Source organism: Acanthochromis polyacanthus, chromosome 2 (genome assembly GCF_021347895.1).
Source record: "Acanthochromis polyacanthus isolate Apoly-LR-REF ecotype Palm Island chromosome 2, KAUST_Apoly_ChrSc, whole genome shotgun sequence".
Taxonomy (NCBI): domain Eukaryota; kingdom Metazoa; phylum Chordata; class Actinopteri; family Pomacentridae; genus Acanthochromis; species Acanthochromis polyacanthus.
In genome coordinates, this window is record NC_067114.1 from 14741648 (window position 1) to 14856358 (window position 114711).

General features: G+C 39.4%; 1 protein-coding gene and 1 long non-coding RNA gene across 2 annotated transcripts; one reads left to right on the forward strand and one right to left on the reverse strand.

Annotated features, from left to right (window-relative positions):
- Positions 1–17426: 17426 nt before the first annotated feature.
- spon1a (spondin 1a) lies at positions 17427–92264 on the reverse strand. Its single transcript, XM_022205835.2, has 16 exons — positions 91655–92264; positions 90560–90666; positions 82308–82441; positions 72626–72699; positions 72038–72160; positions 66705–66853; positions 39778–39842; positions 29184–29385; positions 26648–26788; positions 24638–24713; positions 24320–24502; positions 20530–20700; positions 20243–20410; positions 19837–20001; positions 18476–18742; positions 17427–18351 (listed from the first exon to the last, which is right to left on the reverse strand). Exons 1-16 carry the CDS (start codon positions 91884–91886, stop codon positions 18188–18190), a joined length of 2421 nt encoding a protein of 806 aa, XP_022061527.1. The 5' UTR covers positions 91887–92264; the 3' UTR covers positions 17427–18187.
- On the forward strand, positions 92159–113587 carry LOC110959086 (uncharacterized). The gene is made up of 2 exons (XR_007938187.1): positions 92159–92277; positions 94360–113587. It is a non-coding gene; the product is annotated as an uncharacterized LOC110959086 (long non-coding RNA).
- Positions 113588–114711: the final 1124 nt, after the last annotated feature.

A 114711-nucleotide genomic window follows, 5' to 3' on the forward strand; every position in this document is an offset into this window, starting at 1 on the left:
GTCCCATGATTTAAGATATTCACTGATTTGCCACAACATTAAAACCTGACAGATGAAGTGAAGTGAATAAAAATTCCAAGCAGTTTTACCAAACTTGGACCGCCCGGCGACAAAGATGACCCCTGTGGCCTTGAAAATGAGGTCAAGGTCACCAAATGCGAACTTGACCTGTGTCTTATTATGGTACACCTGTGTACCAAATATGGTGAGGCTACATCAATATTTTATTGAGTTATCGCGCGGAAACCAAATTGTTACAGACAAACAAACAAGCAAGCAAGCAAGACCATGCAGCTGAAAACAATACCTTCCCAAAAACGCAGTTTTGCCGGGCGCTAATAAGCTATAATCTAAGTATATTAGGCAGCAAGTCAAGAGTCAGTTCTTTAAGTTGATGTGTTGGAAGTAGGAAAAATATGTAGACACTTAGAATATCAGCAACTTTGACAAGGGCCAAATTGTGATGGTTACACGACTGGGTCAGAGCAACTCGAAACAGCAGGTCTTGCAGAGTGTTCCTTGTATGCACTGTATAGTACCAACCAAATGTGAATCCAGAAAGGACAACCAATGAGCTGTTCACCCTTAATGCTGGCTCAAATAGCTGCAGATCCGTCAACAATGTCCATGTTGGTCCCTGTCCACCACTAAAAGGCCTACAATGGGCATCAGAACTGGATGACGCAGCAACGGAAGACGTGGTCTCGTCCGATGAATCATGCTTTCTTTTGCATCATGTGGTAGGCAGGGTGCGTCATTTACCTGGGGAAGAAATGGGAGCAGGGTGCATTGTGGGAGGAAAGCAAGCCGGTGGAGGCAGCGTGATGCTCTGGGCAGTGTTCTGCTGGGAAACCTTGAGTCCTGGGATTCATGTAGCTGTTACTTTGACAAATACTACCTACCTAGCCATTGTTGCAGACCACATACAACCTATCATGGCAGCGGGTTCAATCCGACGGAGTATCTGTGGGATGTGCTGGAAAAATACATCTGATTTATGGTGGCCTCTCCTCACAACTTACAAGACCTAAAAGATCTGCTGCTAACATATGATACCTGATACCACAAAACACCTTCAGATGTCTTATAGAGTTCATGCCTTGATGAGTCGGAGATCAGTGAGATGTTTTGTCAGCATGAGAGAGGCATACACAGTGTGACGCTGGTGGTTTTAATGTTGCTGCTATTTGGTTTATGTACTCTGTCGGTATGGGGAGTGCACAATATAATAGGAGTGATTTGCAGAATCATAAAATATACTACCACTTAAAAAAATCTGAAGTTAAGTTTCCTTCAAGGAGTCACACAGTGTCTCCTGACATGTGGAAACAATAATGCACAGTTTTTAAGCATATAAAAAAATCATGGCACATATTTAACATTGGGGTTTTAACAGTAAAAATCTGCTTCTGCTTTAAGTCAGTGTGAAATCCTGAACCTGTGAAAAAAAACTTTGACACAAGATTTCCCTAAACAACCCAGGGTCAGACTTCTGCAGAAATTACACGAGAAACACATACCCAACCAATATTAAAAATTTGTGAGTTATCTAATGAACAAGGCATGGTGTGAACTCACTGGCGCGCTAACATGCAATTTCCTGGACAGAAACAAAGTAATATTACTTAGGGATTGAGGGAGACTCATCTGCCTGTCCATCATCTCTACCTACGTGATTGGCAGACTGCAAGCTGCTCAGGGAATGAGATGTGTTGCTCCGCTACATTGTGTGTTGCCTAAGGAGGAAGCCTCCCAGAGAGAGGTTAACACCTGCTAAACCTGCTGAGGCCCGTGGGAGGATGCTCCTATAAAAAGGATTTAGTTGGGAGAAAGGAAGATAAACAAAGCAACACACACAGACACACAGATGCATGCATAAACAAATAGTCCAACTCTGCTTGACATGTCGATGTGGCCGACCAAAGACAAATTAAATTGGCATTAGTGTGAAACCGGCACATATAGTTTATAGACAGTTCTTGACCACACTGTTTATGCGTGTTTCTGCCAATTCAATGTTATAACTCAAGCACAAGCTCAAGTTGTGAGCCAGAGAATCAAAGAAAATGAGCCTGGAATTGATGCCAGGCAACTTGATTTTTCAGTAGATCTCCTCGTCTACAGTCTATTACTCTGTCAGCTGTAGACCAGACAGTATGAAATCTGTACTTCAGCACCTGTTGATTATAGAATATAAATTGCGACATTATAACAAAGCTGCAGCTTGTTTTGCATTTATATTACCAATGTATGCGATGCACAGTTTAACAAATCATTTATATTGACGTTTCTATAGATGACTGAGAAATAACATTCTTTTATTTGTAGACAATAAATTGAATTTACATTTGAAAGGGATGGGACCATTTTGCGGCGCTTAGTTGCTCACATCTAGCCACGAGGCACTGGGGATCGTTGCAGCGTTGCTAATCATTATTGCAATCTGGATCACTCGGAACACACAAAATTACTAGTAGTCACAGAGTCTGCAGCAGATTCCCAGATGTTCCATATTCGGTCATGGTGCATTCCTGCAATTAGACAGAAAATAATTAACATAAACACAAGGAAACAACGAAGCTCATTATTTGTCACAGTTTGCTTGAAAAATCGAGAGATGATCAAAGATTTCCATTTGAATTATTTCCATCCTGGAGGGGGAAAAACAACATTTCTTATTGACAGTTGTCTTTTTATCTTGTTAATATTTAATGAAATACAGAATATAATTACGTTTGTCCCATACAAAAGTGTCAAATTGCAAATAGACTGTACACAAGTGGAAATGTTACCTCCCATAGGAGAACGCCTGCAGCTTTCCATTTGTGAGCATCCAACCACGCATGTGAAACACACGTAATAATATGGATGTGTTTTGTGTGTTTCAGCCTTCAGTTGATTATGTTTTAGTGGTAATCCTATCCTGAAGGTGGTCTGGGTGATGCTCTAACTATCCTTTCTATTAGTCTGACGCATTTGCAGAGCATCAGCAGCTTCCTTGCATCTTTGTGAAGGAGCCATGTAAGTGGACTCGGGGGAGCAGGGCATGGCGAAGGTTCACAGCGCTGCGTCTGTGTGTGTGGAAGCATTTATGTGTTTGCGTTAATGTGTGTACTTAAATATGCTGTATAATGCATGTGCTCTGGACTCATATGATATTGAACATACAGCGGGGGCTTGGAGACAGTGAACTGTCTTGTGTTTGTGACGGTGCAACCATGTCTGTAATAATTTATCAGAAAGAATCTGTGATGCTGCGTGTGTGTATGTTGCACATGTGTCCCAAGGGTTCAGCATGTTGGAGGATACACAACAAACTTGACTGACTGGATGCTCCAGACTTGACAGTAGCAAAATGAGGAAGCGCATAACAAGAAATGAAGGATGTGTATACATTTTTAATTTCATCATAATGTAGCAGACATAGCACTATGTTGTTTTATTTAGCATGGCTTCTCCCTTTATTTGAAATACACTGAAATTTAAAATGAGAATCAGCTCTTGACAGGTACTTTGCACCAAATGTGGACATTTGGGATACACAAAATGAGCAGCATGCTTCTTCAGTGGTAAATTCTTCCATGGCTGTTATGTAACTGAATCAAACATGTCTCTTTTCAGGTTCCACTTGATTATGTCAGGCTTTGTTGTGTCACATCTATAGTCTTTCCCATTTTTACATCATAAATCCGCTGAGTTTCCACCAGATCAAGGTACACTGAGAACCAGTGAACCACTTTCTGTGCCTCTCAGAGGGCAGAACAACCAACTAAGCTGAACCGTTGCACCAAACCACCAACAGCCAATCTCAGAGAGCTGATGATGATGCCCCCCGCACGGCCTGTTGCCATGGTAACAGTGCGGCGAGTACCTCTATAGCTCTTATATCTCTGGTTATGGCTGTCCGTTTCCATTCTTAGGTGGAGGGATTGATCACTATTCTGCTCACCAAGTATCGAATCAGGCTGGCACTGGTGCAGAACAGCTGGAAATGGCCTGAACTGAGACCGACTACCCGTTTTGACAAACCACATGAGAGGAACAGCCTAATGAAACCACTGATTTTATTCAGGGTGGGAATTTGCTCCATCCATCACTGAGGGATACAGCTAACCAGTCTCACTGTGATTGCTGTCACTAGAAAGTTATAAATACTCCTCCAATTATCTGTCTTAATGCTGGAAAACACTGTAGATACAAATATACAAGCTTCAGTAACACTTCAGTACAGGAGCTGACGTCGTTTCTAATCAAAACCGCTCCTGATGGAGCATTTGCTGATTAATAATGACTAGTTTATGGCTCTTCTGTGTTCTGGTACATTTGACATTGCTTAGCAACACTGAGGTATGCTAATTTAGGAATTATGTGTTTGGGGTGTGGCTGTGAAGCACAATTTTATCTTAAGATAACAGTGTTAGTCACGAGGGCGATGGAACCTGTTAAAATGCAAATAACCATGGCAATCAGCACGAATGTGTCTTAACGAGGAAAGAAAAGCTGCCACAATGTTTCATTCTGACAAGTAGTATTACAGTATGTTAGCATCACTTAGCTGTGTTAACAACATAATGTCATATCATTTTGTCAGTCCATGACTGTGGTATTTCACTCAATCCACCCCCTTCCAAGACCGCAGACCAATATGGAAGTATTCTGAATGCATTTCTATGGAAGCTTTTCTGTTGTAGTGATGATATTCAGACCACTTGCTGCTTGTGTCATTTACAGTTGAAAACACATATTTTCAGCCGCAACAACAGATTTCATATAAGATGGGACAATCTGTTGTTTGAGTTGAGGCTCGTGCTCCCAACATGCTCAGAAGATGCTCTGTGTCTAAATAATTTATTCCACCGCGTCTACTGAAACTTTCTGGATCTGACACCACGGCCTGCAGTTCCATTAAGTTCACCTCATGCTTCATTTACAACTGCAAACTCTTATCATCATTAAATATTTCCACAACAGCAAAAATTCTACGAAAAAGCACAAAAATGCAAGCTACCCCATGCTCACAAAGATGGATTCGCTTTCTTCCTTTTTTGCTTTTCAGCGACAGCATCATCACAATGTGGAAACAATGTGAAAATGACGCATCGACTTGGTTCATTATAGTGACATTTGATGCATTGGTCCATTTTATTGAATAATGGACTGATGTCTGTGGAAGATTTGTAGATTTGCAGAGGCTTCCTCGCTAATGAGTCTGCATCATCCAGCTGCTTTGTCTTTGACTCTGCTTATCCTTTAATATTATGACAAGCTCCAACTCCTTACCATGAATATCATTACACATCTTTTTGATTACTGTATTTAAATTTCAGGATTTTGCATTCTGCATATTAAACAGGATTCCAGTTAGGTCTTATGTGATTTATTGTCATTATTATTATGAAATTCAGTCATAGAGGACTCCTTTCTTACTGTAGAAACCATCTGGCTTTTCATCTTTGTCTTAATGTATGACCCTATAGAAAAGAAAATGTATATAGAGAAAGCAATACACTCAGAAAAGAAACTGGAATATGCTGAGAATTAAGTCATGCAGATTTTGTTCTGCATAAAGCACCTCATCACTGATCACCCTGATAATCAATAAAAATACAAATCAATACAAATTCATTATTTGTACAAGTGTGGCAATAGATTAACCCAAAGGATAAAGGGGGACACAGACAACTGCATATATGTAGGGGCTAGATTGTTGTGTTGTGTCTGTCTTCGCATACTGTATACATACACTAACCAGCAATATTAAGTCATAACCAAGCCATGAAATAAGTGACTTGAAGCCTTTTTGTCAAACAGAATAACACTACAGCCATTCAGTAGAAATAAATAGGATTTGAAGAAGCAAGAGTTATGTTACCTGTGATAAAATATTCCTTAGGGGGAGAGAGGATGATAGAGAGTCACAGAGAAAGAGAGAGAGAAAGAGATAGAGATAGGGAAAGGGTTTAAATGATGTGAGAAAGCATTAGAAGGAACCATTACATGCTCTGGCGCTGCTCTGGGAGCCATTAGCTTGTGTAAACAGGTCATTCCTCCACTGAGCTCTACTCACTGATTCGCAGATAATCTGTCTTTGCTCCTCCTACTCGCACTAACTCAGCACAGCCTGTTCGGCACTTCACTTAATGTTAGTGCTGCCAAAAATGCTGTGTCTGACCCACAAGGTCTATCAAATTATTAACACTTTTGACTGATTCCTTTCGGGATACAGGATAGACATTATTGGGCGCTTGCATTCATGCATGTCGTATCTACTGCAGAAAATCTGTGTTGGCAATATACATCCTCTGTTGATGTAAGTTTATATGATGTATCTTGGATGTATAAAATGAGCTCCCCTGCTGCTGTGCCATCAAACTCCTCTCTATTGTACAAAACAGGGCGCGATGCCTCTGTGCAACCAGCCACATTAACAGTGATGTAATCTGTCAGAAGTCATGCTTTCATCTGTCCGTCTCATACAAATCAGAAGAGACCAATCGAACAGTTAATACTAGCTTGCTGGAGGTTTCATTTCAACTCTGAGACATTTAATCTAAGTCCATGCCCGTTTACACCCTCAGGGCACAAATGCATAATGGAAGATGAGCTGATGTTGTGGAGCAACACAATAAAACATACAAAGACCTGCTTGTTCAAAAAAAATGTATATTGCGGTTAAGATGTGACTTCCAACTCTATGTATGTAGCTTCCCCCCCCCCCATTTGCTGTGTTGCTCAGTGAAACTATTGCTGTGAATTTTGATTTTAAAACAGTGCAAAAGAGCAGAGGAGCAGGAGGATGAGTAAGAAATCTTTCAGAAACATTTAAGTGGAGCTCTGTTTAAATACACTGCTGATATTCTACCAAGGTCCTTTGCAATTGGCAGGCATGTTTGATGCAAATGGGATTCCAGTATCTTAAGATGCAATTTCTGTGCATATAAAGACGTGGGGGGGCAGCCATCTCCCAGCAGGGCATCATCATCCATTCTGACTATTTACCTGAGCCTGACCAGTTATGTATGTAAATGGAAACCTGCATGTAAGCAGCATTAAAGCACTTCTCAAGAAGAGACCAGGTTGAGTTTTATATGCATATTTTCAGTGGTGCACAAAATCTTATTGAACTCCATCGTCACTGAAAATTGACCATTTGAAAAAGAATAAACATATTTCTGAAAGCACATAAAAGCACAGCATAACATCAGAGCACTGGAAAATTCACTTTATGTACAAGAAATTAATTAAGGTATTTGCAACTGAAGCCAAAGCAATGCTCAACCTAACCATGACCAAAATAGACTGTGTTGATCTGTCCACTGGCATTCAGTTGGTTTTCAGTTCAGAGCAACCTGGAAGCTGAACATTAGAGGCCACAAAGTCCTACACCCTGCATATTTATGCAACCTTCTTGGTTTTTGAAACATTGACAGTTAATTAACTTTTAGAAAAGGCAATGATTAGTTTTGTGACCCCATTCTTAGCCAACAGAAATGCAAAACTGTGCAGCTGGATAGCTCTGTGACTTACCCCCCTGACTTTGACATGGGAGTTTGGTGGTTCAAATCCTGGTCCTACTGCAGTTTTCCTGTGCTGCCCCACCTACCTACCTCGTGTTGTGTCTACTCTCAGATGTACATTGTTTTGAATTAAAGCATCTGCTAAATTAAATTGTAATGATTCTTGTTTTCATACACTAATGAAAACATAATTATAAATATTATAGTTTGTTTCTGCCAAAAGATCTGTGAAATTCTATATAATGGACCTTTAGGTAAAATGACATGTATTTTTTTTAAAATGTCCAACAAATACAAACATACACAATCATCTATACTACTACTTGGTGTTGACCTGTTGGCCTGGTATCTCGAGGAAAACTGATTTAAAAACAAATACAGACGAAAATTAAGGAGGTTTGGAGTCACTCAGAAGCGGAGCCAAGGGTTGGCCACTACAGACTAAAATCTGACCACCCCACTCATTCAATAGTGAAGTGCATTAGAGGCACTTTCAAGATTTCACATAATTGTCATTGAAAAGTCTGATTGTAGATGTTTTTAATTGTTAAAATGTGTGTGATTTAGTTGAAGCTCAGACAATTAATAACTGTCGTCATGAAACTTGCTTTGAAAAGCTCTGGAAATAAGTGGTGCAAATGCCTGAACAATGTAATATTAACCCAGAAGCTGCAGCCATAGAAACAAAAGACTGAATGACAGAGTGCAATGTATCAACTAGGCAGGAATCCTGAGTCAGACAAGTGTCTTGCATTTTAATTATCTTCTGACTTTTTCAACATTTTTTTAAAAGCATGTTTTAGGCAACAGTTTCAGGTTTTTGATCAACTGGAATTTACATAAACAGCACATTAAGCTACATATATGCCCTCATGTACTTCTACGTGCCTGTATAAAATAATGATGAGTGAGTGACCAAAAAATGACTTTTTGACTAACAGCAAAAATGCACTGGAAAAAAATTAACAAGAAATAGTTCCTCCTCAATGTGAATAACGGTCTCAACTTTGCCACCACAATAAAAACTGTCTGGCTCTGCCACTGAAGTCACTCCAGCAGCATGAGAACTGGACATGTGCCAGCATCGTTATGTAAGGAAACACGGATTTGTCACAACCTTAAGGCTTCAGAGCTTTGCCTAATATTGGCAACACTGAATAGAGTAACAACTGCCAGAGACAGCAGAATAAATTTGCCTACAATCAACAATTACAACTCCATGAAATCCTTTTATATCTATCACAAGCACCCACAAAAATAATTACTTCAGCAGAGGAGGTCACGTTTTGTGTGTGATAGCATGCAGCACATTTCAGAAAGTTTTCTATAGACTTCCATGAAATTCGTTAGACAGATAGTCCTCGGGCGATGGGATAATTGATTCTGTTTTGGTGGCGATCTGGATTTGGGATTTCTATCCTGAGACAATTGCCCTATTTAACCATGACAATCAAAACTGTTGTTTTGAGCTGTCAAACTAAAGAGATAGCGACATTACTCCCAAATCAAAAGTGTGTTTCCAGGGTGAACAAACTATTCAACCTAATTTTCCAAAAATAGGAACACTATCTGTCATGCATTTGTAGTGTTTTTTACTCATATGAGCTTCCCTGATTGCTTGATTTTATGTTTTACCACTTTGACTGACAAAGTAAAGAAAAGAGAAGAGAACAGATGCATGTGTGATGCTGGTTTCTCTGTCTCCATCTGATTCATGGTGACCCAGACCAGTCTGGATGGAGAGAAGAAATCCACTGCTCTGCTGAGAGCTGTGGGGTTCAAACTCTCTCTGGATGCAGTCACAGAAACATACTGTATACACACCCACATATGGACACAACAGCACACAACACTGTAATCTCTATTATGAAGCTGCTGCGAGGGCAAAGTCAAAGCAAATGAGGTTTGTTTAATTAGACACTGTTGTGGATTATGGAATTGGCTTTAAAGAAAACAACAGACTTAATTACTCATGTAACACATACTGGTATTATATTTTAATGAACATATTACTCCACAGTGATCCAGTGCTTATTATATTAATGGCAGAAGCTGCCATTTCCGTTACCATAATACTAAATGTGGCATCTGTTGGAATTAATTTAATGTAACTTTCAAAATGTTAAATTGTAGGTAAAAAGGAATCAAAGTTTCAAAACGAGGATCTTGACGTCAGCGTCTCTTTATTCAAACAGTGCACAGAATCTCACACAAGATCAGGTTATGGGAGAAGAGCTCTTCAAACATCAGAGGTGACAGTATTTATACACTTGTATCACGTTGTGTAGCTGCGTGTAAGTTCTCTCTGTTCTGAATAGTTACTCTTTGTTCTGGCACTGAAAGATAGCTCTAACTTCTATCTTATCTGGCACAAGGATGTAACTCTCTCTTCAAGGCCACCTGCACATTCTCACAGACTTTTAGACTCCTGCAAAACAAATAACACAATCTACCACCAAATAATGCAATCTTCGGTATTTTTACCTCATAAATGCAATTCGGGACAACCTCCAAATGCTTGGAGGTCAGATTTAACTCAACTACAGAGTTTGGAACTAACTGCTGTAAGTCATTTAGCAATCGTTTAAATGTTAAGTGATAGTGACTAACACCAAATTTGACATTCATCCTCATTGAGCGCACTGAGCCTGTATCATCTATTGGCAGCGCAGAAAATCTTGCCGTTGGCTCGAGGTCGTCTGTGTCTCTGCTGATTAAACACACGTTTAATGGCAGCAAAATCACTGAGAAATGGTGTGACCTATCCCTTTAAAAACCATATGGTAATTTGAGATTTCTAACTATTGGGATGGATACGTTGTCATGGTAACAATGAAACCATAACGCAGAATTTTAACACTGTGTTGCCCTGTTTATCAAGTGCTGACAAACAGGTCAATACACTTTTGCAAATTGGCGCTGCATGTGCACTGTCAGTCAGCTGTCTTGTTATGGGATTAACTGGTCTTAAACAGAAACAAACCAGAAAAAAAAATACTCTTTACTAATTTAGAAAAACTACTCAAATAAATATACTCTTCTACATTGTCTCATAATTTGAGTTTCTGTATTTTACTGTCAGGGTTTTTACCAGAGTGCATGGCAAACTGTAAGGGGCCATATTTAGACATCGGTAGAACAAGATTCACATCGGTGTGAAAGAAATCTGAAAATCTGACAATTCACCACATTACGCCCTCAAGCTCAGAAAGATTCTGCCATGCAAAGAGTGAAAAAATATCCACCTACCTAAGTTTCAACTGTGTCCCAAGGGGCATTAGAGGCATTAGACAAGTATCAGAGGGAATTCAAGTACCAGAATTATGTAATTGTCAGATCATAATACCTAAACTATTTTGCATGTCTTGAAATGGTCATGCATTATTCAGTGTTCTGATTTTTATGCGCTGTCTTTCTCTGCACCAGCGTTAATTTACAATGACAATCAGGCACTACAGAAGCCTCATAGTGCGTCTCCATAGCATTGCTGTGTAATGCCAGTCAATTTCAGATGGCTGCTCTGTGAATCCCGGCAAAATGTGTTTCCCCAGCAACAAGAAGATAACATGACAGTGAAATCATCTCGTGTTATCACTGTAAAAGGGTTTTCTTGTCGTTGCCTGCATTACAAAGAGGTGACAGCATTGAAAGAGGGGGGGAAAAAATGAGCAGGACAATAAGCAGAATAGCCATTTCAGTTTTGAAATTAAACTTGCATAACATTGGAGCCAGATAATGAGCCATATCCTCAGGGAGACTATCTGCAGCCTGGGGCCACTAACTTCACACAGAAAAGACTATGGCTGTGCCTCACTGACTGGAATTGTTTATCCAACTAAATTTTCTGAATATGCTGTGATGCCAGCTGACATTTTGCAGATTCTTCCTGTTTTATGTCCGAGCAGGTTATAAACTCACGACATTGATTGTTGCTGTGGTCAATAAATTTGTGGAAAAGAGCCTTTGCAGGGCTTTCAACCTTATTGATTTTCTTTCTGAGGTTTATGAGTTTATGAAATCCTATATTTCCTCTGTCCTTCTCTGTCCAGACTAAGAAACTGCCCGCAAGGCCAACAAAAAAAGGAAACTATACAGTCCTTGTATTTTCTACCTCTTTTAAAAAAACATAATGACTGCTATTTTTCTTTTCCTTCCCTTCCTTGTTTATGTTTTGTAAATGAATGACTTTGTCCCGTTCAAAAAAGGCTTTTAGGCAAATCAAATCAGAGCAAGCAAAATTTGCCAACTCAGTCACCCACTATCCTGGTTCCACGCAGCTTTTTCCTCTCACGCCTGATTTCTTTCACAAAGCCTTATAAAATGCCTCTTGTCAAAAATTAAATACACCAATAATAATCCTCTTTATATAACCCAATCCCACTCATCTGAGGTGTCCTTCTGACACTCAAAACATTTTTCAGGGAGACAGAACCACACATATTATAAGAAAGAACTCATACTCCTATGAAATATGTCATCTGCGACATGAATCATGTTAGGGTTTCACTATATGTAAAATTATTCATATAGAATATATGATAAAATAATGTTGATGCAACAAATTTCAATACTATGCATTTTATCCAATAGTTTCTAGGGGAAGAGGACAACTACAGTGGGTACGGAAAGTATTCAGACCCCTTGAAATTTTCCACTCTCTGTGTCATTGCAGCCATTTGCCAAAATCAAAAAAGTTCATTTTATGTCTCATTAATGTACACTCAGCACCCCATCTTGACCGAAAAAACAGAAATGTAGAAATTTTTGCAAATTTATTAAAAAAGAAAAACTGAAATATCACATGGTCAGAAGTATTTAGACTCTTTGCTCAGTATTGAGTAGAAGCACCCTTTTCAGCTAGTACAGCCATGAGTCTTCTTGGGAATGACGCGACAAGTTTTTCACACCTGGATTTGGGGATCCTCTGCCATTCTTCCTTGCAGATCCTCTCCAGTTCTGTCATGTTGGATGGTGAACGTTGGTGGACAGCCATTTTGAGGTCTCTCCAGAGATGCTCAATTGGGTTTAGGTCAGGGCTCTGGCTGGGCCAGTCAAGAACGGTCACAGAGTTGTTCTGAAGCCGCTCCTTTGTTATTTTAGCTGTGTGCTTAGGGTTATTGTCCTGTTGAAAGGTGAACCTTCGGCCCAGTCTGAGGTCCTGAGCACTCTCGAAGAGGTTTTCCTCCAGGATTTCTCTGTACTTGGCCACATTCATCCTTCCTTCAATTGCAACCAGTCGTCCTGTCCCTGCAGCTGAAAAACACCCCCACAACATGATGCTCCCACCACCATGTTTCATTGTAGGGATTGTATTGGGCAGGCGATGAGCAGTGCCTGGTTTTCTCCACACATACCACTTAGAATTAACACCAAAAAGTTCAATCTTGGCCTCATCAGACCAGAGAATCTTATTTCTCATAGTCTGAGAGTCCTTCATGTGTTTTTTGGCAAACTCTATGCGGGCTTTCATGTGTCTTGCACTGAGGAGAGGCTTCCGTCGGGCCACTCTGCCCTAAAGCCCCGACTGGTGGAGGGCTGCAGTGATAGTTGACTTTGTGGAACTTTCTCCTATCTCCTGAGTCGACTGCATCTCTGGAGCTCAGCCACAATGATCTTTGGGTTCTTCTTTACCTCTCTCACCAAGGCTCTTCTCCCACGATTGCTCAGTTTGGCTGGACGGCCAGATCTAGGAAGAGTTGTGGTCGTCCCAAACTTCTTCCATTTGAGGATTATGGAAGCCACTGTGCTCTTAGGAACCTTGAGTGCTGCAGAAATTCTTTTGTAACCTTGGCCAGATCTGTGCCTTGCCACAATTCTGTCTCTGAGCTCCTTGGGCAGTTCCTTCGACCTCATGATTCTCATTTGCTCTGACATGCACTGTGAGCTGTGAGGTCTTATATAGACAGGTGTGTGCCTTTCCTAATCAAGTCCAATCAGTTTAATTAAACACAGCTGGACTCCAATAAAGAAGCAGAACCATCTCAAGGAGGATCAGAAGAAATGGACAGCATGTGAGTTAAATATGAATGTCGCTGCAAAGGGTCTGAATACTTCTGACCATGTGATATTTCAGTTTTTCTTTTATAATAAATTTGCAAAAATTTCTACATTTCTGTTTTTTCTGTCAAGATGGGGTGCTGAGTGTACATTAATGAGAAATAAAATGAACTTTTTTGATTTTGGCAAATGGCTGCAATGACACAGAGAGTGAAAAATTTCAAGGGGTCTGAATACTTTCCGTACCCACTGTATGTGCTCTTATTAACTTATTTGATTGCTTCATTGTATATGGCAACCTTTGTGCCACAGTCACATCCTACAATTGATAGCGCTTTCATACACCAAGTGTAGTTTAGTTGAATAGTCATCTTGGAAGGCAGGCTTCCCAGTAAACATGTGGGTTGACAGGTATTCTGACAATTTAAATGGCCAATATGAAATGTAAAAAACCTCAACTCTTGACACTAATAGTACAAGACAAAGATGCAGCTGCAATCACATTCCCATTTGAGCAATTTCACATTAATTTGGAGACAAGAGCACTATCATCATGGTTACTGTCAAACGTCTTCCCTCTTTTCCCAAATTGTGCCCAGACTGTCAGGAAATCTTATTTCAATCTCTGAAAACACTTGGAATCTTGAAAGGGATAGCTGAGTTATTAAGTGGCAGGTGTTGAATTATATTCTAGCTTCTGATCAATGAATATGATGTAAATCCAACAATGACAGAAAATAACAGCAGTGATTGTTTTTTTTTCCATATTAAAATCGTAACATTGAAAGCCTATCTGAAAGATAGGAAATGGAATCATACCCTGGTAGTGATATTTTCAAAAATGATGATATTAGGTGCAATACGCAGTGCTTACAGTCATTGTAATGGGTTAAAACAAATCAAAAGCACAGAATATTGTAGCAAGACTCTCTTTAACTCTCTTGGGACATGAGGAAAAATGGTAGAAACCTCAAAGGAGAAAATTAAAAGAGATGTTTTCTCTCCTGAGAAATGTGGGTGTGACAGGAGGCATTGGTAGAGTGACAGATGACATCAGTAAGAGTGCTTGGTGGAGTAGAGAGCAGGGACACTTAAGAAATGGAGAAGGTTCAATATTCCACACATCTCTCCATGTAATACAATAAAACTTGGCAGCACGACAAACTACAACCTCCAAAAATGATGATAAATTTAAATAAGAACCTCTCTGAAAAACTAAAGACATTGACTTTTCATTGGGCCTTGGTGAGCAAGAAGATGGCAAACGGAGAGGCAGTGAATCTTAGAGCCGATATAAAGAGTGAAGGTTTGTCTCTGCTGACCTGTTTCAAGAACAATCTCAGTAAAGCTATATATTTCAAAAGCTGGAGGTTTAATAATTGCATAAGGCACATGCCTGACAATGCCTTTGCATTATGTGCACAGGTACTCAGTATAAATTCATGTGCATGGTGGTCCTAGTCTAGGCTCTGGGGATCTCATCAATCTGTCTTGTCAGTGTGTTAACATCCACATTATTGCCCTGGGTTTGAATCTCATCCAGCGGTATAGGGTGTTCACGTCGCAGTATTATGTTTTTTTATTGAACTTATCAAGATAAGGAAGTTAAGCAAGACAGGAAGACTCAATGGTTGTGCATGTAAATGTGCTCAGTCGACCACTTTGGTCCAGACTGAAATATTTCATAGGCTAATTAATTTTCCACATATATTCATGTTCCCAATAAGATGACTCCTAATGACTGATAATCCCTATACTTTTCTCCAAGTCCCAAGAGCAGGTGAAAGTTTTCACTCATCAGACCAGTATTTACATTTTTCCAGTGTTTTGATTCATGAGAAAATATGTGTGACACTCCCATCAGCCTTAGCTGTTAATAAATATTAGCTGACTGACATGCTTATTGAACAATCTAAAAACTATGCCTGCTAAACATCATTGTGTTACATTAGTTAGTGTGGCTGTACAAACTTGTTAAAACTAGATGCAAAAATGTCTCTGACCAGTTTCTAGACCTGTAAAGCCTGTCTATTTCCATGTCAAAATTCCCTATAGTCTACTTGTATCTATTTATAGACATTTTTTTACACTTTTTCGCAAAATGGGCGCATAAATGTTTTAAAAAATGCTAATTAATGGAATTCTATCTCTGCCGCATGTGTATTTGTGGCCCTGCTGTGTGGCACTCAGAGGTCTTATCCATACTTGTGGCCCAAATGTCCAGGTTTGATCAAGATGGAAAGTCTGAATTGGCTTTATATTGCACAAAATAAATTTATTTTAGATGGTAGACTGATGATCCGTGTTCTTTGTTCTACTTTATTGTTACTGTAAAACCTCTCATGCATACACCCACTGAACACCGCTTTCACCACAGTGTTGTGCCTGAGGCACTGTTGAAACAAGGACAGGGTGTTGCAGTAACTCACATGAATCCTGCCTTTTAACATTTTTGAGGCACAAAAACAAAGCCAGTAATGGTTCAGAATGACGCTGAAAGATGCGGCCTAACCCTTGTGTCTCATAGTTGTAGAAACCTGAGACACTCAGTGAGAAACAGGCTAAATGAAGAACACAGAGTGTTCAGTTTTTTTCTGTCTGCATTGTGGCCTGCCCCCAGAATATGAATATGCATCAGTGTGTCAGCAGACGGAGGAAACTGATTATAATATCACAAAGACACGGAAGGTCTTCTTGCGTAACTACATCTTGGAGTTGGAGTCTTCTCTCAGCGTTGCACTACACTGGATAAAGTGTAGAAGGATTTGCAACCAGATTACAGACACAGATGAACACACAACTCTCATCCATTTTTTTTGACCCATGCATCTCTTGTTGTAGTCTCCACAACAATTTCTGTTTTAACATCTCAGTCATGCCTGTGATAAATCCCTCTCCATGTTTCCATTGCCTGTGAAGTGTGTAGGCTTCCCCCATGTGTGGTTGTGTTGGCATGGAAACAGGAATGGCATTCTGATGTGTGTATTGAATTTTTCACCCCTGTCCCCAGAGTTCCTTAGTGAGGAAAGCCTAACACTATCCCCTCCCCCAACCATTACACAAGACAGGAGAAGGGCAGGTTCTTTAAAGATCTCAGCGAGCACATGTGCATTAAAAAATCACTTCTGTCCAGCCTTCTTGGTCCTTTAAAGTGAGATTAAGAATAAGGCAGATGGATGCTCTCAGGCAGGCCATTTCAGCAAAATCCTTTGCTTGTCTGGCTGCAGTTGGACAGAAGTTGTGCAGTTTGTTGCTGTATAAATGATAATGGGTTGCAAATTACTCTAATAATTTTTAGGCAGTTTTCAAGTGTAAATTGCAAACCAAATAATTTACAAAAATGAATAAAATATCCCTTTGTTATTATGATTTTTTTTTCATTCATCACATTGCCCCCTTGTGGCTGATATATATCAATGCAGGGAGGTATGGCAGGCCAAGAAAGACTTTAAGTCAGCTGGTACAGCATGAGGCTGCACAGTGGAGTAGTGGTTAGCACTTTCACCTTGCATGTGTGGGTTTTCTCCGGAAACTCCGGCTTCCTCCCACAGTCCAAAAATATGCTGAGGTTAATTGATAACTCTAAATTGCCCGTAGGTGTGAATGTGAGTGTCATTGTTCGTCTGTATACAGACAGACTGGCGACCTGTCCAGGGTGTCCCCTGCCTTCGCTCAAGTTAGCTGAGATAGGCTCCAGCACCCCCGCGACCCTAGTGAGGATAAAGCGGTGTATAGAGGATGGATGGATGGTACAGCATGACACCGAACAGGCAGCCTCAGGAATGACCACTTTCTACATGAAAGAAAAAACGTTTTCAACTCACCATCACCATCTAGTGGCAGCACAAGTCTAAACCAATAAATGGTCACTTTACATCTTATTACCCTGAATAAAAAGACAGATCCATGTGACAAGTTGTCACATTTACTTTTATTGTAAAGGTGATATTATTCCAAAATATTAATATGTTAGATCAACAGAGAAAAAGAAAAGGAGGGAAGTACATCTAGAAAACATCTACACAAGACTTTGGTAAGAATCTTGGGACACATTCTTATCAAAAGATTCCACTGCAAAAAAACAAAACAAAAAAAAGAGAAGAAAACAACATTTTCTAACAATCCTCCAGATTATATTGATGTCCATTGTAGTGCATCTACATGTACAACAATATAGCTGGGTAAAAAATCAATGGAGTATTTTGTGTCCTAAAAACAACGGAACAATTGAGGGCATATAAAACACTGGAATGGCTGGGCACCTGTGCTTTAAAGTCTGGAATATACTGTACTACTTAAGGATACCACAAGATATAACAATTGTTTATCTTATTATTAAATCAATTTATAGTTCATAATTATATTTTTCAAGATATATTATACCACACCAAGTTTACAGTAATGTCGCAAAAGAGTCATATGTGTAGCAGAGCTTGTTTGAAAGCACAGAAGAATCAGTCAAGTTTAAATCCAGAGTTGTCCAAAGAGATCTTTAAGTTCATCCTCTCTTACCGACAACTGACCTCAGCTCTGGATTTAACCAATACCGATTCAAGAATGTGTCATTTCAGCCCTAAACAGAGTGCATTGGATCATTGTGCGACAGTGTGCCCTGTCCTCTTCCCAGCCCCACTGTCATCCCGTCCACACCAACCCGACTCCCTTACTCCTTCCTAGCAGGGGTGCACATTACAAGCCCTGATCTCCTTCCTGTCCTTGCAGCTGGACAGCTGGGCAGTCTTAAACCTCTGCTTCACTGTCATGAGCCGTTCTTGAATACCTCCTCCGCATGGCTTGGTGCATTCTGTCCAACTTGACCATGGTCTCATTCTACACCCTGCAGACACAAAAATCAAGAAAAGTAGGGAGACTGTCAAAATAACATGTGTTGCCCCAGTCCTCTTTTATTATCTGCGTGGTGTTGTGGTTGTGAATGAACCAAAGTTAGAGCGAATACAGACCAGGATGCTCGGAGGTGCCTTCAGTTCTGCCCTGTTTGCTCCTCCGCTTTTCACGCTGCTCCTTGCGTCGTTTCTTCTCATCACTGTTCCCTTGTCCTCGGTTGCATTTCCTGATCTTACACTTCTTCCTCTGGATGGTTTCAGGACAGGGGTCTCCACCAAACTGAGGCTCCAGCATCACCATGCGTGTCCGGATCGTGTGACCCTTCCCACAGGATTTATTGCATTCTGACCACTCGGTCCACTCTGACATGACACAGTCTATGGCTGAGGAGTGGACATGAACAAAAAGAAATAGCGTCAGAGTAAGCCGTCACAGAGTTTGTAATAGAAAAATCTAAAGGATGAACAGACAAAATAAGATATACTGAATCATACAGGTGGCACAGCCTTGATGGAGTGACATGACAGGAACATTTTCTGCTTTGGCTGACTTTCACATACGCTTGGGTTCATTGTTTTGCAGGGAAGTCCAATCACTACAAACCTTCACAATGACGTTTTCCAGTTTCTCCATCAGTAAAACAAACCCATAACAGGATGTACCCACCTCCAGGCTGACTATTCTAATGGTGTTCATCTTGGCAGATATATCTTGGCCTTCTTAAGCCAGACACAGCATTCATCCATTTGTCCAAACTGTTGCAGTTTAGTTTCATTACAAGATAAAATAGACTTCTTTTTGATCATATGTGTGTAGGCAAGAGGGTGACAAGGTTTTTGAGCAGGAAGTCCAATCCTGTTTAGTGTTGCTGTCATAGTCTGGACCAAAACTTGTTTTTGCCATCATCTTGTTCTCCTGCAGGACTTTTGCAATAACACATTTTCTTCTGAGCTGCTTTTTTGTCTCTACTGGAGAAATATTGCTTGTCCATGCCCAAAAGGTTTGTTGCTGTACCATAAAATGTAACCTTGCACATGATGTAGTCGCCTGTATCTTTGAATTTGAAATATCTTGATTTTTTTGAACCACTCCATTGGATTAATATCTGTATTGCAACGGAAGCAAATTTAGTGTCATTCTAATTTTTTATTCATTTCAAAGAAATATTATAGCGACCTCATAATTTCTTCATGATGATTTAACACTTATGAACTCATCTGTTACCTCTCACATTCACCAGCACATGCTTAATTACAGTAAATAGATACATATAAAGTAATGTAATGAATGCACAAGATACAGGCTGTTGACTTCCTTCCTCTGCTGTGGATACACAAGCTAACTTGGAACGTTAGTGTTTATGTCTTCATCAAGGTGCCAGGTCTCATAATAAAGTTCACATTACCATTAATTACCATAAATTATACATGTACATGTTCAGTATGTGGGTGTGAGGATAAGGATGTTTATTACTTACGGCACTCTGGTAGCATGCACTTCTCCACCTGTTCTAATTCTTCTGTACACTCGCCCAGTTCCACGGGAGATTTGAGCATTCTCTGTCGGGTCCTCAAACCCTTTCCACAAGTCACACTGCAGTCACTCCAGTCAGACCACGGAGTCAGCATGCAGGGAATTGTATCTAAGACGTAACAGGAGCCACTCAGTAAGACTCAGATCAAGTGTGAAGACAATGCACATGCAAAATATTTTAAGAAGAATGCATTTTTCTTTTAAAAAATGAAAATAATTAAGAATTTTAACTACAAACAGATACAGGAGCTATATTTTTTGTGAACAGACAATGAGACAGAAAGAGAAGGAGAACCATTTGTGCTTAGACATATCTGGATAGTAGTGGTCTTAAAAATCTTTCAACCCACGGCATTCTGGCATCATACACTTCTCCACTTCTAGAACCTCTGCACCACAAATGGAGCCATCTGCAGGAGGCATCTGCACCATGCGCTCTCTCCTCTTCATGCCAAGACCGCAAGTGGCACTGCAGACATCCCATTCACCCCATTCTGTAACCAGACAGCTGCTGGGAGCTGAGGCCAGGAGGCAAAGGCAAGGTACAGTAAACTTACAGTGTTATATAAGATCTATGACATAAACTACACGTTTAAATAAGAAGTTTTACAATGGAAATAGAAAAGGTAAGACTCACAGCATTCCTCATTAATGACACAGTTCTCAGTCTCCTCTGTGGGCAGAGTGCAGACTGAGCCATCATCTGGGAACTGTTTAACGTAACGCTCTCGTGAACGTGTTCCTGCCCCACAGGACATACTACATGGAGACCAGTTGATCCACTCTGACATCATGCAGGTGGAGGCATCTTAAGAGTCAAAGAACAAAGATGTCAGAAAGTTCTAAAAAAAAAAAAAAAGGCCCAGTGATTTTGGCAACAGAAAAATAACATATTATTAGCTCTCTTGCTTAATCCAAAAGCATAAACTAGCATACTAAAGCATAAATTAGAAGACCTCATATATGTCACTTCTTCACACTGATTCAAGCTTAAAATAACATCTAATTGCGTGACATGGTTGCAACTGGCTTTTTTATATTTCTGGTTTCTTTTGTTAATATGAGTATATAAGTATTAGTGAAGACATCCAGCAAGACTTGAACTGTGGCCGCAGTACGTAAATCTTTGAGCAGGAAGACAAGAGCGAAAGCACATTACAGAATGAAAATGTACAGTGTATTTTATACATGACAAAAGATGAGGAAATTATTAGATCACCCTAATAATACCTGATAACAACACGCTGGGGTATAAATACATAATGAATCAGCACTTAAATTAAAAATCAGATAAATATCCAGTTTTGATTAAGGAGTAAAAAGACAGAACCAGCTTTGCCAGTTACCTACAAAACTGGAGAGGAGAGAGGAATTTGTGTCACCTCTCAGTTACTTTCCAGTTGCACATAAGGAGTGCACTAAAACAGCATACTGTAATTCCTACACATAAAATATAACCACCACTACCTGGGGTCAAGAAGGCGGTGCCTGCTTTTCTGCCTGACCACACTGCTGATGTTTTCACAGATCAGTCCTCAGTAATGTCATCTAATTTTTTTTACTTCCACTGCTTATTGTACCTGAAGATCAGGTGCATAACAGAGATCAGGTGTGAAGCTGCCTCTGGGAAAAGTCTCGTTCTAGCCCTTATGGAAATCTCACAAAATGCACCATTCAACAACATATCCACCACTGCATTTATTATAAATAACTTTTTACTAATTAAAAGTTGTTGCAAATTTACTACTCATTCCATTTTGACAAAATAGGCATGTGTTTGCTGTGTTATGGACCATTTATGCATTTTCTGTCTAATTGTTATCGTCTCTCAGTGTGAAACATTTGGAGCTGAATTTAAGCATAAAAGATGATTATTTTACAATTAGAATCCTACCAGTCTGTAAATAATACTGTTTAGTGAATGTAATTAGCTCATAGGGTAATTCAGAATGTTTTTACACTCCTCTTTTAATCATAATGTTTGATCATAATAGAAACAACACAGTTACAAGAAGGCAGGATTGATATTTATGTTTAAAAATCGTTCCATATCACATAAATTATATGCTTGACTTTTTATCACCACTAAATTGTAGCCATTTGTTACCAAAAGTAAAAGATCTGACAGAGAAGAGAAAAAAGAATAAGTCTTAGATGTAGAGGATCATACATATTCCCCAGTGCCTATTTTAGATGTATGGACGCATGCACCTCTCATTAATGTCAATGCCAGACAGGTTCAGTGATGTTTATCAGAAATATGTTCACATTAAACAGACGGAATCATCTATCTTTCTGCACAATCACATGATGTATATCAGACGTAGTATGTGTGCTCTCTTTACATCCAGCAATTATATGGTTTCAACAGGGTGGCTGGCATAGTCAAGAATAAAAGGGTAAAATGTCCTGATTATGCGAAAAGCTGCTCCTTTATGTCTCTGACTTTTTTGGAAATTTACAGCTAAAAAAAATATCCCCAAATTCTGCCAGTAACAGCTGGAAAACTGTAAGGTCGAAATGAACAACCTTGAGCTCTCTACATAGAGACACATGGGAGAATTTGAAATTACAACAAAGGCCAGAAAAAGATTTTTTTTTTTTAAACTCCACCAGAAATTGACATTTTGTACATCTGCCCAATCACACATATCAATTTGAGAGTAAATAACAGTCTTACAACAATGAGTCAATAAAACTGCTGTTACTGAACCTGTTCAGAAAATAATCAACTGCAGCTCTACCAAATCTGATGCAACAAAAGTGAATGCAACAAATGCCGCATCCATGTTCCTCATATTATGGCTTCTTCAGTGAATATGAAACCTTGTGCAACCTTCAACAAATATGTGTTTTTGTAAGTGGAAGCAGTGGAAGAGGCTGATCAATAAAGCAGGGACTGCATGTATAATGTAATATTTTAGGTTTAAGTCAAAATCATCGTCAACAGTTGCCACAAATTTACCATTACAATATCAATTTACGTCAACGTATTTTCTCACAATAATCCAGACTTTGCTGTACAAACTGCTCCCAACATCTGTGCAGAAATAAACATGTTACCACACATTGACATTGTACACCTTGTTCCAGATACCACTGCTGCTGTGACAGATCAGATTATGATGCACATCAAACAACTGTTGTTCCTCTCTTCTCTCTATTCCCTGTTTCTCTGTCTCCCAATTTACCTGTCACTCTCTGCCGTTAACAGTCAAAAAAGGTACAGAGACCTCTGTTGTGAGAACACTGAACTGATCTGACAAACAAAGACCAGTAATCATTATTATTTTTTCTCATAATTCTGATCGTGCAACATGTTTAGATTTTAGTCAGCTCTGCACTCAAGCCCACTGCATTGATTGATTGATTTAAAAATGCAGCTTTCAGATCATATCAGATGAACCATGCAAGAGTTTCCATTTTAGACATAAACATCCATAGTTGTATCAAGATGATATTTTCGTGACACTGATGTGTGTGGGCAGTCAGCCAGGCCATGCTGAAGACGAGTCTGCATGTGCTGCTGGCACCCGCAGGAGGATGAGGAGTTACTTTCACACCATATTTATTTTGAAACAAATGGGCAGTAGGGTTGGGCAAAGGGACAAACACATTAATCATCATCCGACGATGTAGGAGTGTATGGGTAATTTAAATACAAATGCATCACTTTATAATGTAGTTTTAAATAGTACTATATAAATAAAAATTTCCTTTAATAACACCATATTTCACTGATTTGATCTGAAAGTCCAGTCTATTGATCGGCCTTAATGGCCATCCAGGTCTGAAGTTTAATTACATTATTTAATAAGGTTTTTTACATGATCATTAAGTCCTCCATGCTCAGTCAAAGGAAACTTGTGGTGGTGTTAATGTTCATCACAGTCATTAGGTTTCATTAGGTATTAGACCAAACTGTTAAAGACAACGTGACAGACTGAGAAAATCATAAAAAGGGAAGCGATGAAACGAGTAAAAAGAAAATAGACCTTATTAAAAACACAACCAGCAGACATCGTTTCCTGCATGAACTGTCCTTATGTCTAACACAATATATTTAATGGCATCTTTCAGTTTAACTTGCTATTAAACATAAAAGACTGCCATATAAACAAGGTGCTCTCCTTTGCCTCTCGTTCTGCTCCCACTTAATTGCTACTGTAGAACGGTACCTTGGGCATTACTGAGGGACCACCACTAGCAAAGACAGGTTTTCAAAACATGCCCTTACTTTTCAGACAAAGATTACTGGTTGCAGTAATTACCCCAGAGAATAAAAATGTTCATAAAGGTGCTTGGTGGATGCTAAAGCTTTGGAAAACTCTAATTAAATCTGATGTTTTTAATCGACGGCATAGCATTCTTATTTATTTCTAGCACACAGTAGCACAGTGACCTTCAGTGTTAAGACAGACACCCACCCTCATCACTGCATCCAGGCCCCATGCAAGGCTCAAAATCCTGGGTGTGTGGGCAGGGAACACTAAGATCCAACTGGGCCTTCAGCATCCTCTGCCTCATCCTCTTGCCCTTCTCACAAGTGGCTGAGCTGCAGACTGACCATGGAGACCAGTTGGAGTAGATACATGTCTCAGGGGTATCATCTGCGGGACGGAAAATGGAACAGGCATGCTGTAATAGCCTGCCACTGTTAAGTATGCTTTTAATCTTGTATGTTTGTGTGTATGTGAGAACGAAAGAGAGAGAGTGAGAGAGAGAAATGAGAACAGAGTCCAGACCTTCCTCTTTCTCCTCCTGGGCAATATCTGCTACAATGTCATCGACATTGTCTGGCACAATGTTGCACTGTTCGCCCTGTGGACACAAAGAGACACTGCTACAATAATCTACCTCTCTGCAAGTACTCTTGGTTCTTTAGTGCTCTGTTTGCTATTTCTAAGCCCTATGGAAGCATGCAAGTGAATATGAGGTCAGATTTGTTTTAAAATGGTAAGTACATAATGCACAGAATGAAGACATACTATATTTGTCTATAAGAATGCATTCTTCATATGTGAACTGAATGTGTGTTTTGTTGAAATTAATCATACAGTCATGCAAAAAATCTTTCAAAATCCCCACAGTTGCCTCTAGATGCCACTGATGGACTGCTAACCTTTCATCTCTTTCTGGTTTGCAGCTACAGCTCCCAGGGAATGTGTTTTACCGCCCATTAAATTATAAGCAGAAAAGGTTTATATCTCATAGCGAGTGGATTTAAATACCTGCTATAAACAAGTTAATTTATTTTTTCAGTACTTTCTGCTGGGGTTCTTTCAGGAATTGCCTTGCAAGTGATTTGTACTATCAATTTAGCAATTTATTCTTTTTAAAATAGCTTCCTCAAAAAGTCACTTATCTGTTAAGTGGCTACTTAAGACATGAGAATATGAGATCAAAACATGACAGTGAGACAAAGGTAGAGACTGTCTTCAGCTTTTATGTTATTTATACAGCTATCCCAAAGTTATTTACAGTGTTTTCTGAAAGCCTTTGAACCCATTCATTTTTTTCACATTTTATTGTTACAGCCTCATGCTATAATTGTTTCCTTTTCCTTTTCCAATCTACACTCAATACCAAACAGTGTCAAAGTGAAAACAGAATTTTTTAAACAAATTTATTAAAAATGAAAACCTGAAATATCACAATGACATAATTATTCCAACCTTTTTGCTTAGTACTTCGTCGAAGCACTTTTGAAAGTAAATGCAACCTCGAGTATGTGTGACAAGCTTTGCACACCTGTCTCTGGAGATTCTCTGCCATTTTTCTATGCAGATCCCCTCAAGCTCTGTGAAGTTGGATTTGGACCTACAATGGACACTCCTTTATACATCCCTCCACAGATGTTTTATTGGGTTTAAGTCCTGGCAATCCCTGGGTCAGTAAGTTGGTCCTGATTGCTCTGAATTAAGGATATCACTGTGGTTTGTCTACCTATTGTTGCTGCTGAAAAACTCCTTCACGGCATGATGCTGCCACCACCATACTTCACCACTGGGATGGCATAGGGCAGCTGATGATTGGTGCCAGGTTTAGAAATTAGGCCACACTTTTTAAACCTGGTGTCATTAGACTAGAGAAACACGCTTCTCACAGTCTGAAAGTCCTTTAGGGGATTATTTTTCCACTTTTTCTTTTCTTTTTTTTGCAAACGTCAAGTAAGCATCCATATATCTTTCACCGAGGAGAGGCTCATTCTACCGTAAAGCTCTTGGAAGAGTTCCAGTTGTTCCAAATGTCTTCTGTTTAAAAATATGAAGGTCACAATCAGCTTGAGAACCTTCGATGCAGCAGAATTTTTTTCATAACCTTCCACAGACCTCTGCTTTGACGCAAACCGTTCTCTGTGCTCAGCTGGCAGTTCCTTCAATCTCGTGGATGGATTTTTTTTGCTCCAATATTCATTCTCAGCTGTGACACCTTTTATAGACAGGTGTGTGCCTTTCCGAATCATGTCTAGTCAGTTAAATTTACAGTGTAGACACATTTTCAAGAGATGTGGGAGGCACCTGAACTGAATTTCGAGTGTCATAAAAAAGGCTCTGAACAATGAACAACCCAAGTCACATCTATCAGGATATACACGAGGATCATCAGTTGCAAACACCGTATGATATCTGAAAGTTTGATTTCTTGAAAAATGTAAAATGAGCTGTTAGAATGTAATTATCTGCACTATTATCACTATTCTGCCTGCTAGTTGTATTTATACTAAGAGTTGACTGGTGGGAAAACAGACAGACCTTTCTAGCAATGCGTTCCACCATCACCCTGGCCACAGGAGTGATAGCACCTCCCTCAGGATCATAAAAGGGACTTTGTGGATGATCCAGACTGGTCAGGGGACGGATCTTGTCCTGGGGCGAAGTCGGCTTGTTGGGAGACTAAAAGAACCACAGATGAACACAGAAGAAAAGAAAAAAAACATACATGGGACACAAAGCAGAGGATCTTTGGGATTTCAAAAACAACACAATGTCAGGATTGCCTTGAAAAATACATTTCCATGTATGTACAAAGTTAGTCAAAGTTACGCAAAGAACAAGTCATACAAAGGACACGTTTCAAAGTCAGAGAGCAGCTGTGGAGGAGCTCTGTAGTTTATATGGGAGATGCTCTTATTAGTCAACAGTAAAGGTCTGCCAGCATGGGGTTGATAGAAGCACCACCGCCAGAGGCAGTCTGGAGGCAGAAGACCAGCTCATCCGTTACACCCCCCGATCCTCCCACCGCAAACCGCCCGCTGAGGCCACCCAGAAAAAACACAGAGAAAGAGCAGTACTGTTTGTTTTGGGAGGAAGAGAGAATACGGAGAAGAGTAATGAGTGGCTACTAATTAAAAGATACATTAAAAGTGATGCCACAAAGTATGGATCTCATTACTCTGGTACAGACCTGTGCCATTAACAACTTTGCAACAGCCTGCCAAAGTCCCATCCCACTTCAGAATAGACACACTTGTCCATCCTTGATTGCACAGTGTATAGATTTTTCTCTAGTGTGGTTTCTGTTACTGATCTATCTGAAAAGCTCTTACTTGACACCTGTGTGTGTAAACTCTCCTTTTTGTCTGCTAAAATAATAGCACAGTTTGAGCAAGTTATAATTTTAACAAAGAAGTTGGAATATTTATTTTGTGTCACCTGACAACTGCAGTATATCGTTGAGATTGGGAGGTCTTTTCATTTTGTTGAAAATAGCATATTTCGACCAAATTGAACATTAGAATGGATGCCTGAAATTCACATTACAGCATTCCGGTGTCAAAGACAAATATCACTTACAGACATCTGGACCGCTCCCTGGAAGTCCACATGCAGCCCAAAATTTGGGTCTACACGGCCACAAAAATAGCAGTGGTGTGCATGTGCAGAATAAGTCACTGCAAATCTACTGCACATGTATGGAATGGAATCCTTCTAGCAGGAAAGTAGTATAGTAACAATAACTACATGTTCATGGTGTCCACAGCTGTCTGTGTGCATGCCCACAATGAAGTATATTAAAGGCTTAACAAGGTGTGTCTCGCACAAGGGTTAACACTCAAATCCTTGCATAGAATTTAAATTCTGCACTTTCAGTTTCAAAATGTTTTTCAAATTTACAAGCCACAAAGTGTCAAGCATGATGTACAAATGTGTGTGTGTGTGTGTGTGTGTGTGTGTGTGTGTGTGTGTGTGTGTGTGTGTGTGTGTGTGTGTGTGTGTGTGTGTGTGTGTGTGTGTGTGTGTGTGTGTGTGTGTGTGTGTGTGTGTGTGTGTTCTTGTACTTGCTACATTGTGAGAACCATTTTCTGCATTTAACTATCAAAGTGAGGACATTTTTACAAAGTGAGGACATTTTGGCCGGTCCTCACTTTGAAACAGCCATGTTTGAGGGTGAAGACTTGTTTTTAGAGAACAGGTATGAATTGAGGTTTGGTTAGGGTTAGGGTAAGGATTAAGTTTAGGCAATCAGTTGTGATAGTTAAGGTTAGGATAAGGCTCTAGGAAATGCATTATGCCAATGGATGTCCTCACTAAGATAGAAGTACAAACGTGTGTGTGTGTGTGTGTGTGTGTGTGTATGAGAGAGAAAGAGAGTGAGAAAATGAGAAGCGAAAGGAGTGAATATGTATTCAAAAGGCCGGCCAAAATAAACAAGAGAGTACAGTTCAGTGGGTTCATCTGTGAGCTGCGAGGGATCAGCCAAAGGTTTCACACATGTAGTCGCAGAATTTGCTCAAACATACAACCTAATCTGCTCGTGCCAACTGGAGACGCTGAGCACGCAGCAGACAGCACCTCAGAGAGAGGGCCAGAGGACGGACGTTGTTCAGGGCTGTTAAAGGAGAATTGGATGGGTGATGACACTTGAATTGGTGGAGCCTGGCAGTATGTGAAGAGGTGAGAGAGGGAGTGATTGTGAATGTGGACAGAGAGGCAGATGAAGAGGAGGAGTTTGGTGTAATGACAAGGTCAAAATGTGAGTGTGAAGGGAAGTCTCAGCTGGTGATGAGAGTGAGGAGGAAGGTTATCCAGGGGGTGAAAGGTGGGGAGAGTAGCAGTTTGCAAAAGGCTGTGATTGCTATGAGAAAGTGGGGTTGTAACCTGAGTTGAGTCCCTACATGAGGGCCAATGCTGTTTTTGTTGCAAGAGTTCTCCTTTTCCCACACTGTTTACGTAAAAATAAGTTTTTCGATAATTTTTTGTGTGTGGAAGTATGCATGTTTGGGGGGGAAATTCCCGAGGTGACACAATGCTTTTTGTTTTGTAGTTTCTATTAATGTTTTGTACTGACCTCGTATGAAACCCCACTATCAGTGCCAGCATCCCAGGGAATCAGGTCCTGGACCACCTTCTGGGCCCAACCACACTCCTTGGTACACAAGTCCTCAGCAGACAGACCCACATTCCAGTCTGGACTGGGCCCCAGCATAGTCAGGAAGGACATGAGGTGTCGGCTCCGGTCCACTGAGAATTCAGCTGAGGGGGCGGCCCGCCTGAGGAAGAGAGTGAGCATGAGTTCTGAGTGAATCCAAGCACTGTTTGTGTGAGTGAGGGAGAGAAAGGCCGGTGTTAGCTGCATCCCAACTGACAAGTGTGAACTTTCTAAGGCTGAGGCACTCGAAAGTCTTCTATAGTTTCTGAGGCGGTGCTCTACCTGCTTAAGTGACGTGTGAAGCCTGAATGAAATCAAACTCAAGGAAGCATTTGGTTGCTCCTTGTGTACTTTGTCAAAGTCATACATTTGTGACTTTGCACCAGCAAGTTGCCTTGAAATAAATAGTTTTATAAAACGTTTTTGATGCTTAAATTTACAAGTTCTGACATTTTGCTGGCAGTGTATGATAATCAACAACCAATTCCAGATACTTAAACAGTGTCCCACTTAGAGGCTAGACTTTTTGACTTCAATCCCAATCTAGGAGTTCTGATGTTAGGTATGTGCTGATAGCAAGTCTAGTCCAATTCAAGCTAGAACCTGAAAATGAGATAAGGTAGAACTTCCTACTTCCTTTCATCCTGAAAATAATCATTGTGCTTTTACTGCCCTTTAAATATTTATATGCATTCATTTGCAAGTGTAGCCTATACTGAATTTGGCACACTTCATTTTTCAAAGCCACTTGGCTCAAACCTATTAAATAAATAAACTTAAATGAGTGGAAAGTAAGAGGATGCAAGACCTGAAATTACTGAAACACATTAGTTACCTTCAGAGTTCAGAGAATCTAGTCACTTGAACTGGTGCACCTAAATAATTTGTCACATTCATACACTGTAATTTTCAGTTGCATATACAACTGAAATGCTTGCACTGTGGGGCCTGGTTGTCAGGATGGAGAGCAGTGCTGCAACATTAGTCGGTAGGCCGAGGTACACAAAGTCAAGGAATTCTCCCCAGACTGAGCCTCGTAACAAATTCTAAGTGTTGACCTATAGCAACTTTAACAAAGACATAGGACATATAATTTGTTAGGAGGTTTAGACAACACACCTGTGTCAATGACTCAGGGTTCAGGTTTTCATTAATTTTGAAAGATCAATGAAAATCAAAGCAGAAGAAAGTAAAGTAATATTGCGCAATAGATTGTAAACTAAAAACAAAAAAGCTTCTCTAGAAAAACAGAACTATGCCTGTCCTTTAGGGGAAAAAATAAGCCTTACAAATCTTAGTCACTGGCAAAATAGTAGTTGACATATTGTAGGTTCACATTGCCAGACCACATCTATCGCCACACAACATTCGCTGTGTTCCAGCATCGGACACACACAACACACACTCGTATACACACACCTCTGGCCATCTGTCTTGACCAATGATTGACAGCTAAACTAATTACAAGAATTTCTCAGCCAATACAAGATTAATTAGGAGTGGGAAGCTTCTTGTTGTAACATAGACAATTAGCCAGTGATTCCTCTTCACCTGTCATCGTGCCCATATAAATCCATTTGACTTCAGCCAACTCAGTCCTGCCCTTGCGCACTCTGCTAATGTTGGCCTCTAAGCAGGGGGGGAATAGCCCTTATCCCCTGGGAACACACAACTTGACTCAACTCTCATGGGCTTTTTGCTCAATGAGTACTGCGCGTCTCACGTTTATCTCACACAGCCACCTGGGCTCGACAGAAAGGTAAAGTGTAATTGACAGAAAAGGAGAGACAAAGCAAGGCTGGTAGCAAATGAGGAAGGGATTAATCACCCTAGATAACCCTGGTGAAATGCTCCAGTAATTCCAAAATGGTTCTGCTTTATAGATGTGCGCAGGCGTATTTTGGAGAGGTGCTGATATGAATTTTAGTAGGTGTCATGGTGTTGCTACATGGATATTTGGTACTAATGATTCCCTTACTCATTCCCTTACATTTGACAGTTTCAAAGATTACACGTGTGGGTGGCTACTCAGTGTTTTCTGATTTCATGTCTGGTAAAAGCAGCATAAACTATTTGATTAAAGTAAGGGAAAGATTGTCTTCATCCTAAGCAAGTAAACAAACAACAACTTGTTTTTCTTAGCGCTGTTTGCAGTCACAGTCATCCTTGGCAACTGATTGATAGAATAAATTCTTCCTGCCACAGAACATCTTCAAATCCAATAAAATAAATGAGCAAGGAAGGTTTCCAAAATTATAAAGTCCGAGTTCTGCTTTTAATGGATCTTGCTGCAGCCTTGCTAGTAATTAATACAACTGTAGTACACCTTTTTGTGTAATAAATGACCTAAAATTCATTGCCTGTGACATCTATTAAAGGGCATAAAAAGTAAAAAAGAAAAAAATCCGCCAAACTTGATTAAGAAGAATTTTTTTCAATACCCAAGCATTTAAGAGTCAAATTAAAGTGAGGAATTGAAAATTAAATGGTGTCTCACAGTGATGCCATGTAGATGAACCATTTCTATTTTTATGAAGAACCTTTCAGAAAAAGGTTATTTAATACATTAAATGGTTCTTTTAAAAAAAAAAAACCCTGAAGGTGCTTAAAAAAGCTACAAAAAATGGTTCTTTCAGACACCATCAGTGGTGCTCCAGGGAACGTTAAAATAATAGATTCTTGGAGGAATCATCTTTGACATAGTTCTTTGTGTATCCAAAGAACTTGATCATTCATTCAGCAATTTTTTTAAGAAAATAGTCAAATTTAAGAATTGGCTGCATTATTTGGATCCATTGTAATACATTTACATTTTGGAGGTATGAACAGTTGATCAGACAGAAGAGTATATTACAAGATGCTAATTTGGGATTTGACAAAGTGTGACAGGCATCTTTTCATTGTTTCCTCATTTTTCGTAGACCAATTAATTAATTGATTAATTGAGAAAATAATCACTTGCAACTCCGAATTTTCTGCTATTACCACCCAACGAATAACTCCAGTAACATCAGGTTTGACAAATCAAAGAGACTTCTGGAGAACCATATAAAAAGCATCATTTTTTTCAAGTGAGTTTTGTCGAAAGCTTTTACGATTGTCCTACAAATTTGCTAAGGCGATATTAAAGGAAGTTAGTCTGATCATCAATAAATTATTGCACTATTGGATAAATTGAATTAGGGATGCCCTGATCAAATGTATTCCCTATCATCCCAGTCATGAAATATTTAGTGTCGACCAATACAGTTTTCCGAGATAATACACACTAAGTATTGTCGATAAGCAGTAGCACCTGGTTGCACTACCAGGTGGAGCCTCTTACTGTTAACTACTATAGTTACCAGAGGAGGTTGGCACTGCAGTGTTTTAAGTCCGAGAAGATTGAAGGGGTTTAGCTGGTAAAGGGGCAACATGACAAAGCATTCTATGAGACCTAATGACCTCAGATCATGTTTTAAATCAAGTCAGAATCAATTGGGCGTTGTTTCTATAGCCCAGTGGCAAATGTAACAGCTGCTTTCACGTGTACCAAAAATATCAGTGCATAACCAGTGAAGAATATATTAAATCAGTGTCACCAATCAAGTAATTATTTATTAATATTGCCTTACATAAGAAGTAAATGACTAATATTTGCAATCCATCTGTGACTGCAGACATAAACAAAGGATCAGGCTTGGGTTCTTGCTGATACCAGTACCTTAAAAATTGCTTTGATTGGCCCCAATCCCGATTTTAGGATTAGGCTTGGGATGTCCCTAGATGCAAGATATGTTGTTTTTTACTATGCAAATATAATTGGTGGTAGAGTAGCAAGTAAAGCAAAGCCTATCCAAGAAATGGGGCAAAGCTTGACACTATACCATACAATTTATACATAAACCAATGTTATCAAACCCCAAAATATAGAAAGCTCATTAACAGCTGCATTCTTGTCTTCAAAAGCTCCATATTTCACACCGTTGACAACTCGCTTTTTTTGCAGCTACTAATCAAATATAACCCACAGAACACCAAAGCAGTCCCGCGGTTATTAGGAAGACGCCTGACAAGAGAGAGTGGGAGTAGGGAGACAACAAGGAGCCAGCGTGAGTGTCATGGAGGTGCTGAAGCTGTCAAGCAACCATTTTAATCCAGTATAAAGTGGGGAAAGTGGCATAGAGAGGGGGTGGACTAATGAAAAGAACTTTAGTGAGGAAACCGGAGAAAGAGGATACTGTGGTGAAAAAAAAAAGTGATTTGGTAGCGAGTGGGAGGATACAGTACAACAAAGAGAGTGAGAGGTAGCTTTTTTTTTTTCATCAGAATCTGGGTGAAGTATTCAGGAAGGCCTGTTGTATTAGACAAAATATACTGAATACCTGGCGTGGAGATGTTTCACACTGATGTTTAACAGAAATACATCAATTGTTAAAAATTTTAAATAGGAATAATTTGAATAACCAAACTATATGGCAATATTTCTGACAGGCTGCATCAGATAGAAGTGACACACATAGATAATGATGTAATATTGCACTGACTGTTAATTCTTGCCACAAAAATACACTCTGCAAGAGTTGCAGTCATTCCTTGCTTGTGTTAGAATGGCATCTGGTGAACTTTTCATTTAAAATGATAAACCGAAAGACTTCTGACAACATTTTGAACATAAAATCATGCTCAGCAATGCTGTTGTAAGAATTTTACACTGTAGTATTTATTATAATATGTATGTGATATTTTAGGCTTGCCTGGCAATTATTATTTTTTTGATTAGCTCTTAACAAATATTGTTAATTCATAGATTTGTATTTCTATTTGTGTTGCAAGTCACAAATATATAGCAACATACAATCACAAGAAAAGGTCACATGGTGGGAACAGAATTTCATAGAACTCCAGTATATGCAGCACCAGTCAAACATTTGGACACACCTTCTTATTCAATGGTCTTTCATTTAATTGTTTTCTATATTGTAGATTACTACTGAAGACATCAAAACTATAAACTAATACATATGGAATTACTTTGTAAACAATAAAATGTTAATCTTCAGTATTAATCTACAATATAGGGGAAAAATCCAAACAAGTGAAAATCATTGAAGAAGAAGAAGAAGAAGAAGAAGAAGAAGAAGAAGAAGAAGAAGAAGAAGAAGAAGAAGAAGAAGAAGAAGAAGAAGAAGAAGAAGAAGAAGAAGAAGAAGAAGAAGAAGAAGAAGAAGAAGAAGAAGGAGGAGGAGGAGGAGGAGGAGGAGGAGGAGGAGGAGGAGGAGGAGGAGGAGGAGGAGGAGGAGGAGGAGGAGGAGGAGGAGGAGGAGGAGGAGGAGGAGGAGGAGGAGGAGGAGGAGGAGGAGGAGGAGGAGGAGAAGGGTTTGAATTGTGGGTTTATATATGTATGAGCAGACTGTCTTGAAGAAGCTTGGGATGGAAAATAATCTTTCAAACATGCATCAGAGTAGTTTCATAAGCTCAAAGTGGTCCCTTGGGTAAGCTCGTTTTTTTTTTTTCATGGTGTTGCACAAATGTGAAAGGTATCTTTAGTAGTGATTTAGTCTTTCATTTGCAGTAGTCAGATCCCACTGTGAAGCTACAGCAACTGCTCCGGCATTATCTCAGTCAGTGACATAGCTAACATTTTAATGTGATATTTGTGTCTGTTTTTAGCAAAGGAAACTCCATGCTGTACTTTAGTAACTTCACCTTTTCAGTGTTTATCAAATGAACTGAAATGAAGTGACTTTAGCCTCGGCATCATCTCTGTAGGCTCTCAAGACAGCCCATATAACATTATACAGCACATGCTTTGTGCCCCAATAATTACAGGCTGAATAGAGCTAAAATTGGGTGACTGCAATGGCCTGACTTTGAACGATGCTTCATTCGGGTTTTTTCAGCCAAAATTTTGGGGGAAAATGTTATTTATAGAATTTAATATCATATTACAAGTTTCCATTTGATATGTTTTGAAGGCTGTCTACCACGTTACATCCTTGCTGTCTGAGAGCAACAGCTGGAGAAGTAGTAGTTTGTCTGCCAGGCATGACAAGTCGAGCATTTCAGAGTGGCATTTACTGTGCAGTGTCCATGACTCATATGGGCCATGATTTTTTGTCAGCCTGTGTGTCTTTCACTGTAGACATGCAGGACTTGATACATACAAAAGTTTACTTTTTTACCCCCAGGATATTTTCTTGCACAATGTGATACATGGTTACACTTTTTTTTTTTTTTTTTTTTTTAAAGTACTGCATCCTAACTGTTCCCACTGACATCATGAGCACTATTTTGCAGTGTTCTCTGATAGACAGGAATGATAACTGAATCAGACACATGGATGGTCAGGAAGCCGTGATAGATCATGACATTTACCCGTTGCCTCACCTCATAGTATTTTAGGATCAGTGACTTTAAACACCAAAGACTGAATCATGTGTATGGGTTGACAGAGATCAGCTGCAAATACTGCAAAATGATATGAGCGTGAAAGGACAATCAAGTCTACGAAAAGCCCTGAAACCCTGATAAATATGGAAATAAGCTTGACAAGAAAAATACATTCTTACAATACTCATACGCTTATTTCTTTTTGCCTGTAACATATCAGGTTCCAAGGGAACCACTGCTGAAGACGTACTGCTGTAATATTTGTGATAATGGCTATTTCTTTTCTAGCCTTATTCTGCTCTCATCTCCCACCTCTATTCTGTCTGCATCTCTGTTGCTTTGCCCTTTGTTCCAGCAATCATTTTACCATTTATAGCCGAAAGAGTGCATGGTTTAAGAAGAGACGGTTCATTTTGACGACTATAGTAGTAGTAGTAGTATCCATAATGCACTGTTACTTAAAAATGAAAAAAAGAAAAAATAAACAATAATTGTAACTTTCTATCCTTATTTGGGAGTTTTCTTTCCCTCTTTTGCAGATCACCACAGGTTATGATATGACAACCACACCATGCTTAAGATTTACTCACAGATCTTCAGTGATGTTCCAATCCAAGGACTGAGGGAGCCATTCCAAAACCCCTTGCTTGCATTTATTTAAGTAGTTCAGTGTCGTTTTTGAGATATGATTGTCTTGTTTCACTGTTTTGGCTGTCTGCATGACATTAACACCCAGAATTTGCTGGTATTTTCTAAACCCCACACTTATCTCCATTCAAGCAGTGTGTTCTGTGCCACTGACTGCTACACAATCCCAAACCAGAATATTGCCAAACAAATGTTAACAGTTGGTAAGGTGTTATTTTCATCAAATTCTGCTTTCAGTTTTTCCAAACATACCTTTGGTGATTGTGGCCAAAAATCTTAATTCTAACTTCATCTGTCCACAGCACTTGTTTCTAAATTTCCTGCTTATCCAGATGTTGCTTTACATACTTCAGATGATGACTTTTGTGTTGAGGTTGCAGGAAATGCTTTCCTGTTATGATTCTTCTTTGTAGACTTTGTTTGTACATCAACATTCACACTCCTGTGTCAGCTAAACCTTCTAGCAGCGTCTTTGCAGTATGTGGGTTTTGCTTTGCCTTTGCCATATGTGCAGATTTATTTCAAAGTTTACTTCGTTTTCCAACACTTGTCCTGTCTTCCACAGTTCCCTTTAACTGCTACCACTTAATGACATTTCAAATAGTGGAAATTGCAAGCTGGAAGTACTTTGATATCTTTTTATAGCTTTCCTCTGCTTTTAAGGCATCGGTTTGCTTGGTTTTCAGATTCTAAGCCTGCTGCTTAGAGGAGCTCATGGTTGTTGAGTGTTAAAACAAGGCGACGAGTGTGATGAGTTAGAAAATGTATTAACCTCTGACATTGTCATCAGCTGACGATTCCAAATGACAGTTCTTGGCCTCTGTTATGAGTCTCAGCAAGTCAAGTCATGTCTAATGATTAAAGGAGGTTTACAACTGCCACCAACATTTTGTATATGCCACAATTGTTTTTTAAATCATCTTCTGTTATTTAAGTAAAAAAGTAACATCTTAATATCTGAAAATAAGCACATTATTAGTATGTGTTTGCTGCAGGGCTTGTATTGATTTATTTTTTTAACCTAAAATCAACAAAATATGTAACTTGCCCAAAGGAGGCCCAGTATTTGCATCCATCTGTATATATTGTACATACACCTGAATAAGCACAAACATGGAGACAAGCCAACATACATATTTATACTGTGTTGCTGGAACTGCAATACACAAAAACACAAGTACATACATCCAATTATGAAACGTGCTGACATAAATATGCATACATGTATTTTTAATGCAACTCATATGTGAAGCGAATGAATCCTCCAGGACTCTTATGAAGCAATATGGTGCTTTTACACTTGGGTAAGTAATATGGACACTATAGACATCTAATTCTTCTTTCTGAAACTGCTTCAACAGTGAGGATGATTCTATATAGTTATTGATAGAAAATGTCCTTTCCTTCTCTCTCTTCAAAACAATGTAATTGATCTGACAGAGTCTTGTGTGTGCTGCGCACAATCACTGTGTGAAACAATTAATTGGTTCCATATACAGTACTGAGTAAGCTAATTAGCCTGAGTGAATATCATTGCTTCTATTCCTGGCTGTATTCTTCCCTTTAGAGACTAATCTTGCGGTCCTTGCTGAGGGCCTTTGGTTGAGGAATCAGCACAGCGCAGGCCTTTACCACTGGAGGTCTACTGTACAAACTGAGTCAAAAAGGTTCCTGTTTTTCTCATGAATAAGAAATGAAATAGCTCCTATGAGTTTAGGCATAAATGAATGTTCATACTGTAAGCTGGCAGTTTCAGGAATCCTTTGAGTTGGATTTTTACAGATCAGCAAAGTTTGGGTCCAACTTCAGAACTCTAACTTCAGCTTCCAATACACCATATTGCAGATACTTTGCTATCCGCAATAATGCTTTTAAATTGATTTCCTGCCTTGCGGGCACACATTGCTTTCCAGTTATTCTAATCTGTTATAAAAATCAACTTGCACTAACTTGAAAATTGCTTAAGATAATTCATCACAGCAGTCACGTCTAAAAAGAAGCACGCTGAATATTTTGTCCCACAATTTAATCAGTTTGAACATAGTCGCTGATTTACTGTGACCTCAAATTCATATCACATCAAACACAATTATCAAACTAAAATAGCTGCTTATACCTCACTGAGCCAGAACAGACACTACAGAGTTGCTCAACCATGATTTAAAGCCAACCCATCATAAACTGACTTAAGGTTCCCAAAGTAAAATCAGCTGCTCAAGGAGAGGCCATTTTAATCCCAGACTCCACCTGTTATGAGCCAACATGTTAACTTTTTCATACAATCTACTCTCAGGCAGTTCTCTTTGCATATATGCATTAATTCAGCAATGTATGTCCTGCTGTGTGTGCTCACATATACTGCATTTTAATATCGCTGAATTCCCAATAAAGCTGTTCTCATTTGCATATATTTAGTATGAAATAGTGACTGAAATGACTCATTAAGACTACACGCCGACCAGATCAATTTCCCATGTTGCTGCTCCACACTGCCAAAATACAGATTTTATGACCACAATGGGGCGAACTCATTATACAAAAGCAACAGCTTTGCTGTGAATTTGGCAATATTTCCATGTCTAATGGTCTCAGAGAAAAATTCAGGAACAAGAAGGTCCTAAACTCTCTCACTCATTTGTATTTGTGTAAGAATTCCCATCAATCAACTGTTTTGCTCTGCAGTGTAAATCACTGGTGCAAAGAGAGTCTTCTTCCTGAAGAGGGCATGGACAGCAGTAGCTCAGCTGCATTTAAAGTTTCAGACACTGAAACAGCTTGTTAGGAACAGGGATAAAACCAGGGGATTATGCTAGAATGAGCCATCTTTGCAATATTTTGAGCTGAAAGACACATTCTAAGGACATGCAATGTAGTCACATTTACTCAAAATTTTATTTAACAGGCAAAACTACTAAAACTGATGATTTTGACATTAAAGTTCAATACATGATTTGTCCTGATGTATCTCACTGTCCAATATATTTTTCTCATATGGACCTTCTACCTCCAAGACATGTGACTAGAGGTGGGTGTTAAAGGTAAAAAAAAAGTGAGTCCCATTTTCTCTGTACTATATAAACTATGAGAATAAGAAACCTATATATTTCTTTCCATAATTTAGCTGAAAAAGTCTGAAATGTTTTCAGTACAGATGATCAAAAGTCTTATTTGTTCACCCCTGGTAGCTAATTTAGTATGCTTAGTATGCTTTACAGTCAAAGTTTGTGCAAGGGATTTACGGATTTTGTCTGAAAATATGATTGCGAAAAATGTCTGTACTTTTTTTGTAATATTGTTTGAAGAATGTAAATGTGACACATTTGGGCATGCTTGTTTATAGATGATATAAAACTGTGCTGTTCCTGAGTAATGGAAATTCACTGTCTGCTAAGGCAATAACAGATATTTAAGATTCTATAGTAATGTCACTGACAGAATACACAAGGTGTCAGATGTGTAGTAGGCATCCTGATACTGAAGATTTGTTACTTACACATTAAGTGGCTGCCAGGCCGGCCATTGTGCTTTCATTTTGATGACTGTCAGGACGTCATCGCCCTAAAGGAAAGAACAGATAAAAAGACAGAAAAATTCAGTGCCAGCCCACAGAAATGATTGACCTTTCACGCTTGAAACATTGCACTTTACATGTGAATAGTTAAAAAGATCAGCCTTTTCACACTTCATGATCGGTAAAGAAACACATTATGTGTGGTCAATTGAGCTAAAAGCACAATGCAATAGACACACGGAAAGGTTTGATACTAATGTTCTGCAGAAACTCTGTCATTGGGTTTAAAGAAACTTAGGAAACATTCATCTTCCACTTGTAATTTGTTAATTTGTCATTTTAATGTGGAATACTTTTAGGAGTAATCACCTGCAAAGAATTTTAGAAAAGAAAAATGTTTTAATTAATTATCCAATCTTAAACCCAATGTAGTGTTTTTGTAATATTATTTTCCACTGCCATTGATGACGACACTTATGTAAGTTGTTTGTAACTCAGACTTATAGTCCAATTAAATACAACAAAATAATCTGACCGTGAATAGCATACGTTTCACAAAACAGTATTTTTTCAGTAGAGTTGTTGTATAAGGTCGCAGATAACATATATTTTAGTGTGTAACACCTGACTAGGCTGTGATCTGTACTTCACACAATCTCTAGACTCTAGAGCTTTGGCGTGCAGTATGAAAGATTAGAATGCATTGATCTAAAAGAACAAGAATGGATATGTATGTTTGCACACCATAAAAGAAAGAATGAGATTCCATCATGCTAAAAATTAATCCTGCCAGTGGGAGAATCAAAAGCCGACTGCTTCCTCTAGAAGCCATCAGTAGACTCTGTCACAAATGTTCCGATCAGACAATGCAACTCAGATGAAAAGTGATTCCTTGTCATGCAAATGAGAACTTCTGATTGAATACTGTATGTTAATATGTGCAGAAAATGAGGTTAAATGTTGCAATGATGAAAGTAATGCTTCTTCCTCTGGCTAGTATATGTTCAGAAAATTATTTTTGTTCCAGTAACCAAAATGTCAGCATTCCCATCTTTTTTGTGTGTGTTATTCAATTTGATTGCCGCAAATCTGACAAGCTGGTAATAAGCATAGCAGGGTAATCCAATTTCAGACTCAAGGATGTCACTGATGGGCTGTGCTCGTGCTAAGGATTCACATAGAATATACTCATCTTCTTTGCATGTCTCTGTAACTTACAGTATTGTGCACTGCTAAGGGCGCTTTACACTTTTGAGCAAACACTTGTCTCCGTGTTAAATCATATTGAGTGAGACACTTGTAAATTTAAAATGAATAGCAGCTGACAAGTGTAAAAATGAAAAAAGTCAAGGCGCCAGTTTTGTTTCAGGCTCTCAGTTGTATTCCAATAGTGAAAAGTGTTTGGTTTGTCCTTCTGCAAGAGGAAAGCGTGTCCATCTTCTTTGAAGTGTAGTTCGTAACACAGGAACTGTGACAGTCATGCAGAGTCTCAAAAATACAAAAAGAAAAAGAGAGATCTAGCTGCATTAAATGTGATCTCAGACTGAGGTTTTGAGCATCTAATTTTCCTGACAGAACGTGAAGAAAAAGGAGTGTAAACATGGCTCTCTGAAATACAGGTAACAAATATCGCTGGACCACATTCAAAGAAAAAGATAACTTCAACCCCAGTAGTTTCCACAGCCAGACAAGCAGCAAGGATCAGAACTGAACTGAGGCAAAAAAAACCAAAAAAAACTTTGCTCACAGTTTAGTCTTTTGGCAGCCTTTCGGGGAACAAATTGAACTGTCAAGATGTGAGTTGTAACTGCTGAAAAGGACACATTTCGTGTTCTGCACCTGCAACCTCGGAAACAACTTAACAGTTTTCTTAGTGTATCTCTATCTGTTCTGCTCCTAAACAGTCTAAAATAACTACAACTAAGTGGTCACGATAAAACATCAAAGCGGAGAACTGTGTGTGAAAGTGCTGCAACTACGTATGTTCCATTCTAACCAGGTGTTGCTTGTTTCAAATAGAGATGACGTTCTGGAAGCTTCACATATGAATTGAAGTGGACATAAATTCAAAGCCACAAGGCCACCACTTTTCAAAACGGAATCAGATATGATGCCAGATTTGGCCCATTTACCAGACTTGAAAATAAAGCCTAGCCAACAAAATGCACCGAAGTAAACATCTTAAAGTCACTTACAAATCTTGGTGATGTAATTTTGTTTCCCTAAATAACACCAACTTTTCTTTGCTTCTTTGCTAAAACTAGTGTGTCATGACCGTCATGCTCATTTATTACATCACTTAACGTCTAATCAGTTGACAGTTACACACATTAAGGCCTAACAAATACAACAACATTTGTAATTTGTTGTGGATTGTAAGTTAAATATGTAATGCAATAATAAAAGTAGAAATTGTGTTTAAAAAAACAGGGTACAGAGCAGAATCTCAATGGTCTTATTGCCATTAGCCATAACTAAGTCAGTGGAAAGTCTTTGTAGAAACAATACATGGAATTACTTACTAATTATGGGAGACCCACTACTCATTAACTCCCTAGATGTTATAACGGAGTGGATAGGTGTCATAGCTAATTGCATAAACGTCAGCACTAGCCCGAGGCACATCTGCTCCTGCACCAGGTGGGTTTCAATTTGTTTTTTATTTATTTATAATTAACATCACCAGTGACATTGCGTTGCAGTGAGTGGATTCACTCAAAAGCTGTATTGCATGTTAGAAAGCAGTTATAAATACACACAAACACACACACAGAGATAACTTCTGACTGACTGGGTTCAGCCTCAATAAGTTTGTGATGTCAGGGAAATTGCATTAACAGTTTACTTCTAGTTTATTGCACCTATGTTGCTTGCTGTGTTGAGCACACAGATTTTTCATCTCACTAAAAATATTATAGGTTTCAAGGGCATTACACAGGCGTATAACCTTCTTCATCACAAAAAGTGCAACTCGCAAGCTTGAGCAAGAAAATTAATCAGCAAAAGACCCTGAAAGCCTTATGAGCTGCTTTTGACACTGATGTGAATTGCTCTTTATAATACAAAGCCTAAGACACTCTCCTATTTTTCTTGAGGTTGTAGAAGAAAATAGCTATGACATCTGCTGATGGTCAATACAAAACCCTAATGAAGAAAACTAAAGCTAACTGAAGTCAGAATCTTGAGTTGCACAGAGATTTAACTCAAAACCTGGAAATAAAAATTATTTCTTAACACTTGCAACATTCAAAAGCTCATTAGTAGCGTTCAGCTGCTGGTCTCCTCTCACTCGTACGCAACTGTGAAACTCAGCAGCCATCTTCTGCTGTGTCCATCTAATAGAGACCAATATTTTTTATGTATTAGGATGTTGCCATAAAAATATCTCTTTCACAGCTTCGTACAACTTTGGTGTTAGGTTTAATGACTGGCAGCATAGAGGTTTACTGGCTTAGTGACAAAATGTGATACAGATCATTACCTCAGCACAAAGTCCAAAGACGCAAAATTCATTCTCATTTAACAAGTCTAAATGTGTTTGTATGTGCTTTGTCCCTGTTTTCCCATCGGGAGCACCTATCAGGGTTGCTCATGCTGCTATAAGGGCAAGAAGGTTTCAAACTGAGTGTCTCAGCTTCTGTTCAGTCATCTTGTTTTCTGTTAATTTTGATAAGTGTGCTACATGTTACTGTTTGATTCATATTAAAAATATAATATTGTGTTTTTCCTTAATTAATTAGTTTTGCTATAATCTTTTTGCACATCTTAAGGGCAACATACTTTGGTGTTAATGGTTAATTGGTCAAGTCAACCCTCTTAATTATGGTCTTATTATTGGCAGAAATATTTCAAAATCCGCTCCCTGCTTTTGTTCAGGCATATGTCGAGGGCAGGCAAAGATGGATAGAATTTCAAACATTATGTGTAAATAAACCTTCTCCTGCTTAAACTGAGCATAGTTCCCCTAATGACAGGGATGTCTAAAGCTGAACCCTATTAGTAGTGTCCTCTGCTTCTCTTGCCAGCACACATATAGTAGTTAACTTTTCTGAGAGTCTGTCATTAACTTCCACTAATTCAATATTGAGCAAAAGCAAATCTAGAACTTTTCTGGATTTAGCAGGATGGCAGCTAAAGGACAACCTCTCAGAAACTCATTAAAATAGACTCAAGAAGTGTTTTTCCATTTAAATGCTTTGAAACAGAAAAAGATTAGTTACGAACAAGCCCACATACTGCATCCCGCTGCTTTCACATTTCATGGTTCTGATGGTTTACCATTTTATATAACTCTCTATGCTGAATAAGTTTCACGACCCTGAGTGAAGCCCCGCTAACGCATGCGCTACTTCACAATATACAGCTGTCGATCAAAAAAATAATGCTAATCTTTTAAACTGTCTTGAATACATGCTTTCAGGAAAAATGAGGCCTTCATCACAACAAGGGTCAGGGAATAAATGAATAAAATCGATGCATTACAGTTGATCTCTCTCCCTGTTTTCATGTTTCGTTCCTCTCTGAGCATACTGTTTTTTTTGTGGACAAAAGACAAACAGTACTACTTTTCTTACCTTTAACAGAAGCCAACACAAACTGTATCTTGTCGAACACGTTTTGACTTTAGTCACAATTCTAATAATTATCAGCATTGCTCTTACAATTTTCCCTAAAAATATACAAAAGGAATGCAAGTCTGTTTTAATCAGTCATAGTGTACTGATGCATCATGTTTTACATCATGATCCCAGTGTCATTAATCATTGTCACTCTACAGCAGCCAGACACATCTGCCCAACCGGACAAACACTGTGGCTCAAATCACACTGCAAAGTGGAACTTATTAAATTATTCTACAGAGTAACACAACATCTGCTCAAAGTCAATTATCTCACTAGGAAGCACATTTGTCAACGTCATGCAGGCCAGGAATTCACTGCTTTATTTCACTTTATGTTAACTTTTTTATTTAAAAGAAGCACCATCATGAACTGGTTGCTGTGGAGCAGAACCTTTAAGGCAGAAGTAATTTTAAAGACTTTTTAAAAAGCAAAATTGTTCGTAGATTACTAATGAATATTGCAAAGTTCTAACATGTAGTATTCCGTTTGTGGTTTTCAGCACTTATAAATTCATGCATGCCATTCCAGTTCATGAAACTGCTCTGAAAACCCCTGACAGCACTGCAGCAACTCAAGTGAAGGCTACCGAGTTTTAGATTTTATTTGCTTCCTGATTTACCATGTAGCTAAAAATAATCTGTTACCTGTAGGTCTGATTAACAAAAGAACCACATTCATGGTCTCTTAATTGCTCCATTAATCTTTTTCATGGGTATTATAGTCGGGGGAAGGAGAACAATCTGCTGTGTTTATGCAATAAAAGCATTTATTTGTTTGCCGTCATCTCTGCTCATTGAAATGTGAGGCTGACAATCCTGGTGTGTTGAGGAGAGACTACCTGACTGCTTCCCGCAGAAATGAACCATGCACATTTAGCTTCTGGGCATTTACACTGTGTGGTTCCAACCGATTGGGAGGATTTCTAGGAATTTTTGATCTGTTGATAGATTCTTGTATGGACTGTCCAAAAAATGATGGGGTCTCGTGATTACCACAACCATTGCAGTGCTGTTCGTTGCTCTCTTTTGTCTCTGTAGCTTTCCCTCAGAAAAAGCCTTGACAAACATCTGCACATTTATTAATAAATATACTCCGTATTTGTATTGTTCACAGATCAGCTGCACTAATAACAGGCCATTGAATGAGCTGACAAATGATGAAACTGTTAAAGCTGAGCATGAATTTTCTGCTTTTGTCATCAGAAATAGATGTTGCTTCAGATAATGGTTCACAGGAAATGTTTTCTCATTTCTCTAAATGTTTTTTCTCTCCTTGCACTTGTGTTTCTAGTGGGAGGGATTAAGATGCAAGGGAAAGATGCTGGTAAGGAAAACATGGATGCTGTTAAATAAAAATTAAGATGCACCCTATGAGTCCATTTCTTATAGGCTACGATTAATCTTTTTCATTTGAACAGTAATGACTAGCATGCTTGCTGATTCGCAACTCAGAAATAGTCAAATTGCATGGTTGTTCTGCAACACCTGGCAAAGATCTCGCTCAAGGGCAGATTGTGTGAAGCAGTACCCAGACATGACAGGATTTTATGGTGGCTGGTTATGGTCAATTGCCTACACTGACTAAAGATGAAAGATGAAATCACCCACCGCTCTGCGAACAAGAACACTGTCACTGAGCATCGTTTTGTCACCATCACATTGTGCTCAAACTGTCTTTTAGTGTCTCAGAAGTACAGCAAATAGAGATCATGTTAGGATTATGTGTTGTGGTTCTCAATCTTATCTGACAGAAATTCTTCATCACATCTTAGAGTCTGAGCTGTGTTGTAATAATCAAAAGATTCATTTCAGAAATCAATTTCTAGTTCTAATGCATAAAGACTAGTCATAAGGACACTGATGATGCATTACTGCCAAATTAGGCTTCTCTCTAATTTGTGTAAGATTTTCCTCTTGAACTCGTTAAATTGCGGCACAATGAGCTGGAAGTGAACCCATTATCAGAGTCCTTTGAACCCACAAGGCCAAATCTTTCCTGCTGTGGTGGAATTGACCTGTCGTACTCCTTCACACTGAGGAGATCAGCCATGAAATTGGCTCGCAGCGAGCTGAGGGTATAGTCTTTAAATACTGCCTCAGCAAGGTAATACGTGAGTAGTGCATGGTTCTCCCTTTGGCACAAAAACCCTCAGCAACCCTCATGTCTTTTCCTTTTCCTCCATTACCAGGACAACTGTACGGGGTGGTTGCTCTTCGATTCCACTGGGAACCCTTGTACTTCCTAGGCAACCATTATTCACAGTGATGAATTAAAACATCTTAATGTGGGATTTATTTCAGGATGTATTTTAGTGCGGTTACTTTTATTCATCGTGCATGTTTCATCTTTAACTCTCTGATCTGTCTCTTGCAGTATTTTCCCCTGATACAGTTACTTGTAGATACCAGGCTTTCTTTTTCTTGTTAATCGCAACAAAGCCAATCACTGATTAGCAGTGTTTTCCCTCTACAATGAATTCAGGTTGGCAGCCATAATTATAATAATAATTATGGTTATTGTATTGGTACAATGTAGAAAAATAGCAAGGCCTTATAAATGAAAACACAGGATGCAAAGCGTGAGGTGCCTGAACAAACCGGCACAGTGGTAGAAATCACCTTGTGGTTTAATCTATATAATCCTGGGCATACTGTGTCGTAGTCTATATAATCATTTTCAAGGTGGAGCTCTGTTTGGCATAAAAATCCAATTGTAATTGAATTTTTGAGTTGGATATTCAACATAGGTTTTGCAGGACAATCTAGCCAAATCTCTGTGTATATATACATGATTTACTGTACTCAGTTTACACAATTTACCTCAAGAAAAAGATTGAGAACAGGAAGGTTTGCAGATCATCACAGTGTGTCTGGAGACAGACTAGTGTGTGGTTGAACCAATGACATAAATGATGGCATGGACAGAATCCAAATTTTGTCCACAGTGAACAGCAGCGGGCCCTGTAATGATCCCTGAGGGACATCATTATCTTACATCCTGGCGACTTGATTTGAAGCCCTCTGCAACAAGAGTTTGAAATCAGTCAGATAGATATGATTAAAAACACTTGTAAGCAGCATCAGAACCTACAAAAAGCAACTTACGTAACAAAATATTGTGATTAGCAGCATAGGTTACATTTCTGCGATTACTCATGAATACATAGCTGTCATTAGTCCCCATAAAGAGATATTACAGCGATATTTGGGTTTTCTCTGTTATAGGTGCAGTCTGCGCGACAAAAGTTGTTTCCATCCATCCATTCTCGAAATACCGCTTTATCCTCACTAGGGTCACGGGGGGTGAAGGCAGGGACAAAAGTTGCATTAAAAAAACAATGCGTGTGTGCATTACATGTGTGATGTGTGTCTCTGTGTATGTTGATTTGTGCTGCACCTGAGTCTTTTATTGACAGCGTGGTGTGATTACATGCCTGCTCATGCATTGATTGGCTTTCGGATACCAACCCTGTCATTCACTGAACATGAGTCTGAACATGTGCCAAAGCCCTAGCCTAGCAGCGCTAGACCCAGCCCTGAAGACGCAAGGGTCTAATTACCCTCGGTAAGCCTCAAGGTTGGATGCTCCTAAAACTGGCCGACGAATCACCATGAAGTGTAGAGTCTGAAGGCGGGCGTAACTAAGTGACAACAGAGGCGTGACGATTCTGACAGAAACAACCAGAAACAACTAGCCTAGCCGCGCTAGACAACCCACGGCAACGAATTTAATTGTCTGCCAGGGTCGACAACAAAAATGACAACAGTCGTTGAGCTCCATTAGCACCGACTCTGTCGGTGCTAATCTTTCTGTTAACATGTCTGTAATATACTTGAGCTTCACCCATTGACTGTATAAATAAGGCTTCACCGAACTCCCGCATCCTCTGATTTCCGGCGCTCTAGGAACTACGTCAGCCTATTCATTGCGCTGATTGGTTGTATACCTACCCAATTGCTGCAGAGTGATTTGAAAGACAACCTTTTAGCCCGCCTCCCTCCCTGTCGAGAGTTCCTAGACCCTTGCGTCTTCAGAGCTGGGTCTATCGCGGCTAGGCTACCAAAGCCCATGATCGTGTGTGTGTCTGTGTGACCAGCACATTTTGGATTTCTTATTATGATTTTGTTGTTAATACAGCATCAGTACTTACACATAATGAAGAGATTCTCAAAAAAACACATTTGAGGATCAATTGTTATTGCACACATTAATGTATATTTCTTTTCATCTTAATTGCGTATTTTATTCTGTCTTTGATTTGACCTTCATCACAAGCGATTACATGCTATTTTCTTTATATGTTTTTGCTAGAAAAGCTACTGTTGTACTTGCGTATTGTTCTCTTGTGTCTGAAAGTTGTGTTTCCTGCTGTATTTTTTTTCTTTTTTGTAGAATGCACATAAAAACACGTAGCTGGCACAGCTATAGCAAAATTGTAAGTGTTTTGACTATTTGTGATGTACAAACTGTAGAATTTGAGAAGCCACATTGAGGGATTTAAAAGGATTTATTTCTGCAAGCTTGCAACTCCTCTGGTTTCCTGTGACTTTAATTTATTGATACATTGACTTTTCCTGCAGATCGACTGGCAAACAAAGAGGCAAGTAGACAGACAGAAGACCTGATAGAAGGAAAGACAGAAAAGTAAGTATTTAAAACAAATACTGTGGAAAAAGCAGCTGCTAATGTTTGAAAAAGTTGAAACAGTTTTTTTAAACAATAATACAGAATGTGTCTAAAGATTGGAGGTAGATTTTTTAGATATATTTTATTTAGTGTGTACTGTTGTTTGGTTAGCATGGGAATACGTCTAGCCCTTATGAAAAGTGAATAACTCAACTGTGAATAGATATGTCTCTCAAAAGTGTTGAAATGTCTGATTCAGGTAAATGTTCTGAAGGCCGTCTGTCTTATTTACTTTTTCTGAGGCTTTGAATTTGATGTTGAGGGATACTGGGTCTGGGAGTTTAGATGAGAAAGCAGAACCAGAGAAAGGGAAAGAAAGGACCATCAACGGATACATACCTTAGGCAGAAATTAATGACAGTTTTCTTTCATTCTTTCTAAGAGAGTTATTATCAGAAGTCCACATAATCACTGCAGGTACTGAAAGCAATTTTCTCCCTCTGGACAAAACTTATGGGGAACCATACTGAATGACTGTATTGAGGCATTTTTCTCTTCAGGTGTAAATACTTTTTAGTTAACGGCATGGGATTGCATGAGCAACGACAGCCTCTCTGAATATGAGGCAGAAAAGAAAATAATTAAGGTAAAGAGCATATAGTCGGTTTTATTGGTCACATTTTGTTGCTGTTATGAGACAATGTGGGCAGAGGCTTTTTTTTTATTCAAATTTAATTCAAGAAAGAGTCCCACTGTGCATGCTTACATATAAACTGTGTTCAACAAGGCAAACCATTCCTTGGTAGAAACAAGTCACAGCACAAACTTACTCAACTGATAACACAATTTTTTTCTGCTCACTAGAAAGACTCCACAGGTCGCTCTACTGCCTTCCAGCAGTGATACAGATAGCCCTTTCCACAGCTTTATGTGCATAAAAATGAATTGATAAGTATGTTCCAAATTGGTCCAAATGACAGAAGGAGGTTGAGCATGAATATGAAAGCTGAAATTTGGGTAAAGCAATAAAAGGACTCCATCTTTCAGGCACAGCAGACATTCCTGAATGTAAGCATGAAAGTAGGCTCTCATAATCATATATTAGTCTAACCTTTGTACCCTAAAGATCTCTGATTGTGATGTGGTAGTAGGGAAATTGAGACTGCATAAAATCACCTGTCAGCACAACATCTACTATAAAAGTTAAGTGACTCTGAGAATTAGACTGACTGTAGCACTGTAGAGTAAAAGAAAATGCCTGACTAGTAGCAGAGAACAAGAGTGTTAATAACTCTCTGCCCGACAGGCACAAATAATTATCTACTTTAAAATTCAATCCATGAACCTTCATTGAATACATAACAGCGCACAGTTATGCATTGATGACCAACAAGCATTAAATTACATTCTTTAAATGGATGTGACCAGGCAAATCAAATGAAGCAAAGAGCTCTGGCTGTAACAGAACTTAATTGTTGAGCGCTTGATGATTTTCGTACACAGAAATCATTTTGACATGTATACAAACATAGTGTTCTACCTTTTCTTGTAGTGGCTGCATCCCTTCTTATCAATTTTATGAATATGACTAGATTTTAGGTAATTAGAGTCAAAGCACAAAGTTTAAACGGATAGAAAGTCAGTTCACGGCTTTGAAAAAATAAATATACTCATATAGAAATATACCACAATAATATATACAGCATATCATGTGAATATACTTTATAAATGTACATATACACAGCATACAAACAGGTAGTTGCTGTCTCGCTTCAAAATGCCTTTTTCAAAATACGGTATGTTTGCACAAACAAACTGGATTATGTCATTAAAAAAATATTGCAAAAAGCTCAGTGGAGTCATTTCCAGAACAGAGAGCTGCTTGTATCCATTAGAGAAGACACATCATGCAGTGCAGATGACATACTCTCTCATCTTGGAGGGAAAAGATTCATATTGCATGAATAATTCCCATCTAGTTCTGACAAGCGCAGTGAACCTTCATTTGTGATGCTTGATTTAGCATTTGTAATTCCCTGTTAGGCAAGAAATGCCATTTAAACTGGCATCATTGCAAATAAGAAATGGTTAGGAACAGAGTCGCAGTGTTAATATGGTTTAATATTGCCTGCTTGCTCCACCGACATTTGTAATGGTTTAATATGAATGTGACAGGGAAGCCGGAATGAACAGTCAGAAACCTGTTACAATTAATCTGTGATCTGCAGTGTGCTTGAATCGTTGAATTCAGCATTTCCATCATGACAATGACATTAGCTTTATTTCTATAAGCACTAACCACATGATAGCAAAAAAAAAATCCATAAGTATTAAGCTAGTTTGCAAGACTGCAGCAACATTTTGTTGCTGAACCACTTGATTGGGATATCCATATTATATATTTCACTGCTATCTGTATTGCTCTTTTTCAGAGGCTTCACATTAAGTCAACTTCCACACAGTCATAAGATATACTAAAGGCACAGATGGGAAAAGAAATATCTGTTCAAAGCTGGATGGACTAAATGACATGCTAATGGAAGTTAACAGAATGAGGGAGTGGAAAACACAGATTGTCAGAAAAATTATTGAACCCAGTTTGGAACACTTTGGAGCATGTGATCCATGTTTCTGTTTAGTTAACTTTTGGCACAAAACTGACTAATCTGAGTTTAGAGAAGGATTGTGCTTTGAGTTAAAATATGGATTTCTTAAAAGTTTAGGGATCATAGCCATGCTTTTAAAAAAAATCAATGACCACTGTCTCATTCATCCACCCCAATCTGCTTTGTCACTCAAAATCACTTAATTTCTTGTCAAAATAACCATAACCCTGACCCGCTAGAAGCATTTTTCTCTTGAATGTTTGTCATTTTGGCACACCTCAAACCTCTAATTCTGTCAATGCAAATGATGCAACACTGGTTGAAAGGCTACAAAACAAAAAAACAGATCTGTAATCCAAACCTCATCTTTCTGAAGTGAAGGCAATTTCCCACAACTTAGCAGAGCACTAACACTTAACTGCCAGCAAAAATGTAAAAACAGACATTTATATCATATTTATATTACATAGCTTTCACAGTGAAAGAAAATCATTGCTGGTCTATCTCACACTGTCAGTAGTGAATGCACCATCCAGCCCTCAGGCTGCCACAACAAGCATTCACTGAGGGCAGCAAAAAGAACTGTCACATCATTTATTCTGACAGACATCCACCTCAAACAGAAATAAAACAAAAACCACTAATGGGGGTATTATTCTGACTTTTGTGTTTTGTGTGATTATATGTTCATTGCTAAGCTGCTTTATACTGCATGTCTTTCAATTGCACTTTACCACTTGTATATTTAAGTAAATACATCCAATCCCTTCAGGACCAAAAACAGACCTTTTCTATTGTACTGATTTGCAAATTGTGCAAGATCAGGACATGGAGGAAATCTCAACAGTCCATTGTGTTGAAATTATGTTCCTGGCTGTGCACCAACAGCAAGAGCTGATTATGATTGATACTTTCTGTAGATATGTGTGTCAGAATGTGTCTGTGTTAGTGGACGAAACATGTTTGAACCTATGCATTTACATTTTGAATTAATCAGCATTCTCTTATATGCATCTGCTATTTATGAAATATTTATATTATATACAGACTCTTTAGGGCTAAGTTTTTATTGAAAACGGTTTTCATTTCCCTGAGTCTTGCTCCAGTAAACAGATGAGGCAGTGCAGATGACCAGGTTCCCAATGCAAATAGAACTGTATTAGCATCTTTCATGCCAGCAAAGTCAGTCTGTCACTGTAGCAAAAGCGGAGAGGAGACTGCTATGGAAATTATCTGTATCAATCACAGAGTTTCTGGTGAAAAAATTATACTAATGGCTCTTCCCAGTTCTTGGTGGCTAAGTTAACACAAGGGAGGTGACATTCCCTCACTCACTGCAATAGCAGGAAGACTTCCATCGCACAGTAACTGCTGGAGTTTCATCTCAGATCCCTTTGGAATATCATCCGCAGCACATACACATAATCATCATGCTAAGACGATCATGAGTGCTAATTTCCATGCAAATACAGCTGTTTGTTCATCTCGTTAGCATTATCGGTAAAGCTTATTTCCTCTGCGTACAGAACTATGCAAATAAGTAATTCCCATGCTTTGGAACCAATTTAATACAGTCAGTTTTGCAATTATCTGGACATTGATACCATTTTTGTAATTTTGAAATGAAGCAATCAAGAGTATCAACTTTAATTCAAGAGAATCAGCAAAAATATTACATAAACTGTTCAGGAATTGCAAACATTTTACTTGCATTTTCACAGTCTGAAATGTAACTGGACACACGAACATTATTGTAAGCATAGGGATTGTTTTTAATACTACAGGAGGCAAATCCTTTGTAATCAATAAGAGCCTGAAGGCTGGATATCCCATGGATATTACCAAATGCTTCTCTCCCTTGCTGTGCTTTGCCAAGACTTTACTGCAGCCGCCTTTAGTTTCTGCGTATTTCTGGGTCTTTCTGACTTCAGTTGTGTCTTCAGTATGTGAGAAACATGCTCACCTGGGTTGAGGTCAGGTGACTGACATGGTCATTTGAGAAAACTACATTTCTCTGACTTGAGAAGCTCTTGCGTTGCCTGTGTGATATGTTTCGTAGTACTGTGAAATGCCACCCTATCAGTTTTGCCATACTTGACTGTATATGAGCAAAAATTACAGCTCTTTGCACTTTAGAATTCATTTTGCAACTTCTGTCAGCAGTCACATTAATACACACCAGCAGATGACCCCTATCTGTTCTAGAGTTGTACCAGCATTTTGCATCTTGAAGTAAACCCTCTGTATTTACATTCATGAAGGCATCTCCTGATTGCTGATTTTGATAGTCATACGCCTGCCTCCTCCAGCATGTTCTTGACTTGACTGGATGTTAAGGGGGTTTTCTTCACCAAATAAAGAAATCTACAGTCATCTAGTTCAGGTTTCTTCCATGGGTTTCCAAACATTTGGGTGTTGCTGAATTTCCCAAAGGCTGTGCAGGGGTTCGGTGGTTTGTAGTCGCCCTGGTTCACATCCTGGCCTGGGATCTTTCTGTGTGGAGTGTACATGTTCTCCCTGTGCATGCATGGGTTCTCACCGGGTTCTCCGGCGTGCTCTCACAGTCCAAAAACCTGCTGAGGTTAATTTATGATTCAAAATTGTCTGTAGCTATGAATGTGAGTGTGCTTGTTTGCCTCTGTGTAGCCCTGTGATACACTGGCGACCTGTCCAGGGTGTCTCCTGTCTTTCACCTAAAGTCATTTGGGATAGACTCCAGACCCCTTGCTTGAATTTCTACTATATTTTTGATACCCAGTAGGAAAGTGCAAAGTGAGATGCAGAGCAACATGTACATTTTACAATAATAGCAGGAAGCATAAACCTTGCTTATTTCCTTGTTACACAAATAATATATTCTGTTCAGCATAAGGATGGCATAATTCTTCATTCTGTATTCAGACTGGTCAAGCTATTCCCTAGGACAGCACAATTATGTCAAATTAAGAGCTTTTTACTGCCTGCAAGCCAAAACCTCACTTGGCCTAAAGCAGCCTTTTCCCTGGGTGAGATAGGAGCTCCTCTGATGTTGTAATCAAAGTCCTGCTCAGGAATCTCTGATCTGTCTGTCCCAGCACGTACTCCAAACTATTAATAGACATAAAAAATTGCTTCGAAATTCCAATGGGATGCAAGCTGGCTGTTATCAGCGCGTAGCGTAAAGGCTTACACAGCCTTCAGGTGTTAATTAAATCTCCACTGACATTCCCATATCCTGCCCTGCAGAATAGGCTGCAGTTCAGATATTGCATAGGTGAAGTCACTTCAGTCACACCAATCTTGCTCAAAACAGGACAGGAGAACATCCCACAGGCAAGTGAGAAAACGTGGTGACAACAGAGTCGTCCATGCTAAAGGAAGATGAGTTTGCAAGCACTGACTACTTCTCTAGAGAGCTGTGAATTGATTTGCTGACCATGGTTGTCCTCGGTGGCAATCTCTGAGCCTTGCAGCGCAGTCTGGAAGGCTATAGCGCTGCCTGGCACACCCATTTATCAAGCAGCCTGAGCCATCATATAGGCAACTCCAGCAGACCAGGGCCCAGGGCTAGGGGATATTATTAGAGATGAATTGAGGTAACTGCCTTTGATGACCCAGTTCAGGGTGTCTGTCGCTCTCTAAGCTTTTCTTCCGTTTTACTAACTTTCATTCTTACTTTCAGAATTCTCGCTCTGTAAGGAGGTCAGTGGCCACTGTAGCTACATGTACTGCACTGTAGAGTATGTGATGATCGTGGACCTGTCTGCTGCTAAGAAAGCACAGATGTTACCAACTCAGCCTGAACCTCATCTTAAAACCACATATAATGCATCCATGCATTCATCATACGGGCAGCAGATGCTTTTACATTCTTATTGAAGCAATGTATCACAAACAGCTACCATAATACTTAATTCAGTCAAAACTCACAAGAGACATTAACTGAGCATTATCTCCAATGGGAAAAAAACAAAACAAAAACACACTACAGGCAAAGTGTTTGTTATTATAGATACAAAGTATGCAAGAACTGTCAGATCTATATTTCTATGCAGAATATACACCCCCTGTCAAACGTTTTGAGACACTTTCTCATTCAAATAAATTAGAACCCGTCTCAAAACTTTTGACGGGGGTGTATAATGTGTGTGCCCATTTGATAACATGCTAGGGAACTGATATTATAGTGTATGGATGTTTGAAGCAGGATTATTTAAAGAACACTACCAAAAGCCATGGAAGAAATATCATGGATTAAAATATAAACAATGGATTCTCATTTTCAACAGATCAAAATTTTAATGGGCAACATGGGACAGCCAAAAAGGTATGCAAAGTACACAAAAGAGCCAGCAGAAAGAGTTTTGTATGTGTAAGCGCCCACAGCGCTGTTCCCAGGAATCACTATGTGTAATTATTGTGTGAATTAAAATGCAGCTTCAAAACAAACAGATACTTAGGAATAAAATAGTTTTGGCCAGTTTCACTGCTTTTAAAGACTTCATCCAATAACAAGTCAGGCCAACACATAGCATAAATGTTATATATTTGTTAGTTTTCTCTAAGAACAGAGCAGAATTATATCCACAGAATGTGTGTCTGTTTGTCTATTTTGCATTGCACAAACACAGAGAGAGAGAAAAAGAGAGAGAGAGAGAGAGAGAGAGAGAGAGAGTAAGCGAGAGTAATGAGCTCTTTAATGCATTTGAGGCAAAATAATACATTAGCAATGAAAGATGTTGTGCTAAAAGTAACAGAAAGTAACAGACTAAGCAATAACCTCAAATTACCAAAAGCTGTAGTGGTACAAGCAGTGTCTCTGGGTAATAAATCACTGCTGTCTTCCCAACTCTTACACAAAGCTGTTGTGGTCTAATTATAGTAATGATAGCAGGCAGCAGATTGGGGTGTGTATCTCCGCCTCTCACACGCTTCAATATGTATCTCGATATATGGTCGATGGTACGAAAACGATATAGATAAATTTGTAATGATATGGTGCAGTGTGATTTAGAACTTCATTAGTTGCGTAGTGCTACTTAACCTTATCACACAGTGCTGGGAGACTTTTTTCACTTATGTAGTTCTGAAACAAGTTCATTTGTAAAAATGCTGCATTTTTCAATCCATAAACACACATTCTTTTGCAAATCAATTAACCTGAAGTCAGTTATTGACTTCAACAGTGTAGCATTATCAACTAATGTGTTCTGAAAGCAGCTGCACACTAGTAACGGTTGTCATTTGCCTCACTTACTTTATTGTGACCACCTGTGCCGTTGTCCTTCAGCGCAGTGTTGCGAGTACCCGTATTAGTGGTGCGTGCTATGGTAGCAATACATGTACTACACAGTAAACTAGCTACCTTCTATGCCTTGTCTTAGAGGCATGCAATTGGACACTAATCATTAAGAGAGGTTAAGTAACACACATACTCATATGCAAGACTATGACACAAACAGAAGTAAAAGTCAAGGATTTGCTTTTTTTTTTTTTTTTAAAGAGAACGTGATTCAAAAGGACAACTCTGGCAGGTAAATTTTACCACTAATGACAGAGTATCGCAAAAAAAAAAAGATAATCATAATATTGATTAGATTGTGTTTACATGCATGCCATGTACTGCACTAGAATATCAAGGCAATCCTTAAGGAATGATGGAGTTATGTGACGATCGGCGTACGTTTGTCTGTTTGTCTGTCTGTTAGCAGTATTACTCAAAAATGGGCTAACAGATTTGGATGAAATTTTTAGGGAAGGTCAGAAATGACACAAGGACCAACTGATTAGATTTTAACAGTGATGCAGCTTATAGTCTGGATCCACAGATTTGTTAAAGATTTCTATGTCATTGTGAGATAGCAGCATGAGGTCACTGTAACTATGACAACAAGTGAACAGTGAACGCTATGTCAGCTGCCTGCTGATGATCACATGACTGCAATCCAACTACAAATCGACCGTTGCGGGTTTTTCAGGACATATCCATCGAAAATGATACAGGGAACAATTGATTAAATTGTCGGGGTGTTTCCGAGCCTCATCACTTCCCAACGCCTGCTACATATTTAGATCACACAATTTGGTATCCGTATATAACATTCACATGAATAACACGGACCTGTGCTCAGTGCAAGGTCATTTTGTTTGTGGGTACATCTATATTCAATGGCCACATTCTGTGTTGCCATGATTTCTGATCAATAATAACTAATAAACAAATGCTGCATTGATTAAAGAAAAATGCTGCATTTCTGACAGTGCCATATGGGGGAACAAACAGCCTTGGTGCAGTATTGAGCTTTCTGAGTGCTTTTCTAGTTTGATAGGAATCTGTATTGCACCTGTTTGTGATTGAGAAATATTTTGTGGTCACGTTTGAATGCTGTACTGTGTCCTTAGCTGTCAATCAATATCTGTCTCCTTCATTTGGTTGACCCATGCCTGCAAACACAGCCTACTCCCTAACCTACCAAATGATATGGAGATTGCAGTGGGTGGTGGGCCTCAGAGACACGGTCTCATTTACATAGGGACAACATAACAGGTAGAGCCATTGCAGCAAACAGATTTGTCGAGGCCACCTCATGAATAAAAGATTGCGCAGGTTCATAATGATAGTTTGTATTTATTTGGCCTTGATCTTATGAAGATCTTCAAAAAATAAGTGAAGCTTCTATTTAATTCAGAAACAGTTGATTCAGAGTGATCACTGTTTTTATTGTAAAATACCTCTATATAGGTTCTGCTGTGACCTTTCAATATGCCGTCTTGATTTGCCATTGCAAAAACCTTTAAGGCAAGTTTTTTAAATCTAATTTGCGACTTCCATAATCAAAGGTTACCCATGTTAATATACAGTAAATTAGACTGTCTCCAGTGCCTTGGGATGTATAAGAAATACACTAAGAAGCACAGCCAATTATAACTGAATAAGCAGAGCATGTCATTTCATGAATATGTCCCTGTCACCATGCACATTTTTTTTTGCTATTCAGTATGTGCTAAGCTTATGTATTTCCTATCAATCTGTTTTCCAATCCCTCTCTACCACTTAGCCCACTTCTTTTACTTTGTTCTGCAGTTGGAAGCTGTATCAGTCTGGGCACTGAATAACAGAATAGTCACAAACCAACAACACAAACAGACAGTAAAATATCAAAAAATATATCCAAAATTAGAATCACATGTAAACAAGCTCAAAAGCTTGTATGCATATAAACAGATAAACACATGAAACGCCACTAGAGATATATTGATAGCCTTGACAAATAACTGATAAAAGGGGGAAAGATTTCCCTAAGAGACTACAAATACAGAGGCAAGTCAAAACATTTCAATGTTTAGCATAAATTTTCATTTTAATTTGCTTAAACTGTGTCGCCTCACAGTCATAGAAACTTACAAATATTCGCAGAAATGTTAATCTAAATAAGAAAAAGAAGACAAATAACGAATCTCTGAATACAATGATCTCTCCATTGTGTGCTACAAATTTCTTTTTCCATTTGGTTCTCTGGACACTGTGATGACTTTACCATAGCTGCATCTCACTACGATGTCTGGGGTTCCTGAATAATTCAGCTTTTATCCCCATGCCTGTGTATATAGCCCTGAGTTCTAAGCCAGTCAGCTATACCAAGGGCCAGTTAAGTCAACAACAGGCCCACATACACACATGCAAATTGAGAACACATGCAAAACATACCTGCATGTGTATGCCTCCAGCTCGTACATATTAACAAGAAGCACCTGCCACTTTTCTGAAAACACGTAATTTCACTGTGGCCTGTGTGCATCTTAATAAAGTAACATGTTTATCTGACTTCTTATGAGAAAAGAAGAAGCCTCACATACACACTCACATGCACGCACATGCACAAAACACAAACACAAAGCACAGCCTGGCTTACTCTTCCCACACTCTGTTTCAAAATGTGCTTGCTTCTGGCTGTGCTGTTCGATTTCAGCAATCATAATAACAGTCCTAAGAGCCAAGGCAGGCATTAAGGTTTTTGAGAGCTTTGTTTTCCCAAACAGGAATATCTCTGCTGGGCTCATAAAGCTGACTTGACAGGCCAAGAGAAAACTGCCAGCTGAAATTAAAGAATTATTCCTTTCTAAACTCAAGAGTGTCCTTTTTTGTTTTTTGTTTTTTTATTAGACAGAGAAGAAGAGAACCAGAAATCAAAACATTCAGAAAACATAAGCGTGATCTAGCCAGCAGGGAGAAGTGGCTAAGGGGTTTGTTGGTAGAGAGTTAAGAATTTCTGCGTGCTCCTATACCCACTGGGGTTTGGCATGGTCCACCATGGCTTGGCAACGTTGGATACAGAGCTAGGGTCAAGACTTCAGCCTGTGGGAGGCCCCTTTAGAGCTAATTGCTATCCCGTCGTGGCAAACCTGACCTCATGCAGAAGGACGTGTGCAGAAAGACACACAAGAAATACAAAGAACGTGATTAATGGTAGTCTAAGAGAGACGAGAATGAAGACAATAAGGAAGAATGAAAGAGAGAGAAAAGCCTGCAGCTTATGTGGGAATTATCATGTTAACAGCACATGCATCCAACTGTGGTGAATCCAGAGACCTGAGGTAGAATTCTGAAGAGTTACCTAGTGGCATCATCACCATTGCACTCTGAGAACACAAACACAGCTTTACATGCCCCTGAGATGTGTCATTTATCACTTCACTCACACAAAGCTCTATTGTTTTTTCCAACATATTCATGCCCAAAAGGTAAAACCCTGGTGTTATGCACATAAAATGGTATTTTTAGCCATTTGTGAGGTAACTAAAGATAATAAATGTTACCATTTCGAAATGTATTATATTGCTTAATCCAGATTAAAATTGAAAGACCCTCCTCTGGCAAAGGTTCAGTTGCCTACATGGCCTCCTTTAAGGGGGTTAAATGGTTGAATTTCCCCTCTCTGAGCATCATTATATTTCAACACGGTTGAGAAACATTTAGCTCAGAGGCACTCAGGAGTAAAAATCTGAACCACAGTGAATCCAAACAGCATTTAAACCCCCAGCCCCTACACAACTTGACCCCTTTTAGCAAGCCACTTGTCTTCCTGTGCCAGTGACTTCATACAATAGAGAGTACATCCCAATGCTTACTCGATGAGTCTCAGAAACACTTTTCCACCATCATGTCAACTGTCGTTAAAACACAGAGGTGCACATTCTGAGAGTGAATGTTAAGTAATCGTAAACTGCATAATCTCATGGAACATAAAAGCCAATGAATTTCAATATGCTTGCATATTGCTGGGACCACCAGACTTTTCCATATAAATGCAGGCAAAAGATAATTAGTTGGTCAAAGAATTAATCAAATATGGGGGTTGAAACACCAGTTCTGAATGACATCAAGGTGATGAACAATTTGATCTTTCCCTGTTTGATGAGAGATTGGATCTTAAAAAGACATTACAATACTTAATGATGCAAGAAAAAAACTGAGTCTAAGTCATTCACTCTTCTCTTATCTGCTTCACACAGGTCTAGAAAAAAAAGAAAAGGCACTCACTCATTATCAAAATGTCAATCAAGATGTCGACCTGTGTTTACTTAGGTTAGAGTGTGCCTTTGTAATGCTTATTTGAATTATGGCTATGTCACTTTTTATTATTCTCAACGATGTACTCATTGGAATGAAAGCAGAGTGAAATTTGTGTGTGAACTTCATGAACCCTAATTGCTTTTGTAGAAGACACTGAGCAGGCAGTAGTTTGTGGCATCATTGGGCAAAAACTTCGTTAGCTTGTTGGTTTATTGTAATTTAAGTGATGAGTGAAGAATGAGTGATGAGGCAAGAATTTTTCAGAGAGAGGGCACTGTTCCTGTCACTTGTTGGATGTGCATGTACGTACATTCCTTCAGATGCTGGAAAGCCTGATTCAGTGGAGGAAAATGCTAAAGAAAAAGTTCCTATTTCAGTATTAGCTTTCGTTTCCAAGCAACCTTGTAAAAGGAAGACAGACTCCAACGATGAATGCAATAAAACACTTGTCAGTATATGAAAGTGGACTCAGTTATGTCCAGTAATTACTGTATTTCGAGCTTCACATTCTCCTAGAGAGGTAGGCTGCTAACTTAGACTGCATTATCTGAATGTGTCATCGTGGTTGGTTCGGTTGTGTGGCTAGATTTACCATTAAAGTTGGCAATGAGAGGATAGACTGAAGGTGGCAAATAGTTTAGTGTTCAGCTAATTGTAGGTGAAGGGTTGTGGATACTTAAATTTGACGTTTATGTTCATGTTTGTATGCATACGAAGAACCACACTTACCTGATAAGGGATGAGAACATCCAGAGAAGAGCTACAAGAGGAGGTATTTGTTTTTGCTATGTTTTGTTTTTTTGCATTTTTCAGATTGCCTCCACAGCTAATTATCACAGCACAGCCCTACTTGAGCTTTTAGTTCAACAATAATAGGCAAAAAACTCGCTCTTACACAAATAAATGATCTCAAAGCACATCAGGATACATTCCTCATACAGAAATAACACAAAGAAATTTAAGCACAGTGCTGTTTGATTATATGATGAAATACAACACAGCCTCACAGCAAAATGTGTAAGTTGCATTGTTGGCTGGTAATGTATAAGGCTGTAAAATTGTCTATTTTTTTTGTAATTCTGTTGACATGCATCCATGTTGCTTGACTGACTCAGGAGTTTCTCTCATTTTAAGCAGAAAAAAAGCAACAAAGCTATAACGATTCTACGTGAGTGGAATTGGCACAAACCACAGGACCTTTTCTCATGAGAGTTGTGTTTCAGTGCCATGTGGGACCAGGTTTTTTTGTCGTGTTCTCACTCGTGGTTTACTTTGCTCTTGCTACAAAATTACTTTGTTAATTCAGGCACTAAAGCTATCTGGTTACATTTAGGAATAGGTCATGGATTGGGTAAAAATACACCTGTGCAAATATGTTTCGATCTCTGTTTGCTTGTGTTTTCAGTTGCTGCTTCCTGTTCTTTCTCTTCACTGTTGATTCTTGCCTAAACTAGAAAAGTACTTGGTTATGTTTAAGCTCCAAAACTATTTGGTTAAGTTTAGGAAAAGATAAGGTTTTGGGTGAAGATACGCCCCTGCAAAGGATAAACACAAACATTTTTTAAGTTGGTAAGTTGACGGTTCCAGCTAAAAGTATAGCCCGTAAAACACTTAAGCATGTCCCAATTTTACTGCCTTGTTGTGAAAATAATACATTTCGCACTGTGGATCAGCATTTTCAATAACTTTATCGGTCTTATTAACTTGCTTATCTTAAAAGACATGAAGATCAATAAAAGAGAAAGCAGCTCTTTTCCCTGAGTAACTACTAAATATTAATTGTCCAGACACAACAAAGCCTGATGCAGTTTCCTACTGGTGAGTGCTACCACAACAGGTAATTAAAGTGTTCCAAAAGACACATGGGGAACAAAGATTTCAGTGCCATGAAAAGTGGTTGTGAAGTGATTCTCTGTATACAAGCAGAAACACACATACACACCTGCTCATTCAGTCAGAGTCAAGGACCCAAAGGAACCTGCATATCTATTATTCTCTACCCACGCTCCTAACTGCAGGCCTCCCACTTACAGATGGCAGACCTTGCTGTTCTCACAACTGAACTGCAAAATTATCATTTGAATTCTTGTTAGGTGCACAGAAAGTGGAGCAAAAGGAGAAACACTAACAAGCTAACATTTTATTCCACAATGCCTGTTGTTCAGCCAATCAGCTCTATTGCTACATTCAGCTTCAATCATCCAGGCCATTTGACTGTAATAAAATACAAGTAGCATTCGGGATAAGAGTTTTGCCAACTATTAGATGAATCCTGCTCCAAAATATCTTGTGTAGACTTCTAATTAAAAAATGTCGGAGTATCTTAGGAATCACGTTTGAAAATTTTTATTTGGAAAAAGAAAAAAAACACAGAGTGACACATACGGGGGGGTGGAACAGTACAACAACATAATAAGGACCACAGCTGTATCAAGTGACACAGATCTGTATTTTCTGTCATTAATCTGTAATGTCTCTTTTGGCTCCAGCCTGAGTGGTGTCGTCGCTGCTCTCTGCCACAGCTGTGGAGCTCATGATAATAGAGGATTCCGTGAGTGTCTGTACTGTGCAATAATGAAAAACACCCCATGCTGCGAGAGGAAATAGGAGATTTCATAATCCGTCTGAGGCCTTGGCCCTGGTCGTTGGTCCATGGAGAGAGTCTCATTAAACTTCTCATTAGTGACACACTGAGCTTCTGTAATGACTGAATGCATATACAAATCACCTCAAACATGAAAGGAGGGACAACAACAACAGACCCAGGCTCCATCCCAGTGCTGCCAAGTCCTCTGATAAGAGCATTTGTACTTGGCAAATGGAACAGTGCTGCACATCTGTTTACAGTCTGAGAAGCCAATCTGAAGGGGGGGGGGGGGGGGGAGACAAAGGGGGCTTGAGGTGCTGTTTGGTGGTCCCACCTTACTTTCTTCACCTCACCTTAAACCACAAAGACTGTACAGCTAACTCACCGTCATGGCTCTAAAAGGGTGACAGACTCATTTTAAAAATAAAGCCATCAAACACTGTGTGTCTATTATTGTGTGTGTGCATGCATGTGTACTTGTACAGCTATAATTGTGAGGACGTTGTGTTTTAGACCATTAAAGTGAGGACATTTTGACCAGTTCTCACTCTCTCACACTCTTTGATAAAGCTGTTTAATGGTTAAGACTTGGCTTTAGGATTAAGGTTAGAACTAAAATGACACTTAGTTGCACACTTAGTCATAATGGTGCAGTTTGGGTAAGGGGGTAGAGAGTGCATAAAGGCCAGTGACTGTCCTCACAAAGACAGCCATACCACCATGCATGTGTGCGTGTTTGCGTGGTCTGCATGCCCGCTTGGCTCTGCAAATGAAACTTTGTATGAACACTCTGATCAGTGCACCTCTTGGCTGGAGTGAAGCCCGGCTATGAATATCAATTTTGCATTCATCGCTAGCTGCTCCCCTCCTGACGCTTCACCTGACACAAAAGCAAATCAGCTTTCTGTTTGTGTCAGCGTTTACCAAGAAGCGCCGCATGGCTCAAAGGAGGGAGCCTCCTTCCCCCATCCTTCTTACCTCAAGGGCATCGACAGACTGTCTGTGTTTTGTGAGTTGTACAAAAGTACAGACTGAACATTTGAGGTGGTAGTCTAAGGAACTAGAACATTGTTGGTTTTTTTTAGTTTTTTTTATTTTTTTATTCCAGTTATCAAAGAAAAACTGTAAACATCAGCCACGGAGAATCCATGTACCTTGTCAGCCAAAATGACAGCCATTTACATTACACGATATGTTCACCTACTCACATAGGCAACACAATACTAGCACAAACATAAATTGCACTGCTTAAGCAATGTACAGAGCAGTGAAAAAGGTTGATTACTCATTGTTTTTTTTAGACAGTGAATAACAGCCTGCAACTTGCTAGTATCAAACCAATCAGGGTTTATATTGATTGCCTGTGTAATCAGCAACCTGCACTCAGGTTCCAGTTCTACTTCACTATTGAGCAATTATTCTCGACAACCACAGCTTGAGCCACGCCACACTTGGTGATGATATGATTGTGGTTGGTGAAGAAAATGTGTAATTTCTTCCTGTTCATTTTACTGCGTCTGCTGATGTGACACAGATCATACAGTGTGTAATCCACCAGTTTTCAGTTCTGTGCATACCTCTCAGCCCACCTATGAACAATCAAGTGTTGTCCGTCTTGCTTTATGTAACAGACCTCTGGGTAGGCATATTTAATCGATTTTGTGAGTAAACTAATTCCAGTTTCATGTGCTTGAGAAATAATTGCCACTAAACTGCAAATACAAAAAAAAATTCATTTATAAAGGTCTTGGAAAATCGTTATTTTTCAGCACACTTTCTGTGATAGTCAATCAAATCTAATGTCATTTCACTCTCACCTCTAAGCTTAGAAGAAACTCATATAATCATCTAGGCTGGCAGATAAGAATAAGACCAAAAAAAAGAGTGCATGTAATGGCAGTGGGAAGGTAGCAATGACACGGAGACCCCATTGCTCACACTATGCTCTCATTATCTGCTGCGACTCCAGGTCTTCAATATTAGCCAACAATAAGCACTCCGCAGGACCATCTGCTCTGCCAGCACGGGTTATTTTAAGACTGAGAGAGACAGGCATGGAGAAGGAGGAAAGAAGAAAGATATACCATGCTATTTGTGGAAATAATAAAAAGGAGACAGGCCAAGGAGGGAGGAAGAACTTGAGAAGTGGAGTGCAAGGATTGTATAAAAATTATAAACCAATATGTAAAAGAAAGGTGAAACCTGCACAATCCAGTTTAAAGTAAAACTTAAGGAAATTTCCTTTGGGTACACGATGAGAGACATAACTCAGTCTAGTTGAAATCAACGACTAATTAACTGAGCTGATGATGGAAATAACAGCTACTATCTCTTCCCGTCAAAGAACCTCTTGAGTCGTGTTAAACCCAAGGGTGTGATCAAAGATTAACTAGAGAATTGATATTGCTCCACTTAGATATATAATTGCTCTAATTTCACGACAGACCTGAGAAATGCCTTTCAAACCTGTTCATTTAACATTTCAACCCGTTTCAGCAGAGGTACTCCCTCAGATCCTGTGTACTGGTTTAGTGAACATTGAAGATGCAGAGGCTGGCTAAGAATAGCGAAGATGCTTGAAAACACTAATCAGTGTGGACAACAATGTCAAAGCAATTCATCGCACACTGAACTCAGGTGTGCACACCCTGGAACATCCTCTAAAGCCCTTGCGGTGTTATACAACTTATCTCTTGCAAGATTAGGTAAAAGTAAAAAATTGCCAGAAAGACAGTTAAAAATTCAAGTCAATTCATTCATTGTTTAAAACTCTGATCTGACAGATTGCACAAGTGTTTGTATCAATCCTCGATTTTTCTTGTACTTTTTTTTTAAAACTATGACATTCTCTTTCATCGTTGTTTATTTACTATCTCTATGACATATCAACCCCTCCTAGCATTGGAGAATCTTACCTTCTGCCTGATCTCCTCTTCCATTTTGACCGGGGAGCCCAGCTCAGCTACCTGTTTAACTCCTTCACTGGAAAAGCCACCGTACTCCCAAAGCACGTAGTTCTTTGAGTGGGAGGAACCAATAATGGCTGACCAGTGATTGGCACGACCTGGGAAGTTAGACAATAAAACATCTAATTAGTTGACCATCCCGACCCTTTTCTGAACATGATCTCTGCATGATTCAATTACAGATTTTTACTTTTTTTACCACTCCAGAGATTTCAGTGAAGAACCAACAGTCTGTTGATTGATACACCTAAACACCTTTATGAACAGTGATTTGTTTCAGTCTAAATATATTCCATATTGCTGTAAACCACCTACAGTGTTTTCCTTAAATTTTATGCTCTCTCTTAATCCTTTTGCTAGTGTCTCTGTTACTCAAGTGACTGACAAAGAAAGGAATAATTAGCCAAGTATCTGTCCTATACCTGTATGTGTATAAAGAATGCAGACATATTAGCCACTATAATGATCCACTGAGGTGACAGCGGAGGCTCAAACCCTGCCGTATCCACAAATGCTGTGTAAGGCATAATAAATTGTTCATCTAAGATTGACAGGTTGATGTTTATAGGTCTTTGGACGTTATCCTTACACTCTCACTGTCGATCCTCAATAGTCCAACAAGTCTGCCTCAAAAGCTTAGCCATTTGGTGGTCTCACAGTGTCTTACTTTGCCCCTTGCTGTCATATTATCCCTCTGTCTAGTATGTTACTGTGTACATGGATTAGAACCAGATACATCAATCTAGAGCGTATAGTGGTGATTTCACTGCAATGATCAACAATTAATGCACTATAGGCTTGAGGCCAGGTCTCCCATCCCCAGTTTGCATGCAGAAAATTCAGCTGCGTCCAAGAGCTACTCATCAGCTAAAGCATTAGAAATGTTATTGTTGCACCACATAATGGAATCCTTTACATGAATGGGTTTGCCATTTGTCTGATTATTTCACCTATTCAGTCCCAGTGAGGCTATAGCACTTTGCAGTTGTGTAAGCGACCATTTGTGCTAGTTACCAATGTGAGTAGGACCAAACACTGATCTCTCTCATAATCTAATCCCCGTGTTTGTAGTATTTCTGTCATCAGATTGTAAAAATGTAAGTAGTTTATCTTTTTTTTTAATCTTTTCGACAAATTTAAGGTTCAGGTTGTGATTTTGTTTAGCATGGAATTTCTATTGTCTTTGAGTTAATTTGGCACATTACAGCCCTTGCTTAGATGTAGTGCCTCATTGTTTATTGTTTTGTCTTTTTTTCCTTATACATGCCATATTCAAACCATGAAAAAGAAATCCTTTCTTAGTCTGAATATGATTACATATATGCAACCAACTAAGTGGACTAAATTGTACTCGGCATGACTTTAGCTGGGTGATTTCACACAATAAGCTTGCATGGCTCTTAAAATCTATGTAACAATATCAGGTGAGAGGTGTATCAGTATCCATTTTCACTTCTTTCCTTACACAATGAGAATCCACACTTTCAAATACCACCCACGCAAAAGGTTTGTGTAAGAGCTCCAGACAAAAAGTCAGGCAGTGCAAAAAAGACAGCCGGTGGTATAACCACAAAGCCAAAAGTGCGGGCAAAAGTTTGATCAGTAGAAAGGCAAAAAAAAGTATAAACACAGCACGCAAGTAATCTTGTTTTTTGACTTAGAGAAAAAGTAGAAACTCTCATTTCCATTGTTATGATTAGAAAAAGGTTCAGTTTAGTCGACTGTGCATGAAAAGTTTTGTGCTGTTCAACTAGTGAAAAATTCTCGACCTTCGAATCAATCCACAGCCTCATATGACTTTTATGGACAAAGATCAGATAGTATGATCACTATATGGACACTCCTTTGACAACTAGTGAATATAAAAGTTATGGTAACATGCAGCTTTATTCAAATGGCATGATGACAGAAATACAACAGTGATTCGGTTCAGGCCCTAGTCAGGAATTTAATTGTCTGCAGCTCCACCATTTGTTGTCTGAGAAATCCTTTCCGACAGCTCTGGATAGACATGCCCACTAATCTAATCCTGTCCCCCAAAACAACTAACAACCTCATTAACTCTGTGTGTCACTGATGTGTGGCATTACACATTCCAAATGGTGGACACACTGACTGGTAAATTCTGGTCTAGGATTCCACTCTGTCTGTCTATTATAATTTCCAATATGATGCGTACTTGCTGGCTGGTTGTTTCATGATATCCATTCTGTTTTAGAGGCACTGTGTCACCTATACTAAAAAGTAGAATTTAATAAATATTAGATTCTGCTTTCTTTTTTTTGTTCAGTGCATTCTTGAAAACATTTAAGACTAGTTTACACAATTTTACAATTAGTTTGTTTGCAAGATACAAGTTTTACTTTTGAGAAGACAATTTTGTTCAGATCAGTTCATTCTCTCTAAATTCTTATTTTTGACATTTAGAAGTTTACTTTGATTATATAGAGAACATTCTAATTGCGTGGACAACAGCTGTCTATTTTAGACCATACTAACAGCAAAGGCATGAAGCCAGTGTTTTCTGCCTGTTTCAGCACTGTCTAATTATCTATCCATCTCTTCATCCATCCATAAAGACATGATTTATGTTTATTTCTCAGACACAATTCTGACCATCAGCTAGGTCCTTTATCTACAGCATTTATGTGATGAATATGTGTAGATCTTAGATCCTGAATTGTTGGTGCTCTGCATGTAGCGAGGACCAGGACAAAAAATGAGGCATTTATTTCTCATGTTTTCCACTTGATCTTTTCTGAAGTACGGAAGTGACTTTATAAAATGGTACGCATCCCATATAAAGAGCATGTCTTTTCCATGACCTATCTTAACAAGAATATTTCAGACATATTAGTTATTTAAGATTTTCATTAATTCAGGCACTTCATGAAATTTTAAAGGTATTTTTCCCTCAGGTTTTCATTAACATCTGACCCCTGCAGGCTGGAGTCATTGCCAATAATCAAACAACTTGAACTCTATGAGTCTGTTTTGGCAGCAGCACAACAACCAGCACAAGCAGTGTTCCAAACGTTTAGCTTTTTTTTTTTTTTAACTAGAAATTTGTCTTTTGCATCTGCGTGGTAGTGCACGCCGCACAGGTGCAGAGGCACAAACAAGTGGATGGTTCATGGAAATCAGGCAGTACAAAGCAAATTGTTGACATTCTGGTACAAATGGGGCTTTGCATTTTGAATATATGTCTCAGAGCCATGTCTGTGGAGGAGAAAAGCGATGGGAATGTCAACAAGACTACTGTGCAGCTGATGTAGACAGAGATGATCTGTGCTTGCCAGTATCAGATATTTGCCTTCAACAATGTTGTCCCCAAATAATACATTACACCAGAAATTCCCATTGCTGCACAACTACCACTGTTCTGTGGCAGAGATATCTGTATACAGATGAAAATCTCTGGATCTTCTCCACAATAATGGACATTTATGATGAAAAATTATTTTGTAGCCTATTAATAGGAAACAGTGAACATTAGACTGATTGATTTAACGGCTAATGCTTAAATGGATGTTCTGATTCATCAGGAGGCCAAAAAAAGTAGGAGTTAGCTGTGCTGTCCAACAACATGGTTATTAGTAGATTTGTCTACTGTAAAGCAATGACAAATTTCCTTGTGGGTGTGAATGCAGCCTTACGAAATCATTCAAACCCACTTCATAGACAGTCAAGGGGAAGCCTTGCATAAGAGCAAATTAAGTATGAAGGAGTATTATAGCATCAGTAAAGGAATATTAAACACAGTAAAACTCTGTCATTTGTCCTCTCTCTTTTTCTCTCTGTCTTTCTGTGTCTGTCTCGTGTCAAATCCATCAAAAATCTTTGTTGACAACCAGGCCATTCTCTTTCTCAATATGCTCCCTGTGTCCAAGCAAGCTTGGGCTGAATAGCCACGCTTTGCTGCATGACTTACTATGAGGACAAAAGGGAGAAAGAAAATAGAACTGTCAAGGTTATCATGTCAGCAGTAAAAAAATAAATAAGTTAAAGTCCCGCTGGCCTGCTTTACAGTGAAATTTAGACTCAGAATATGTGTCACCATGGTGGTCTGAGGCTCCTGCTCTTAAAGGACACATGTTAAAAATAGAAGGATGACATGTGACACAGTGGAACATCTCAGGTACCAAAAAAATGTTTTGCCTGTAACAAAAAAGTCAAACTAAGGACACAAGAACTATGAAACAAAGGACAGACTACTATGTGTTTGCTGTATTGGAGTCACTGAATAATACTGTCCGGTGCAATATATTCAGTGTTATAATAACTAGTTACCTAGGAAATGACTTTGTGCAAGGAGAAAACAGTCCGTGGCATCCAAAGAGTGGGGATGAAACAGAAGCCACGCGGCTTGCCCTATCCTCTTTTAACTTAATCTATCTGCGAGGTGTGTGTTTGCGTGTATGTGTGTGAGTGAGTCACATACCAGCTACTCTTTCCATAAGACAGTGAATTAGGGCTCCTTTCGATCTCAGGGTTTATCTTATTCGACCCTAATCAGTATATTGATCTGACTGGCGAGAGTCTGATTTAGACAAGAGAGGCAGTGTAATCCCTAAGTCCATTCGCATCCTGATAGTGTGGTTCAAGGTTATATGCACATCACACCTAGCCATTGTACCAAAGCTCACCACCCACATCACTACTGAGAGCCATGCGGAAGGGCTAAACCCTAGAGCTAAACCATCCACATCAGAGTTGGAGTTTTTGTGGCTTAACTGCTACAGTCACTATTGACGATGATGTTCGCATTTTTCTATATTTTGTGATTGTCTCCGCATCTTAAAATGTAATATATGAGCCCTTATCTGCACACATTCTGATGTCTGTCTGCCACATAACATCCATTTCTATTGTTTTGGTCCATCTCTTGAAAAAGGTCACGAGTGTAAAATTTAATTTCTTAAAAATGTCAAATAATTTCCAAAAAAGTATTTGCAATGGTAGTTTTTAGGAAAAGTTATTCAAACAGAAGCAAATGTTGCTAGTGGACATACACAGCAGCGGTGCAGTTTCATCACATATGTTTTCAATAGTATTAAAAAAACAGTAGAACGATCTATAGCATGATAGACTTAAAAAATTAAGCAGCTTTGACTACAGAGGCAATGCTTGTCAGCTAGATTAATTTAATATTGGTTTAGACCATTTCATGGTAATTCCTGACAGTTTAAAAAAAATCTTAGATAAATGTCTCTGTGGAAGAGCTAGAGTGATGTGAAAGACAAGCAACCGATATGAAAGTCAAGCAGAGCAGCTGTGCTTACGGGGATAGTCTTTGGGATGAGTCTTCTCTGACCAGTTTCCATAGAATGTGACTCTGTACTTTGCTGTTCCACAGGCACAGCAGTCAAGCAGAGGTTTATCTGTAGCATCTCCATACAGGGACTCTGTACATACACACACGCATAAAAAAAGTAAAAGAGGCAGTGAGAAAAATACAGAAAACCACAAGATATACACAGACAGATTGCAGATGAGAGTTGTGCCCACCATACAGGAGATTGGTGGTTAGGAAAGTGAGGAGCCAAAGGGAAGAAGAGAGGAAGAGCATAAAAAAATAAAGATGTGAGGCACGGCTCTTTTGATCTCTAGCTCAGTGTGGCATCCAATGTCATGCACAGCCAGGGGGTCACACTCATTTACACTCATCTACAATCATTCACATGCCAGAGCGTAAGAGCAGAGAGGAATGCCCCAGCATCAAAATCAAGATTGTAAGAAAATATAGCAAAAGAAGAAACAAAAAATAAATAGAATATCAGTAGGGAATGAAATAGACTACCAGCAGGAAGACTGAAGGATCAGGAAACTGTTGGTAAATTATTTATTCCATGGCAATAAAAGAAGCCTACCTTTCTCACACATGCGCTTGGTGAGTGCACCTTCATCCTGGAAATAGATTATCCTCTTCTGCACAATGCTAGCCCTACAGGGAGACGAGAAGAGAGGAAGGCAGTGAGGAGCAAAGTTTGTGGACAAGGGGACCAAGAGCAAATTTAGGCAAAAGTGAGAGTGAATGGTAGAACACGTAAACAGTGGACCCTTTGAAAAACATTTTGGAAATCTTTAACTTGGACAAAAAGACTAAAGATACATTTGCAAAATCTTGGCTTTTAAGATGATACGTGTCTGAGCAGTAGATTGTGGCAGACATAACAGGTGCAGAGTTACTCATAATCAGCTTCCTGTTTTTCAGTATGTGCCTAAGAGCAGGTATGAGAGTCCACAGGGAAATTTCTAAATCAGGCCATCTTTCAGAAAGAGGCATTCAATGTCTCACACAAACCCCACAAAAAGCATGCATCAGCATTAAGATATTCACGCACATAGAAATGGCAGGTTGGAAAGCTGAAGAAAAGCTAAGTGAGGGACAGACTGCAACTAAATGAGTAATTTTTTTGCATTCAATAAACTCCCCAGGGCAATGCACGGAAATGCACAGACACACTGTACTGTAGAGTTGGCTATGCACTGTGTCGATAAGAACTGATTGACAGGCCGACAGTAATGCTCCCCAAATGGGAGGCCTGGCAGAGGGGAGGCTCTCTAGATTGAGCTGTCTCAGAGGCTTGTTCCTCTGGGTGGTGGGGAACACAGGTCTGAGAGGGGCCTTGACATGTAAATCAGCCACAAACAAACCTTTTCAGAGGCCAGCAGACTTAAGAAAACAACAACAGAAAACAAGCCTCCAGGGACCTAACTTCCTCACAAACACCAGCCTTTTACACCAGCCATGGCTGCAGGAAGGTTTCCATGGGGATAAACCCCAACAATGAGGTGCTGGATGGAGGTGCAGGAGTAATGTCGGATCCAGGTGGGCCCCATCCAGCTGGATAGTTTGGCTGCTATTTATTCTGGTGTATCTGACAAGCTGAGAGCTGTTGTGCTATGTTGAGCTGAGTTCATCTCAGAACTGATAGAAAATGTACATCAGCATATGTAGAGGATGAGAGAAATTAGATATTTGTGGTTTTTAATCCTACAGATGCTGCTCATGCCACTGAATTTGATTTCCATTTTCAGAGGAAGACATTAAACTGATAGAAACCAATTATCTAAATATACCCAATACACCTCTTCAAGCGACAGTGGTGTAGTCCAGGGTATACAGCGGTATATGGCGTATATCCACTTATTTTTCAGTTAGCATTGCGTATACCCACTTCTAATGCTCCCTGGTGCGCATCATTCAGTAATATCTGTGTGCCAGGTTGCACTCTTTTCCTTAAGGATGATGAAGCCATGAACAACCCTCCTCTGCCTGTAATTGGCTGGTACATGCTACCTTCACTGATTCGATTGGCTAACTTTAGGGATGAGCCAATCAGAGGCAGAGTAGGGCGGGTCATACAGAGGAAAATTTTGCTAACACCTCTGTGGCACTCCAGTTGATTGACAGGTCTGCTTGAAAGATGCGCGGAAATGCGAGAAAGTCAGAATGAACACCTTTCAAGTGAGTGGTACATATCGAGCGAACCTACTTTCATGAACGATATAATTCTCAGGTAAGTTTTAAGGTGGTTTCCAAATGAATCATTGTTTTAAACTACTGGCAACATGACTGCACATTTGAAGGAGAGGATATTCTGTCGCCAGTGGTTAAAGCTGCAGTCAATTCCAGCCATTTTCAGTACAAAAAAACACTAATATTCTATTTGTAAATAAAAATATGACGAGAAATACAGGGAATATTGGACGCGCGTCGCGAGGTGCATTTCCTCGAAAACGACCTATTCGTGGATCATATACCATCTTCAAGACATGTTTTGGACAAAATAGTTTACTGGCTTGTGTCGTCTGGATGTCCAAGGTTGGATTATGGCCGTTTTTTGTGTAATATTTTCATCTGTGTGTAATAATGAACCCGGAAATGTGAGTCGCGCTGTGTACGTTGAAGCCGTGTATAGAGAACGGATGGATGGATATTTGTTGTTTGTTGGACAAATGTGTTTATATTACCCGCTGTGGTAATCACATCTGAAAGTGGTTTATACCGGCGGATTCATGAGAATCTAAGCTTTCCATCGGCGTATAGTGTTTGTATAATCGCGTTTGCAGTTTCAGACATTTAGCAAATTGCTTATGCAGATCTCAAAGTGTACCGCGGGCGAGACACTGAAGCGCAACTGAAGCGCAACGGGTTAAACTGAGTGTCGGGCCGAGTCTGACTAACGTTTTGAAAGGCTAACGTTATTCTAACGTAAGTCTGAAGCTAGTGAGATTGGGATAATGTGGGAAAACCTCTAGGCTGGTAGTTGATTTTAAAGTAAGTAAAAACACAAGAATGGGGACAGGTAGTTTAAGATTCGACCTAAAACAATATTGAGGTTTTATTCATGATGAAATATGAACAAGGATGCACTGTCAACTTCATATTTAAAGTATTTTATTTAAATAAATGTTCAAAAGTAATTGAAACACCATGTTTGCCTCATGATGAATACATGTTACATTAATCCAGTTTGCTTGTGTGACCAGTAATAGCTACAAACTGCTCCTAATCAAGTCATGATAATTTTATAATAGTGGACAAGTAGAAATGACTGAATAAATTGAATAGAGTAGTCTTCTATGTCACTGTTTCTAAAACAGGGCGTTTTTCTGGACTAATTAAAAAAAAGGTGAAAATTAAGAGTATACCCACTTCTCCAGGGACCACTACACCACTGTCAAGCTATATTTTACAGTTTTGACAAATGATGACTTCAGTCAGTGTGATATTTATATCACTGAATGACAGAGATGTACAAGCATTAACAACCTAATATAAGAAAGTTTTTGCATTTTTATCTTAAAATTCTGGCTGTTCTCTTGTGAGGGCTGTTACTTCAAGTGTTCCAAGTCACATTCAGCAAAGAGTACAAATGTGTCATAAATTGCTTTCCACCTGGTGTATGCCACATATTTCTGAGTGTGTGCGTGTTCGTCAGGTTTGATTTTTACCATACTGCACACCATATAAGGCTGCCTGTTCTGGTTACAAAAGACTAAAACAGAGGAACACACACTGCAGACCTTCATGTGATGCTGTCAGACTGTGATCTAATTTTGCAGTTTTATAGTCGTACAAGCCCACTTAGAGAAGAAGCAGCAGGGGTTTAGGATAGTCATGCAGGTACCCTGCTAGATGGCAAAATGACATCATGTAACACTGTTGGACACCATGGATCATCCTCAGGCAAAACGTCAAACCTCCCAGTGTAACTGGCATGATTTCATTATCATCATAGTGTGGACAAAATCTAAAATTTGATTTCTAATTTTTGTTACTTATTTTGTTCATTTTGTAACATACATGCAGAAAAAAATTAAATAGAATATGTAATGAAATGGCACGCTATCTGTTCATGACTCATACAACAGGTCTGACCCTCAGTTTTGTTTCTACCTGACACAAAAACACTCGAACAAGAAAACCCGTGCAACGTTTTTTTTCTTAAATCGCTTTCACAAGCCACTAAGCAAATGTACTGGAATGGTTGTTGCATTAAGCCCATTATGCACGATGATCAATTGATTTGGAGAGAGATTATTGTACATTCCACTTTGCCATTGTGAATGAGGGTGATGTACACCTACGAACGTAACGCTGTCTGTTCTTTTTGTGTTTCTAAGCTTCATTTACCTTTTAAATGTAACCTGAGTGTGTGGACAGAATGAAAGAAAAATAACAACAGATCAGAGAGCAAAAGATCACTGTTCTACAAAATGGAAGAAACGAGAGGTAATCACTGTAAAACTTCCATTTCAAACAGAGATGTTCAGGAAGGTCACATCCTGAACACTGAGAGGAAGAACATGATGGACTGAGTGTAGAGAGGCACGACTGCCCCTGTGCAACTATAAACTGTACTGGATATCATACAAACAACTGGATCGTGATGACATGCTTTTGTTCTCATCACTGTAGTCTTCAACTGCTGTCTGTACTTTCACACACACGTAATTCTTGCCTTGACGATAGCTGTGTATATGAAAGAGTGAGTGTAAGTGATTGAAAATATCAGTGCGAGTGAAACAGAATAATATTTGTATCAGAGAATGATGACTGCATGTGATGTGAATGAAACAGAAAATACAACAGTTTCACGATCTGACAAGCTTACAGCTGTGTACATAAAAATACAATCTTACAGTGATATTCCCATCATTCTAACAAAATGTAGGGAAATTAAAGTTTCTCCCTTAGTAAAAAAAAACACCTTCATTGCTTTTCAACATATTGTCAGTGGTGCCACTGAGCAGACTCAGGCTTTGAAGAGGCTGTTAACCACAAAAGACTTCCTTTCCAGACAAAATACCTTTTAATTAAACACTTTTTGACATCCTGCTATTCTCCACCGCATGCCATGTCGTTCCTTCTCACAGAAAATCATTCTCTCACATGTTATCTCACACGCACATAATTAAAATTTTTCAAACAAAGCACACAGTCTGTACACTCATTCGGTTCCACACACATCATACAAATTCATGTGCACTATTATTCTCTTTCGTATGAGCTATAATTTCTCTCATCATAAGTCTCTTGGTTAAAAAAAATATCTTTTTTTCTAATATGCACTGTGATTCTCTCTCACATGGGGTGTACATTGTGGAGTGCATATGTAAAATTATAAAAATGGCCCCTCTTAACATGGATGAAATGATTCAAGGTAAGTGACACCAGCAGCACATCTCTAATTGTTCACGCTTTAATTCAATCTCACCCCAATTTCACATATCTCCCTTAGAGAGAAGAGCACACTCTGCCTCACTGCTTGCCCACTTTCCTGGGCTGGCCAGACAATCAGGCAGAGTAATGCTTATTTAACATCCAATTTAAATTCTATCTCACTTTTCTGGATCCACACCACCGCCGATCCCAATCACCCCAAAAGTGCACTGATTTGAATGTGTGTGTGTGCATATGTGAGTGAGTGTGTGTGTGTGTGTGGGAGCTTAACAAAGAGAGATAAAGAAAAGAAAGTGAGAACGAGAGACAAAGCAAAAGGAAAAGAACGGGACATTTTTTTTCTTTCTAAGACTACAGATAAAAGAAGAAAATGAATTCTAATATTGTTGTATCTAGTCCTACTAAAACCACAGATTTAACTATTTTCGTTTTCCCCTCTCTGCTCCTAATAGAACTACAGATTAAACTATTAATTTAGCCCAATTTTCTCAACTACAAACAGAACTTGCATAAAAAGAAACACCTCAGAGATAATATACAAATCCACTAAACAAAAGCAAATGTATTAACATGGTGTGGTTGTGACATTCATCTGATCACTGAAACACACCACAGTACTCTCCATACTGAAAAGAAATAACAAAAAAAATGCTTTTCACTTAGAAATAGAAAGATATAAGATAGTGGCAAATTCAGTGATGACTGCAATCAGTGGTGTAAATTAACTAAGTACATTTATTCAGCTAATGTTCTTAGATACAATTTTTGGTTCCTTGTACTTTACACAAATATTTCTGTTTTCTGCACTTCATACTTCTACCTCACTACTGATCAAAGGTAAATAGCTTTACTTAAATGCAATCATTTGATAACTTTAATTACTGGGTACTGTGAAATTTTTGGGTTCCTAATATCAAATGTAATCAACAAAGTTTTGCTGTGACACCTTATGATTACGTTAGGAAAAGCTTTGCCTACCTAGCAGTAAATAAGGTCATTGAAATCAGCTTCACGTTTAATTTATTAATTTATTATTTAATTTATAATTTATTATAAGAATATGATTTATTTTGAAATTATTCTGAATAATTAGTACTTCCACTTTTGGTACTTAAAGCATATTCAGATGCAAATTCTTCTGTGTTTTTACCTAAATAAATCTTTGAATGCATGATTTCTACACTGTATAATTGGTGCTTTTACTCAAGTGCAAGATCCCAGTATTTCTTCCACCACTGACTGGAAAATATTAATCATATTCTGCTGTGACTCTGTGGAGCATCCATGATATAATTAACCAAAGAGATTCCGCTGTGATAACGCCTCTTGACAAGAGTTGTACTTTTTAGCGCTGGACAATTGCAGGTCATGTTTAATTTTATCATGCAGTGCCCCCTGACGAGGACAATGAAAGCCAATTATTTTCAATCCAATTAGACATAAAACTAAGCATTTGATCTAGACAAACCTGAAGGAAAAAGACTAAATCCCTCTTAGCAAAACATGCTGTGTGAAATTTTTTACAGTTAGATCTGATATTGTATGACGATCAATCTGGAGAAAAATTAGTAGAAATGGGGAGATTCACAATGATGAGTTTCACTTTTAGAGCATTACAATTCCTCTTATCTACTACCGTATTTCCAATCAAGCAATTATAGAAACACGTTATAATTGGACCACCAAGCTTAAAATCAACCAATTCACTGATTCCTTCAGGTTAAATTACTTTACTGCAATTCGGTGGGGAGGTTGGATTCTGTAATCTTATATCTGGTTTCCAGTTGGCAAAATACCTTAAAGTTCAGAGGCAAATAAATCTCCTATCCAATGTTTTCTCTCCTTGTTTTTGTTTAATTAGCAAAAGACAAAAATAAGTCATGTAGCAGCATCTTATTTTTAGAACTGGCGTCACTTTGGCCACCACTGTCAGTGGCAGTAATTACCGTAGATGTAGTTAATAAAGCAGAAATTCCGTGAGTGCATGCTATCTGTACTGGCAAAAGATAATTTGTAAGTGAAAAGACACATCACTCTGCAACAATACTGTACAAATGCTCATGGACTGTGGATCTATGTAACTCAACAAAGCCACTTCAGTGACGAATAATCTATAGAGAAATGATCACTCGAATGACATCACATTAATGTCAAGAGAATCTTCCATTTACATCTCTGTGCATATCCATATGTTAAGCTCATTAGCTCTGTACGGTGAGGAAAGTAGCTCGTGAGGCTTACTGAAGACAGCCTGGATGCATATCTGTATCACTGCAGGAAGGTGAAAATGAGCTTTTAGTGGGGTCAGTTCCATAACACCCAGCAAAACTTCAATGTATAGAATGTATTTTCAGGATAACAAAAGTGGGATAGCAGCAACAGAGTCACAGTGAAGGAAACCTTGGCGTGATTTGATTCTAGCAAGTGAGAAAGCTGAAAATAGATGAGACTTTCAAAGTCAGTGCTCTGAGTTCAGGAGGTTGACTGAGCATCCTTGCTTGACCCTATCATCATGGAGCAACCTTTGATGAAACCAAACCACCAAACTCAGTCTTTCCATCTGAAAGACAGCAACTGCCCGTCAATTAGACTGCAGCAAACCACTCGTGAGGAAAAAGATCCCTGGGACAACGTGTGAGTCACATGTTCTGACGGAAAAAAAGAAATGCCATACACACATACAGAACTTGCAATGTTGTGACCAGATGTGTGTGTGTTTTATTAATAACCATGAAATTTTAAAAGCCGACAGACTGACATGCAGTGACAGAACACTTCTGGGATATGGAGCGAAATTAAAAACAAATATTTACCATTCCTGTGGTGGTAATGAAATTGTCTTCTATAAGCAAGCATTTCTCATTTTTATGTTGGTTCTTCCTGTGCATATTTGCTGATGGTACAGTATGTATCTGTTTATGTATCAACATTTCACTGTAGGGAGGGTGGAGTATTAATACAGCCAGTAAACAAGAACAGATCTCCACTCCACGCCATTTTTATGTAAAAAGTCCTACACTTCTCAGTAAGAGTTATTTTTTCTATCCATAAGACCTTATTAGTACTTTTGTTGCATTGCAGCACAGAGGCAGACAAAGCCTTGTCATCATGGCAGGTAGGGTGAAGAGCAGAGACAAATACCCACTGCCAGCCTGTAATTATGATTTTCACAGGCATCTCTTTTGAACTGTAAGCTTCTCAATCTCTCCATCCCCCATCCTCTGTGTGCCGGCGTTACAGCCACATCTGAACACTTTCAAGTATCTCTTTCTAGGTTGCGCGCTCTGTCACGCTTTCAACTTTTTCCTCTATCCACGCGCTTTGCAGAATACAATTCCGCCGCCATCCCACCGGCCTCTATGAGAAGAGCACATGTATCAAACAAGATGACCTGCTGTGAGAAAACTATGATAACACCGTCTAGCAAAAATGAAAATGTGGATAAAGGAAGAGGCGGAGAACGAGGAGGTAAAAAACAAGAATGACGGACAGAATACAGGACAGCTCAGAGGTTACTGAGAGGGCACGTCATGAAGAAAATAAAGAGAACAAGGTAAAGGGTAACCACAGAGAGACAGAACAGGGAAAGCCATCACAGAGCAGCCACATAAGAGCTTGCATTAAAAAGAAACGCAACCTTTTCATCATCCATTTGAACACGGGAACAGCAGAAATGTAGACCACACGCCAAAGAAACAGACTGAGCACATAAACAGTTAAATAATGCATTGATCAGAAACCTTTTTGAGTTGCAGTCACTCGCATCGTTCCACCTCCTGTACTCTCATTATTTTTCTACCGTACTGTACAAAATGAATAATGGATTTCTGTCATGATTTGTTGTCAACTTAACATAACTACCGTTCTGTATTCAAGCAAGCCCAGAAGACTAACAACAGCAAAATTGATTGGTGTCAATCAATCGCATAACTGATAATGGGAATGAATAGTTTATGAACCAAAATGAGAATGAAAATTCAATTAAAAAAAAAAAAAACATCTGGCATTTTAATGTGCTTTGCTTGGGGGGGAAAGAATATAATACAATAGCATTGGTGTACAAGTAGACTTAGTACATGGTGGTGAAATGGCTCACAGTCCCACAGAGCCGCAACTGATCTTTAAAAAAGTTTTGAAAAATTTTCATTAAAACCCTAAAAAAGTGAAATGCCTAAAATAATGTTACCATGTCAGCCTGTCTCACATGTTAATACTAAGGGATTCTACCAGGAATCAGTTCTAAACTATCAGCATGAAATAATAGGAATATACAATTTATTTTTCACAAGTGAAGTTTTTAATGTCTAGTGTTAGTCTTGTGTCACAACTCATTGTCTCATGCAATCTTCTGTGTGGCGATTTTAGCTCAACCAGAAAAAAACGATATGAATCTGAATGACCATTCACGATCACAATCAGTACTTCACAGGTCTGCTGGAATGCAATGGATGTTTCCTCGGGCACACCTTTTATTTTAGAATGATTTTTTGTGTCTCAGCTGCACACATGAGCAACAAAAGCTTGTGATCAAATGTTACTGAACATTGCCAAAATGAGAAAATGACTGTGATGCTGGCTGTCTGGAAAGCAGACAAAGACCACAATTATCCATGGAAACCTTGACAAATGCTTCAAAAATGGTTAGCATGAGTCATTGCGATTTCAATCTGCCTTGTATTTGATACAAGACTGAACTCATAGATCAAACTTAAGTCTTGTCACTTATTAAATTTACCTTTATTTCTCCAAAATGGCATATGTAGTCTAGCAGTTAATCCTCTATAAGTAAAATATGTCAGTGTCTGAGCTGAGGACTTGCCTCTGTGAGACAGGCTCAGCATCCGTTGCTGTATACATACTTGAGAAGAACACAGCCAGAGCCACTAGGGGGCGCAGTCCAAAACACTTGGATGGTAGTTCGTCTGCGAGGAGTGCTCTCTGTCACTGCAGGGGGGCAGTTGGTCATAAACTGTGTTTCCTCTTCATCAATTATCTGTAAAACAGACACACGAACAGATTAGTGATGAATATAAATGCCCTCAGACAAGACGTTTCTTAAAAGCACTTGAAACATCTGCATGCAATTTTGTTCATTAAGTGGTGGATCATTTCTCATTAATTTCTTCTCTCATTATCAGTTCAAGTGCTTATAAACACAATTAGCAGATGATAGTGAGATTAATTTCACATTTTCAGGACACATTAATGTATTAGATAGAAATAAATCCTGTTAGCCTTCACCCATTTGTGATTATCAGCCGTTTAAAGTGTACCTTATGTTGGTACAACAAACACTTCTGGTGTTGGCAGCTATTGCACTTAACTGAGCAAAACTGTTGCATTGAATAATTATATGAATTCTCACATGCACTGGTTTAAAACATCAGTCAGTGTCAATAATTGTGTATGTGTTAAAGTAGTGGGTCTCGTTGTGGTTTTGGGGACCACTCAAAATAACTGTGATGAGTAGCAAGATGAATAACCAAAAACAAGTGAAGAAGAAAAACAATTCTGCTTCTGAAACAGAAGAACATCTTTTATTTTATTCTGCAAGTTTTTCTTTTTTTTAACTTATGATAAACTGAACAGTTCCTCTGTTTTTTTTTTAAATGAAACAATCTTAGAAGTTCATGGGAAAATCAGTCCTTGGTAGAAGTGCTCACAACTCATTGCGTATATGTATCCTTTGACAGTTCTTTGAGTCATAAGAAGACACTGTTTTATTTTAAGAGGTCTCGCTGGAATAAGTTTGGAGGCAGCTGCACCAAAGTGGGAGAAATAGGACGGAATTGAAGTTGATATTTTTATTGTTTGAGGCATTGTAAAAATCTATCATTGTCATTGTGTTGAGGATACAGACGTGAGCTCCTGCGGACCTCACAGCACAGTTCAATAAAGATTGTTAAGGCATTTGACACCAAACAACAAAGTGATTAATCCAGTGACTGGGTGACACATTGTACTTTTCTTCCACTTTTTATATTGTATGTCAGTCTGGTGAAGTTAAGCTGTCATTCACCTTGACCTGAACGGCAGTTGTACTGAAACTTGGGCAATCCAGTCTGAGCACACTCAGCCGTTGAGAATCAAAATTTTCCACTTATTTCCAAGCTTCCAAGCATCGGATGAGTTAACATAATCCCTTGTTCACTGACAAGAGAGTGATGTGTTTCACTATGGGATTCACCCTCGCATGGCCAATGATAGACGCTCCAGTGACACCATGTCTGTGAGTGACAGACCAGTCAAGCCATGGTCAGGGCCTTGACAACATTATTATAAGAAATCAACCTCTACCCAGTTATTCTAGGCAAGTTTGCTTTCGTGCTTATGCAAGAAGGTAAAACACATCGCTCTGTTATCAAAGTACCCTGCATTATGTTGAGTAGCATTGTGCTTTTTTTTCTAACTCGGCTCTGCTGTTTCGTTACGGGGGATACAGACAACTCCCAGATTGCATTATTTACCATGAAGTCGTTGAAATGCACTGACTAAAGTCATGAAGTCCTTCAGCCAGACCTGACATATCTGCTTCCATTACTGCATGCACAAGCAATGACCATGAGACTTTCAGCCTGTAAAAGGGCACAAATGTTTGAGGTGTGAGGCAACACAAATACACCACTACACAAATATCCTGAACTGTCACAGCTCTAATGACTGCCCAAGATGTGGCCCTGGAAATCTTCACACTTAAAAGTATAGTGGGACAACAGCATGTCCCTATGACGAATGGTCCAAGAACAAACCATCCATCCATTCTCTGTACACCGCTTTATCCTCACTAGGGTCGCGTGGGGTGCTGGAGCCTATCCCAGCTGATTCGGGCAAAAGCAGGGGACACCCTGGACAGGTCACCAGTCTGTCGCAGGGCTACATCTACAGACAAACAATCACACTCTCACCTACGGACAATTTAGAGTTACCAATTAACCTCAGCATATTTTTGGACTGTGGGAGGAAGCCAGAGTGCCCGGAGAAAACCCACACATGCACAGGGAGAACATGCAAACTCCATACAGAAAGATCCCAGGCCCGCCCCAGGATTTGAACCAGGGATCTTCTTGCTGCAAGGTGAATGTGCTAACCACTACTCCACTGTGCAGCCCCAAGAACAAACCAGCTGAACGGTTTTCTTGAATCCTGCTGTCCAACCCACATTCACCTCAAAGCCTTCACATGACTGCACATAAAGTGTTAAGCCACTTGTCCACTGTGGGACATGTGTATGATGTATATGGTGATATTTTAATGATCCACAGAGGCCGTCACAAACTTGAGGAGCAGATGGACAAACCGTAACAATCTCACACTCGCTTACCTGTGGTTAAAGCCAAAGAAATTCAGTCATAATTGAAAGAAACTTCACTCGCACCATCAATATTGACTCAGAGGTTGAGGTCACAAGTTGGAGATTGTGGCCTGAGCCTCTGTTTGTTGTTTCATCGACAAACCAAAGTATCTACCCAGCAGGTTTCACACCAAATTCCATATAGCAACAAGCAAAAGGGATTTAATTGTGGAATAGCATTTTTTTAAAAATAAATTCCTGTAGGAAACAGAGCGCATCCACTGACAAAAACTGAAAAGGCTGTGTGCCTTAAATTACACCATTTTGAAAACCCACCATTGACCGCTGTAGAGAGAGCAGATAGAGGATGCAGGACTACTGCATTCAAATTCCACTTTTCACAGTCCAGGCTCAGAGAACTACATGTGGTGTGAGACATGGTAAAGCATACAGCCAGATTTAAGGCCACTGGTGGGCCTGAATATCCACTCTCTGCAATCTGTTTATGTCTGCCAGGGAGAAGAACAGTAGGCAAAAGTTTTCTTCCTGCATGGCAAGGAGGCCTATAGTATCTCTGGTGAAAAAAAATAAATTGTGCCATCACCTTAAAGTGAAGTCTCCATTCTTTGAACAGTAGGTTTACAGCCAGCAACAATTCTGCTTCACTCATCAAAATCCCTGGCACACATATGAGTCGCCCTAAGGGACATGAGCCTTGTGTTGCTCTACACAATCATATCCCAGAGGCAGTTGATGTAAGCCACTATAGTGGCATTGCCTGTTTTCATAAAGACGTGACACCCCTGGAGATGAGACAGAACGTGCCTCAGGGCTAAGAACACCACCTGTAGCTCCAACACATGTATGTGAATCCGAGCTAACATCTGGGACCAAAAGCCATCCACTGCTTTGCCATCTTAGTTGTGCCCCACCCTGTCAGGAATAAATCCATCTCAGTTTCTCAGTCACTGGGTCTTTTCATGAGCACATTTCAAGGTGGCACTACTTTCGTAAGTTAAATATAAGGGTGTGTCTGCAGAGACGCTATCCAATGCGACAAATCACTCATTGCAGCTCAGCTCCAAATGCACAACAGACATGACTGTAATGATGAGGTCAAGAAGACAGAGATAAAATATCAATGATATAGCTTTCCTCAGCCGCAAAAGGACTTGCTAGGTCACACAATTTTTCCATTTCATGCGTGGCTTGGGGTCAGCAATTGCTGGCAACCACTTTGGTAGCTTTGGGTTGTCCTCCTTAGCCTGCCAAATGATATGCTGTCTTTATCCTTTGTACCTTGGCCCCACCTTGGTTCCCCCTCACTGCCCCCAGGTCTGGTGAGCTGTAAAGGGAAGTCTTTATGGTAAGTGGAAGTTGAAGACTGTCCACTTTTGATGCCTGCTTGTCTCCCTAATTTTGACTCAGGCTGGGCCAAAGAGACTCTCAGTAGAGTCTTCACATTTCTGAGTGTCACCTCGGCTCCCAGGTTATCCATTGGTCCTTCTCGCCTGCTAACGTGACAGTATAAAAGCAATATGCAGCATGATGTACTGTGCTGCATATTTGTGCCATCTCTGGAAAACAGAAGTGGTGAAACAATCTATGATACTGGGCAGAAACATGCTTGAGGAAACTGAAATGGGTTGGTGGTTAGGTTGAGAATGATTGAAGCCACTGAGGCTTCACCACTGGGGATCTGATCATTCCCAGCTTATCCCTCCCTTAGATCTCCAGCCTAAAGCAATCCTTAGTGAGAAGCTTACTCATGAAAGGGCATGACCAGTAATGGTTCATTCCTTTCATACATGCAGAAACTCCCGCTAAAAACTACTCTGCTGGCAGCAGAGCTCGTGGGAGCCTCTTGCCAAACACCAAATACCAGTGCTGGTCAGGCATCAAATAGGCTTGCCTTGATGCATTCACAGTTACACAAGTGCAAACTACCTTAGTAAAAAAAAAAAACATGGTAACTAAGGGTACAGCTCATCTTGTTGTGGTCACTGTTTTAAAACAACTGTGTCACTACTATGTACAATTCTTTAAAAATAACTTACACAGCATGGTCCACACTGAAATCATGAACCAAATTTAGAGCTGTGCACCTTCATGGTATACTAACTGTTAAGCAGCTAGCCATACTAGCTTAAAGTACTGAATGAACTAAAAGCAGTCTCTCATGGAAAGGTGTGTTGACTGTGATAACATGAGGGAGACTGACCCCAAAGCAGGGCTGGACCAGTCTGTCACGGACAGACGTAGTGTCATTGGTGCATTCGAGGTTGGGTACATCAAGGTGATTCCCATAGTGGAAAGGAAACATAACATTAGCTGTAACATTTGCACCTGCTGATATACTTAACACTCTCATCAGTAGCTACTGAGAAGTCCAATAGAACAATTGAATTCCTTTGATCATATCAATGCCTGATCAGATCAGTGAATTTCCAGATGCCCAGACACGACAGCATTAAAAAGGTCCCCAAGCTTCACTCTGGGGCGTCCAAATGCATCCTGCCCTCTCTACTAAGCTGCACATCTGAGATACTAAGGCTGTCATTGATTGTAACTGGACAGAAAATTAGTTGAGTTGACTGCGCGAGGAAGCACAGCCAGCAAGATAATATTCCCTACCCGGAGACCAAGGATCTGTTTGATAGGAAGTGACATCAGGGTTGTAAAGACGAGGAACTTTCTCACTCCATAAAGCTGTCAGCAGAGAATTTCCTTTGTCATGCCATGTTATGAATGAGCTCCTTTTGAAAGTGCGTGCGTGCGTGCGTGCGTGCGTGCGTGCGTGCGTGCGTGCGTGCGTGTTAGAGTCAGTGTGAGGCAGAGAGTGAGCAGGCCTAAGATGTGTGTGTGTGTCCATGCAGTTCATGTATATGCAGCCTATCTTGGTCCATTAGATTATACACCCACTCCCCTCCAGGTTCCCATGGTTTCTAACAGGCATCCTGATCTGGCCTGACTAGACTACAACATATGTTAAACCAGTGAAGTCTCATGGGAATGCATTGACCACCTTCTGAAAAAGACATCCAATTTGCTGCAAAGTGACCTATGATCCTCTCCTTCTAATCCTTAGTTTTCAAATCTTCTACCTAATAGATCAACTATGGCTGTTAGGAAAAGAAACGTGACAAATTATTGAAAAATGGAGTTGCATTTCCGAGTCTATGCAAGTATATGTGTATCGAAGTTGACACTTTACTCCAGTTCCTCGAGACCCAAAGATTCAACATCAGTGCAAAAGAACACGGAGATTTTAGACAACTGAGTGCAAATTTCCCAGTTTCCACAAAAGTTAAGAGTCAAAACATCTTTTCCCTCCCAGTAACACATTATTCTGGGGATTTCACCCCTCGTATAGCCACACAGACACATAACAATTTGCCTTTTTTTGTCCTATAATCTCACCCTGCTGAGAAGTAATGTCTCATCAGACATCGCCAGCATTCCCTACTGGTTTACACTCCTGCCAAAAAACACACATACACACACTGTGGCAACTGACCTCCCCTGTGAGCTCAATAAAAGTGCTTTTCATCAAGTCGGGAGCTGTCCTGAGACGGCTGAGATGGGGTACACCAGCAGATTTCAAATGAGCTGTATGTTAAATAAAGCTTGACGTCTTCTGTTACAGCCTCTTTTGTCTTTCTTTTCTTTCAATGCCTGGAGGCTGGTCCACCCAGAGCTCTTTCAGAATGAGGGGATGGTGTGTTTGTGTGTGCTTTTTTGACACGAGAGACATAAAGCACGAAAGACTAACCGAGCAGGTGATGACAGAGCGATATCTCTTTGGACAGCAGTTTATTCACACTGCTCTGTCACATATTGCCTGCAATGAGACAGGAGATCATCTGCAGCTGTGAAAGAGACCTTCAACTTCTAAAAACCTGGCAGGGGGCTAATCAAAGGCAGGTCCCAGTAATGACACATCCATTCTTTTTACTTTTGATGCCAACATCTAAAAGGCTACGGTCACACATCTATCTGTTTCATCTATCATTCTCTGTGCACTCCACACTCAGCCATGTGTGGAGCAATGGGACTGAATGTGATTTAAATGATGTAGTGTTTCCCCTCTTTACTCCTGACGTTTAGCGCCCTGTCACACCACACCACACTCTGCCATATGGCTTGAGTGTCTACTCAAGGCTGGTATTAAATAACAACAGCATGAAATCAATTGCAAAGACAAATAAAACAGAGAAACCTTGCCCAGTGTTAACGCTGGGTAATGAGATGTGAGGTGCACACAGGACAAAAATAAAATGTTCCTGTTTTTTATGTCCTCTCTTATTCAAGGCTCAGGTTCACAGAGAGTGCCACGGCATGGCAGTAACTGTGATCAGAGCAGCCAGAGGACTGCTGTGCAAAGTTCCCAATGAATTGTACTACAGGCTCAGTAAAATAATAGGGTTTTATGTAGGAAGCAACGAGAACCGGCAGATTCACAAGAGTCTGAAAAAGAGAACGTCACACGTGCTGTTAAACCCATTTAACAACTGCATTTTTATAGGGTCTGCTCTGAGAGAACGTGTGATTTGAAGTTCTAGGCAGGAATGTGGATATTCTTAGGTTGAGACTGGGTGTCTATATGTACCTCTTTTATTTTCTTATTATATATGCTATACACAGATATCGTGTATTGGCTTTGCTGTTTTTAACTCAGTATGTCTCTCACACATTTGGACTGATAAAGCTGAAAACCAATTCCTCAGTTGCTCAGTTCTTTTCAGATCCTTTGAAAACAGGATGTCATCTTGTGCACCGTATAATCGCTATTAATTTTCTCAGACTGCAACCTTGACTTGGATGAAACAAGCTTTCATTGGCAAAGCATGATAAACTAAAGGACATCACAACAGCAAGCAGTAAACAGTGATGAATGGAAAGGTTTTGAATGGGGTTTACGTTTTATAGTTTTTCACTTACAATGCAGTTCTACACTGTGAATGTGTTGGCATTGCATCTTTCGACATTACACTGTATACATAGCATTATATATACAAGACTTCACATAAACTGTATTATTTACTCTGTTTATTACATTTCCTCTTATAAACATACACATAGCCCACCACCCAATCTTCCTCCACTCGACTCCTCACACTGCATTATATTTACAAAGACCTCACATATTTGACTATCATCACATGTGCGTAGCAGCACCAGCTTCCTTGCCTTCTCGTTTTTCCTTTCGCACTCTTGGCCTCACTCTGTTCTCTCCCTGCTCTCGACACTACTCCAGCTGGACCTGCCTGTATAAAATGCTAATTAGCCTCTCTGCGACTCCAATTGCACACTTCCTACATACATGGACTGCATTCCTGCTTGTGAAGACATAACTTCTTCTTCACACATGTACTTCAAAAGCCTGTCACAGAGCAGTTGTGAGAAGCTAAGCTGAGGGCAGCTCCTTTCATATGCTACATAAAGCCTATTAGAGGAGGTGAGGTGAGAATAATCACACTCTGACATGTGAAGACAGGTACGATTGTCAAAGAGACTCTTTCTCTCTCTTCACACATGTCATGCACAGAGAACATGTTGGTGAGCAGAGGAAGGAGGGTGTTGATACTACACTTAAGCCAGGTGGGGTTAACTGTGCCGGCTAATATTTTGTGATGGCTCAATCAGAAATTTAAATGTATTGTATCACTGGTGTGAAGGATAGATATTAAATATTAGGGTTTAACTTCAGGTTTGGTGGAGCGATGGGTAATTAATTACCATGTACAATAACAGCAGTCTGACATCTGAGGGGGAAAAACATGATTTTTTTTTTTCTTTTGTCTTTAGCTGCTTCCTTACCTGGAAATTTCCAGCATAGTCCTCATCCTTGTCTCCTTCTGCACCCTCCCTCAGGGCAATAACAGTGAACCCTCTGAAGTAGGAGGGGCTGGTTGCACTCAGAGTCACTATATGGAACCAAACGAGAATGACAGCAGGCATTAATTGACAGAGGAAAAAAAGGTACAATCCTCATCTTGAACACCAAACTTAAATGGGCTTAATAATGAACCTACCTGAGGAGTGTTACATTCAGAAATAACACTATGTGTGTTGAGCTCAGAGAGATATAGTATAATATATTCTAATATGACTGTTGTCGGCAGACTGTCACTCTTAGCCTGGCAGTAGATCCATCAGATAGGATAAGAGTTTTGTGCATTTTGTAATCGGGCAGAACATAAAAGACTGTTCTTTCACTTTGGGGAACATTTAATTTGTTTTACTTGGCAACTTAATCAGCTTCTTTAAGGTGTGACTGTTCGGCTTCAAAGCTATTAATTTAAAATCGAGATGATTTCAATCTCACCATTAATTCAGTTTTTCACTAATTTTCTAACTGGGTTGCTACTTTGATTATATGAAAGTATTTAGGAGGGAAGCAGGCAAGAATTATCCAAATGCAGTGCAACATATTGTGAGGACCAGAAAGGCATGAGAGTGTAAGAAGAAGGAGCAGATGGCTCATGCTCATTCACTGCATCCAATAACTTTAGACAAGAAGAAAAAAAATAAAGAAATCAGGGACTTGCTTTATGGAATCTGTTTATGTGGAAAACAGTACTAAAAGCAGGCAAGAGTTCCCAGAGGGATTCATCTTTTTAGAAAATGATCACAGGGGGCTATTTGAAGGACAACTACGTGCTCATGGGTGTTCAAATTTGATCCAAAGTAGGTGAGCCTTAGGCTTTCTTTGTTAAAATATATCTGTACTGTGATGCAGGATCATCACTATAGTCACCATGTAGCCTATAGTTTTCAGGACACTTAAAAAGCATCAAAAGTAGATTGTGTGGGAACTAACTTCAAGTTTGCATAGTCTACTGACTGTGGATCACTGTTTATTGACAATGCGCACACTATGGCAACTAATGCGCGTATCTCCTGAACACCAACCTCTGTATGTGCTCCCCGGGTGGTAGCTCTCCGGGTCTCCCTCAACGCGGAGGCGAAACTCGCTGTTGCCGTCCTTCCGATTGCTCTGAGCCCGTAATATCCGACTACAATACCCGTCCGCCTTCCCGACTCTCTCTGAGGGCTCCTCGGTGAACGCAAACATATTGCACGCAGCGCTGGAAAAGAGGCAGAGCAGGAGCAGAACGCGCGGATGTGGTCCGGCTGCTGACATCGTGCAGGTTTCCGACGGACAAGTTGATGCGCGGAGGTAAGAGAAATCTCGTCAGGAGGCAGGAGAAACGTTTGTTTCAGCTCCTCTTTAATGACAACCCAACTTGCCAACTGCTGAAGTCGACTTGTGCTCTGCTAGGAGAGCAGATCCATCCTGGTGTGAATGAGGGAGAGAGAGGAGGAGGACTGGCTGGGATGTGCTGCGCGCTCTCTCCCTCTGCTAGAACGGCACACTGCGTGCAGCTGGTTGGACTGAACAGGAGAGCAGGCGTCCGGGGAAATGGCCAAGCGAGGAGTGAGCGTCGTACACCTGTCTCCAGGGCCACAGCTATTTACAAACCGAGTCGGTGATGAATACGAACGAACAGGAACACAGACGACCAATCCCACCAGTGAGTGCGCAGAGCAACACGTTTGGCATACTTGGACTGAACTCTCAATCCAATGTGTGTGTGTGTGTGTGTGTGTGTGTGTGTGTGTGTGTGTGTGTGTGTGTGTGTGTGTGTGTGTGTGTGTGTGTGTGTGTGTGTGTGTGTGTCATCACTCAGTTGCCTAAAGGAAGACATGGGCACACACAAGCACACAAAGGCATTAAGAAAGCATGCAACACGGTTGTCAAGGTGACAAACAAGGGTTTAGTAATGATTGGCTTGGCCCTGATTGCTCTCTATTTTTTATGTGCACCAAAAAAAGAAGAAGAAAAAAAAACAAGTGGATGAAAATGTCAGTATTGGTGTGTGTGTGAAATACTTGAGACTGAAATGAAATGTTGCACTGTCATTATCAGCACAACACTGAGATGATTTTTTTTTTCCAGTATCCTTGTCAGAGGACCTCTCAGAGAAGATTGACCCTTCTCAGTAACATCAGAAAAACATTCACCAGCCAGAAGCAATATTCTTTCACCCTTCATTTGAACTTGGAATACATAGAAGTGTGTTGGGCTCATTTACAATGTAGACAAATAAGAAAATTAATAGAATATGTAGGTATAAAACCAAATGTCTCTCACAGGCTGGGCAGGATGCAGCACATAAAGGGCAGAGGCTGAAGTGTAACCATACAGATTTACTGTTTATATGTGCACTGTAGCACTCTAGAAATGGAATAACACTCACCATAGCAGCTCCATGTCTGATGGAAATGACAGTGACTATAATTCAGTCAGTCCAACATTTTGATTGAAAATATTCAACAGCCATTTGACTGGATTGGATGACAGTTTGTGCAGATATTTGTGAGGATGAAGCCAACTGACAGGTTGACACGTTTTGCATTTAAGCGAGCTCGACAATGACTGGAATTGCCATGAAATTCGGTACAGATGTCCATTGTGCCCAGACAATGTATGCTAATGACTTTGGTAAACCGCCAGTGACACCACGGTGTTCTTGTTTGCGTAGTGGAAATCAGACAAAACAATGGGATGGATTGCCATGAAATTTGGTACACACACTCATTCCTCCCCTCAGGATGAATCGGAATGACTTTGGAGATTTGTTGACCCCTCACTCGCTTAAGCTGTGCCAAATGTTAACATGCTAACAAGCATAATATTGCACCTGTGAAACATCCACATGATCTGTTTCCACTGTGATCGTATTAGCATGTAGCTCAAAGCATTGTTGTGCCTCATTGTATCCTCAATTGCATTCCTGTAGTCTTCCAAAGCTGCATTGGAATTATAAAATACCATTTAATTTTATATATTACTCAACACCAACTGCTTGGTAATAGCTACTTTGGGCTTTTTTTAATCAGAATCAGTCATCAGAATGTCAGTAGAGTTCAGCTGCAACTCCTGATTGTGACTCTGTGTGGCCTTTGTGTCCAGATATGATGTAATTTATTAAATGATGGAGACTACATTAGTGTTTCTGAATAATATTAATGCATATTTTATCTGGTATTTTCATTTACATATTAGGAAACCAGCACCTCCTGAAACCAATCAAGCTCTTTTTATCTCAGAAACGTGGTGATTTAGGGCTGGTTTTAAAAGCTGGACTTCACCCAACCTCTACCACTTGCTGCATATTTAAAACACTGAAATTAACGCTTCTCATGAAAGCACAGGGGGTGTTTGGAGTTACAGGAAAGTAATCAATTTTTTTATTTCCTGTGGTTTGCTTTGTTTTGACCTTCTGTGTCTCATTATAACAGCCTAAGAAATAAAATATTCTCTCCTGATCTCTTACTGCCTCCCTCTCTTTATCTTCCACGCCTTTTTGTCTGCCTTGTCTATCTCATGAGTTGCTTTTTTTCTTCCAATGCGTATCAGCTTTGGCAGTTGCCTGTTCACCACGAGTTCTTCAGTCAGACATGATGTGTTATATGACACCAACACAACACTGGATGATAAACTGTAAAGTGTTTGTTTCTTTGGTTCCTAACGTTGCTTAGAAGGTAGGCTGTATTTTATCCTTTGTGACATTTTCTTGCAACACCCCCAGAGTTTATTTTTGTCTTCACAGGGGTCAGCAGGCATGTAATGGGAATGCAACCACTTCTGATGGGCACTGACAAATGGAGAGTGGCTATGCTCTGTGCATCTACCGCTGGGTTGATGGATGGATGATGGGGAAGGAGAGGAGAGCCGAACGCTACACCAGCAGGTGTCATGAAAGCATTTTGTCTCACTACCCTGCTGAGCTAAATCTCTTCATCACCTTCAGAGCAGGTTATTCTTTCCCTTTTACAAAATATAATATAGTTTAGAGCTAGATGTGCAAGATCCTTACAGTTTCGATTTGTCCATATGCTACTGCATCTTTGCAAAGGGCATAAAAATATAAATGTAAACAGCACCACAGCTTTATTTTGGTGGTTGCTGCATTTTATTTAAGTTGATGAATTCTGTGAAAGACGTAGAAAAGAGTCTGGAGATGCTGAATATGGAAATCTATATACAAAGCTCGTCTTTCTCTACAGTTCAGTTTTATCTCTCGAAAGAGATGGCAATGTGTCCATGTTTCTTTTCTTTAATTCTGCTTTAATTCCCAAACCAGCGAATACAATCTGCCTGGTGAGGTTGAATGAGTCATGAGCTGTCATTACCTTAACAACTATTCTTGAGTTGCCCTTGAGCGGGGCATTTCTCAGAGGAAGCAACCCAAGAGGCACAACAGCAGGAGACTGTGAATGTACTTTGTGGCTAACAGGTATGTGTGTGTGTGTGTGTGTGTGTGTGTGTGTGTGTGTGTGTGTGTGTGTGTGTGTGTGTGTGTGTGTGTGTGTGTGTGTGTGTGTGTGTGTGTGTGTGTGTGTGTGTGTGTGTGCAACCATGAATGCAAAATACAGCAATGTTGAAATAGCCTTCAATGTAAGTTGACCTTTTCTTGACAAACTTATTAAACCTTTAATATTGAAACAGATTTCTGCTCTACTGGAGGATACTAAAGGAACTACAATATGCAAAATGTTTAAGTTTGATTTAGTTGCCAAAAAGAGAGGGCTTTTTTACATAAATGTATATAGAACAGCTCTATCTATGACCAGCAGAATGCATTTCATTGTGTATATCAAGAGAACAAATCACAGCATTTAAGTGGGAGTGGAGCTGAGGCGTGCCATGCAAATGTCTCTTGGTTATGGACTGTCTTATGATGATATTCACTCAATGCGGCCACACCTTTAAGTACAATTTTATGAATTCGTATAATATAAACAGAGGTTTGAAGGTATATATACTCTACCAGTCAAAAGTTTGAAGACATCTTCTCATTTAATGGTTTTTCTTTATTTTCAGGACTATTTACATTGTAGATTGTCACTGAATGCATCAAAACTATGAATGAGCACATATGGAATTATGTAGTAAACAAAAAAAATGAAATCAGTCAAAACATGTTTTATATTTTAGATAATTCAAAATAACCACCTTTTGCTTTGATTTTTGCTTTGCACACTTTTATTCTCTCGATGAGCTTCATGTGGTAGTCATCTGAAATGGTTTTCCTGTAGTCTTGAAGGAGTTCCCAGAGATGTTGAGCACTTGTCAACCCTTTTGCCTTCACTCTACGGTCCATTTCATCCCAAACCATCTCGATGGGGTTTAGGTCAGGTGACTGTGGAGGCCAGGTCATCTGACGCAGCACTCCATCACTCTCCTTCTTGGTCAAATAGGGTGTTTGGGGTCATTGTCCTGCTGAAAAATGAATGAAGGTCCAACTAAACGCAAACCGGATGGGATGGACTCTCGCCGCAGGATGCTGTGGTAGCCATGCTGGTTCAGTGTGCCTTCAGTTTTGAAAAAAAATGCCAGCAGTGTCACCAGCAAAGCACCCCCACACCATCACACCTCCTCTTCCATGCTTCACAGTGCGAAGCATACATGTAGAGACCATCCGTTCATTTTTTCTGCGTTGCACAAAGACATGGGGGGTGGAACCAAAGATCTCAATTTCAATCATTCCTTGTGCTTCTTGGCCCAAACAAATCTCTTGTTGATTTTTGTTAATAATTGTTTCTTTGCAGCTATTTGACCAAGAAGGCCTGGTTCGCACAGTCTCCTCTGAACAGTTGATGTAGAGATGTGTCTGCTACTAGAACTCTGTATGGCATTTATCTGGGCTCTACTCTGAGGTGCTGTTAACTTGCCATTTCTGAGGCTGGTGACTTGGATGAACTTATCCTCAGCAGCAGAGGTGACTCTTGGTCTTCCTATTCTGGGACAGTGCTCATGTTAACCAGTTAGCGCTTGATGGTTTTTGCGACTACATTTGGGGATGTGTTCAAAGTTTTTGCAATTTTGCAGACTGACCAGCCTTCAGTTCTTAAAGTAATGATGGACTATCATTTCTCTTTACTTAGCTGACTGGTTCTTGCCATAATATGGATTCTAACAGCTGTCAGATAGAGCTGTCAACTGTGTACCAACCTGACTTCTGCACAACACAACTGATGGTCCCAACCCCATTAAGAAGGAAAGAAATTCCACAAATTAACCTTGACAAGGCACACCTATGAAGGGAAAACCATTTCAGGTGAGTATGTCATAAAGCTTACTGAGAGAATGCTAAGAGTGTGCGACGCAGTAATCAAAGCAAAGGATGGCTATTTTGAAGAATCTAAAATATAAAACATGTTTTGATTTATTTCACACTGTTTGTTTACTACATAATTCCATATGTGTTCATTCATAGTTTGGATGTCTTCAGTAAGAATGTACAATGTATATAATCATGAAAATAAAGAAAAACCATTAAATGAGAACATATGTTCAAACTATTGACTGGTAGGGTATATATAAAAATAAAACACCTTCAGAACAGTTGTCCTAAAGTGAGAAATTAGCTATAGGGACCAAAACGATTTTTTGTACCAGGCTGTAAACGTGTTTATATCTTTTGTAATTTTGACCAATTTAACCTGAGGTCTATTGGGACTGACTATATTTAGAGCCAGCCTCTAGTGGCCATTTGAGGAACTGTTTTTGGCACACTTGGGTTGACTTCTTTAATCAGCGCCTGAGGTTGTCGCTTGTAAAGAATGACAGTTTAGCTGGTTATAAATTAAAATATGTATCAAGAAACAGATGGACCAAAGGCAAGACAACCAAACAGTTTTCTACAGTACAAAATATCATTACCAGGTAGATTGATGTTATTTAAGCCTTGCATTTAAAACATCATTCTTTTTCTGTTGGTCAGAATAGATGTGGTTTGATAGTGTGTTGCTATCAGCACATGAGGTGGTTACCATTGGTCTAAACACCGACTGTATTTTCCGCTATGGTAATGAAATGGTGGTCTGTTATGCTGCCACATCTGAAAGATTTAATCATAGGGCAGATTTCTAACACAAACACTGAAATAAACCTACACACTAGTCTCTTAAAGTGTATTTCCAGCTGTAAAAGTTACCATTTTGTCTCAGTTAATTATAATTATATTTTTCACACACCAATTTTTGTTACCTATTCACAATGTAAAGCTCATGTAACGTGTCATGTAAAATTTCACTATTGTGGAAAATGTGCCTATTCACTCATGTTGGGTTGGATGAGAAAATTGCTACCACTGTTTTATGCACCTCTTAAATGTATAAATTACCATTTTAGATTTTGTTTGTTATATCTATATAAAAGCCAAAATGTAAAATTGACAGTTCTCTATTTTATGTTGGTTACACATTAGATTATTAGAGTGACCAGCCCAGTTCCAATACAGACACCCCTACAGCAACTCACACAAATGTATTACAAACATGCTTCTAATAAATGTCAAAGCTCCACCAGGTTCTTTCTTTGCATTGCAGACAGAGAGAGTCCGACAGTAGCATTTCATGGTTGGTTAACTTCGACTACAGGCTTCACTGAATACCAGTCAGTTTCCCCTGTATTCCATCACCCTTCTTCTCACACGTATTCACAAGGCCACTCTACATGCAGTGGTTGCTCCTAAATATTTTCTGTTGAATTTTTCAAATACACTGGGACTAAGGGTTCTAACAAGTGAACATGTAGTTCCTGTTTAAAACTAATGTTTCCTGGCCTAACCAGCTGCTCGTGATAGCCAACATTATTTCTCTTAGCTAATTTGCAAGTGAGCACATTTCCCAAAAATTATAGCATTCCTTTCAGCATATGTTTTACTCTGTTTATTTTGCATTTTAAACCTTTGTACACATGCAGATGCTAATACTAAGCTATATGCAGTATATGCATTATATACTGTATCTCAGAGTTCGTAAGAGTATGGTGTAGCTTATAATATTATGGGCAAAATCTCATCATTATCCTCTCTTTTTCTACACACCTCTGAATTTCCTTACTGCTGCAAATGCCTTTTAAAACTCCCCTGTGCTTTGTTGTTTTCTGAGAGGAATAGAGGTCAAGAGGGAAAATCAAATTAGGCTCTTATTTGATCGTGGTGAAGCAGGAGAGCCTGCTCATTAAGCAACCGAGCCCCCGCTGCCGAGTCATTAAGGCCATATTTACCATGCAATAGCAGTACGTGCAGAAAAACCTGAGATGATTTGCCATGTTGTTTCCACTTAATTTGAAGGAAAAAAGTTAAATAGTTAGAGGATATTGACAGAGGAGGAGGTAGAAAATGTGTCTGCCTTCTGTCACTAAGTTGGAATCCTCGAATGGTAGCAGTGTGTAGTTCATACATTTTGGACACATATTTCAGATTGACAGGCTGAAACTTATACATAACATTGACTGCCATTAATGGCCCTTGATGTATACCGACAACAAGCTGTAATGTTACTCAGCACAGTTCAGCAACCTTGGTCAGCACATAGAGTTAATGTCTTTATTTCCACCCTGGCTTCACGCATTCAGCCTCCCATCTACTTCTTCGGTGGTAATGCATTTTGATGCCCGTCTAAAAGCCTGAGTGAAACATGTGCTGCTGGGAGGCCAGCAAGCGTACGGGGGCTATCACAAATGATTACAGTCAGCCAGAGGGTGACGGGGACCACCAGGTGCTGAGGCCTGCTGAGGCATTACTTATTGAATCCTGTCTTTAGCTCTAAGGAGACCCGGGCCATATCTAAATGGCTTTGAGGAAATCACGCACCCTGTCAGAAACTATTAGGATTCTGTCTCAGAAACAAGACCGCCTTGGCCAAAGTTTGCCACTAGTTTAGCAGAGGCAAAATATAGTGTTGAGCTAATGAAGACTGGCTCCTTCAGGCTGTTGCATGAATGTGTTTGGACAACAATCTATAAAATTTGCACAGGAAGATTAAAAAAAATGAAAAATTCAAACAGTCTAGACTATCTTGTAATGCCTCAAAAGCAGGCATGATAGGTATATATACATAAACTGAAGTCAGTTCCTTAGTTAGTATTTTTCTCCAGATGTCAAGCAAAAAAAAAAAAACGCTCTCAAATCAACACACTTAAATTAGAGCAGCTAGTTTGGGCTCTCAGACCCAAACACACGCCTGATGCAAACAAATATTATGAGCCATCTCACTGCACTTGCAGAGAAAAACAAAATAAAACAAGATTAGAAGGAATCAATACATAGACAAGAACCCACATTTAACAATGGCAGATTTAAAAACTAGGGCCCCGTATCCCAGACGTGTCTTAAGTGTAAGATAATTGTGAAATCCATCATACAAGCCTTCTTAAGTTTGAGAAGTGTATCCCAAAAGCCTCATAACCAAGGAAGCTCTTAGAAATAATTAGAAATGATTTTTATCAACAAGTACGTCCTTGCATGGATCATTAGCTTAAATGTCAATAATAAAATAAAAAATAATTTCAAAACTGCTTGTAGGTGGCTAAGAGCATCTTAAAACAGCATAATATCTACAGGAGAAACTGGGAACCATGACAGATTTCATTCATGTATGAACCCAGATGGTCTTTGTCAAGTAGCATGTCATATACAATGAGAGATTTTTTAATTAGAACATTACTGCTGCACTGATTATAAACACATACAAATTGACTGATAAACTTGCCGAGTGGCACAGTAGTAGCTGGAGGTCCCAACATTCTTTTAAAAAAACATTTCATTAGTACCCTGCAAAAGAAAAAGATTATTTAAAAAAAAATAGTTATTAAAAGCCCGTTATGACATTTCCATCAATGTCATGCTTTTTCAGTCTTAGTTCTACATCCTTTCACACTGCAATTAGTCACCTATCGCAGCTGTGTTTGTACTATAATGGATGTCAAAAAAATAACTTCTGAAACACTGAATAAAAATGGAAAAAAAACAGAAGGGAGGTCATGACACACTCTGTTAATGAACCATGGTAAGTCTCTGGCATGAGACGCTGAATACCAAGTGATAAGTGACTAATGTTATGGATGCAGAGTTGTGTGTGGTTGTTGTGTAGCAGCCTAGTAGGTACTCTGCATTTGGCACCAAAATAGCACACCATAGACAAAGTGAATCTCAAGATATGTGGAAATACCAGTAATGTCACATTGGATCACCACTGTCCATATTATCATCTGCCGCAATCATCAGGTCCATCTTAACAACTGCCTTCATTAACATGAACAACAAAGAGGCCTTGACCCCCACAGAGAGCAAAAGCATAAATCTCTGAAGAAAAAAAAACCCTACATATAGTTTAATGTATCTTCATATATTATATAGATTCTACAGATTTCTAAAAAACCCTGATAATCCAACCTGGTCTGACAATGTTCAGTAAGCTTCTTGTTATGTCAGGAATGATTGGCTTTCTCATGTGTTTGTGATGAATAAAGGTCTTGAATCTTGAATCATTCTACAAGTGTCCTCATGAATGTTCAGTTGGGTCAAGATTGGATGACAATGAAGGAAATTCCATTATACTCAGCTCTTCTGGGTCTTTAAGTAGTTCTTAGAAAGCGTTGATGTGTGTTTGTGTTCATTATCCTTCTGCAGCATGAATACCTCTTCACAAAGACGCAAACCAGAAGGTGCAACACATCTCGTAAGAATGAAGTGCTGCTCCTTTTTGATTGGGCTGTAGTGGATTCCATGCAGTTGTCCAACTTCAGTTGTGACAGTTTGCCGTCCAGTCATTCTTTGATTTCTGACTGTCTTTTATCAATGTGTTAACTTTCATATTGTTTTAGACCCACCACCTCAAACTGATCACCCGATCTTTTCAGCTTCCATTCTCATCATCCTAATTTCCCTCATTAGTTCTCCTACTTGTGTACCAGCAGTCCACCACTCACCATTTGCCAGGTTATCTCTGAGCATTTTGCAATAGCATTTGCATCTAACTAGATAATTAAATAAATTAATTCAGTCAATATTTCTCAAAAGTGTCCCTAGGGTTAGGGTTAAAGATAGTAATGAAAGTGCTACATGTAAAACTGAATATGAATCTCTGATATGTAAGTGCCAGCCATGTGAGGCAATATAGTCATTTAATGTGGAGCCCTTAGAGGGCTGTGAGACACAGTGTCCATATAAAGTTGAAAGCCAAGACATCCAACTTTGTGGTCTGGTTTGAATGTCACATTAACATCTATGCTGTCTGTGCCATAAGTGCTGTGACATTCTCCATCGCTGGCCCGGGCAGTAGAGTCTCTCTGCCACATCCTTCAAAATCTTTGGCGTATTCTACAGTAGCCTGATAGTGTGTCATCTCAAGTCATTATCTTTCGTGTTTAATACAAATGGTCCAGTTAGTGCTATCACTAGTTCAGGGACCCAGTATGTTGTACTTGTTTATGATACTTAGTATTTTGTTACCAGCGTTTTCAAAGAAGCTTGACCTTTTCTCAATCTCAGCCCTCCACTTGCGCCTGACCTTTGGCTAGGAAACCACACGCGCTAGCTGAAGACGCTCGTGTTCTCTCCTCTCAAATGTCATGCCCGGAAGCACTACAGGTCCATATCTCTCATCTAAACACTTTACACTCTGTTACCACTCAAAACCATATTAGAACAGCAACTAATTTAAAAGGGCACAAAAGGGTTTTGATTCTACTACACAAACCACGTAATGCTTGGCAAGATGGGCCCAGTTTTTCAGTTTTACACTCCAGATTTGAAAAAAGAAGAAAACATAAGAATAAAATACACACTGTTTGCAGTACATTTTAAATTGTGCAAATAGTACACTATACATTGAAAGTAAAGTGTAGGTGCCTGTCCCAAAAGACAATAATGTATTTTATCTTCAGCTGTGATGGAAAAAAAGAAAGGGTAACTCTAACCTACCTATGAACCGACCTAAGCAGAATGCAGAATACACAATGCACAATAGAAAAAAGACATGACAAAGATAAAGGTGAAATATACAAGATTTGAATGTTATCTGGTTTGAATGCTGCATACAGAACCTCTATTACGATGCAACGGCATGGAATAAAAGTTGTTTCATTTTTGTCTGTTCAAGAAAATGGAGATAATTCAGAGGAAATCAAATGAAAGTGAATGCAGATAAAACTGAATTTCAAACATTTCCCTCACACCATTTAACAAATCTCTATTAAACAAAAATGTTGACCCAAAACCAAATCTAATTTTAAACAGTTCTTTTATTGTTTCCACTGGCAATATAATCTTATTAACTGAATTGTTACTAATGGCACAGATACTAATTAAACTGAAAAGAGGAAGGAAGCTGTTTAATGGTAAAAGCTCCTTTACAATTATGGAACAATTATTTGTAGCTTAGCTTTCATTTCAAAAGTGCTTTTTTTCAAATAATGACATTACCTTTCACAATTTACACACAACAATATTATGCAATACAGAGAATTCTGAAACCAACAGTGAAACTGTGACAAGTGATGAGGTTTTTGAGATTTTCTTCTAGGGCAAAATATTATTTCAGCTGGCAGCTGGAATGCTTGGTATCACTACCTTGCTAAAACATCCACTCTCAAGACGTGATTATGTTTTTTTGGCTGATTTCTTTACGTCTGCATCCAATGCATCTACATAAATACCACTAACACCACTGTAGGAAAAACAGCCACAGACGTTCCTACCTCCACGGTTTTAGTACACGGAGTACAGCCTGGCTAACCTGGCAATAGCCAGATTAATAATTGTGTAGTACGTGATAGTACTCCACAATATCAATCTGGGACCGCTCCATGTAAATCCGTTCGGAGGAAAGAGGCACGTATTGGACAATGCAACAGTATGTCCCACCTCTGACAGGTTTGTTTTTAGCCAATCGCGGGATCTTCACAACGAGCGGAGCCAATTGATAGATTAAACTCTTACCAAAACCCATAGGTAAAAAAGCACAAACATCTTTACCATCCAGAAATGCGCAAAGCGCCTCTCGTTGTTCTTCCTTCAAAGAAGCGATAGGAGATTCAGCTAAAACTGACTTAATAGCAGCATCTACACGATCGTTGTCCTCCGTTGCCATGTTTGTTTTGATCTACTGGCACTTGGTGTCGTCTTCACACCCGGATATCCCGCCCCACACACGAATACTGCTGCGTGATTGGCCCGTGCCAACTTGGCTCTGCACGAACAGTGAATGCGGGAGCGGAGCAAGATGGTTTCTTGAGAGATTTGTGAACTCACAAATATCGCGAGAAATCAACTTGCTGGCAAGGTTACAGCCTGGCTGGAATTCCTCCCTTGGATTTATCTACACAAAGTTCAAAGGCAGAATATGGACTTATTCAAAAATAGCACACGTCTCCAAAAGTGGTTATCTTGCTTCTTATTAACTTTAGTTATTAATCTTATTCTTTAAGCTTATGAATGCTCTCTACTGTATGTCTCTGCTGGTGTTCTCATACCTGATCCTATTTCAAATGGTCTGTGAACTGAGTTGTGTCTTGTAAGTCTTGTCAATCTCTGGAGCAATTCTTGCTGCTGAGTGTTGGCTGTTTTTATTGACTTTACTCAAAATTATGCGGTCAAGTTTGCTGCAGGTTTTTCTGGGTCTAGGTCTATGCTCAACTGCAGGAGGATGGTAGATTTTTGGTTATCTGATGAACAGACTCACATTTTTTGTGCTAACAATTTTAAAAATGTAGCTTACTAAATAATGTAGTATGTTAATATAATTGAAAAAGACTGAATGATTGGCACCTTCAGTTGGGGGATCTGATGGCTCTGTTGTGCTATGGTGGATGTTTTGCCAGCATGATTTTTGTCCACTTCTCACCGTAAAGGGAAGGGTCACTGCAAATCAATACAAAATTGTTCTGAGTGATCAAAAAGTATTAAAACTGTCCTGGTGGCATGTGAAGTCCCGACACCTTACTAAGACACTATCTGCATTTATTTTATTATGTGCCTCATAACAAAGGGCACAGGATCATTTTCTTTGTGTTGGTGAAGATTTTGGTCACTTAAATGACACAATATTCTGTTAAACTAAAACTCAATGTATGCACAGTATTTTGCGTCTCCAGGTCACGCCTCCCAGTCAGAATGTATAATTTGCAGTAAGTCCAGTCATTAGCTTGCTAATGTGACTAACACAAGCCTTGTTATGATTACTTAAAACTATAATGTTTAATTCATTTAGCATTTCTCCAAGGTTGCTTCTATTATCTTTGCCATTTTTGCAGTTGTTTAACTGGCCAATTGCATCCATCCATTCATTTTAATAATGGAGTTCTACAGTGTTTTAAAATTACAACTTGTCCAGACACTTTTTCATTATCGTTTGCATCAAGATGTGCATACGTGTACAAGTGACAAATTGATTTATGTTATGTTAGAAGAAAAATGGTTTGAGATGGATTAAATCAGTATAGCAAAAAAATTTAAAAAATGTCTAAATAAACTTCATGGAAGGTTTCTGATAGTTTGTACTGCATACAGACATATCCTGGCTAAGTGGTTATGGGGCAGCCTAGCTGGGTTGAAAGGTCCCGTAGCAGGTTGAACTGCTGACTAGCCAGGCTGCACTTCTTATTCTTGCATTTATTTACACTACTGTGCTTTCAAAATAAAGGCAAACTGCCAAAAAAACAAAAACAAAACAAAGCATATCCATGGTAACACTATGCATCTTCATAAAAATGTGGCATGTACTATCACATTTACTTTTAGCTGATATAAAAACTCACTCTCATTGAATAGAGAGCTTTACAGACCACAGGGAGCAGAAAAGAGGCCAAAAGGTCAAAGAACTGCACATGTTAAAATGGAGTGCTTTTGAAATCAGAATGTTTCTTCCAAGACAGTTGCCTCTGAAGTGTGAAAACTTTCATTGATCACATGCACAAGGCCATGCCATTACATTAACCACACAGAGTCGTCAAGAAAAAAAAGCTGAGAGGGAACAAAAGCAGGTGGAAAGAATTCATTCAAGTTTAATTGATTAGCTGAATGACACTAAATGACAAGACTGAATTGCCCTATCAAGTGAGTTAAAGGCATTATGGAGGATGTTTTTTTTGTTTAATTTGTCTGATTCACATAAAATGAATATACTGACCTTTAGTGGACTTGTATGTATGGTCTCTAAAAGAATAAAAAATACAAATAAATAACTGTGGACATGGCAGGACCTGAAAAACATCAGCCAATCAATGCGCTCGGACCGAGGCGTTTGGTTTGCTCCCTTTCCTGTCAATCAAAAATCTTCCGGCTCAGGCTTAGTTACGTAGATTACGTACGCCTTGGACTTACGTGTTTTCTGTATGTGTTGCTTTGGTATAGCTTCGTAGTTAGCTGGCGACTTGTTTTGCTCATCTTTTTTTACATAATGGCAGATAAAGATCCAGGGGGATCCAGCCGTAAAAGACAACTTCACGAGTGCTACGCAAGTTTCTGGAGGGGGGGCGTTTCTTCGTAAATGTTAAGAGGGGGGAGGTTAGAGGGGGTCGAGGGAGAGGTTGTATGTGCGCATGCGCATGCTTCGTTCAAAGTCGTAGGAAATTAAATCTCCTCTAATGCCTTTAAAGCACGTGATCTACTTTCATTGCTTTAGAAAAGTTGCATCATGCCTTTATATGATGTGATCTGTCTTTGAACCTAAAACTAAGCTCAAGGCCCAAAGATTTACAGGGATTGCTGCATTCACTTGAACTAGCAACTTCTGATGCTGAAATTGGTGTTGAGCCACCACTTTAGCCACCCCACCATCTTGCCTCCATCCAGAATAAAAGCTGAGTTTACCAAGCATGGGACTTGCGTTGCCAGAATTAACCACTTAAGGAATCTGATCAAACTCCACTTTGTTTGTTTTTGCTTCCATCTGTAAACCAGTCTGTCCTGAACAGTCTGTGGCTGTTGAAACGAAACATTTCAAATCAATCTAAAACATTTGCTTTTGAAAATTATTACAAGCAATGCACGTTATGAACAATTTGTACATACTGGGCTGAAATATGAATGCAAATCCTTTCTTGTATTTCCACCTAAGATGTTATTTTTTTCCCTTTTTATTGCTGGCCAAACCGTAGATAAATGTGTCATCCTCTATGTTTCATCTTCCTTTCTTCTATCCTTATATAGTAGGCATTAAATACATTTCACAATCAAACATTTTTTCCCTTCATAGAGCACCCACACTAGTCAATTTCCAATATAAATTGTCATAGACATAAAACCTACAGCGCTGTAAGCGCTTTCCACTCTACGATGAGCACACACCCATCCATCAACTGGCACTACCCACACACACATGCACACACAAACAGGCAGGCTTTCACACCAACCTCCAGGCAATAAACAGATGTATTTCTCTCTAACATGTAAGTTCTATTATCCGTGGGGATAGCAGCTCTTAGTCTCTGAGATCATCACAACAGCAGGGCATTATCTCACTCTTTCTCTCCATCACACCATCCACTCCCCCAAATCCCAATACCTTCACATGAAACCATTCTTCTCCTTCGCTCTCTCCCGGTATAATCTCTGCTTGAGGCATTACTCATTTCTGCCTGGCATGTTGGGAGGTCTGTTTCAATAGACTATGGACAAAAGAAGCCCATGGTGCATGTGTGTCGGTCTGATACCAAATTGCAGTCGGAGTGTAAGCCCCTGAGTAGATGCTCCGAGCAGTATTTTGACAGCCTTGCAGCATTTTGCTTTACCCTTATTTCAAAAACACATTGATGATGGGTTGGTAAACCAGATTAGGGAATTTGATCAAGTACAGCAAGGCGTACACTTACAGATACATCCATCCATCCTCTATACACCGCTTTATCCTCATTAGGGTCGCGGGGGGAGCTGGAGCCTATCCCAGCTGACTCGGGCGAAGGCAGGGGACACCCAGGACAGGTCGCCAGTCTGTCGCAGGGCTACATACACAGACGAACACTCACACTCACATTCACACCTACGGGCAATTTAGAGTACTCAATTAACCTCAGCATGTTTTTGGACTGTGGGAGGAAGCCGGAGTACCCGGAGAAAACCCACGCATGCTCAGGGAGAACATGCAAACTCCATGCAGAAAGATCCCAGGCCCACCCCGGGATTCGAACCAGGGATCTTCTTGCTGCAAGGCGAAAGTGCTAACCACTACGCCACTGAGCAGCCTCTTACAGATACACTATAGCATTATCCACTCTCCTAGTAATGAGTACATCCAATCGTGCCACCAAAACAACCGTTATCCATTGAGCCTCCACAAGATGTCTAAAGGTGTACAATGGCATTAGGCAACATAGTGGCAGATCCTTTAAGTCCTAGAAGGTGCGATGTGGGGGCCTGCATGGTTCCGGACTTGTTTTTCCAACACATCCCACAGATGTAGATCAGATTGAGATCTGGGGAATTTGAAGGTCAAGTCATCCCCTTAAATTCTTTTTCAGATTTCTCAATACTTTTGCAGTATAGCCAGGGTTTATTATCATCTTGAAAGAGGCAAATGCCATCAGGGGATGCTGTTGTCATGAGGGGTTGTATATATCCTGCAGCAATGCTTAGGCAGGTGGTACATGTCAAAGTAACATCCACATGAATGCCAGGCCCCAAGGTTTCCCAGCAAAACATTCTGCAAAGCGTGGCATTGCCTTTACTATGTATCCTCTTCCCATGGTGCATCCTGCTGACATCTCTCCCTCAGATAATGCACCTGGTTGTCCACATGATGAAAAGAAAACATGATTCATTAGAAAAGACCCATTTCTTGCATTGCTCAATGGTCCAGTTCTGATGCTCAGATACCCAATGTAGCAGGTTTCTGTAGGGGACAGGGATCATCATGGGCACTGCACCACACACAGCAAGCTCAAATGCTGCAGTTTCTGCTAAAGTAGATATTCTGTAACCTGCAGCCTTTGCTCCCCACGCACATGAATGAACCTTGGACACCCATGACCGGGTTCCCTGGTTGCCCTTCTTTGAAACACTTTTTCTTAAGTACTAAACCTGCATACAGGGAACACACCACAAGAATTGTTGTTTTTTGTTTTTTGTTTTTTGGAGATGCTCTGTCCCAGTTGTCTGATTCTTATTCTGTGCATTTTCTTGCTTCCAACACATCAACTTTAAAAACTGACTGTTCACTTACTGCCTAATATATCCCACTGGTCAGTGGTATTGAGGTTGTGGGTGATTAGTGTATATAACCTACTGTATCCTAGGACATTTTGTTTCTATCAGTCAGAATCACAAAGATCCCCTTGAGACATGTAAAATGAGATTATCCCTTATTCAAAGTGTCATTTTGAGAAGGACAGGGTGATAGCTAAACCTGCACTAACCTAATCACCACCTTGAGAAATGCAGCACAGCTTGTTTTATTCATTCTAATATGCAACATTAAAAAGCAGTTTCTTTTAAATCCTATCACATTAACAGCCCTAAATGTCTGGAATTTGTCAGAGCAGAAATGTGCTGTTTGTTGCTCACAAGGATAAGTCTGGATGAAAGAAAACAAATCCACATCTATGTATTTCTCCATGCCCAAAGATTAGACTGAGTGAATTCTTATTGTAGTAAAAAGAGATAAAGAAAGAAAATGAGAAACACAGAGAGACAAAAAAAAGACAGTCTGAAGACTAAATTCATATTCCAAGCATCATTAGTTTGAAATGACTTCTCTGGGTACAGATGTGGTTTAGACTGTGAAAAGAATCTGAGTGTTCGGGATGTGGGGAATAAAAGTAGTGACAAAAATCTTCGAAGATGGCAGCAGATGTTATAGTCGCTTCACCAAAGATTTATGTGTTAATACAGCGCTGGTCTAGTGCAGGATTTTTCAGCTCTCGACTGTCACACCAAATAGTAACAGAGGGACACCACCAGTGTGGTGGCAGAAATCCTGCAATTGGAGTGAAGGCAATTTCATCTGTGCTGCTCTTAGTGTGGAATGAGATGCTTTCAAATGATGAACAAGTAAAATATCTGAACAACTAAAAGTGACCACAATGCTAAAGGTGAGACAGGAGGTATTTATATTTGTGACTTGGTTGATCTGACCCTTTAAGATGTTTTGAATTGGAAAAAAAAAAAGAAGTATATTTTTATTTCCCACAGCTGTCATGGCCGTCAGAGCAAAATGGTGAATGCATACTGTGGAGCACATACAGTATGCGGTTTTCTGTCAAGCTGTGGCTCTGTAGAATATGTTGAGATTATCAAGGTTTGCAGAGATTCTGAAATATTGCAAACTGGCACTGATGTGAATGATGAATTGGGATGCTTGTTGCTTCACGGTTCTCAATAGCTCTTTGTTTGAGCCGGGCTGTGGCCAAAGTTGAGGCCCACTCAGCCCCAGAGTGCTTTCCTACACCTGAATACTAATGAAGAGTTTGTGATCTTAACTTGACTTTGACTTCAGCAAGGAGGAGATAATGTGAAGCACTCTGCTGGGCGGAGATAGGGACCTGCAGAGGGCCGTCTGACACCGGGCTGTGGAAGATCAACAGGAGGAGCAGTGGAGAGCGGAGTAAAGTGATGTAAGTGGAGAATGTCAGCGTGATGTTACCCGGTGAATTACATTCGTCCCGTGTTACTGATCACACATCTGTTACTGATCATGCATCATTCAGAACCTGCTTTTTTTTTAGGATTCATTTTCATTATCATTATCTCAGTGTGCGCTCCAGTGAACACCACTTGATCCTTTATATACTCCAGAGGCAATTAAACTTAATGTTTTGAATTACAATAAAAAATAAGTGGAAGAGAGGGGAGTTTGGAAAGCACTAGATTCTGAACTGAAAGTGTGTAGAGCTGAGTGATCCCCCTGAGACTGGAGGCGTAGGGCTCTGTGGGGAGCATTAGAGATGTTTTGTAACTGGAAACAGGAAAATGGAGGACTTTCAGGGATCAGAAGGCTGAAGTACACTACGGGGAGAAAAAAAATTCTCCCACTCCTGGTTATGTGTGTTTGTGCATTTGTGTGTTGCTTAGAAACATGCCAGAATCTCTTTGAACATGGTCTTTTGACGTCAGCTGTTAGCAACATTGACTCCTACTCACTCTCTGCACTTTAGATAGTGCTTTATGCTCTTTATTTGATTGAGCAGATTAATTCTTGAATAAAGATTAGCGCTGGTGCTATGTATTTTGAACAAAAGGCAACGGGGAGACACAGTATGCCCATGAACGTTTGACAAATACTTGCACTACCCCTTTTGTGTCTGAACTACAGAAACACAAAATGGAAACACATTTGAAAAGTTAATGTGCTGTAGCTACAAGACTGAAACAGACCTCCTAGAGCAGTAACAGTAAACAGAAGACATGAAAGTTTGAATTTTAATGAAAGAGTCGTGCTGCTTTTAATGGCTTTGCACGATTGTGTGAAGACGGCATTGGCTCATTTTAGACAGGACAATGGCAATTTCAGTGTCATTCTGGCTTCATTCTTCAAATCACTTGTATGCACAAAGGGTTCCCAATTTTCTATTACAGTTTCAAATAGCTGACTGTCACGATTTAATTTCAACTAATTAAAGGAAAAACGAAACAAATCTTTGTCAAACTCCACTTGTTCAGTGAATATTTAAAATTGTGCCGGAAAAAAATCGCCAAATGATGCTGACGAGGCAGAAGAAGGGGAGAAATTTCACTCACAAGTTATGCATTTTTCATTGTTGTTTGTTCGTTTTCTCAATTATATGACTGCATAGTAACTTCTAAGTAAATATTTTTGCTGGCATAGCTGGCATGACATTATGCTCTTCAAATCGTATTCATAATAATGGCACAAGAATGAGAATTTAAGAAAGTATCAAGAAGCTGTCCCTCACAGTCTATAACAATATTTTATATGCAATCACAAATTATATAAAAAAAAACACAAACAAGCTCGCAAAATTTTTGATCTGAGGGCTGGCAGTACGATAGATAGATCACTACGTTCAGAGAGCACATACGTTTACCATTAAGGTATGATTTAAGATGAAGAAAACATGAGTATTTTTCAAAGTCTTGCAGGGGTTACCTGTGGAGAACAAGCTCAGCCTGTAGGTGGTGAAATATTCATCCTGTAATCCTTTTCAATCTGAGCTTATGTGAAGAATTGTGTGTACCTAAACATTTTTCTTATGTATTCCTGGGAACCAAAGAGGGTGCAGTGCAATGCAGTATTGGTGGTTATGCTATAGATGCAATGTAAACAACTCCTTTTGCATGCACAGCGATAATAACATTCCCTGGTCAAATTACATTAGCTACAGTTGACCTCCAAAGTCTGAGCTATATTGTGTTGAATGTGTGAATGGTTATGTGTCAATGTGTGCGGTTTTAAAAAGCCACAGAAACATGGAGCAACTTTTCTGCAAATATTGTTCTAATCTCTACAGTTTTTAAGGAGTGTAGACCTTTAATTTAAAATAATAGTGGGACATATGGATGTGAGTGCAATGTAATTGTTCTGAATATGATAAGATGCAGATTTTGCAAATTTTTTGCCTTGTGTTGTTCATGAACTAATATTAATAATGCACCCCCAATTAAGACTCAATAGATTTTTGTCAGTTGGTTTGGATGCTGGTGTAATTTACTTGAAGGGATGCAAAAATGGTAACTAATGATGAGGTAGTCATGAAGAAATAATGTGTCCCTGTGGTAACAGCTCAGTGTGTCCGTCTCTCCCAGGAAGCAAGAAAAATAATCAACCGTTGCTGTAGACATTTACCCCGAGGCATTTCAAACTGCTATGTTAAAATCTGTAGTTATGAAACCCAGCCTGGACATTGTTGACCTTTGTAATTACAGGCTCATCTCTTATCTTTATTTTTTCTTGGTAAACCTCTAGGGAAGCTCATTATCAAGTAACTTTTGGATTTCTTGAACAACAACCTTTTAGAAATGTTCCAAACTGTTCCATCAAATTACCTAGAGCACTGAAACAGCCATACAGAGACACTGAGATTGACTGTTACCTATTATCAATTGTCATTGTTGCTATTCCTTTGGATTTAAATCCTGCCTTCGAGAGAGTTGATTATTACATTGTAAATGGCAGACTAGTGTTCATGCTTGTCAAGCAGAAAGTCTTTACTTAATTTAAGTAATTTTCTATCCAAAACAATTGGAATTGATCATAGTGTTCTTAAATAAAGTATTCTGAGCCCTGTTCTCTTTTCTTTATGCTCCTAGCCAAGTGTGAAGATAATTAGCAGCAGTTGGAGGCCTGAGGTAGAAGTGCAGACAAACTAGCTGTTTCTTTTGTGAATATGCAGCAAAATATGACACACCAAACATGTTGGATCACAGATGGCATGAGGACCTGTAGTATCAGCAGTCCCTGGCAACCCTTTATGGACTGCCACTGTTAGGATCTTGCTCTGGCCCCTGCCCTTCTTCCCCCTTTCTTCCTCTTTTTCCTCCTTTCTGGTTTCCTGATCTGTTTCGGTTTGGTCCTGCCTTTTTGGTTCCCTGTCTGTCACCTCTCCCTCCTGTCTCTCTCTCTCCCTACCACTCGCCCTCCTGCTCTACCTGCACCCTGCCTGCTGATTACCCCAAAGACTGTCAGCTGCAGTAATCAGTAAACTCAGCTCACCTGTACACAAGCTCTCCTCACTAGTTAAACCCCGCTCAGTCACTCAGTCTCTGTTGGATCGTAGAAGCCGTTTCCTCACCAAACCTGCCACCTCTGGACTGTTACATGGACTCTTCTACTCTTCCCCCCTCTTGGACTCTGTTGCTCTCCTGTCTGTTCTTGGGTTTTCCCCAGCCTGTTTCCCCCTCTTGGTTGTCAGTTCCCCCGTAGTGTAAGTACCTCTTCTTAGCTCTGTTTAGTTAATCCAGTTTAGTAGACTTCTGTTTCTGTACTCTTAGTTTTGGTTTATAGTAGTTTGGTTTTGTTCTGCTTGCTGTAGTTTAGTGCTTAGTTTATGTATTGGTTTAGCTATTTGATTTAATAAAGGTCTTTTGGCAGCCAGTTATGTGTCTGTGCTTGAGTTCTCTTGCTCCACCAGCCACTGACTGACCCCAAATTCTACTTCAACATCAAAGCTTCATCCTCAGAGCCCATCTAATAGAAACATATTGCTTATGTGTTATTTACAGGAGCACACTTTTAAATAAACTAAATTGATTTAAAACTTTTTTAGAAAGGCTGAGTAAAATAATACCTGTGGCTAAATTGAATGGTGTTCTTAAAATAAATTTTTATACATGTATATACATACATTTAAGGTCTTTTTATCTGCAGGCACCAACACTTCAGAGTATGGAAATGGTAATAATATGCAAATAGCAATGTACATGTGAATACTATGTCTATGCCTGTTTCTTTTACTAAAAGGGTTTCCATCAATTGCAGCTGAGAAGCAGCTTCTAAGAAATAACAATACATTCATCCTCTGTGGAAATGGGGTTCTCCATGCATCTTCAAGGAAAATGCAACTTAAAATAAATGCTTCACAGCTAATTTCCAGAGTTTAAAAATGGATTTCTCTGTTCAACTATTCTATTTAGACCCTGATGAAGACATGACAGTGTAAAATATTGGTCTGCGCAATAAAAAGCTGTGAATTAAACTGTGTGCTCTAGTCCCTTTTTGTATTCTAAACATGCAGCCTCTGTTTGAGCAGTTTTGACTTTCAGTGATTCTTATCGAAATGAATTGTGTATTCTTGATGTTTAACATGCTGAATGTAATTTATTTTTAATAGAACATTGGCACACCTCATATTGTTTCAATGTCCTTGAATGACACCTTTTGAAGAGCTGGTAGGCATTGTTTTGAGAATTAAGTTAAGAACCGTTGAAATTATTTAACATAAGGTCACTTTATCTTTTTATGTGGCTACTGAAAGATATTAATATTGAAATTATATCAAATACAAATATACATAGAAGTACAACATTCAAAACTGCAGATATGCTTTCTTCAAACCTAAGAAGTTAATTAACATACCGTATTTGGAAAGTTGCAGTGTAATTCACGTTTTTCATCTTACATGCTGTGAATGCAGCTTAATTAAACTTTTGTGTGGTTTGTTTAGGCACTTGCCATTTAAAATGTGTCCTGAAGTGATTTTTTTTTTTCTCAGCATTTAA

Coding starts and splice junctions, on each gene's coding strand:
- spon1a (XM_022205835.2), bottom strand. CDS start 91,886: ATGTCAGCAGCCGGACCACATCCGCGCGTTCTGCTCCTGCTCTGCCTC. Junction 29,386..39,777: donor GCCTGGCAGCCACTTAATGT/GTAAGTAACAAA, acceptor TCTCTTCCTCAG/GCGGGCCGCCCCCTCAGCTG. Junction 18,743..19,836: donor GTGCATGCTACCAGAGTGCC/GTAAGTAATAAA, acceptor TCCACTCCTCAG/CCATAGACTGTGTCATGTCA.